Genomic DNA, 133,995 nt, shown 5'->3' on the forward strand with positions numbered 1-133,995 from the left:
CTATACTATTTTTATGAAAAAAAGAGTGTAGCCGCACGGCTATACTTTTTTTGGGCAATATATAATTTTTTGTCAGTAATGCTTGTATAATACGTGAATTTTGTGCGTCTTACTTAAATTTTTGTAAAAAATACGTATATTAAACGTGAGAAATACGTGAGTACGGGTATAATATATTATTAAACGTGAAAGTGCTAAAATCTTTCTACGGGTAATAACTTTGGAAAAGAAAAAAATTAAAATGGGACGATAGATACTCTAGCAATGGCATAATAGCGATGGATAGGGCTCTTGGGGTATTTAGAAATTGAAAAAAGAAACCCAAACGATTTCACAAAAGACTTAATAAATAGAAATGACTAACTTTGTGTTCTTTTTCTTCAATCCTTTTACATTAAATAATAATTAAAATGTAATCACAATGCAAAGTGATTAAAAAAGGCTAACACACCACTTGATTACGTATAGTGAATGAAAGAAGTAGGCCAAAGAACAAAAGTAAAGAATCAAATTTTATAATTTTAAAATATTAAAAATAAAAAAGAGGGTAGCCGCGCGGCTATACTATGTATATCTTGAGAAAAAAGGAGCCTCCCAGCCCCCAGGTTCCACGTGTCCAAAGAGCAAATCCTGTTTTAAAAAAAAAAAAGAAAAGGAAACGCGAGTACAGCCGAGCGGCTGTACTTTTTTTAAAATTCAAAAAATAGTATAGCCGCCCGGCTATACTATATATATATATATTAAGAACGGGCCGAGGCCTCAGCCCATGTGTAAGAGAGGCCCATGGTCTAAGCCCACGTGTCAAAGAGGCCCAACAGCTATACTTTTTTTAAAAAAAATTTAAAAATAGTATAGCCGTGCGGCTATACTATTTTATGTATACATATAAAAAGACCCGCCCAAGGCCTAAGCCCACGTATCAGAGAGGCCCATGGCCTCAGTCAGGTGTCAAAGTGGCCCAACGGCTACATTTTTTTTAAAATTTTTTTAAAAATAGTATAGCCGTGCGGCTATACTATTTTATGTACATATATATAGATATATATAGATATATATTTAAAAAGGCCCCCCCAAGGCTGAAGCCCACGTGTCAGAGAGCCCATGGCCTAAGCCCACCCATCAAAAAGGCCTAACGGCTATACTTTTTTTTTTTCAAAAAATTCCAAAATTAGTATAGCCGCGCGGCTATACTATATATCTATTTATTTATATATACATATAATTGACCCGCCCAAGGTTCAGCCCACGTACTAAAGAGGCCCATGGCCTAAGCCCGCGAGTCAAGGAGCATAGCCGTGCGGCCCAAAGGGCTACATTTTTATAAAATTGTTTTAAAAATAGTATAGCCGCGCGGCTATACTATTTTATGTATATATATACATATATATATATATTTAAAAAGGCTCCCCCAAGGCTGACGCCCACGTGTCAGAGAGCCCATGGCCTCAGTCCACGTGTCAGAGCGGCCCAACGGCTACACTTTTTTTAAAATTTTTTTAAAAATAGTATAGCCGTGCGGCTATACTATTTTATGTACATATATATATATATATATTTAAAAAGGGTCCCCCAAGGCTGAAGCCCACGTGTCAGAGAGCCCATGGCCTAAGCCCACCCATCAAAAAGGCCGAACGGCTATACTTTTTTTTTTTTCCAAGAATTCCAAAATTAGTATAGCCGCGCGGCTATACTATATATCTATATATTTATATATACATTTAATTGACCCGCCCAAGGTTCAGCCCACGTACTAAAGAGGCCCATGGCATAAGCCCGCGAGTCAAGGAGTATAGCCGTGCGGCCCAAACAGCTACATTTTTCTAAAATTGTTTTAAAAATAGTATAGCCGCCCGGCTATACTTTTTTATGTATATATATATATATATATATATATTTAAAAAGGCTCCCCCAAGGCTGACGCCCACGTGTCAGAGAGCCCATGGCCTCAGTCCACGTGTCAGAGCGGCCCAACGGCTACACTTTTTTTAAAATTTTTTTAAAAATAGTATAGCCGTGCGGCTATACTATTTTATGTACATATATATATATATATATTTAAAAAGGGTCCCCCAAGGCTGAAGCCCACGTTTCAGAGAGCCCATGGCCTAAGCCCACCCATCAAAATGGCCGAACGGCTATACTTTTTTTTTTTCAAAATTTCAAAAATTAGTATAGCCGCGCGGCTATACTATATCTATATATTTATATATACATATAAATGACACGCCCAAGGCTCAGCCCACGTACTAAAGAGGCCCATGGCCTAAGCGCGCGAGTCCAGGAGTATAGCCGTACGGATACATTTTTCTGAAATTGTTTTAAAAATAGTATAGCCGCGCGGCTATACTATTTTATGTATATATATATATTTAAAAAGGCTACCCCAAGGCTGAAGCCCACGTGTCAGAGAGCCCATGGCCTAAGCCCACCCATCAAAAAGGCCGAACGGCTATACTTTTTTTTTTCAAAATTTCAAAAATTAGTATAGCCGCCCGGCTATACTATATATCTATATATTTATATATACATATAAATGACCCGCCCAGGGCTCAGCCCACTACTAAAGAGGCCCATGGCCTAAGCCCTCGAGTCAAAGAGTACAGCCGCGCGGCTATACTATTTTTATGAAAAAAAGAATATAGCCGCACGGCTTTTAAAATCAAATAAATAGTATATCCGCGTGGCTATACTATTATATAATCTAAAGCCTAACCCCACGTGTCAAAGAGGCCTAAGCCCACGTGTCAAGGAGGTCAAGCCATACTATTTTTTAAATGCGAAAAAAGAGTATAGCCGCGCGGCTATACTGTTTTTTTATATTCAAATAAATAGTATAGCCGTGCGGCTATACTATTATATACATAAAAAGGCCGGCCCATGGCCTAAGCCCACGTGTCAAATAGGCAAAGCCATACTATTTTTAAATGCAAAAAAAGAGTACAGCAGCACGGCTATACTATTTTTTTTAAATTCAAATAAATAGTATAGCCGTGCGGCTATACAATTATATATATAAAAAGGCGGCCCATGGCCTAAGCCCAGTGTCAAAGTGGCCTAAGCCCACGTGTCAAGGAGGTGAAGCCGAAGGCTATACTTTTTTTTTACATTCAAAAAAACAGTATAGCCGCGCGGCTATACTTTTATATACATAAAAAGGCCGGCCCATGGCCTAAACCCACGTGTGAAAGAGGCCTAAGCCCACGTGTCAAGGAGGTAAATCCATACTATTTTTTAAATGCAAAAAAGGAGTATAGCCGAACGGCTAAACTATTTTTTAAAAATCAAATAAATAGTATATCCGTGTGGCTATACTATTATATAATCTAAAGCCTAAGCCCACGTGTCAAAGAGGCCTAAGCCCACGTGTCAAGGAGGTGAAGCCATACTATTTTTTAAATGCAATAAAGGAGTATAGCCGAACGGCTATACTATTTTTTTAAATTCAAAAAAATAGTATAGCCGTGCGGCTATACTATTATATATGTAAAAAGGCCGGCCCATGGCCTAAGGCCACGTGTCAAAGAGGTCTAAGCCCACGTGTCAAAGAGGTAAAGCCATACTATTTTTTAAATGCGAAAAAGGAATATAGCCGAACGGCTATCCTATTTTTTTTAAATTTAGAAAAAAAAAAGTATAGCGGTGCGGCTATACTATTATATATATAAAAAGGCCGGCCCATGACCTAGGCCCACGTGTCAAAGAGGCCTGAGCCCACGTACATCAAAACCATAACTCTGCCCTCCATATTGCACATAAAGGTACTCTTTTGAAGATGAGGATGGGGGCGGAATCTGTAAGATTTTAAGTATGTCCAATGTGGGGGGCAAGGGCATGTCTTTTTTCTTCAGAGAATACTAAACATCAGCTATAAGAAGCCAAATAATATCAGGGTCGATAGATGCATCACGGATACCTTGAAGGGCTTCAAATATATTTTCACATTGCACCAACAATAAAAATATAGATTTCTCCGTAGGCCAATCTTTTGAGGCGCCCTTTGTGAAAATCCCACATTGAAAAACCACACTCTTATAAAGGTGTCTATAAAGAAAGAAATATGATGGAATAGTAAGTGTAGTTGACATTGGGGAGTTGGGCCAATGGCCTAGGCCATAGCCAAGGCTTTGGATTAGGCTTTTAATAATAATACTTATATTAATCAAAGACTTGGGCCTTGGGCTATAAAAAAGTAAAAAAATAAATTTCGGCCTAAGCCCACGTGTCAAAGAGGCAAAGCCACACTATTTTTAAATGCAAAAAAAGAGTTTAGCCGAACGGCTATACTATTTTTTTAAAATTCAAATAAATAGTATAGCCGTGCGGCTATACTATTATATACATAAAAAGGCCGGCCCATGGCCTAAGCCCACGTGTCAAGGAGGCCTAAGCCCACGTGTCAAGGAGGTAAAGCCATACTATTTTTTAAATGCAAAAAAAGAATATAGCCGCACGGCTATACTATTTTTTAAAATTCTAATAAATAGTACAGCCGTGCGGCTATACTATTATATACATAAAAAGGCCGGCCCATGGCCTATGCCCACGTGTCAAAGAGGCCTAAGCCCACATGTCAAGGAGGTAAAGCCATGCTATTTTTTAAATGCAAAAAACGAGTATAGCCGGACGGCTATACTATTTTTTTTAAATTCAAATAAATAGTATAGCCGTGCGGCTGTACTATTATATACATAAAAGGCGGGCCCATGGCCTAAGCCCACGTGTCAAAGAGGCCGAAGCCCACGAGTCAAAGAGGTAAAGCCATGCAAAAAAAGAGTATAGCCGCACGGCTATACTATTTTTTAAAATTCAAATAAATAGTACAGCCGGCTATACTCTTTTTTTAAATTCAAATAAATAGTACAGCCGTGCGGCTGTACTATTATATACATAAAAAGGCCGGCCCATGGCCTAAGCCCACGTGTCAAAGAGGCCTAAGCCCACGTGTCAAAGAGGCAAAGCCATACTATTTTTAAATGCAAAAAAAGAGTACAGCCGCACGGCTATACTATTTTTTTTAATTCAAATAAATAGTATAGCCGTGCGGCTAGCCTAAGCCCACGTGTCAAAGAGGCCTAAGCCCACGTGTCAAGGAGGTAAAGCCATACTATTTTTTAAATGCAAAAAAAGAGTATAGCCGCACGGCTATACTATTTTTTTTAAATTCAAATAAATAGCATAGCCGTGCGGCTATACTATTATATACATAAAAAGGCCGATTTCGAGCCCTATTCCTCCATCTCCTCCCATTTTCTCTGCTGACAAGCCATTCCATAGCTTGACAATGCTTTCGTCAACGAACTCTCTTAAAATTTCTTCTCCTCTACTTTAAAACCTATGTTTCTCCTAGGAATTCACAGCCCTCTCTCTCTTTAATGCTAAACTCATGACTGCTTTGCTTCCATGCCACAAGCTTCTCATGCCAAGCTAAGAATCTATCTGTAAGCGGCTGTTGTTTTTGTTGGTGAAGATAACCAGGGTGCTTCCTAAGGCTTTACTACCCTTTCGAAGCATTCTTAGGGTCTGATTCTTGAACTCAGACACATGGGGTAATTTCACCCACTTGCTCCTTAAGGCAGCCCAGCCCATTTGTAGCTATCAGAAAGAAAAAGCCCTTGGCACCCATGTGTAAAATTGTATAGCCGTGCGGCTATACTTTTTTAAATATAAAAAAGAAGGACCCCAGACGCCACGTGTCAAAACAAATCTATTTAAAAAAATATATAAAAAAAACGCGAAGTATAGCCGTGCGGCTGTACTATTTTTACTTTTTTTTTGGGGGGGAAAGAAGACCCCCTGCCGTTTACCGCCACGTGTCAGAAAATAGTATATCCGCCCGGCTATACTATTTTTTAATATAAATAAATCGTAGTATAGCCGGCCGGCTATATTATCTAAAACAAATTTTAAAAAATCGAGTATAGCCGCGTGGCTATACTATTAACACACCAAAAAAAAAAAGAGGAGCTGCTGCGCAGAGCCTTAGCACCCACGTGTAAAATTGTATAGCCGTGCGGCTGTACCTTTTTAAAAATGAATTCAAAAACCTGAGTATAGCCGTGCGGCTATACGTTTTTAAATATAAAAAAGGAAGACCCCAGACGCTACGTGTAAAAAAAAATCCATTTTAAAAATAAAAAATAAAAAAACACGGAGTATAGCCGTGCGGCTGTACTATTTTTCCTAATTTTTTTAAAAGTCGACCCTTTATCGTTTACCGCCACGTGTCAGAAAATAGTATAGCCGTCCGGCTATACTATTTTTTATATGAAAAAATCGTAGTATAGCCGCCCGGCTGTACTATTTAAATACATTATATTTAAAAATTATGGCCGCACAGCTACACTATTTAATAAAAATATGAAAAATAAAATAGGACCCTCCTAGTTGCTTTAGTTTGTACCATATAAATATTAATTTGCTAGGTTCAACATATCCAAAGTAGATATTAATCTTCCACTGTATGATATTTTAATATAATTTTGCTAACATATGTTATTCTTATTCAATAATATGTGAGAATTATTTGTATCATACTTGAATTTTGTAAAAAGTACGTGTATAGAACACGAATGTATTGTTGAAAATTACGTATGTACATATATATAGTTTTCTGGCTATACTATTTTTCAATTAATTAAATCACAGAGCCCAAGAGCCCCAAGGCCCATCTTTTGATTTTTAAGTATATTAATTAACCGTTGACCCAAGTAATTAGGCATTTAACCGAAGGTCATACCCACAAGCCACTCAATTGGGCCACTTGCATAGTTAATATAACCTATTCTATTTCCAAGAGTAAGTCTTATAAAGACCTCTAAGGAACTCTAGTGTTCCAATGTGGGAGCTCAAACATGTTTGCTTTTTAAAAAACGTGGGACGTGTGCAGAACACGAATGTATTGTTGAAAAAAAGTAGGTACATATATATATACACACACACACATATATGTATGTATATATATATATATGTAAAAGACTATAGCCGCTCATCTATACTATTTATTAAAATATTTGGGTCCCAAAACCAAATTATTAGGATTTTTATTAAAATATTTAATACTAATTATTCACTAAACGTGAGACGTATATAGAATACGAATGTATTATTCAAAAATACGTACGTACATATATATAAGACTATAGCCGGTAGTCAATACTCTATTTTAAAGACAATTTAAAAATTCAAAAAAAAGTCCAGCCGGCCGGCTATACTATTATCTAAAACAAATGTTAAAAAAATCGATTATAGCCGCACGGCTATACTATTAACAAAAAAGGGGGGGAGCTGCTGCGCAGACCCCAGGCACCCACGTGTAAAATTGTATAGCCGTGCGGCTATACCTTTTTAGAAAAGAATTTAAAAACCTGAGTATAGCCGTGCGGCTCTACTTTTTTAAATATAAAAAGGAGGGCCCCCAGACGCCACGTGTCAAAACAAATCTATTTAAAAATATATATAAAAAAAGGCGAAGTATAGCCGTGCGGCTGTACGATTTTTACTTTTTTTTGGGGAAAAGAAGACCCCCTGCCGTTTACCGCCACCTGTCAGAAAATAGTATAGCCGCCCAGCTATACTATTTTTTAATATATAAAAATCGTGGTATAGCCGGCCGGCTATATTATCGAAAACAAATTTTTAAAAATCGAGTATAGCCGCGCGGCTATACGTTTCACACCCCAAAAAAAAAGGGGGAGCTGCTGCGCAGAGCCCTAGGACCCACGTGTAAAATTGTATATCCGTGCGGCTGTACTTTTTTTAAAATGAATTCAAAAACCTGAGTATAGCCATGCGGCTATACTTATTTTTTAAAGGCAAAATCGGTATAACCGCGCGGCTATACGAGAAAAAAGACCCGCGTTGCGAAACATGTCAAAATCAGTATAAACGCGCGGCTATACTATTTTGTAAAAATCAGAAAAAACTGTGAAATTAAGACTGCCGTCTGCAGGCTTTGCCTTCAACAATTCTAGCGTTTCGAAAGGAAAGTCAATCTAATTTGAACCAATAACAAATTGATATGTTTCTTACAGAAATTCTTCTGCGTGCAGTCCAATTAAGTCAATGATCGGCTTAGATATGCATTTTGCCTCAGTAACAGCTACGTCTTTGTGGCGTGATCAACATTAGTGCTTTGTCTCTTACTTGTTCTAAACCCATCTTTCATCCTAGGACCAAGCACATCGAGTTGGATTATCACTTCGTGAGAGAAGGGAATTGGTCACTACTAGTTGTAAATCTTTTCAAGTTCAATGTGTTTGTCCTCAAGATCAGATTGCAGATAACTCACCAAGGCTCAAGACTCAGTGGTTTTTTCGGTTGCACTCCCTTCAGCTTGAGGGGGAGCAGTGTAAGTAATATGTTTGTCTAAGATCTGTCCAAATAAGCCAACGAACGGCTTACATACTTGAGGTCAAAAAAGGACCGGCTCAGATACAAAAACTATATAAAGTAGTACCTTGTTCTTCTTGTACAAAATAATAACTGCCAAGAGTGTATTTTCAGGGTAGGCTTGGGCTTTAAGAACATGTTCCTTCTTACTTGAAGAACTTTTTGGCTCTTCTTTTATATTTTGTTTCCTTGTCCAAGGAAGTGAAAAATGGGCTTAACTTGGTGCAGCTTGGAATTTTGGATTCAAGGCGCGCTGAAGCTTTGTAGCCCAATTTCGCAAATTATTATTTTTCTCATCCACACAAAATTTCCCAAAATCATTCGTTCGTCCATACAAAGAATGAACCGATTAAGAAAATAAGAATTCACGGCAACATGTTATTGTTTATTTGGCCTCATTAGCCTTATTGCAAGTAAGGTATTACAGTTGCATATATAGATCTAATCCTCATTTTCTCATCCCCAAGTAGTTGAAGCTGCAAGAACAATAGTAAAAACATATGTAGTTAATACATCAGAACATCCATTTGTTAATATACAGTAATTCCAACAGAGTTAAATATATTTCTACTTAGGATTTACCAACCTGTTTGAGAAAGAGCCCAGTCATTGTCGTCACCACTGACTTGCCATGAGAAGTAACCAAGAAGCCCCTTTTGCTTAGCATATGAAACCTTGGCAGAGATACTCTGTGTGTCGTCATAGCCAATCCATGTTGTCCCAGAGTAGCAGTAGTTTGTAACAACCGTCGCATTGTACTCTGTCTGTGTCCCATTCTGGCTTATGAAGTCCCGTATGTCCTTGTAGTTTATGCTCCCATCTGTCCTAATAGCCGGTCCATCAGCCGGTCCATCAGCCGGAGCAAAAAGGCCATGCTCATCAGCATTCAGCAAACGCCATGCATACCCATAAAATGGAAGGCCCAGCGCTATCTTATCCGCACCCAAACCTGCCTCAACCCAAGATGTGATGCCAGCATCCCCATTAACCTGGCTAGCGGTTGCGTTGTATAATGCAGCCGGTGGTCCAGTTCTGTCTCTGCTTGAGTTCCAAGCAGAGCCATAGAAGTCATAAGCCATTACATTGATCCAGTCCAAACTGTTTGATATGGACTCAATGGGGTAATTTATGGTATAGTAATCTGCAGAGCGAAATACTGCAGCGGCTAAAAGCAATTCGGTGTTGCCAGATGTCTGGGACTCATTGGCCACAGCAGCTCGCAGCTCAGTGAGAAGGGTGCCAAAGTTGGTCATGTGAGTGGTGGTGTCCGGGTACTCCCAATCAAGGTCAATACCATGGAAGTTGTAGGACCTGGCTAAGTTAATGGAGGAGTCAATGAATGATTTTCGCCTGCTGGGTTGGCTTGCCATTGAAGCAAAGGTGTCTGCAATAGTATCATTGCCTCCTCCACCAATGGACAAGAGGGTTTTCACAGAAGGGTTTTTTTGTTGGACTGTTTGTGTGAAGCTCGAGAATTGGGCTGAGTTTGAGGAAGTAACGGTGACTTGGTAAGTATTGCGATCAAGATCAGCAAATGCACAGAAAAGATGAGTGAAAAGGCTGGAATCTATGCTGGATGCTGGAAATCCGCTGTCCCAATACCAGTAAGCGCCTTTAACCACAGTTTGGCCGGAAGAGACATTGAATTGGATAAGGAAAAGGAGGGTGGAAAGGAGAAATATTTGAAGGGTTTTGGTTTTCGAAGACATGGAAGTAAATTAAGGAGGAATGATCTTTGTTTGCTAGCTATGATTGATATGAAGATCAGCTTCTGCGAGCTATACATACATATAAATAAAAATAGTCGAATATTGAAGATCTGAACTTTGGAAGAGACTTCCATTGGAGACTTTTGCTGATTTATGCCTTGGTGACGACATATGTAGCTTGAAAGTTTAGATATATTGAAGGTCAGTTACCCAAGTTTGGCAGAAACTGATTGTGGTCTAAAATGTCAGCTTGAAATTATCCAAAAGTAAAGAAGGTAAGTGGATCTTTTAAGACAGATAAAATATTTATCTCTAGAAGCCATCCAACAGTAAATGCTGTGACTAGCAACTTCTCTCCTGTTCACATCTGGTTATAGAGTAACTCAATCTAGGCCTTAGATTACTTTGCGCTTTGTGTGGAACCGTCAAGACCAGGTACACAGCATACTAATTGGAGAAAGACTTTTCTACTTGTGATATTGATATGTCAACATCTGCTAACAACCTATAATTCGGTGAGAGAGACCCAATATTTTCATTTTATGGAGACAATTTCACCATTGACCGTAATGTCATTTATGATGCCAGCAAGTTTGGTGTACAGTTATGTGGAGATTATTACTTTACAATTCTTCTGTTGGTTGGATATGCAAAAAGTTGTCTTGATTGCTCAACACCCTTAATTTGTGCCTGTTGACTGCTAGTTTTTCAATGTCAATTCTACACTATATAATTCAGCGGTACGTCATGTCATGCGTAACAAGAATCGAATCTCTTCATCCTAAGAAGAAGAAGTGAAGTCTTAATGCATTTCTTTCTAAGTTCAGCCATCAGCCATCATCCATCTGCTCTAAAGCATCAGCTTCCTATCCATACTCCATGGTATTCAAATTTTCAAGTGTACTACTAGTCCTCCTTTTCTTCCATTTTCTTGTTGCTTTTAGACTGCAAACCTCAGAGGCACAATCTTGGATCAAAGCGGCATACTGGTATTCTGGCAGTGAATTCCCCATTGCTGACATAAACTCTGCGCTTTTTACTCACCTTATTTACTCATTTGCCGGTCTTAATTCATCATCCTATGAGCTCTCCCTCTCCTCTGACTCTGAGGAGCAGGATCAGGTGCAGCACTACTCCACCTTCTCATCCACGGCCAAGCAAAAGAACCCATCAGTCACCACCCTCATCTCCATTGGGGGTGGAAACGCAGACTACTCAGTCTTTTCAACACTTGTCAGTAATTCTTCTCACAGAAAGACCTTCATTGATTCTTCAATAAAGATTGCAAGGCTTTATGGCTTCCAAGGCCTAGACCTTTGCTGGGTTTCAGCTAACACAAGCGCGGACATGACCAACATGGGAAATTTGTTTCAAGAGTGGCGAGCTGCTGTCAAATCTGAGGCTGCAAATTCTAGCCAGGCGCAGCTGATTTTGACAGCAGCCGTTCAATACAAACCAGATTTGGAGTCCTTTTCTTTTCCTGTTGAATCCATTCGGAACAACTTGAATTGGGTACATGTAATGGCCTATGACTACTATGGGCCTCAGTGGACTAATTTCACCGGCGCTCATGCAGCTCTGTATGATCCATCAAGTGATGCTAGCACAGATTATGGTATCAAGGCATGGATTGGTAAGGGATTATCTGCTTCCAAATTGGTTTTGGGCTTGCCTTTCTATGGCTATGCTTGGAAACTTGTGAATCCTAGGGACAATGGTATTGGTGCACCAGCAACAGGTCCAGCCATTACAGAGGATGGATCCATGAGCTACAAGGATATCAAGGGTTACATTCAGAGATATGGGGCTGATATAATCTACAATGCTACGTATGTAGTTAAGTACTGCATAATTGGATCATCTTGGATTGGTTTTGATGATGCTCAAGTTGTCAAAATAAAAGTTTCTTATGCTAAGGAGCAGAGTTTGCTTGGATACTTTGTCTGGCAGGTTTCCCATGATGACAACTGGGTGCTTTCTCTTGCAGCTGCAGGTAGGAATTGAAGCTCAATAATTATGCATGGTACTCTACTTGATGAACTCATTTTCTCTGCATATTCCACCATGACAAGTTAATTTCATTACTCCCATCCCATCTAAAGAAATCAGATTGGTTATTGTTGATTGGTCACTTTACAAAAGAGAGTCTGCTAATGCAATACTTTAGTGTCTATTGAAGTTTCTTGTAAATAAAAGTCAGAAATTAAAGTATGAGCTGATATTGAAAACAGAAAATATGATTCGCTGTCAAAATTGCATTGCACTCTCAGCCATTTAGCAGCAAGAGAGGAGAATAAAATAATTGGTTTCTGTTGAAAATGAAATGAAGATAACCAATATAATTCCTTACTGCAAACTAATGAACAAGATACCCATATAAGTCACCGTCCAATAGAAGACTTGGAGTTTTACTTTGGAAAATTCAACCATCGCCTTATTTATATTTCCCCTGTAATGAAGGTTTGCTCATGCATTCTTCCCTAACTGTTACATTGAATTATATTTGCTGATCACAGCTACAGCTCAAGAGCGTGCAAGCAGTGGACAAAAAAAGCGGCGACTTCTTATAATCATTTTGACTACAACAGCTTCAGTTATTCTCATATTAGGCTCCGTCATGTGTTACTTCCGCATGAGAATGCTCAAGTCAAAAGGTATATAGCTTTATTCTTATCTATAACTCTTTTTTTTAACGAACGTACTATCTATAACTATGAAGAATTGGATCTTAAAGCTCTTCTGCCAATTCTTTGGCAAAAGCAGCTAAAGAATCAGAATCCAGGGCAAATTATATAGCAGACCCAGCTGGAACTTTTAATAGCAATGTACCTAATCTGCAAGTCTTTGGCAATGCTGTAATTGAGGAGGCAACAGAAGGATTTTCAATTGAAAATAAGCTTGGAGAGGGTGGTTATGGTCCAGTTTATAAGGTAAACTTTTATAATGGGGCATATCATGGCACCAGCTTGTCCTCATTAAACATGCTAACCATGAGTGTCTACATAACTTGCTAGGGTGTACTGCCAAATGGACAAGAAATAGCTGTGAAAAAACTTTCAAAAGCTTCAACTCAAGGATTCGAGGAATTCAAGAACGAGGTCATGCTTACAGCAAAACTACAACACGTTAATCTTGTCAGGGTTTTGGGATTCTGCATCGAACACCATGAATAAATGCTGATATATGAGTACATGCCAAAGAAAAGCTTGGATCTCTACCTCTTTGGTAAGTCAATATGAGATTTCGCTGCCTTCATGCAAAAGATGACAATCCACTAGTTCCTAGTGGTTTCACTTCCTTGTGCCACACAGCTTTAAGCTTAACATAGTGTAAGCTTGTAAGGGATGTCCTATGGTGTCTCTACTATTCCATGCATTTTTTAGTATATTTCAATGCAGAACTGATAGGACAGCATATGTTTCAATGTAGATCCTATCAGAAGGTATCAACTAGATTGGAGAAAACGTGTTAGCATTATTGAAGGGGTTACTCAGGGACTTCTTTATCTCCAAGAATACTCAAGATTGACAATAATCCATCGAGATCTGAAAGCTAGCAACATTTTACTTGATGAGGAGATGAGGCCTAAGATCTCAGATTTTGGCATGGCTAGAATTTTCACAAAAGATGAACAAGAGGCAAACACAAGCCGGATCGTTGGAACATAGTAACTCTATTTCCTAATAAAGCTACTTTTTTAATTAAGCTTTCTATTATTGGATACTTTGGTAAGTAATCTTCTAAATCATTATGTGCAGTGGCTATGTACCTCCTGAATATGTTAAAAAAGGTCTATACTCCACGAAATCAGATGTTTATAGCTTTGGAGTTCTCCTTGTACAGATCATAAGTGGCAAGAAGAATGCCGCTTTCTATGGTCCAAATGAAGACTTAAACCTTCTAGAATACGTAAGTTACTTCAATAAGCACAGTTACATCAGAATTAATATTTTCTTCAGCTTTGCTAAGAATTAAATCTTCACGTTTCAATTACATGGTGGGAAACATTCAATAATGTCAGGCATATGAACTTTGGAAAGAAGGCAAAGGGATGGAGTTTATGGATCCTTCACTTGATGATACACATTCATTATGTAAATTGATGAGATGCTTGCAGATTGCTCTCCTATGTGTTCAAGAAAATGCAAATGATAGGCCTTCCATGTTGGAAATTTCTTCGATGCTACAGAGTGAAAATGCTGTGATGGAAAAACCGAAAATGCCAGCTTTTTCAAAAAGAAATGAAGACAAAGAAACTAATCCTGCACCGCGGCTAGAAGTGTGTTCCATTGATGATTCAACAATCTCAGAGGTTGTAGGCCGATGAGTGGTGGTATATGCTCAGTGCTTTGTAAAACAAATTTCAATCAGATTTTCAATTCTTTTTCCTTTTACTCTTAGGCATAACCGCTCTGCCACTAGTCAAACTATTCTTAGAATTTATTAGTCATGTATTTCCTAGTAAGTTATTAGGTGTATATTACATTAATGCAGTCTACTTACTACAAAGTTGGTAAGGGGAAGAGGTCCCTCAGGGGTCACACTACAATGTTGCAGTAGGTTTCTTTAGTTTAGGCATGAAGTGAACCAATTATGAGTTTGGGGTGGTTCTGTTCTGTTCATCTATGAGTCTACCAATGGAAGTTTATTATGTGCTGCGAGTTTTACTGATGTTTCTTTATCTACCAATGTAATTGTTTACTGTAAATGTAACCTGATTATGAAGAATAAGATGTCACCATCCAATACGAAAACTTGAACTTTTGTGTGGAAAATTCATTTATATTTCCCCTGCAGTAGAAGGTTGGCAGCTCAATGTCAATACTAGAAAACAATGAGCTCGCTCACACAACTTTATTAATTATTAACAAAAGAAACACACAGACAAACATCTTACTACAAACTTTACAAAGCGAGAGCTCCAGGCTAGCAGTACAATGAGTTGACAACTTCCAACATCTCTATGGCATCTCTATGCATATTATATTCTCACAGCTTACTGAGCTTTACACGTTTCACCTCTTAAAAAAGAAATTTTGATTTTTCTATTATCTGTACTATATGAATGCATGATGAAGAATTGCATCTTATTAAAGAATACAAATCGCCTCCGATTAGGCTAAATACAAATGGCACTACATCTTGATCTTCCTATTGATAGGAAAAGTAGCTAGTGTAGTGTCCCTAATATGCTCCCCATGCGCATTAAGCTGCAAACAAATTTGACATTCACATTAGGCATCAGTAAAGTACAATTAATTAATGATCAACTATATATACAAATACAAGAACATGAAAGGGGTTGTTGTCAATGCCATACATACCTGCTTGTGAAACAGTCCAATTCACATCGATGCCAACATTCCATGCAAAGTAGCCAACTAGTCCCTTTTCTTTAGGGTATGAAACTTCGGTAGTGATACTCTGCGTATCATCATAACCAATCCAAGTTTTCCCAGTATAGGAATAATCCATAACAAGTGTGGAATTAAACACAGTTGGTGCACCATTCTCAGTTATATATGCCTTGATCAGGTTGTAACCGGCTGACCTGTCCGGCGGCACTGCCATTCCTTCGGCTGGTGCAAAAATACCATGCTGATTTGGGTCTGTTAGGTTCCATGCATAGCCATAAAATGGAAGGCCAAATGCAATTTTTTTGGAGGCATACCTGCCTGAAGCCAAGCAGTGATCCCAGAATCCCCACTGATAGGACTGATTGGGTTGTACAAGGAATCAGGGGGTCTTGTTACATTGGGAGACCAACCAGGGGCAAAAAAGCTATATGACATCATATTGATCCAGTCCAAGTTGTTTTTTATGGACTGAATGGGGTGCAACAATGAGTCGTAAGTTGCAGAGTAGTAGACCGCTGCCACTAGAAGCAATGGGGGCTTGCCAAATGTCTTGGTCATTGGTCACCCCGCCTCGCCACTCTGCAAGGAGGGTGCCAAAATTGGCCGTGGCTGGGAACTCCCAGTCAATGTTAAGGCCATGGAAGTTATAAGACCTGGAAATCTTTATGGAGGAATCGATGAATGTTTTGCGGGAGCTTGGTTGGCTAGCCATTGAAGCAAAAGCGGCCCTACTGGAAGCTGATGCTCCACCTATTGATAAAAGGGTTTTGACAAAAGGGTTTCTTTGTTGGACTGTGCGTGTGAAGTTGGAGAATTGGGGTTGGTCTTGAGGGGAAATGATGACTTGGTTGGTTTTGTACCAGTAACCTGCTTTAATAACATTTGTGCCACTGCCAGCTGCAGCTGCAGAAATAATGTGGACAAGGAAAAACAAGGAGGGCCAGAAGCAAAAAAGTAATGATTGGGTTTTAGAATCCATTGAGATTGAGTTGTAGAATGATTTGCTGCAGCAGCTTGAGTGGCATCCTTTTATAGCTGGATTGCTCTAGTATTCTAATGGCTACACTCATAAGTTTGAACTTGAAATTAAGTTGATAGTCGTAAGAAATGAACCCACTAGTTCTATTAAACTAGACGGTTGATATACAAACTAAACTATAGGCGTTGAATTTAAAACATATATGCCACTGATATCTCATCTATCAAGCTGCCGGCCGTTGGTTTAACACAAAAGTATTTGTGTGGCCTGCCTGCGCGCGGACATTAGCAAAATTGCCTGTATACAGTTTGAGGCTTTGCAACGTCTGCACAGAACTGATTAGTGAAGAAGACAAGTTAACATTCTCCTTGACCAATATTCTAACTGAGTCTCAGCAGCGGCATTAGGATTTCTTTTTGAACCAGGAATTAATTTGAATGGGTCGCTTTAGACTTTGCATTAGAATGATAATTTAACAGGAAACAAGCTTTATATATTAGCAACATGGAATTAATATAATGACTGCCAACCGCCAAGAATGTATTTCAGAGCCCAGAATACAAAACAAAAAAGATTTTAGACAGAGGCCGCGGTTAAGTAACCATAATTAATTAGTGACACTTAACCCAAGTATGTCCTCATCTGCAAAAGTACCAACTGGCAAAAACATCGAGGGTATTATTGGGTTTTCACGTTTCATTTGTGAGCTTATTTTGTTTCTTCTCTTTCTTTATAGAAACAGAAAGAAACAAAGTGCCTTATCAAAAACAAAGAAAGAAACAAAGTGGAAATGAATAGCATGCACGATGTGTTTTAATCTGAACCCTGTATGAAGTCTAGAATTGGCAGAAGAAGGGCTCCAGGAAAATTGTGTCTTGGCTTGCCATCGCTTTCGTGGCAAGACAAACTTTTCAAAGAATTTACATTTCACAAAAAGTTTGGTGGCAAAAGTGTTCCATTCAATGCCACGTTCGTCTTCTTCAACTTAATCCAGAGACTTGCTTGTGGCATATGATTACTCCATTTCACACACACCCTCCTCATCCTGCTGATTTATTATATCTAGAAAAGAAAAAAAAACAAGGGCTTGATTGATTGGTTTGGCTGCAATGCAATCTCCATTAATCTGTCCAGTCCAATATCATGATTTTCCTGCAAATGTAAACAAGGCAGCCCTGCAGAGTTACAGCCAAACTGGGGCCGCCACTATAAAATATCTGCTTAGATCACGTACGTACACGGAAGGTAACTGGTCTCATATTAAGAATACACACAGTCCCACATCGGATACTTAACAAAATATAAAGCCTCATATAATAAATGGCTCCACTCCTAATAACATCGAGACCCTCCACACCTTCTAAATATGGAGACAATATCGATGTTGAGTACCCATTATCATCTTCAATTATCTTCAATGTCTTAGCTTTCTTCTCTCTTTTTAATTAACTAGCTTAATATCCATGGGATCAAAAAATGTCACCCACCTTTTCCTCTTCATCTTCCTTATTTCGTCTCAGTTTTATTGTTGTTTCTCTGCACAAACTGGGATCAGAGCTGGTTACTGGTATGTCGATAGCGAGTCCCCGATACCTGACATAAACTCTGCCTTGTTCACTCATCTTATTTGTGCCTATGCTGATCTAAATTCCTCCACCTACCAGCTCTCCATCCCTTCCTCTCAGGAGCCATCCTTCTCCAGCTTCACCGGTATCGTCCAGCGCAAAAACCCATCAGTTATAACACTCCTGTCCATCTGGAATGGACTAGCTGCAACAAATCAATCAATTTTGGGGGAGAAAGCTAACTCTTCAGTCTTGTCCTCAATGGCCAGCAATCCTTCTAACAGAAAGTCTTTCATTGAGTCTTCAATCAAAACAGCAAGGCTTTATGGCTTTCAAGGTATAGACTTGCTTTGGCTTTGGCCTAGGACAACCTCTGATATGCTCAACATGGGAAAGCTGTTGGATGAGTGGGGGGCTGCTGTGAATTCTGAGTCAAGAAACTCTAGTGATCAGTCACGCTTGATATTGACAATGGCGGTTCGTTATCTGCCTGCTTTCGAATCGTTGAGTTACCCGATTGAATCTATGAAGAGGAATTTGGATTGGGCACATGTTGTGGCATATGACTATCATCTACCTGCTAAGGAGAATGTTACTGGTGCTCATGCTGCTTTATATGACCCGTCAAGCCATGTTAACACCAACTATGGTATAAAGCAATGGCTAAACAACTCATTTCCTGCTAGCAAACTGGTTTTGGGTTTGCCTTACCATGGGTATGCGTGGACACTTGTGAACCCCAAAGACAATAATGGAATTGGGGCACCTGCAGCCGGAAAAGCTGAGACGAAAGATGGATCCATGAGCTATAAATACATCAAGTGGTACATTAGAAGCTACGGAGCTCCCATAATGTATAATGCTACTTATGTTGTGAATTATTGTATCATAGGATCGAATTGGATTGGTTTTGATGATTTGGAAGCTGTCAGAACTAAGATTGCATATGTGAAGGAGAAGAAGCTACTTGGTACCAATGTGTTTCAAGTCACCAATGATGACGATTGGGCGCTTTCTCGGGCAGGTTGGCCAAAGTGATTTTTTATGCTCTGTTTTTGACATGGCATAAAACTCAATTTTATATCCTGAAGGAAGTTTAATTTTGACAGCAGGCTATCTGCATAAATCGACTTATTTTCTAATGGAGATCCATTTATTATACTTCTAACTGGTTTAGTAAATGACAGTTCAAGAGGAAGAAAATGATCAAGAAAATAAGCGGCGGTCATTGCTTATAGTTTTGCTTCCAATTACTTTGATCATAATCCTCATAGCCTTCGTGGTGTGTTACGTACAAAGAAAATTGTTGAAGACAAAAGGTTATTTTTCTCACTGTTGTTGTTTGTTTCGAATAGCAATTAGACAAAGATAAATTCTCTTTTTGAATTTACATCAAGAGTTTTGCAATTGCATTTTCACCTTCTTTTTTCCTTCTGGTTTCAGGAATGATTATTTTTGGGAATTCAAGGTCTACTAGTACATCCGATCTTAACAGTGATCCTCCAACTCTGCAAGCATTCAGCTTTTCCAATATCAAAGCGGCAACAAATAACTTCTCAAGTGAAAACAAGCTTGGAGAGGGTGGGTTTGGTCCTGTATACATGGTAATATTTGCTACCTTATCTAACATAAGTTTACACTGCGGGAACTGGGATTTAAAACTTGTGGTTGTATGTGTGCCCTTGTGTATAATTTGCTGCTACTTTTAAAACAATGAGGTGTATATCAATAAAAAAATCTTTCCCTGAACTACCCCATTCCTACTTTCCTGCTACCAAGAAAAGGGAACAAAAAAACTTTAGGCTTAAAGCTGTGTCTATGATCATTGGCTACTAATTCCCCTCATGCTGAACCAAAAGCTTATCAACAACTGAAAGCAGAGTCACCCTCACCTTGTGTTAATTAAGTGATACATTCTGGTGAACAGTGAGAGTGATACCATTTGTATAGATTCATCTTTTGATCAGATATAAATCTGGATTTTCTTTTTACTAAACCATGCTAGCTTAACTGACTATGGTTTTCTTCAATTTTTCAAGGGTAAATTGCGAGGAGGACAGGAAATTGCAGTGAAAAGACTTTCAAAAACGTCAACTCAAGGACTTGAGGAATTTAAAAATGAGGTTACACTTACTGCAAGACTACAACATGTAAATCTAGTTCGAGTTCTTGGATTTTGCACTGAGAAGGAAGAAAAAATGCTGATCTACGAGTACATGCCCAACAAAAGCTTGGACTTCTACCTTTTTGGTCTGTAATTTTTCATGCTTCCTGTTATGGTTGAGAGTGCAGGCTAGCATAACACAATACTTTTGCATTCTGTAAGTTTCAGTGGGTCTTAACATCTCCTCTAAGAGGTAAAGATGGGGGGGTTAAACTCATTGAAACTCTCCAAATAGTTAGACAAGCGTATTCTTGAGGAACACTAGTGTATATTAAGCTAAAAAAATCACTTGTTAAGCCATCTAAGCTTACGGTGCAGAAACCTGTTACTTTTAATTTGTCTGTCTCTTGCTCCTTTGCCTACCTCATTGGTCCTGAATTTGAAATCTTGCAGATCCTACCAGACGGTATCTTCTAGACTGGACAAAGCGTGTGCACATCATTGAAGGGGTTACCCAAGGACTCCTATATCTTCAAGAATACTCCAATTTTACAATTATTCACCGAGATCTGAAAGGTAGCAACATTTTACTTGACCATGAAATGAATGCTAAGATATCAGATTTTGGAATGGCTAAACTTTTCAGAAAAGATGGACTTGTAGCAAACACAAAGCGGATTGTTGGAACATAGTAAGTAAACTGCCTCTTTTTGGTTATTCACACACACATGATCATTTCCTTTAATACTTGTTGTGGTATGCAATGCAGTGGCTATGTTCCTCCTGAATATGTAAAAAAAGGTATATACTCTACAAAGTACGACGTCTACAGCTTTGGGGTTCTACTTTTGCAAATGATTAGTGGAAGGAGGAGCACATGTTACTATGGTCCAAACGAAAGCTTGCACCTCTTGCAATATGTAAGTTCCATAGCTGTCTATGATTCTATCACCAGTACTGGAAACTATTACTTAGATCTAAACTATATATGAAGTGACATTCAAACTATTTCAGGCATATCTATCATGGAAAGAGGACAAAGGAAGGGAATTTATTGATCCATCACTGGATGATTCTTCTTCTTCTTGTAAATTATTGAGATGCTTGCAAGTGGCTCTATTATGTGTCCAGGAAAGTCCGGAGGATAGGCCTACAATGTTGGAAGTTTATTCCATGCTCAAAACTGACATTGAACCCGTTCCTACTCCTACGAAGATGGCTTTCTCAGGACAAGGAAGTGTGGAAAACACATCAACACCGCAGCAAGGAAGTTGTTCAGTTAATGATGCACAAATTTCCGAATTGCAACCCCGATGAAATTGCAGGCTCAGAATAGGAGACATTAGTTTTTCATTTTCAGTGGTTGAGTTCTTAGGCTCAAGAATGGGGGTGGTCATATATACTCTATGAAGTATACAAGATTTTAGCAACTTTGGATTCTTCATCTGGAGGCCTACATGTTCTAAACATTACAATATTTGGTTGAATTAAAAATTTGCAATTCCTGTGCAGAGAGAAGGGAGGGAACTGCTGAGGTAAGTCATTTGAACATTGAACTAGTGGTTAGGCTTAGACCAAGGGGAGGATATGCCAAATTTTTTGTTTTGTTTGTACGAAATTCTTTTATACAACAATAACAAAAACTGCAGGGAAAAAAATTCAAATCCAGCCTGCATTATTCCCAGACAAACACAACTGAACATGAAAAACAACAGAATAACATGTCCACTCAGAGCCCCGTTCCAAAAGAAAACCACCACCAAATGAGAAGTACTAGCATTTTTGTCAGAAGTTAAAGGGGTAAAAAATGGCCTCTTCTAACAACAACCTTCATCATTGATTCATTGATTTCGACAGTTATAAAAATTAGTGACAGCAATTAAGTTAAGACAAGTGGTTTAAAGTAACAATATATGTTATGTAGTCGTTCTAAGGTTGGTTTTAAAAACCATTTGCTTGTGAAGCCTGTGTTGTTATGATTGGAGCTACTGCTTACTCGTGACTTCCCTGTCCAATCATTGATCATCTCCACAAGCATACATTCTCTTGACCAATATTCTAACTGAGTCTCAGCAGCAGCATTAGGATTTCTTTTTCAACCAAGAATTAATTTGAAAGGGTCGCTTCTCGCATTAGACTTTACATTAGAATGATAATTTAACAGGAAACAAGCTTTTTATATTAGCAACATGGAATTAATATAATGACTGCCAACCGCCAAGAATGTATTTAAAGGCCGCTTTTAAGTAACCATAATTAATTAGTGACACTACCAGAAAATGGGCACAAGCCACGGTTCGTTTAGCCACAGTGAGCCGACTATATTCATTGGTGTTCTAATGGGCGCAATTACTGTATATATTAAAAACGGGATATAGAATATTAGGTCCAGGAAATCAACATTTCACCGTCGCACTCATAAATATTGGGCGCATATCTTTCGTGAGGCAAAGTAAATTGTATGGCGCATATCTTTCGTGAGGCAAAGTTTTGTATGATTGTCAGAATATTAGGTTCCTTAACCGTAATGCAATTTGCTTTGACATTTAAGAAGAGAGAAAAAAACTTAGGTGGCAAAAGTTTTCCATGTCTCATCTTCAACTTTAATCTTTTATGCCAGAAAAAGAGGATCACTTTTCCTTGGGAATTTCTAGAGACTTATGGTAAAAGTATAACAATGTTGAGAAAATTAGAGTACACAACTCTAATATAGAATGGTTGGAGACAAAATAAGTAAACAGATTACTTGTATTAGACTCATAAAATATTTCAACAAGACAAGTCTCAAAGGAAAGATCAACTCTTACAAGCGCTCTTTCTCACTTTCTAATTTTCTAGAATTATCTTGCAAATTGATCCAAGTGTTGCTGACTTTACATAGTCGGTGAAGACTTCTCCACCTTTCCAGATTTCTCCAAATGAACAATATCATTTCAGTGAGTTGGGCATCTATTTACCTTGGGCTTGGTTAATGTGTTGGGATGGTGATGATGTTTTAAGAGGAACTCTAGCGAGGAGCCCAAGCCTGGGGTTGGGGGGAGCCCAAGTCAAAAAGCGAGTTCTAGTGGGCCACTTTTGCCCGGGCTGGGGATGGGTCCCACGAAGATGCTGGCCCGAAGGTAGCTCGAGCTTGGGGGGAGCTGACGTCAGCGTGCGATTCAATTTTTTTTCACTGTTCATGCGCCAACAATAAAAAAAATTTTGAACTTATATGCACTGACGTCAGCCCTGTGCTCCGCCAACGGCTAGAAGACACGTGTCGTCGTCTGGGCGCTCCGATCGCCTTCTCTCCTCCAATCCAACAGTTGGCCTTTTTTTTGCTATAAAATTATGAAAAAAAAATACCAAAAAATTATGGATTATATTTTTTTTTCTCTATAAATACCAACCAATACTCTTCACTTTTAACACCAAATTCTCATACTTTCAGGAAGACTACTCTATTTATAGATACTAAAGAACCCTTTCCAAAAGGGTATGTTCCAAAATAAAAAACCAACTCATACATCCATTGAATAAACAGGTGCTTTGATACCTCTTCCTAGAAATTGACAAAGGACACCATAGTTAAATGAACTCTATTAATTTCCATTCAAATAGAAAAATTAATATTAGTTAATATTAAATTTCCAACAATGATGCCATGTATATATATGTATTAGTACGTAGCAGTAGAAACTAGTCATCTTGTAAGAGGAAAAATCAAACTAGCTTTTTATGTCCATGTCCATGGGATCAAAAAATATCACTCCCCTTATCCTCTTCATCATCTTCCTTATTTCATCTCAATTTTATTCTTGTTCCTCCGCACAAACTTGGATCAGAGCTGGTTACTGGTACGCCGGTAGCGAGTCTCCCATACCTGACATCAACTCTGCCTTGTTCACTCATCTTATTTGTGCTTTTGCTGATCTGAATTCCTCCACCTACCAGCTCTCCATCCCTTTCTCTCAAGAGCCATCCTTCTCCATCTTCACCGGTGTCGTCAAGCGCAAAAACCCATCAGTCATAACACTCCTATCCATCTGGAATGGACAAGCTGCAACAGCTCAATCAATTTTGGGTCAGAAAGTCAACTATTCAGTCTTGTCCTCAATGGTCAACAAACCTTCTAACAGAAAGTCTTTCATTGAGTCTTCAATCAAAACAGCAAGGCTTTATGGCTTCCAAGGTATAGACTTGCTTTGGCTTTGGCCAAACACAGCCTCTGATATGATCAACATGGCAAAATTATTCGATGAGTGGCGAGCTGCTGTGAATTCTGAGTCAAGAAACTCCAGTGATCAGTCACGGTTGATATTGACAATGGCCATTCGTTATTTGCCTGCTTTCGAATCGTTGAGTTACCCGATTGAATCTATGAAGAGGAACTTGGATTGGGCACATGTTATGGCATATGACTATCATCTGCCTTCTAAGGAGAATGTCACTGGTGCTCATGCTGCTTTATATGACCCGTCAAGCCATGTTAACACCGACTATGGTATAAAGCAATGGCTAAACAACTCATTTCCTGCTAGCAAACTGGTTTTAGGTTTGCCTTACCATGGCTATGCGTGGACACTTGTGCACCCCAAAGACAATAATGGAGTTGGGGCACCTGCAGCCGGCACAGCTGAGACGAAAGACGGATCCATGAGCTATACGTACATCAAGCGGTACATTCGAAGCTACAGAGCTCCCATAGTGTACAATGCTACTTATGTTGTGAACTATTGCATCATAGGGTCGAGTTGGATTGGTTTTGATGATGTGGAAGCTATCAGAACTAAGATTGCATATGTCAAGGAGAAGAAGCTACTTGGTACCAATGTGTTTCAAGTCACCAATGATGACGATTGGGCGATTTCTCGGGCAGGTTGGCCAAAGTGATTTTTTATGCTCTGTTTTTGACATGGCATAAAACTCAATTTTATATCCTGAAGGAAGTTTAATTTTGACAGCAGGCTATCTGCATAAATCGACTTATTTTCTAATGGAGATCCATTTATTATACTTCTAACTGGTTTAGTAAATGACAGTTCAAGAGGAAGAAAATGATCAAGAAAATAAGCGGCGGTCATTGCTTATAGTTTTGCTTCCAATTACTTTGATCATAATCCTCATAGCCTTCGTGGTGTGTTACTTACAAAGAAAATTGTTGAAGACAAAAGGTGATTTTTCTCACTGTTGTTTGTTTCGAATAGCAATTAGACAAAGATAAATCCTCTTTTCGAATTTACATCAAGAGTTTTGCATTTGCATTTTCACTTTCTATATTTTTTCCTTCTGGTTTCAGGGATGATTATTTGTGGGAATTCAAGGTCTACTAGTACATCAGATCTTAACAGTGATCCACCAACTCTGCAAGCATTCAGTTTTTCGAATATCAAAGCAGCAACAAATAACTTCTCAAGTGAAAACAAGCTTGGAGAGGGAGGGTTTGGTCCTGTTTACATGGTAATATTTGCTACCTTATCTAACATAAGTTTACACTGTGGGAACTGGGATTTAAAACTTGTGGTTGTATGTGTGCCCTTGTGTATAATCTGCTGCTACTTTTAAAACAATGAGATGTATATCAATAAAAAACTCTTTCCCTGAACTACCCCATTCCTACTTTCCTGCTACCAAGAAAAGGGAACAAAAAAAACTTTAGGCTTAAAGCTGTGTCTATGATAATTGGCTACTAATTCCCCTCATGCTGAACCAAAAGCTTATCAACAACTGAAAGCAGAGTCACCTTCACCTCGTGTTAATTAAGTGGTACAATCTGGTGAACAGTGAGAGTGATACCATTTGTAGATTCATCTTTTGATCAGATATAAATCTGGATTTTCTTTTTACTAAACCATGCTAACTTAACTAACCATGGTTTTCTTCAATTTTTTCAAGGGTAAATTGCGAGGAGGACAGGAAATCGCAGTGAAAAGACTTTCGAAAACGTCAACTCAAGGACTTGAGGAATTTAGAAATGAGGTTACACTTACTGCAAGACTACAACATGTAAATCTAGTTCGAGTTCTTGGATTTTGCACTGAGAAGGAAGAAAAAATGCTGATCTACGAGTACATGCCCAACAAAAGCTTGGACTTCTACCTTTTTGGTCTGTAATTTTTCATGCTTCCTGTTATGGTTGAGAGTGCAGGCTAGCATAACACAATACTTTTGCATTCTGTAAGTTTCAGTGGGTCTTAACATCTCCTCTAAGAGGTAAAGATGGGGGGTGTTAAACTCATTGAAACTCTCCAAATAGTTAGACAAGCATATTCTTGAGGACTAAACCAACACTAATGTATATTAAGCTAACAAAAATCACTTGTTAAGCCATCTAAGCTTATGGTGCAGAAACCTTGACTTTTAATTTGTCTCTCTTGCTCCTTTGCCTACCTCATTGGTCCTGAATTTGATATCTTGCAGATCCTACCAGACGGTATCTTCTAGACTGGACAAAGCGTGTGCACATCATTGAAGGGGTTACCCAAGGACTCCTATATCTTCAAGAATACTCCAATTTTACAATTATTCACCGAGATCTGAAAGGTAGCAACATTTTACTTGACCACGAAATGAATGCTAAGATATCAGATTTTGGAATGGCTAAACTTTTCAGAAAAGATGAACTTGAAGCAAACACAAGCCGGATTGTTGGAACATAGTAAGTAAACTGCCTCTTTTTGGTTATTCACACACACATGCTCATATCCTCTAATACTTGTGGTGGTATGCAATGCAGTGGCTATGTTCCTCCTGAATATGTAAGAAAAGGTATATACTCTACGAAGTATGACGTCTACAGCTTTGGGGTTCTACTTTTACAAATGATTAGTGGAAGGAGGAGCACATGTTACTATGGTCCAAACGAAAGCTTGCACCTCTTGCAATATGTAAGTTCCATAGCTGTCTATCATTCTATCACCACTAATGTAAACTATTACTTAGATCTAAACTATATATGAAGTAACTTCCAAACTATTTCAGGCATATCTATCATGGAAGGAGGACAAAGGAAGAGAATTTATTGATCCATCACTGGATGATTCTTCTTCTTCTTGTAAATTATCGAGATGCTTGCAAGTAGCTCTATTATGTGTCCAGGAAAATCCAGAGGATAGGCCTACAATGTTGGAAGTTTATTCCATGCTCAAAACTGATACTGAACCCATTCCCACTCCTACAAAGATGGCTTTCTCAGGAAATAGAAGTATGGAAAACATATCTACATCGCAGCAAGGAAGTTGTTCAGTTAATAATGCAGAAATTTCCGAATTGCAACCCCGATGAAATTGCAGGCTCAGAATAGGAGACATTAGTTTTTCAATTTCAATGGTTGAGTTCTTAGGCTCAAGAATGTGGCTGGTCATATACTCTATGAAGTAAAAACAAGGGGAGGATACGCCAAATTTTTTGTTTTGCTTATACGAAATTCTTTTATACAACAAAAACAAAAACTGCAGGAAAAAAAATTCATTGTGAGTTTATTTATTTTTATCTTTCTTTTAAGAAAAGCCTAGAATACACTATGTTTCTTTCTGAATGAAGTCCAGACTTGGCAGGAAAAGTATCTCTTGGCTTGCCATCGCTTTAGTGGGCGGACAAACTTTTCCAAGAATTCACATTTCACAAAAAGTTTGGTGGCAAAACTGTTCCATTCCATGCCACATCTTCTTCAACTTAATCTAATTATTGAGCTTTTGCAAAATGATACTATCTACAGGACTTCTTTGAAGCTGTCTTTGACCAAAAACAAAGGGTGTGTGGATTTGAACTCAGCACAAGCTCTACGGGATTTTATTACCACACTGTTGGGACGCAATTAAACGTAGTTTACCTTCTTGACCTGGACAGACATAATCATATATTAGCTCCAAAACATGATTGGTTTAATGTCAGTTGTTTTCACATTTCTATACTCTAGAAAGAAGATTTCAATTTGAATTTGGAGTCTGCTTTAGCAGATAACTGATGTTCAATAGTCATCTGCCCGCCCATATCCTGCACTGCACATGATGCGCCATGTATATGTATTAGCAGAAGCAATGATCGACAAACTGCTAGGCGGTAGGCGGGTGGCAGGAAGGGGCCTAGCGCCTAGGCCTATTTTCGAACAGTAGTCATCTTGTAGGAGGAAAATCAAACTAGCTGTATTTGCAAATTGCATGGGATCAAAAAACATCACCCACCTTTTCCTTTTTCCTCTTCATCTTCCTTATCGTCTCAATTTTATTGTTGTTTCTCTGCACAAACTTGGATCGGAGATGGTTACTGGTATGTCGCTAGCGAGTCCCGAATACCTGACGTAAACTCTGCCTTGTTCACTCATCTTATTTGTGCTTCTGCTGATCTAAATTCCTCCACCTACCAGCTCTCCATCCCTTCCTCTTAGCAGCCATCCTTCTCCAAATTCACCGGTGTCGTCATCAAGCGCAAAAAGCCATCAGTCATAACACTCCCAGCAGCAAATCAATCAATTTTGTGTGAGAAAGCTAACACTCCCAATCAATCATAATACTCGGTTTTTTCTCCTTTTTTAAAAAATGGTATAGCCGAGCCGATATACCTTTTTTGACACGTTGTGACCAACCGCAATAAGGGTCCCTTTTTATACATATAAATAGTATACCCGACCGGCTATACTCAGGTTTTTCTTATTTTTTTCAAATAGTATCGCGTATAGCCACCCGGCTATACTCAATTTTTGGATTTCTTTTTAACGATAGTATAGCCGCACGACTATACCCGGTCGGCAATACAGTTTTCCAAACGTGGGCCCCTAATTGCAAGGCGGGTCTTCTTTTTTTAATAAAAATAGTATAGCCGTACGGCTACGTTTTCTGAATTTTTTTAAAAAATAGTATAGCCGAGCTGCTATATGTTTCTTACAAAATAGCCGATCGGCTATACCCAATTGTTCTCTTTTTTTATAAATAGTATAGCCGATTGGCTAAAACTAGTACACGTGGTGCCAAATTTTTTTCAACAATCCAAACCATCGAATTTTTACATCTTCATTTAGAGATCATCCTTGCAAAAAATCATTAAGGCATTTAATTGAGACCAACATAATCAATGAACACGATGTTTCAAGAAAGTACTTAGATTTCAATAATTTAATTGAGTTGTCAAATGATATCAGATTCAAGTAATTTTTTGTAAAGATAATCTTTGAATGAATATCTATAAAATAGATAGTTTGGATTAGTAAAATACAATGTAGAGTGAGTCTTACAAGAGTGTCCCTTAATGGAAGCTCTATATATATATATATATATACATATATATATTGTAATAACCCAAAACAAAAATTCTTAGTTAATTAGTAATTTATTTGGAGAAAAGACAATTTTGCCCTCGGAATATTTTATTTAAAAAAAGGTGACTTTTTGATCGAGAAGGAATTTGACAATTCCACTTACACCGTTGCGTAGAGCACGGTGAAATGAGTTCGTAGACACGTAGTGGGCCCGAATCGGAGTTGTAACGAGAGAGTTATGGTCAAAAGAGTCTCAGTGGCACAACTGTAAATATTTCAAAGTTGGATTTATAAAAACCAGCTCAGCCTTCTCTCTCCTCGCGCCCTCGCTCCCTCTCCCTCGTCCGTCCCTTCTCTACTTCGTATCTCCGGCCACCGACCACGGCTATGGACGGGGCCGGTACCAAAACGACCGGGACAACGCCCTCTTCCTTCCCCGACCGTTCCCCCCGGCGATGTGACCTGTGCTGGCTGGAAAATACAGAAAACCGTCAGGAGGTCGCCGAAACTTCAACGCCGTCGATCTCCCTCCTCCGGCTACCATTTCTGTCGACCCAGGTATGGATCTTGAACCTCTCGAGCTATTCTAGTTGCCTGTTGGGTAGGATTAGATCGATTCGTATTGTAGCTATTGGATTTTTGAGCTTGAAGTTTCAGCCAATTTTCGGCCTCCGTTTTCAGCCACTTCCGGCCACTTTTTGGGATAGGTCTAAGAACAAAAGTGGCTCCAAATATGGTGTTTTACCTAGGGTAGGAGTTTGGAGCTGTGGTTTGAAGTTTTTTCGGCAATGCGTAATCGCTTTAGACACCCATCGCTGCTCGCGCGTGGGTGAGGTAGTGCAGTGGCACTGTGTCTTGTTGCGATCCTCAGGTCGTCACGAGCGCGTGGGATTTCACGGATCTCAATTTGGATACCGTTTGAGCCCCGAACGAATTTTTCATATTGTGCGATTTTCGGGTTCAATACTGCTGAACCGTTGGATCGTGCTCAATGTTGGATATGTTGTTCCAAATAATTTCAGAATCGTGTAGGATTCGACGGATTGTGAATCGGAGTCCCGGATACTCCGAAATCGCGAACCCTGGGGCTAGGGTTTGGAAATTTTATGATTTCACGATCGTGGTCAATCCGATCGTCAGTTTCAGACCAAACTTGCAGGGTATGGTTCCTTAAATGTGAGGGACTTAAAAGAACTCTCAGATTGGTAATTGGAGGTCGTAGACCCCACGGGGTTCCGTATCGACCAATATGAAAGTTTATCGCTTAGTGAAGTCTCGAGTCTTTTCAGACAGTTCTAAACATCCGAAATACCTAAGTGGGCAGAAAAAGGATTTTAAAGTTAGTGCACGCACTTCTAGAAGTCGGGGGTCAGGGTTTTACTTCAAAACTTACACCGAGCAGTTTTATTAATTAAATATTCATGATGGTTGACCCAGGTACCCGGGACTAGGCAGGCCCGCAGGAGAGACCTTCAGGAGGTCTAGCTAGCTCGGACCATGAGTGAGTGGACTTTTCTTTTATAAATGATTTATATAAATAAATTTCATTATTTGATCTTGAATAAGTTTTATTCATTGTGATTTTCCTAGCATGTTGTGAAATTATATCTTATTTATACGTTGCTTAGTTAATTATGCTAAAGTGATATAAAAAGCAGAATTTGAGATTTATATCAGAGGAAATAGCAGCTTAGTTTGAGATTTGTCAAATTACGGTTAATTATCAGACTTTTCTAAAATAGTTTATTTTAAAACTACCATGTACCCAATTATTGTTATTACCCTCAGTTATACTACGGACATCCATGTACCCAATAGTTTATTTCTAAAATAGTTTATTCTACGGACATCCAGTTTACTCTCAGTTTTGTTAGTGCACTTGACATTTGCCTCACGAGTTTCGGGGACGCTCGGACCGTGAGTGCCAGGATTTACAGCTCGGTTTGACTTGGTGTCGCCGAGGTCTGCCAGGATTTGCAGCTCGGTTTGACTTGGTGTCGCCGAGGTCTACCAGGATTGCGGATCAGGCTGACTACGGTCCTCTGAATCCTGCCAGTTGCGGCTCGAGTTGACTTTGTGTCATCGAGACCTGCCAGCGGATCAGGTTGACTGCGGTCCCCTGAATCCTGCCAGGATTTGCGGTTCGGATAGATTGTGTGTCGCCGAGACCTGCCAAGGGAATTGACGGAATTACAAGGGTACATCTGAGTGGTAGTTTTGATTGATTGCAGTGCTTTGATTCAAGTTTTGAGTACATTGCTTTTATGCATGTTTGATTTCAGTGTTTTTATGCAAGTTTTGATTTCAGTGCTTTCATGAAAATTTTATCTTGAATTCGAGTGTATATAGTTATTTAAATATATAAATATCTTGATTTCCGCATGTGAATGCCGTGAGTTTAGTATACTTCAATTGCAGAATGTATATTCAGTTCACTTAACTATTTTTAAAATGGGGGTTAGTATATTCTTAGATATTTTATGAACCCTTATTTTTGTCCACTCACAATTTCAAATGTTTTGCGCCCCCAGGCTGTAGCGTGCACAGGACATCCACCACCGGGCCATCTTGACTTCCGAACCTTCTTGTTACAAAAGCGATGGTTTGCAAAACGATTAACTTATCTATAAACTATTAGAATTGCTCTGATCTATTGCCCTAGAGTGAGATTGGAACTTTTGGCATGTTTATGAAGTGCTGGCAGTTGGTTGGGTGGATATTTTGCTCGTTCTGACAGGTGAAAATTTTGGGATTGAGCAAATTACAGGGGAGACTCTACTGAATTTTCGGCAGGAGTCAAGGTTGAAATTTCAATTAGAAGGGCAATTAGGTCAATTGTGCCCGACACTATCCAAGTGTCAGACACGCACAGGGTTCGACTCGAATTCCAAAGCGGAATTTGGTTCGGGTCCTGTCAATTTGGTATCAGAGCAAGGTTTCATTTCCTGTAGACTTGGCACTTTGTGCATTCTCGTTTTCTTTTCAAATCCATTTCCGTGACAGGACAGATGGGCCCTAATGGTGGTGGTGTCCGTAGGGAAACTAGACAGTTGTCCCGACGTAAGGGGATGGGATCCCCAGATCGGGCAGGAACTGCACCGGTATCTGAACCGGTAGAGTAGTCTTTTGTTAGAGGCTCGTCAGGAGCCGTATCTGCTGTACCTAGTATACAGGGAGATCCTGACGTCCAGTAAACTTTGGAGCTGTTAGCTCAGGCTTTAGCCAGGACTGAGCAGTCCAGAGATCCCTCCATGAGTTATGTGGAACAAGTAAAGAGGATTGGGGGGCCACTATTTGTGATGACAATGGTACCCAGCAGTAAATGTGGATTGGATAGAAAGGACGATGCCTTGAACAGAAACGCCAGACATTGGTGGGACTCGGTTAAGAGGAGATACCGGGATCCTTTGACTAGTACGTGGCAAGTATAGTTAGTACTATCCACAAGTTTACGGAATGTGAAGATGCAAGAGTTTTTACAGCTGGACAAGGGAGAATGACTGTATCAGAGTACGAGAAAAAGTTTCAACTGTCTAAGTTTTGTTTTCCACTAGTAAAGATTGACAGTGAGAAGTATCACCTTGTTACGATGAGGTTAAAGGTATTGTGATCAGTTAGTGGTTGATTAATCTTAGTGATGTGGTGATGTCTGCCTCAACCAGATGATGGTCAGACCACGGGGTGAACTCCGTAGACAGCAGTTTCACACAGGTAGTCCTAGTGATGGACCATCGGACCATCTAAGAGAGGCAGTTACAGTTCTGGATCATCGAGTGGTTGCAATTCTGGAGGCTACCGATCTGGATTCAGTTTCAGTGGAGGTTCCAACCAAGGGAGTAGATTCGAAAATCGCTCTTGGGTTAGTGCAAGCAGAGGTGTTGGAAGACAGTTGTTGTCAGGATCTGGCAGGAGGAGTCGCCCCTAAAATGCCAGGTGTGGTAGGTACTATTCTGGACCTTGCCAGTAAGGGCACTACTGGAGGTTATTACCGTTGACAGTCTGGACCTTTTCGAAAGGATTGTTCTCTGTTCCCTCAGCACAGAGAGATCACAACTGTATCGAAACAGGTATGCATGGTAGATTATAGGAGATACCACAGTTTATGGAGGCTCCGTCCAGTGGTGGGCCCAGATTAGTGTAGCCAGTCGAGGCAGCCGTCAGCCGAGGGGACGTGGTGGACGTTCCAGACCACAAGCAGAGCGTAGGACATGTCCCAGCAGGAAGCATCTGCATCACCGTTTGCCAGACATCGTGCTTCAGTAGATGGCCCAGGAAAGAGTACCAGAGATAATGAGATGAAATTGGAAGATATTCCAGTAGTATAGGAATTTACATATGTTTTTCCCGAGGATCTTCTTGAATTACCTTCTCATCAGGAGATCGAGTTCATTTCGAGTTCACTTCAGGAACGGAGCCCATGTCTCGGGCACTGTACAGAATGGCACCAGCAAAGTTGAAAGAGTTAAAGACTCAATTGCAGAAGTTGATAAATAAGAGATTCATTCAGTCTAGTTTCTCTCATTGGGGTGCTCCAGTATGAGTTAAGAAAGAGGATGTCACCATGAGGTTATACATGGACTCCAAATAGCTGAACAATATCACAGTACGAAATAGTTGTTCATTGCCTCGCAATGAGGAATTGTGTGTCCAGCTAGTTCCTAAAGGAGAGAGCGAAGGAGGCGACGGCTCAGAGGAAAGAGAGGCAGTGTGAGGTTTTATTTAAAGCCCGGCCCAGACGCCCAGACCCGCCTAGGCCAACTCGATTTTTTGGTTTTTTGTAAATAGTATAGCCGGGCGGCTATACTACGTTTTTTTTGAAAAAACAGTATCGCCATAGGGCTATACTCGATTTTATTAATGTTTCTAAAAATCGTATAGCCTCGCGGCTATACTTATTTTGACACGTGGCCGCCTATCCGCTAGTGGGTTTTCCTTTTTTTTTCCTTTCAACATAGTATAACCGCAGCTGTACTCGGTTTTTCGTATTTTTGTTTTTTAAAATAGTATAGCCGGGCGGCTGTACTCGGTTTTATTCCAAACAATAGTAGAGCCGCGCGGCTGTACATTTTTTTACACTTGGGCTCCTTGCTGTTGGGCGGGTCGTTTTTATCCCAAAAAAATAAGTATAGCCGCCCGGCTATACTCGTGTTTTAATAAATAGTGTAGCCAACTGGCTATACTGGGTTTTTTTTTTTTAAAAAAAAAACCAGTATAGCCGACCGGCTATACATATTTTGACACGTTTCACTATTCGGGTCCTTTTGTATATTGAAATAGTATAGCCGCCCGGCTATACCTTGGCGCCGGGCGGCTATGTTTTATTAATGATTCTAAACAATAGTGTAGTCACCCGGGATTCTGGGATCACCGATTGGCTTTCCAAAAACGATTGCATTTGGTCTTCCATTTTATGGCTATGCATGGAACCTAACAGATCCAAATCAGCACAGTATTTTTGCACCAGCCAGTGGAATAGCAGTACCGCCGGATGGATCAGCGGGTTACAACCTAATCAAGGCATATATAGCTGAGAATGGTGCACCAACTGTGTTTAATTCTACACTTGTTATGGACTATTCCTATACTGGGAAGACTTGGATTGGTTATGATGATAGGCAGAGTATCACTACCAAAGTTTTGTATGCTAAGCGAAAAGGACTACTGGGATCCATGTCAATTGGACTCTTTCAGATGCAGGTACATCTAAGCATTTAAAAGCTTCCCAATCATGTTTTTCATCATTAATTAATTGTACTGATGATGCCTAATGTGTGTTAAATTAGTTTGCAGCTTCATGCGCATGGGGAGCAAAGGGGCACTACTTTTCCTACCAGAAGATGATGTGATTTGCTTTCTCCACAATAAGACCAATATGCTGATGCTAATTAGGCAGAAAGAAGGCATTTCATTCATTGGTATTCAGCCAAATCAGGCCAGTTATCTATTGTTCTCCATCAATAAACACATTAATGATAAAAGTTGTAATCCCATTTGCATTTGTTTTTCTTTCTTCTTTTCCTTTCTTCTTTTCCTTTTTTGTGATAACGAGTAGTGGAAAATTGCAGAACATGGCTGAAAAATATCCTCGTGTGATGAAAAAATGATTTGAGATAGTTCAACAATTACTTGAATGAGTTGGTTTTGCACTTGCATCAACTAGGTTGATATAATTCTGATTCTGAGCCCAAGATAGTTTGTTTAATTTAATATTTGATTTTGAATTTCCATTGAAAACACGGCTAGGCTAGCAGCATGCATTTTTAAAGTTGGAATGGAAGTCTACATGACATTAATGGAAGAATAAACAGAAATTGAAAATCTTATTGTTTATCTGGTCGCTTAGTCTTATTGCAAGTAACAGCTCTATCCGGATACAGAGCGTGGGCTTATTTTATGTAATTAACCAACCCTAAAACGTAGATGTATCATATCAGCAGCTCATCCCCATGTGCTTGAAGCTGCAAGAAGGAAAAAAAATAAATAATCATATAGTTAAATCAATCAACAATAATTAGTGCTACTAAACAAATAGTTATCGTCCAAAAACTACACAACCACATGTTGTATTATTGTTAGAAGAATTAAATTCATATACATTATGCAAATTACTGGTGTTGTTACTAACCTGTTTGAGAAAGAGCCCAATTACTGTTGTCAGCGCCAACATGCCACGCAAAGTAACCAAGAAGCCCTTTTGTTACCTTGGCATATGAAACCTTTGCAGAGATGCTCTGCGTATCATCATAACCAATCCATGTTGTTCCTGAGTAGCAATAGTTTGTAACAACCGTCGCATTGTACACTGTTTGGGCCCCATTCTGGCTTATGAAATTTCTTATTTGGTTGTAGCCTTGATCCCCGTATTGCCCTATAGCCGATCCATTAGCAGGAGCATAAAGGCCATGGTTATTCGCGTTCAATAAACGCCATGCGTAGCCATAAAAGGGAAGGCCTAGCACTATCTTTTTGGCAGCCAAACCTGCTTGAATCCAGGATGTGATACCAGCATTCCCGCTAACCTGACTGTTGTACAATGCTGCAGGTGGTCCGGTGTTGTTTGGGGACCAACCAGGACCGTAGAAGTCATAAGCCATGACATTGATCCAGTCTAAACTGTTTGATATGGCCTGGAAGGGGTAATTTATGGTGTAGTAATCTGCAGAGCGAAAGACAGCAGCGGCTAAAAGCAAAGCAGTCTTGCCAGAGGCCTTGGACTCATTGGCCACAGCAGCTCGCCACTCGGTGAGAAGGCTGCCCAAGTTGGTCATCTCAGTGGTGGAGGATGGATATTCCCAGTCGAGGTCTAGGCCGTGGAAGTTGTAAGACCTTGCTAACGTGATGGAGGAGTTAATGAATGATTTGCGCCGGCTGGCTTGGCTGGCCATTGCCGCAAAGGTTGCTGGATTAGCATTTCCTCCGCCAATGGATAAGAGGGTTTTCACTGCAGGGTTGTTTTTTTGGACTGTTTGTGTGAAGCTTGAGAAGGGGGCTGAGTTTGAGGAAGAAACGGTGACTTGGTAATTGGCGGAATTAAGATCAGCAAATGCGCAAAATAGATGAGTGAAAAGGCTGGAATTTATGCTGGAGGCTGGGAAGCCACTGTCAGGAAACCAGTAAGCGCCTTTAACCACAGTTTGGCCGGTTGAGAAGCTGAGTTGGGCAAGGAAAATGAGACCCGAAAGAAGGATCAATGGAAGTGTTAACTTGGAAGACATTGCAGCAAATGGATGAAAGAGGAAATAGTTCTTGCTTGCTGATTGTTATGACGATCTTTTATGTGTATATATACACACAACACAACACAAGATGATGCAAAGTTGCGTGTAAAATAATATATTGGACTTTGGACTTTGAAGAAAGAAAGTTGCATTAAGAGACTTTTGTGCGGTGCTATTGGCGTAGATTGAGCGGACCATACCAAACATATCAAGTTCTTGAGTTTTGACTAATTTTTGCCGATTGGTAATGACGTATGTAGTGTATAAACATCAAATACATTGGTAAGAAACTGATTCTTATCCACAATGTGAACATCTTTATTCATCCAAAAGTAAGAGTTAGAGGGATCTTAACTTATAAGATATAGTTGACATCTCGTAAGTTGCTATTTATAACCCTTATAAATTATAATGGCCTACTTGAAAGATTGGACTTTAGACTGGCATCCCTTCTGGTTAGGGAGGTCCAAAACCCAAATGCGGTAGTCCATGGTGGGGAATGTGCTATTATGCACACATTTGCTTCTTCTGCAAGCGGTTATAATTCAAGTGAATAGGATGTACCCCTTCTCCATTCAAAGTTCTACCTCCCTTCTTCAATATTACTTGTATTAAAAAAATTAAAATTAAAATTAAAAAATTGCTTTTTCTTTTGTTTTTCTTTAAACATGTGAAAGTCCACCCCAAAAAAAAAGCACGTGAAGTACATGATAACGTGCACGTGCAGTATGTGCTCCTAATCGGTTGGACCCACAAATAAATCCAACGGTTCCAAAAGATTGCCGTTGCCACGTGAACGATCAGATCTCACGGATTCAACAATTAAGTTGACGTTGGTACACGCGGTAGCGATAGCGAGACTAGACTCTAGAGAGGTAATGCTAAGCACGTTGGTACACGCTCCCACCGTGTGTTCTCCCTCCGGTTCGCCTCCCAACCCTTTGTCCAAGCACATCGCCACACGCGCCTCCATGGCCACCGCCTCAGCTCGTAGCTCAGCTCGAATAGCAATTGTCGGCGACGTCGTAAGGCTCTCTCTTTCTTTCTGTATGTGTGTGGATTTTTGAAACCGTGCCCTGGCCTGCTGATTCTTTTTATAGACAAATTCATTTTGTTTGCTTCTCAAATTTCACCTTTTTATTATTATTTTGGCTTCTGAAGCATAATCAGTGGAATCTAGAAGAAGATACGAAGGCCCTTGAACTGCTGCAGGTGTGCATTTCCCTCTATATTTTCTTCTACTGTAAAAGATATAATCTTTAGTTATTTGGGAGATAAATATATAGAGTAAATTTCGTGGTTAACTTTAGAAGGAGTTTGATTTTGATTTGCCTTGGCTTGGCTAAGGCTGTGCTGGAGTTATGTTTAGCTAAGCTTTTTAAGATGTATTAGCATTTGTTTGGCCAAGCTCGAGTTTGAGCTGAAATTTGAGGTTTCATAGTCTTTTTACAAGTAGAAACTTTGAACTTAAATTGGACAGGATTTGTAGGTATTGAAAGTTTGTAGTTTGGGGCACTATTATACACGCCCGTCTGCAATCACGAGCAGCACTTGTTTGAATGCTTGAAATATAAGTTCTTTTTTGTTATTGATTTTGTGTTTCTTGTTGTAGTTATACACTTTTTTTTTTTTTAATTACGTTTTTATCAAAAAGTTGTATTTCCTATAAAGAAATCTAATATGAGTTTATAACTTTATTGAACTGCAGCCCGATTTGGTTCTTTTTACAGGCAGGTTCCATTCTTCCTGACTATTCATCTACCTATTGTTTTTCGGTGCTTCTCACTTTCGATTTTCAGCTCCTTCACTTTCTTTTGTTTCCGCATTGGTTACTAAGCTACTTTAGCATATACGAAAGAGATCTCTGTTCATGGTTGACATCGCACCGGCACACACCACATTTGTCATTTGCATGTTTGATAAATTCATGACATGCCCTTAAGTGTTGTAAAGGTTAAGATAAATAAGTTATCAGAAAAAAACTAAATCAAATTTAGACACTTAGCCATGTGTGATCTAAATTGATTTCTTGTTTCTGCACTAGCGTAGTCGGTTATTTGTTTTATGTAAACCTATAGTTGGTCTGTTTTGTTCAGGTGATTTTGGTGAAGAGAACGTTGAACTCGTTCAGAGCGTTGCAAAGCTCGGATTTGCTAAAGCAGTTATTCTGGGAAACCATGATGCCTGGCATACAAAACAGTTTTCTGGAAAGTAAGTTCTGGATAGTGTTTCCATATGTTTGAATAGTCCTTAATTCTTAATTCATGTAGTCACACAGCCTAGTATAGTCAAGCATGTAACTATTAATATGGTGAGTTTAGAGTGTACCTCAACTGATCTATCTATCCCTTCACTCCCGCCCCGCCCCTATTCTGTCTGTCTTTGCATCATCAAGTATGTTGATGTAATTCTAATTCCGAGTTTATGATAATCTGGTTAATTTGATATTTTAATTTTGAATATCAGGAAAAAAGATGGCGTTCAACTTCAGCTAGAATGGTGAGCTTGTCTTATCTTCATGATTGTCAAACATTCTGAAATTACCATTTGTGTTACATCTTTTTTTATCAGTTATTACTTGTCATTCACATTAAAAGATAGTATTTTTCCTGTTATACTACATTTATATCAATTCAATGAATTCGCAGTTGCATACAGATGTCATGGTTGCCAATGAAATATTTTATTGTTTTAATTGTTTTTCCTTGTTTTGCAATGCGTTGAAAATGTTAGAGCGCAGAATGTATCCGACACAAGTTTTTCATTCATGCTCTTTATGATTTTCCTTTTAAAAACCAAATTCCCCAGAATTTGAGGATTCTTTTGCATACGCTAATGCCAACTATAGTATTCCAGTCCTTTTCATAGATTGGTGAAGATTGTGTCATATTGATTGACTTTCAAAGTTAATTTCCAACTGCTTCCAGGGAACCAAAAGAAGCTCAAATTTGGTCAGAGGAGAGATTTTAGTTTGACATGAGATGATATCGCTAGTAAACCAGGCTGAAATGGACATTAATGAACAAAATCAGGTCAAACAGTTCCAACAGTCCTAAATGATGGAATGTTGGGTGACCGAATTATTTACATTTGGAAGGCTACATGTTATTCTTACGTTGTTGCAGCTGCAAGTTAATTGTGTTGTTAAGTGATAATACTTGTAATGCTCAGTCTTGGCGAGGAGCATGTAGCTTATCAGCGTTTGGACTTTCCTTTGGTAAAACTGAGCGTTGTTGGTGGGCGACCGTTTTCTTGTGGGGGACAGCAGTTGTTTCGGGCAAAGCTTCTGTCTGCGAGGTGTGTAATGGTTTTAGCAGCTGTTGATTAAACATGAAACTAGAGTTTTATCAATTTTCTTGGCCTCTTATCCAAAAATTTGTAACCATTTTTCATGATACTATGTATGGGTCACATATATGACGGAAAATTCATCAGAAAAACATTGTGTTCTCCTCAATGATGGCCTAAATTATGTGTTGAAACAACCTCTTAGGTTTGGGGTCCAAGACATGGATGGAAGTGCTAAGAGAATATGCAAAGCAGCTTTGGGTGCTCCAGAGGACCATTTAGTCATACTTCTTGCACATAATGGCCCCACAGGTTTATCAGTCTGCTCTGCTGAAATAAATCGTAATCTGGCATTTTAGGGAAATTTTGTTACTTCATGTAAATGCAAATTTCTGAGTTCACTCTTTGTGCAGGTCTTGGTTCAAACTTGGATGACATATGCGGAAAAGATTGGGTATATGGAGGCGGAGACCATGGTGACCCAGGTAATAATTAAGCTATTGACTCTACATTGGTATGCATCTCTACGTTTAGGTTGCCAACCCCATAAAGGCATGATCCGAACCTCTTCAGTGAATCACTGAAAGGGTTTTTTGTTATTTTTGTAAACTTAGTGTTACACGTTAAATTGATGTCACTTCCTACTGGGTCTTTTGGGTTGCTGCATGTGACTGGTGACCCGATGAATCTAAGAGTCTGGTTATGGAAAGGAGGCAAGTTACGTCCTTCATGTGATTTGTTCATCTATATTAAGATGTAATAACATGAACACTTGTTCTTCTGGTGCAGATCTAGCAGAAGCCCTGTCCCTCTTAAAAGAGACCGGAAAAATCTGTGGTCCATTGGTAGTGTTTGGTCACATGCATAAACAGCTAGCAGATGGAAATGGTCTTCGGAAAATGATAGTGGTTGGAGCTGACAACACTATATACCTGAATGGGGCCATTGTTCCGAGGGTTAAGAGACTAAATGATGAATTCGTGAACAAAGAACCCCATCTTTCAACACCAGAGTCCTGTGGCACCATCCGTGCCTTCACTATAGTGGAGATTGTGGACGGAGCAGTAGATAAAATTGTTGAAAGTTGGGTTTCAGTTGTCGGCGATAGGATCACATTGGAAGAGGAGCACATGTTATTCAACAGCGCCCATTAGATTTCTCTGGTTTTGATTTTAGTATCATCCATATTTGTATGTATGGAAGTAGGTTATCTGTCCACAATGTCCTGAGTGAAAGGAAAATAGTTGTTTAACCCTGTTGGATGTATATGCTATTAGTTTTCCAAACAAAACAAATCAAGTTTGAATGAACATGAAACTCATTTCTATAAAATCTTACTTATGTCTCAATTTCATTAAAAATAATCAAAGCAAGCACAAGCACAGGAGCATTGGCATTCTATTGCTATTTAGTTTGCCAAACTTGATCAAATTCAATGTTGGATGATGTTGGTTGGCGCTCAATGACCTTTTCAGTCTGAGAGTTCTTCAATGTGCCAAAACTAGTTGTTCTTCCCAATGCAAGTAATGAAAAACTGACCTGTATGGATTTTACCTTTTGTGGACCCTTTGTGTTATAATTTCAGTAGATTATTGAGGGAGGCAAGGCAAATGTATGATGTGGTTGGTAAAGAATCTCATCCGTGCCTTTTGGTTGCCTGAGATAACCAATTTTTTGCTGATTTGATGGCCACCATTAGCAAAGGAACCTTTTGTTTCCCCCTTTGATCTGTTAATCAAACTTAATTAACTTGAAAACTGATCAACCATTTCATAAATTTCCTCAATTTTGCAATTATTTCAAGCAAGTGATGGCACAGAACACAAATGATGCTGTTTCTTCTTTATTTTTTTCGTTTGTTTTCTTATCAACATCTTATTATTGCATTTCTCCCTTTTCCCTTTGCTTAGTGCACATTTTCCAAGCAATCTATTGCTTTATTGACCCAAATTTCTTTTCCTTGGTTGGTGCACAGAATTAAGACTTACCCTAAACCTTTGGCTGTACTATTCACTTTACTTATTGACTGTTATTGGTCCAAAATCACTCAATTACTCATAATTTGTCAACTTCAGTCCTAATCATAGTCAACTAACCATAGGGATTAACTTCAATGAGATGATAATTATCAAATTTGTAAAAGGAGGCCATATTATTGCGAAATATAAATACATCTTTCAGTTCATTGATTTGGTCCCCCAAGCTTAAAGCACAAGGTCCCCTACTCTACTGCTAAAGGCCAGTCAACTCATTTCTTGATGACATCCCCCATCTGGGCCATTTCAATTCAAAGAAACTATTATCATTGTGCAGAGCAGGACCCAGCAAAAAATAAGAAATACATTTATCTCATCTCAAACTCACAATTAAGTTATTAACCATTAATTTTTTTCTCTAAATGCTTTTAAAAATTCTGAAATTTCTATGTTTGATCTAAAGGTTTTTTCTTTTTTTTTTTTTTTTTGTTTATTTGGAAATACACAGAAGTAGCTATTATTGGACCTACTCCATAATCACCTAAAGCAAGTTTGCCCTGTGAATTGAAAATGGGAAAATTACCCCTGACTAGTTTGCCTTGTACCAATCATTAGATTATAATAATTTCAAGAGTCAGTAATAACAACTACAATCCTAGCTGAATACACCCCTAAATCCCAAAATTTCCCAACTTTCCACTTGTGATCTTCCCCTTTTTAGGCAAATCAATTTAGACCCAAAAAAAAAAAAAGGCTTAACCAAACTGTGCACTGATTTTCTTTTAAATTTATAATAAAATGACAGATGTAACATATCCTCCTTTTTATATAATAATACACAAAAAATTTAGTTGCAAATATGCAATGGGAATAACATAGTTTTGCTATTTTCGATCAATAATACTATATTACATAGAAGTATTATTACATGTGTCATAACGTTATTAGTCGAGGATAACAAAAGAGTATTATTTCCGTTTCATGAAAATCGTCCTCAATTTTGCATATATAAGTTATAATTCTAGGAACATAATTGATTTTGGATCTAAAACTAATAATAAGTGAGGAAAATGGGGGTTAAGTGGGTAATTTGGGTCAAAGCTTGTGGGGCGGGGCAGTTGTGAATTGACTGAATGAGGGAAAGGCAAACCAACCCAAGCGTCATATATTTTTGTTGGTAAAACATTGGCTCAACAAAGCAAGCAAAATGAGGAATGTCAGACTCTGACATTTCTGCTGCACTTCTCCCTTTCTTCGAAGATCCTCGACAGTCTTTGACCGAATCTCGCCCGTCCATCCGTCCACTTCCTTGTGATCTTCCCCTTCCCTTGTTATTTCTCGAAGAAAAAACGTTTTTCTTTAATTATAAAATACATAAATACGTAACCAATTTTTGGTCGAATAAATACATAATTAACCACGGTTTATATATCATGTATATAGAGATTTTGTTTTTACCAAATAATTTAACATGAAACATTACTGACCTAAGTTATAAATATTTTTGCTTTTATTTAGGATTTATGGTTAATTCAGATGTGTTAATTTAATATATATTTTTCCTTACGTAAACAGTGATTATGAATAATCTGGTTTTGCAGCTGAAGGGTGAATAACTGAAAGTCATGAATTAATGATAATTATTTAATTTAATTATGTGAAAGTGGTGAATTCAATCGTCTTTATCAGTTTTTGGTAATTCAACCAATTTTCATTGATGTCCACAATTTATGTTGAGGGGCAAATATGACATTTGATATCTAGTTTTCCTATCGAGAAGTTGTAAGTGTAACTTGTACATAACACATACATACGAATCACATCATCAACCAACCTCTTGTTTCTTGTTATTTACAAAATAACAACATACCTTTAAGTTATTCCCTTAGAAATAATAAAACTAAACTAAATTAAAGTATATAATTACAATAATAATAATCCTAATCATGATTCATATTATTATTAATTATTAATTATAATACGAGAGAGAGAGAGAGAGAGAGAGAGAGAGAGAGAGAGAGAGAGAAGAAGAGAATACACGAGACAAGAGGAGATACAATAATAAGATGAAATGTGCGGATTCTGTGTTGAGATTCTCAGAGTGTTTCATCTTTGTTCCTCTCCAACAACATCATTTCCAGCTCACCCGCTTAGATCGGATCTATTTTCTGCCACCCCCCCCTGCCCTCCTCTTTCACCTTTAATTTCATCTGGCGCCACCTGCTTTGCCTTTCCATTATCCCCAGTAAAAATATTCACACAAACCAAAACCCCCCACCCCACCCTCAAAAAATTAAACACCAAAAAGAAAGAAGGGAAACCCCATTATTGGTTTTGGCTTTTAATTTCATAATGAACAACAACAACACAACCAAGCTCAGATAAAAAAGATTAAAAAAACTCAACCCCCCCACCATTTTAGCCTGAGCTCTGTTTCATGCCTGAACCACATATCCCAATTGGTGATCTGTGTTAATGGGCAATGTAACGTCGGGTGTGGCTGCAAAGTTTGCATTTTTCCCTCCAGACCCACCCACCTATGATGTGCACAAAGACGACGGTGGTAAGCTTGTGCTCTCGGGAGTTACAGCTGACAAGAACATGGAAGTGCATTTGCTTGATACAAAAGCAGGGAACAAGATCGTTGCCACGTTTTGGAAGCACCCTTTTGCCAGGTTCACGCTTCTCTACTCGCATGGTAATGCTGCTGACTTGGGTCAGATGCACGAGCTCTTCATTGAGCTCAGGGCTCACCTGCGTGTCAATATTATGAGGTATTAATTCTATTCTATTTCTCCTTCATTTTTCCCTTTTTTTTTTTCTTCTTCTTCTTGTGTTGCTTTGCTTTTTGCTTGTTTTGGAAATCTATTCTGGATTTTGATGGGTCGGCTTGGTTTTTTATTAATCTGAAATTGGCCTTTTGGTTTTGGCCAATCTGTCATTTGCAAGGTAGTTTCTCCTTTTTTTTGCTTACAAAAATATTGATTGAACACCCCTCATACAGTATCTTGAATTTGTTATTGGTTCCAAATTTTCAGTTTATTGATTATTTTCCTCGTTTTGTTTGGATTGATTTCTGAATTTGGATGAAATATGAACGGTCCTGTGCTTGTTTCCTCTGTTTCATTTGTTTCTCTGCATATCCGGGGATTATTTCAGCTTTTAAAGTTTGATTAATGGCAGGCTTAAAGCTGCCGGCATCATAATCTTTTCATGTTCGTTCCGTTTGGCGTGAGCCTGACTCCTTCAAAAAGAGACCAAACAGAAAATTATCTGTAATCCTAGTATTCTATTTGAAATTTCAACATGGGTTTTTCTGGTAAACAATGGAGGCGAGTACAAACTTATTTTCATTTTGGTAGTCTTCTGTTTTTGTCTGTTCAAACTCATAGATACTTGTTTAAGCTTTAAATTTTTGATTGGTCATGGAGCTTTAATTTTTAAATTTCATTTTTTGGTGGGGTTTGGGAGTTGGAATGGATGCATAGGATGAGAATGTTACTATGCCAGCATTTATTACGTACTTGAGAGTACATTATTTATTTATTATTTGTAAAATGTGGTCAAGCAGCCAATGAGAATCTTTGAATGTAACATTTAAAAAAAGGAAAAAAAAAAAAAAGTGAAGAACTTTGAATGTAACGCGCAGGCAGCTGATATGCTATGAGTTTTCTGATGCTCTGTGCTGCAGTAGTTATTATTTACGTAAGATATTTTTCTTTGTGGCAGCTATGACTATTCAGGATATGGAGCATCAGCTGGTAAGGTAAGTGTTAAGTAATCTATGAAGTTTATCTTTAGTGCAGGCTCTGAAATATGACATTACAGAATTATAGGATTTATTTTATTTAAAATGTTAAATTTACATCCCTTTGTCAATCTATTGAATTGCAAACTCTATGACTGAAAAGTGTTAATGTTGTTAAATTTTTAGCCATCTGAGTTCAACACATATTATGACATAGAAGCTGTGTACGATTGTTTAAAGAACTACTACGAAATAAGACAAGAGGATTTGATACTGTATGGCCAGTCTGTTGGAAGCGGACCAACACTGCACTTGGGTTCTCGCTTACAGAAACTGAGAGCCGTTGTTCTTCATAGTGCCATCCTGTCAGGCATACGAGTCTTGTATCCCGTCAAGTTGACGTTTTGGTTTGACATTTTCAAAGTAAGCTCTTCTTTGAATCTCTTATTCTGTTGTTTATTGAACTTGTACTGAAAATCCCTCTGCAATATTTTCAGAATATAGACAAAATACGGCACGTCAACTGTACGGTTTTAGTTATACATGTAAGTACTTATTCCCTTCAATTATTTTGTTTGAATGTAAGTACCATTCTTTTAGAATTCAAACACAAGTATTTGTGTTGTGGTTCTATTGTTTTCTCCTCCCTCCTCACCTTTTTCTTAACTTCTGTTTGATGAAAAACATTAAAGAGTCATAACTTAAGAATGAAAAGCTATTTTGTTATCAACTAAACTGAACAACATTTTTCTTTGGATTTGAATAAGTTTCATCTGTCCAAAAAGAAAGGAAGAAAGGAAGAAAAAGAAAAAAAAATAACTAGAGCTGGCTTAATTCATATGCTTTTGTTGCTTGTTTCCTCAACCAGACTAATGTCAGTTGCCATTTGGAAAGGACTGGTAAAAGATTCTTTTCTGGTAGTTCATAAAGAGGCCAGGAAGCTTGGAATTGATCCTACATGTGAAGTTTCCTTGTTAAATAATGGAAATTTGGATACAAAATAGTAAACTCCTACAGGAACTACCAAATATTACAATTATACGTATTTCACATTAATGGATACTTTTATAAAATGATTTTAAGAAGTGAAAAACTTATCAAAAACATTATCATAGAGAAAGTAGATTTTATATCAGTATCAAGAACCTGTTGTGATTAGTGAAAGGAAAAATTACAGTTAGACACCTCCTTTGGATTTAATTCCTAACAAAAGGCTTTAACTTTAACAATTATAACAATTATAATGTGTAATCCTAAACATGCAATTGAAAGATCTTACACTTGTGGTTTTATTCAGATTCCCTTTGTTCTCGTATGAATGGTTGCTTCTGATTTGATTGATCGATATGCTGCCATTGGTGATGCATGTTTAAACGGACTATTTTGCAGGGAACAGATGATGAAATTGTTGATTGGTCCCATGGAAAGCGTTTATGGGAACTTTCCAAGGAAAAGTATGATCCCTTATGGGTCAAGGGTGGAGGCCACTGCAATCTCGAAACATATCCTGAGTACATTAAGCACTTACGCAAATTCATAAATGCGATGGAGAAACTTTCGCTTGCTAAACAAACGAAGAAACAACTCACTTCTAACCCAAGTATCACAGAAGTAAAACACAACAAGTGCTTGAGATTTGGAAAAAAATAGCTGGTTTTCTTGATATCAGTTGAGAAGTAGGGAATGGAAACAGATAGTTCCACTGCATTGTCACCCCGTCTACACGAATAGCTATGATTGCTTTGGCAGCAAGGAAGCTATCCAGCCTGGTATTTTTCTTGGTAGAGGAACAGATAGGAGGAATCATACCTAGAATGTTTGATCCAGATCTAGTTCAGTTCAGATGACCATTTTTTGAGATAGGGAATGAACTTACATGTACAATTTCTAGAGGTTTGGTTCCTGATCTGGGGTTTCTTGTATAATTTAAAAAACTGAGCTCTATCTCTATGTAAAGAGACTATCATCAATTTCAGTAGAGAAAATACATGGGTTGCTTTGATTTACATTCTTGGCCCAATAGAACTTGGTACTCCATTAATTTATATATACATATATACAATCCAAATCATCAATTTTTTAAGTCTACATTCATAGATCATCTTTGTAAAAAATTACACAAATCGGAAACCGTTTCGACATCTAATTGTATCTACAAAATAAATGAACATGGTGCTTTAAGAAAGTACTAAAATTTTAATAATTAAATTGAGTGGTCAAATGATATCGGATTCAAGTTATTTTTTTTGTAGAGATAATCTTTAACGAATATCTACAAAATAGATGGTTTGGATTAGTAAAATACAATATGAAATGGGCCATACAAGGATGTCCCTCAATAGAAGCTCATTGTAATATATATATATATATATATATAAGTATTTTATGTTAAGGATTTGTTACATATTTCTAATCTTGACAGTTGGATTGCATTCGTTAAATGTGTTGGTAGTCCTTTAAATGCAATCCAACGCCAGAAATTAAAAGTATATAACCAATCTTTAACTTAAATGCTTATCGGAGAATGTCCCTATATATATAATTAGTTAGCTTTGATTTGACTTTTTCTCTTCAAAACGATTTTAATAAGCCTGCTGCATCAGTTGTTGTAGCATGTTTTGTGCACTCAAGTACTAATAAGACATAAATAATTACTATTTAGACTATGCTAAAGCTGAACCATGAAGGAAGGGTCAATCCAATAGTGGTAGCATATGGAAACTAGGAGAGGTGGAAGCATATATGTACTTTAAGTGGCAGACCATATTAAAATAGCATGTTTCTCAAGTGGTTCTTGCATTGCACATCACTGATAAAAGAATTTGGGCTGCATTCTTAGAAAAAAAAATATATTTAAAAAATTAAAAAAGGTTGGTATCAAACAATTTGGCTATGTTCATGACCTCTTGTTCTTTTTTTTAGTCTCGAATTGATTAATCGCTTTAAATTTAGTACATCGCATTGCATTTACATGTAGTCGCAGTTGTTGCAGCAGCTGCATTCTACTGAGATTGAACAAATGTTTGAAATGAATCAATTCCACATTATGAGGCTATTCATTTAATTCATTCATTTAGTCATTATTGTTATTATTATTAATATAACGAATACTCATTACTACTGATTGCTAATTTCTGAGTGAATGATATGATAGCCTTTTCCCAATTTAAACCCTAAATAAATAAAGTCAATGGGAAATTGAATACATCCACTCCTTGAGCTCAGCTGCTCTGAGGTCACGTGACCTTTAACGCCAGAGGCCCGTAACCATCAAATCAACCATGTGAGCAGCGGAGCCCACATGAGCTTATGTAATTTTGCTTCCTAATTTATTTATTTATGTACTCTCTCCCTCTCTCTCTCATATCCTGGGACCGACGTGTCGTATCTCGTGAAGGCTGCATTTCTTTCTGGTTCTGGTTCTGGTTCTGGTCTTCAGGGGTCCCTGGAATCTAAACCGGGTCCCACCGAGGACTCAGTCTCCCAATGAGAATCCGAAACGTGGCATCGTCCTAACACATACTGAGATGGCTTCGGTTGTGTGCTATTTTTGGCACTTATTTAGCTCAAAGTCTGAGACTCTCTTTCTGGAAATGTGAAATACACGCTCCTCCTAGTAATAAGTAATAAATAATAATACCCAATTATACGTTAACTATACTCCACCCTTTATTATGAACACAAAAATAGTGCCCCCGCCATACTCAAAAGAGGAAACACATTGTAAAATAAGAGCTATAATCACGTTTTTTAAAAACCAATTAGGAATTTTTGCGGGTAGATACAATTAATTTACCAGAAACAGAAAATTTAAGGATAATTTGCATTAAATGCCCAAGAAATTAGGGCACTCGGTATAGATGTGTCAAAGTAACCTATACAGAATGTCCTCTGACTTACCATAATAATACCCCAAATCCGACGGACCGTTTTACCCGCCATTTCCATTAGAAGCTTACTTATCAGAGGCGTTGCTGCTGCAAAAACCAGTAATAACCCTAAGATGCATTTCAAAAATTTCACTTTGACTGAACAAGATGCCAAAAAAAACATTCATGAATTGGTGATTAAATATTAAATGCCAAAATGATAGGGTCCATTGACCTGTTATGGACATTATATACATATATATATATGTTACAAACAGAGAGATGAGATAAGAGGAAAGAGTTTATCTAATTAAAAAAAAAGGGACACAGCTTGAGAGAAGACAAGCTTTGTATTATAAAATCCATTAAAGATAAAAGCTTTTCTGTTGTATTTAGAAGAAAAAGCGGAAGACAAGGACGCAGAAGAGAGAGAACGAACAATTCTGAAAGAGAGAGAGAGAGAGACTTTCACTTAAAATACTAAAAAGATTTCTGTTTTGTTGGGTTGAACTCTTCACTCTGTTCTTCTGGCCATCACCACCATTGTCCGTTTCTACAGCTTTTACTTCTACCCACATTTTCTCTCTCTAGCCACTCTCTTAGTTTTTTTTTATTTTTTATTTATCCGTCTCCATTTCTTCTTCTGGTTAATCTCTGTTTTCTCATCACGCTCTTTGAAGTTGTTGATTCACTATGACTGTGAAGGCCCAGAGGGGAGGTTTGGTTGGTGAGGATGGGGCTATGGACCGTTTCCCGGTGGGTATGCGTGTCCTGGCTGTTGACGACAATCCAATTTGTCTCAGATTATTGGAGGGGCTCCTTCAGAATTGCCAGTATCAAGGTTTGTTTCTTCTCCTCGTATCGTTTTTCCCTTGGAGGAATTTGCATTTAGTTTTCTTCAAGTTCTAGTCAATTTGTTCTAACAAATTGTGTGTGTGTGCGTGTGCGCGCGACTGTGAAGTATAATGTAAATTCCGTTCTTTAATTTTGAATTAGTTTGTTTATCTAGATATAAAAGAAGAAGTAGCTTGTTAAACTCAAACTATGCATAGTCTCGGGTAGAAAAACTATGCGAAGTCTCAATTTCCTGTTCATAAACTGTTTATTCAAGTTTTCGTCAGGCCCTTTCCACTGTTTTACTAAATGGGCTCTGAAAATATCCGCTTAAATCCAGTAGAGGTTCAAGTTTGGTACTGGAATCGTTTACGTGATTTCTGGTTTTTGCAGTTACTACGACCACTCAGGCAGTCGAGGCACTGCTAATGTTGAGGGAAAGCAGAAATAGGTTTGACCTGGTGATCACTGATGTAAGTATGCCAGACATGGATGGCTTTAAGCTACTTGAGCTCTTAGGGCTGGAAATGGACCTACCTGTGATTAGTAAGCATGAACTTATCCTGGATCCTTGGACATAAAATACAACTTTTTTTAGTCTTGTTAGAATTGGATTTAAGTGCAAGTGAAAAAAATAATTTGAGTTTTCTTTGGTATCTGTTACACTTCTGGCTTTTATTTTAATACTTAAAAAACCTGCTTAGGCCCCATTTCAAGTTGAGCAGTAGATAGTGATTGTTGAAGAAGTGGGAGATGAATTGGTTACTAACATCATTTTTGTGTTGTAAAATGGTCCCAGTGTTGTCAGGACATAGTGATAAAGAGCTTGTAATGAAGGGAATCTCCCATGGTGCTTGTGACTATTTGTTGAAGCCTGTTCGAAAGGAAGAGCTCACGAATATCTGGCAACATGTAATCCGAAGAAAGAAGTTCGACTCCAAGGACCAAAACAAGTCGTCCAGTCAAGACAAGGCTTGCCATGAAACCGGAGAAGGGGGACAGGGGGTTTCACCAGCAGGCAGCTCAGATCAGAATGGAAAATTCAATAGAAAAAGAAAGGACCAAAATGAAGATGAGGAAGAAGAATATGAAGATGATGAACATGAGAATGAGGACCCATCCACCCAAAAGAAGCCTCGGGTAGTTTGGTCGAAAGAGCTGCACGGAAAGTTTGTTGCAGCTGTACATCAGTTGGGACTTGAAAGTGAGTCATCTGCTCCAGAGAAGTGATGTGTTGCTTTTGTTATACAGATTATCCTCTTGACTAATGTTTCTTCCCCCTTCTTCCTTAATTTATATGCAGGGGCTGTTCCTAAGAAAATTCTTGACCTGATGAATGTTCAAGGACTCACGAGGGAAAATGTGGCCAGCCATCTGCAGGTACATATTTCCTTTGCCTTACTTTTAGAATAACTTTACTACCATGTAACTTTGCTGCAAGAATTCTGGAATTCGAAATCAAATATTTTTTTCGACCCAGGAATAATCTGTATTTTCATATACATGTGATTTAATAATATACGTATATAAATGCGATGTTGTAATCACCATCAAACACTTAGCATGAAATATCTGGAAACAACTCAAAGAATCATTCTAGTGAGAGAAGTGATTGCGATAATGTTCTATTCTAGCTATTCTTTAATATTTTAACACTATGACTTCTTTTGGGCTTGTCAGAAAACTAGGTTTTGCAACCACGCTTATGCTCTCACTTTGTGTTGCAGAAATATAGGCTCTGCCTCAAAAGACTCAGCAGTACTGCAACCCAACAAGCTAGCATGGTTGCTGCTTTTGGGGGGAAAGATTCCTCTTACATGCGCATGGGTGCACTAGATGGATTTGGAGATCTACGGTCCTTAGCTGGATCACGAAGACTCTCAAATGCCACTTTATCACCATTCACACCAGGTGGGATGCTTGGTAGATTAAACTCCCCGGCTGGTTTGAGCATACGAGGAATTACTTCTTCTGGTCTGGTCCAACCTGGTCACTCCCAAAACTTGAGCAACTCTATTAGTAATCTTGTAAAGCTCCAGCCAGCTCTGCCTGCAAACCAAAGTCCAAATTTGTATGAATCAATTCCAACATCATTAGAACTCAATCAATTGCAGCAGGGCAAACATACTGCTCACATTGGAGAGTCCAGTCCCAATAATGATCCAACAAGTTATTCAGTACCCTCTAGCTTTCCAGACACAAGTGTGTCTGTTAGCTCAATTCATTCTGATTCCATTGCTTCAAGCAATCCTTTGATATTACACAGGAATCCACAACAAGCACTTGGTATGGGAGTATTTGGAAATCGGTCTTCTCTTAGTTTGGCTTCATTGAATCCAGAATCTTTTGACATTGGAATCTCCTCTAATTTTCTGGATGACAATCGATGTAGTGAAAGTTGGCAGGTTGCAGTTCAGTTAACTAAGTTTCCATCGAATGATTTGCCAATAAGCGAGCCTTTCGATCATGGTCAATTGCATGCGAATAACTTGGGTCTTTCTTCTACTAGGCCTCAAATTGGGAACAGTCCAAATGATTTTTCGTCTTTAAGTGTTCTTCCAGGTCCTGCTGAGGAATTAAGAGGAAATGTGTGGAACCAAGAAGGCTTGATTGGAGATGTTGTGCCAACCATGGATTGCACACCAAAGCAAAGGTGGGAAGAACATAAGCGAGATTACAATCACAACTTGAATCTAACTTTCAGTGCCACAAATCCCACGGTTTCTGCTAATGTTATTGTGAGTCCCCTAAGCCAGAGTTTGGACCAAAGTGATGCAGTCTGCAGTAAAAAGATGAATTCATCTTTATTTGACCAGTTAAATGGGGCCACTCCAACTGTCATGCAGCTCAGTGAGGTTGAGAAATCTGCCATGGGAACAAAGATGAAGCCCAGTGAGGACTACCTGTGGGAGCAAACAAAGTCGCATGATGGTTTAGTTCAAAATAGTTATGAATCGTTGAATGATATCATGGGTGCGATAATGAAAGGGGTATGATTTAAAAACTGCTTATAACAAGGCCGTTCCATTATTGATTTGTTCTCCTATTTTGGCAAAGTCATATTGAAGTGGGTATTAGATGTTATATCCTTATTGATGTATGCAGTATCGTTTTTCCTTTGTTGAGGAAGGATTAAGATAGGCCATATTGGAGTTAAAAAGAAGATCCCATTTTTGACAGTAGAAGCTCTATAATTTGATGTTGAATATGGTCTAGTCTATACATTGCATTATGTCTTGCATATAATGTATCTATTTTGATTCATGGAAGTCTGTTAAATAAGCAGTAATTTACATGGCACAAATTTTGAAAGGCGCATTTATTTCAGTAGTAATAGATTTGGTCTATTTTCCTTTATTTTTTTTCCTCTCTCTGTATCATTATGTGGTAGAGGAATTGCTGGAGAGTGGAGAATGTCTAAATATGCAGACTGTATATAGAGATATAACCTAAATTACGTTTTTGTGCTTGTTTAAGTGTGTGTCCTATCCATATTAACATGTGCTGTTTTGTGTTTGCTTTGGAAAGTTGAATAATTACTATTTATCTCATTATAGAAAGAATACCTGGTTTCTGTTACACCTTATTTTCAGTGTCTCTTATCTGTCTTGTATATTTGTACTTTTTATTTCTCCTCCTCTTCAACAGTATATAATATGAAGACTGTTGTACAGGGACAAAACGAGAATATGCTAATGGATGGAGAGTTTTGGATTTGATGCTTAGTCTCTAGGATCATGTATATGATCAGCCTACACTAGTGCTAATTCCTGCCGGAGATAATGGTGGCAGCATCGCCGCAGTTTACTCCTGCTCTATGAGAAACTTGTATCATTATGTAATTTCTTCATCTCTCTCGTGTAGTTTTTCTTCCCATCTTCTACTCATGTTCTGTTGCCAACTTTAATGTCCTTGCAAGTTGCAAACAGCAAACTCGCATCTTTTCAGTTCTTTCTTCTGTTTGGAGTAATGGGCTAATGGCATAATAAGTTGTCAACTTTCTGTATATCATTTTTTCATATTTTCTTCCTTGTTTCCTTTTACAATTATTTACGATGAAATAACGGACTCTTTAGCTTTATGATTGTTAAATATCTTACTGTTTTTGGGGCCTTTCTTGTTGATACTTGGTCAAATCTGCACTTGCCCATTTAATAAGGAACCCGAAAATGAGATTCTGGTTGCAATGGAAAGCGACGCTCAAAGGTTCCATTATTTTTCTTGTTTTGGCATGGGAATGGTGAGGTTTCTAAAATATAACATTTGCCAGGTGGTCCTTGCCTCTACAGTATCAAATAACAAGTTCTGGATGAAGAAGATAAAATAACTTGAAAATTTCCAAAATAGAATTAAATTCCTAATTTTCATTCTCTTTTCAGCGTCACTTTTGAAAGCAAATAGAACATTAAGCATCTCAAATCAACAAACACAAATGATTTCTGTGATGGCTGCCGCGGTTGACATAGGAGGGACCCAACTTAAGCATTTGATTCAGTCTAGCTCGGTGAGCTGAGCTCTCCTTTCTGCAGCTCTCTTCCTAATAAATATTCCCCACCTTAAAGCGGCTTTGAGCTTAAGCCATCCAACTACAGCCTTTCCTGAGCTCTTTGCTTGCTCCTTCCTGAATGACTGGCCTATCTGAGGCTCATACTGTACACTGTAATTGTAACAAGCCTCATCAGAAGCACCAAAACCCGCTCCTGCTCCTACACCGACTCCCATACTAAATGTCTTGAGCAGTCTTTGCATGTCATCACTCTCCAACATCTCTGAACTCCTGAAACGGATTTCATCAGCCACGAAATCTTCCAATCCACTCCCGTTGTTTGGCCGTGACCAATCTCCTGAAAAATGTGAACCTCCAACTGGCATGTAACCCATGCTGCCAGATAATGCTGCTGGTTCTGGGTTATTAAATTTAAGCAATGCTGTTTGATCGGACCTCACAAATGGAAATTCAATGTACTGAGGGACTGATGGGTGGTTATTTTCTGTTTGGAACTGTTCGCCGAATTGAGAGGTATACTGCTGCATATTCTGAGTAGCTGCAGAATGGTGGTCTATAGCATAATTGTTGTGGTCGGCCAGAGTCACAGGTGCAGCTGAGGCTTTCGTAACCTTTTTGTGGCTGACAAGAGAGTGTAAGACTTTTCCATCATATTCTATGACTTGATGCCAATTATCATATGCTTTCTTCACCAGAGAATCCACTGAAACCTGCATGTAGAGCTCCAAATGGGTGAGCTATGTTTAAAGAGATAAGTAATTATCACAGCATTTCCCAATAGTTAAAAACATCCAACCTTCTGACTGTGGGTAAGCGACTCCAAAGGAAGAAACTGCCCATCAGCAATAAGACCTCTGAGCTCATAAATATGGTTGAAAACAACACCAGTGCTGTGAGTTTGATCAGTGTAGTAAACATAGAGCTTCCCACCCAAGACACAAGTTTTTGCATGCTCCACTGTATTTTCCCACATCCTATTGGACATCCCACTCCCAAGCATCTATATTTTGAAATTTAGAAGTAAGAATACCAGAAAAGCAAGGGAGAAGGGTGTTTAAAGATAAATGCAAGAGATGCTTACGCTTCTTAATTTCTGTGGGTCCTTGACAAGAAGGCGAAGAAAGTCTTCAACAGTTACAATCTCAGCCTTAATCAGTTTTTTGTGCAGAGCTCCATCCTTTGCTATTCTATCCAATCTCCAAACTTCGTCATGCAAAGCCGGTGGGTAGTGTTTCTTGTACACTACAAATGGCAGAAACAGTGACTTCATTAAGACAAGCTTTAAAGGTATTTTGTAATACATAGAAAGGAATAACGGCATATCAGACTCAAGGTACACTAACCAAAATGTATGACACTGCAAGTTAGGAAGATATATGCAAGAATCCAAAATGACCAAGATGTTTATGCCATCAATCCTAATAATGACGAAAGGAATGCATTCTGAGTCTGATAAACTAATACTGGGTTATGCTCTCTGCCCCAGGCAGACATAGTGGCTCCTAGACCCCCTAACTTGATTAGCATATGTACTGCAGACTGTTCTATCATAAGTAAATGCTAAAATGGCAAACTTCAGAAAACTCACATTCTCCCCTGTGATCTTTAACAGAAAAAGCATCTGTTTTAGCCTCACAAATACGAATGCCCTCACAATATCCAGGGGAAATCTTAACACCAAGCCTGAATTTCCTGCTCCTTGTCCAGCTAGAATTGTCAGTGAAGGTAAGATCTCCAAGAGTACCTACCCCTTCCTTGAGAGTAATTTGTAGATCCCCTGTCAAAAGTGGCCTTTTCCCCTCACGTTCCTTTACTTCATGGTTTTCAAAGTGTTCTTTGGTCCAAATATCATCAGCTTCCTCATTAAAGTCACCTTCCAGCACCACAACATTCAGTTTTGCGGCTGATTCAGGCCCTGTTTGCAAAACAGTGCCTGTGCTGTGGTCTAGCAAGACGACATGAATTGCTGCTCCTTGCTCTCCTTCAACCTTTGCACCTGTGAACAGATGAGGAGGCATTCTTGTTTTGAATTGTAGTTGCAGAGTTCTTCCTTCTGGGCCCTGTATTCTTGGTGGTGGAGACCTGCAGTATTTTGGAAAGTGCAAACAATGAATTTGAAACGGCTTCCCACCCCAACCTTCCAACCAACACACCATTACAGAGAAAGAAAGAAACAAAACATGATAATTTACGAAAATCTGAAGAAGAAAGCATAACATCTGCTTTAAATATTTTTAAATTCTAATTGGAACCGTAGTCTAGGACTCTCAAAATGAACCAAGGAGACAATACTATGGTTGAAACAAACCTTCCAGCCAGTTCAGCATGGTCTAACTTTGTCAAAGCACGCTCCACTTCTTCACTAACCTGTTACTCAAAAAGAATTTCAGAATGATCAAAAGGATGCTAACTTACTGCAAACAATGCACGGTTTTACATATGACTGAAGGCATGTTTTGAAGAAAGTATAGCCAGGAAATACTACGTGTCACAGATTTTTTTCGGCATTATCGATGGCAGGATACTAGCAACTTAATGTGCTTTCTTTGTTTAAATTAGTGGGAAAAGTAAAACACACGGAAAGCCATACCATGCAGAAAGTGAATTTGCAGGAAAAATAAAAATGAAATGCTATATTTCATTGTTTTGGAAAGGTGGGAAAGGGAAGAAAACAATGATTTGCTATCCCAGAAGGGACTGATCATCATCTGAGTGCAGCTAGTTTCAACGTCAACTCTACTCTAATATGCGAAGAGTGACAATCTGACTCACAATTCTGCGGAGAAGAGGCTCCAAAGATGAGCAAAGTCTTTGCAAGCTATCTACCTTCAAAGATTCAACAATTACACTGCAAATAATGAACTGTATAAACAATAGTCTTTAAAGAAAATGATATTGAACGCTTGCATAGAGATGATTCAACAGGGGAGTGTAAATGCAAAATAAGTCAGCCTAAACATTCTTACAATTGAATTAGCACCTACCCTTTAATTAGCAGAAACAAGTCATAAAATCCAAATATCAAAGTAGGAAATAAAAACCTTGCCAAAGCGGGCAATCTCTGCTTCTTTGGCTCTGGCGCGTGGCCGCCTTCTGCATCATCATCCAATTCCACGCCCTCTTCATACCCTCTCTTCTCCACCCTCATGCTTCCTGAACTTTCCATTTCAGAAACTTATCCAACCCTAGCCGCCAAAACTCTTTAAAAAATACTTACCAAACTTGGAAACCCAAGATGGATCAAAGTATATCCACGTATACAGTCACAGAAGCTTCATAGAATGAAGAACTCAATCAAAACCTATTAAGCGTCAAGCTTTCAGACCCCAAACGACAATTATGTTTTTTTTGGTTTTCCTCCCTGATCTAGGTATTAATTGAAAAGATGTATTTGTTGAGTTTTTGGTGGATCTACATTGTTTTCTTTTCTACTTTTATATTATATTTGATCTAAAAAAGATTATAATAATGGGTTTGCATGTTAAAATATTATTGCCCCTTAAAATAATTCAACGTCATAGCCTCACAGCTGGGGTTGGATGTGCCTTGTGAGTGCATGAACGTTGAAAGTCCGTCCGAACCGCGTCATTTGGTGCAACTTTTGGATTTGTGATATATTATATATTAATATTTATATATGTATCAGTCCTTTGACCATCATTATGTTTTGTGTGTGTTGTGTGGAAGGATAAACATCATGCAACAAATGGCGGTGAGGCAGTGAGAGCCGTTGATTACTTGATTTTGCGTAAAGATCGATGAGGAAGTCAATGGCTGGCTGTCAGTGTCACCTGCGCCGACAGAAAAGACCATTTATGAGTTCACTGCGAAACACATGTTCAAGTAATTTGAGGTTTCCTTTGGTTTTGCTAATAGCTGTGGAACCCATGTTCTTGGCATATTGTGTCGAGTCCAAAATTTCTTCACCTTCAAGATTTTGTTTTGTTTGCTCAAATATAATTGATGACTTGAGTGGCTTGAGTAGTCATAACACTTGATGCTGACATATGATATGCAAGTATATTCTCAAACACCACTTTATTCATCAAGAAAATATAACTTGGGATGAGATTGCTTTTCCATTCATTTATGTGATGTACATACAGGAGTAATCTGTAATAGGAATTCAACTCCTTATTTTGATTCCCATTACGGATTAGTAAACATGTTAGCATATTCTCAAACATCAGTTTTCCGTGATCTATGGAGGCCACCAAAACCCTTGCATGAATTAATGCACTGGCAGATTGTAAACATCATCTCATTGTTGTAAAATGGGAAAAGGGATCCTTAACATTTTGTTTATGAAGTAAAATCTGATATCTATATGCCATTTGTGGGCAATACAAGTACAACTACATTTGGAAGAGAGAGAGAGAGAGAGAGAGAGAGAGAAAAGAGGGATCATTTTTGCTGTAACAGGGGAAGGAACAATCCATGCAATTTTGCCTGGTTGTATGTATAAATACCGCAGAGAAAGACGAATCAGTAGTTGAACTGCACCGAACAACTTGCAATCCGGTTTTACAAACTATAGCCCTTCCCAACCCATTTGACGGGCTCGTCTTTCCCACAACAAAGTCACCTTTCTCTCCTTGATAAACAATGCCTGAGCACGCTCTCTTGCCTCCTCACAAGTTTCTGTTGCAGCATTGCACTTTTCTGCTTCTTTCTGGTACTGAGAAGCCACCCTCTTTGCTTCAGCAAATGTGATGTTCATGTGTCGGGTGTGCTCTGCAGCAACAGCCTCTTGCAACTTCAATTCCTCTGTTAAAAGGTCCACAAACTGCTTCTCCATTTCCTGCTTCAGATCTGGGTCATTACTTCCACAATCTGTTCATCAACAAAAATAATTACAGACCCATGTACCTACACATAGTTCGCAATAAACAACTGGGGAAGGCATTTCCCAGAAGCAGTGGATGAAAGCTTATAATGGCTATTAAATATTTGTTAACAGGTTCTACTGACCTTGTTGCCAAGCTAACACTAATGAATGTAATAAAGGAAAAGGATAACACAATGAGTTGAACGATAGGATGCATTCTAACCTGTGACTGAGAGATTGGCCAATCCTGCAAAAGAATAACAAAAACCAAACCATGACATATGTTATTATAGGAGTAAAAATGAACTCTCAGATTACAATAATTGAAAGAAGATAGGGAAATCGATAGCAAAATCTCAGATTTTGCATGCAGTTTAACAGCAGCAATAGATTTTCCCAGATTCAATATACACAAATCAATACTCATTGCTAGCATAATTGAGAATCATTATATGTTGAAACGAGACTTTCCAGCTCCCAGGAGTAAAATCCGAAACATGGTTAACAATGTCTGAGTGCAGAACTGGTTTATGTTGCCACAAAATGAGCGCATTGTGGATTCATAAACTCAGATCAGAAAGACTTCATACACCCCATAGCAATTTTAAAGAGTGCACATATGATATGCAGGTAGTGCTGTATTTCCTTTCAAGCACCATAGTATAACAGAATAAAGACACAGTATAACAGTGCAAGTAAAGACAAAACAAGGCAAGATCTCAACTTTACTCAAAACTCAATCAAACAAGAATTACCCAACAAAAGAGAACTGCTCGGGAAAAAAACAATAACACCAGATCAATGCCACAAACCTATCAAAAGGGAAATTATAATTTCACTCTATTCAGCTTAAAATCAGACACAATAAGGAAAAAAAAAGAAAAGTAAATCTAAACCTGAATTGGGTTCCACTTCCCACATATATTCCCAACACATAGGCAGCTCCAAATCAAAAATTAGCAATAAGAAGGATTTAAACCCCAAATTGATGACATGGGTAACCATATTCCAATCAATAAAAAATCACACTTTCAAAAGAACCCAGAAACGAAACATAAGAAATCAGAAATCAAAGCGACAAGAAACCCATATTGAGAAAGGAGAGGGAGAGTGATACCAGGAGCAATCTTGAGAAGGGACAAAGGAGGAGGGCAATCACAGTTGCAGGTAGGGCAAGAAGTTTTAGAATCCCCCAACCTTATACTCTTCTTGAACCTCCAATACAAGGCCGGACCACATACCCCCAATGCTGAAACTACTGCAAACACCACCAAACAACATCTCAAACAAGTAGCAGATCGCCTTGACATCTCTCTCTGTCTCTCTCTCTCTCTCTCTCTCTCTCTCGATTTGTTTTTCCTTTGTTAGTGTGTCACTGTATTTGGGGAAAGCGAGATCTAACTTGGAATCTATGACTGCTAGTTTTGTTAAAGCAAAACTGTAATTTGAAGAAGTCAGTGGCTCCCCATTAATGAGCTGTAATCATGAAAAATAATGATACAGTGGCAGAGGTGGTAAGTTTAGTTTGGTAAAGAACCTCTAGTCAAAGCAATTATTACAAGATCTAGTGTAACTGTATGAGTGAACGAAAGCAACACATATTCTTTAACTTCTTAATTCTTATATAAAAAAACCTTAGATTTCGTCCAAAATTAAAAAAAAAAAACTTAGATAATGCGGGCCTGTTGTAAGCTTTTCCTTTGTGGGCTTTTAGTCTCTCCGACTTTCATGATGAAAGATTATTTCACCCAGTCCAGAAACCAAACTTGTGTTGAATTGCATGTGTTCAGAACCAGGCCCATGCTTAAGGTTGAGGTCTTTCCATCTTCCATGGAGAAACGATCACTAATTACATATCCTATCGATTGATCTTTTTTTTCTTTCTTTTTTTTCTTTTTTTGGGAGATAATTGATCACTTGATCTTATCAGTTACAAGGATACAACGCATGTGTGGTCCATGATTTAAGAAGTGACTGGGGCTCGAGATTTGACTCCCTTTGTGTCAACCCCCCTCCTTTGATATTGATATTTGATCTACAATTCTTGGTTTCACAAGGCAATGACAATGACAGCTTAATGCTTCTTAGCAAGCTTGCTTTTCTTTCAAGCTACTACCGCAAGTTGCTTTTTCTTCCACCCCAAGCTTGATGTTGTCTTCAAATCAAAACAGAAATTTCTACCTCCATATTTCCGGAAGGGGAAAGGGAAAAACAAAACCCAACCGCAATGTGTGGCAAGTTCAACCATTCACGCCCTACACGTGTAAGGCCGAGAAAGCCCCACGTCGCTCATTTAAGTTTTTTGCCCCAAACAAAAGCCATTAAGCTGGAGCCACCTCCACACCTTATCAACAGACCACAAACATAATAAAACCCCCAAAAACTCTCCCGTTCTGGTCACTCACTTTCTCGAAACCTAGAAACCGTAAGAAACAATGGCGAAGAAAACCATGGATGTGGTGAAGGGTCTGGATTTGCAGAGGTACATGGGGCGCTGGTACGAGATAGCCTCATTTCCGTCAAGGTTTCAGCCCAAGAACGGAGAGAACACGAGGGCCACCTACACTCTGAGAGATGATGGGACTGTGAACGTGCTCAATGAGACTTGGTCTGATGGAAAAAGAAGCTCCATAGAGGGCACTGCATACAAGGCCGACCCCTCCAGCGAAGAGGCCAAACTCAAAGTGAAATTCTACGTTCCTCCATTTTTGCCCATCATCCCTGTTGTTGGTGATTACTGGGTTTTGTTTATTGATGAGGATTATCAGTATGCTTTGATTGGCCAGCCTAGCAGGAATTACCTTTGGGTAATTTTTTTTTATTTTATTAAAATTACCTTTGGAGATTTGTTGTGCTTTGTCTGTATTTGGATTTAACTTTTCTTCTTTTTGCTTTTGGGGGGGTTGGGGAATTTGATCAGATATTAAGCAGGCAGCCTCGTCTAGATGATGAAATTTACAACCAGCTAGTTCAAAGGGCCAAGGATGAGGAATATGATGTTAGCAAACTCCACAAGACACCTCAGAGTGAGACTCCACCGGAAGGAGAAGAAGGCCCCAAAGACACCAAGGGCATCTGGTGGTTCAAATCCCTCCTGGGAAAGTAGACAGTTTCTGATAGCAATAGCATATTTGGAGTTTTGAGGATGTGTAGGTATTTGTAATAAGAAACACTAAAAACCCTTTTGGCAACATCAGTCAAGACTAGGGGGTATCGTTTGTTAATTTGTGTATGTTTTAGTAGTTGTTTGTTGTAGAGTCGAGACTGTTTCTGTGTGTATGCGATGAACTCTGAAGAAGCCTATTAGTATTGAAAAAATTCCTTCTGTTTGATCTACCTGTGGATTTTGAATGATATTTTGATGAGATCACTCTTTACTTAAAATTTTCTGTCGGTTTGATTTTTTTGAGCTTCTGCAAGGTAGGAGGACAAAAAGGAAGGTATATCTCTTGAGAGAGTCGTCTTTTTCCGTTCGTTCTTATCAACATTTTATCCGTATGGAGGACCATGTCGACACGTATCTTTCTCTGGTCACATGGATATTTGTTCGGTGGAGCCGAGGCAAATGAGGTCGATATAGAGATTCTGACAGGATCTTAATCACTTGATCACTTGAAATGCGACCAAATCAACATCATAACAGCGCCCTCGTCCTGCAATGGACTTTCAGTCATCCAAGTAGGAGAACTCATCATCCATAAACATTCTGGACCTTTCACTTATGTGCGATATAACTCAGAATTCTTTTCTATCCTCCAAAATCTGAAAGCAATGACATATATTTTATAAAATTGTAATGAGAATATCACATACACCCAGGCAGATGCGCAAACTCGTGTTTCCAAACAGAAACAATATTTAATACTATAATAGCAGGAGACCTCTATAAATATTTGGTTTCCCTTCTTTGATACCTAGGAAAATGAGGAAAATCCACACAATTCTACCAAACAAACAATTGACAAATGTTATGAACACATTACAATCGTCAAATTGTAATCCATCAACTTCAGCACCATATCAAGGGATTGTCATTGCAGGATTGCTACTCGCCTCAGAAGCTTACAATATGGTACAACACTGATTGGCCTGTTTTGCCTGCTTGTAGAACATCTGTTTCAAAAACCACCGTCATCTTCTCACATTAAAAACAAACTTTAATTCCAAATTTCAAGAGGCAAATATTGTGGTTTAACATATTTTTGTTTGCATCAGGAATCACAAATCCATAATCCCTTCCTCGCCAAATAATTAAAAAGAACAATGGAAAAAAAAGGTTGTAATCAGTCATGATATGTGTGTTCCACACCCAAGACAGATTGGCAAAAACAAATTATAATACATGAACCTAATCTTCAAACTAAGGCAAAATTAAGTGGGATCTTCCTAGCATCATGTCATTGGGCAATAATGGTATTTTTTCCAATGTTAAATATTGTACAGTGAAAACTTGACATTGCTTTTCTAGACTCAACTAAGGTAACATAACCCTTGTTCAAGCACTGCAACACGTTTAGAAAGCCAGGCAACAAGTCATTTTAAACAATGATGCCTTCCCATGATCGGCAGTGTATCTCATCATAAGTGCTATTTAACACCATAATATTTGTGGCAGGCAAAATAACATATTGCATTATCTCACACCTAGACACACCAAAAAGTTGTGTTCTATCAACTTATCTTGATATTGAAAGATCCCAAAGCCCTTGACATCACATTTCAAATTATAGGTAATTAACATGACACGGGCTTACACACATATGAAGATCAAATGTACTATGTGAGAGTGTGCAGTGGCAAATTCAGAGTCGTTCACAATAATTGTCTGTACCTGCGATGCTGCACTAAGATCTGAACTCTTCTCAACTAAACTGTCAAGTCTCTCACCTCGTGCAAGCACGCTATCAATGGTCTTATGCTGAACCAAGGAAAGAAACAACAAATAAGCCGGGTGAGAAATGTAGGAGATGACCAATAAGCAACGGCATATACTGAACAAAGATAAATTTATAACACAAAAGATATCTCCAACTCATTTCAGGAAAAAATTTCAGCAGATAAGGCCCATGAGGGTATTCAGTTGAAGATCTTCTTTTGGCCATCACTAAACAAAACAAATATGCCAAGTTGGAGGTTCCACTTAAATGCAAAAGAATATTTACAACAAACAAACAGACGTACTGAATCCACCAATAAAAAGTTTATAAAAACAGACACGACAAAAATATGTTGAACAAAATGTAACTGAAATAGTGCACTATACTCACAAGGATAATTTTTGTTTCATCTAATTCCCTCTGAATTTTCAACAACTTATCAGCCTCTGCAGGGTCCTGAAAATTGAAAATAAAGAAAGAAGAAAGTAGCTTCAGTTATAACTCATGAAACTTCATCTGTTTTGTCGAATCAGAAAACATAATCTTGATTAACCATATGTTGCCTTATGACTCCAGATAAACAAACAAGGGCAAAAACAGATTAACAGACACACCTGGAACTTGGTCAGGGCCTCACCCAAATAGGGCCATGTTTGTGTGCTGTCCTGTTGTGCAGTCCTCCAAGAATCACCAAATTTTTTCTGATATTCATCTAGCACCTGCCAATCGCAGGAATCAATCAGATATTTGATGAGACAAACATGAAACAAGCTTGGAGCACTATATTTAAGGTACTCCATGAAACCAATTATGCAAAAACCAATTTCTCACTAGGGTACCACTTAAGCTGAAGCAACTAGACATCACAAAAATATGGGAAGCAAGGTATGGCAAATGAAGGGATTATTCAATGTATGAATACACTTATGCTCCTAGAAAAGGTACACATTGTGTTACCTGGTTGAGCAAAGAAAATGCACTTCGGACAGGATAGTGGTCATCCATAAAGCCCAGCGCACAAAGACCATTGCTGTTGTAAGCATGCACTTTATACTCTATGAAGAAACAACACAAAGAAATTCATAGTTTATAAAAGCATACTGAAACTCCGACAAAAGATAAACAAGAGGAACAAGAACTTAAATGAGCGTCTAAGAAACACATTCAAAATTATAACAGTAATAACCCTGAGAGCGAGACAATCTGTGCCCTATGTTTTAGTAACCTTATTTACAGAAATTTCTAATAAAAACGTGCCAACAAGCTCCAATAAACAATTGCATCTGATGCCGAATGAAATTGGGGCAATGCAAATTCAAGCCTCAAATTCTATAATCACCACAAAAGTTTACAGAAAACCCGAAATTTGCAATTGCAACAAAATTCTGTAACCCTAAATCCGGGGAAAAAATATACAAACAAACAATATCACACAAAGACAAGAGAGTTGAAAACTCCGGAAAACCGAGATCCCAAATCAAACCAGATTAATCAGCTAAGGATTTAAAACGCAAGTTAGAATGATCAGAGCTTTCATCAAATTGGGAAAAATTATTAATATCGTATATAGCGCATAGAACACCTAAAGAGTTGAAAACAAAAGTGACTGCAAGGGGGATCCACGAAAAATAGGGGACCCGAACCGAAAGAAATAACGGACCTTCATGCTTGACGGACTGACGTTGTCCGGATGGGGTCCGTTTGGCAACGGTGCGACCGACGAAGACGATGAACTCCTTGACGCTGGACCTCTGGAAGTAGCCGAAGTGACTGGTATCGGAGGCGTTGGCCAGAATGATCGGGTCGGATTCGTCCGGGTTGCACTTGAGGACCAGCAAGGCCGTGATCTTCATCTTTCTTCTCTGTTTCTCTGATTCTCCGTCCCTCTGTTACTCTGTATAAAAGATCTATTGGGGTTCGGAGGCTTCTTGTCACAGAGAGTCTGAAGTCTGGTGTTTGATTTGGGGATTCGGATCGTGGAGAGGTGAAGAAAGGGAAAGTAAAGAATTGTGTTCTAGCAAGAAACGGGTAGGGATCCAGTGCATTTAAAGAATCTTTGGATACGGTGCAATTAGGTCGGCATCGCCGTGCACTTGTATGACTTAATATAAGCCTTATCCTTTTCCTCAAACAAACCCCTAAATTATTTATTTTTTTAGAAAATATACTTTATTAAAAAAAAAATAAACACTATAAGAATGTATTAAAAAAATTCAAATTTAAATTTATAATATGTATGCCTTATACTTTTGCTTTGCTCCCTACACCATGCTCCATATAAAATCCAACTCATTTGGACCGCCTTTAAATCAATTCCTTATTCCCATGGCCAACAATTTTTAATTCCTTATGCTTTTTAGAAATTTAAATTCCATATGCTTTTATAAAATTTTGAATTCCTTATGCTCATCTAAAGATTATCTCTTTATGGTTAACGGGTCTAGTCCATTAAAAAATAGTATTAACTTGTAGACTAGTGATCTTAAATTCAAACTCTTATAAGACCATGGTAGTCTGAGCGAGAATCCATCTCTCTAACAATTTAGACTATTACTTTCTCTTTATGAGAAATGCTAATCTTCGTTACATTTTGTCACATCCCGAGATCGGCTCCGCCGTAACACGATATTGTCCGCTTTGAGCCCCCCTCTCTGCCCTCACGGTTTTGTTTCTGGGAACTCACGAGCAACTTCCCAGTGAGTCACCCATCCTGGGATTGCTCTAGCCCCTAACTCGCTTAACTTCAGAGTTCCTACGACTCCGAAGCCAGTGAACTCCCAAAAAGCCTCGTGCTAGATGGATGCGGGTGTGCACATATAAGGCACATCACCCCATCTCCGTTGATTAATGTGAGATCTTACACATTTTACATTAGAAGTGTATATAATGTATATAGTTATTTACAAGTGTGACTGCTTTATCTTGATAGTAAATTCTTTATAGCTATTTTTTAAATCAATTAAGAGGAATTTAAATCGCAAACCTAGTACAACATTGAAAATATAAGTAACATTGATACAAGATCAGAAGCACATTGGGCCTAAGAGGGGCACATGCCTCCTCCCACACCAATTCCCTTGTTTCTCATTTGTTATTTTATATATATATATATACTTAATGGAGTCTAGTTACAAAATTGCTCTCAAAACATGAATCTCATATCCCTCTTTATTCTTTTCTCACTTATTATGGAGAATAATTTTTTTTTTTAAAACTCTCTTTCATCCCTTAACACGTGTTCTTCTCTCTCTCTCTCTCTCTCTCTCTCTCTCTCTCTCTCTCTCTCTCTCTCTCTCTCAAATTTCCTATAAATATTATAATGAGTTATTATTGAAATATGAAATGAAACAAACTAATGAAATAGAGTTTTGTGACAAGTTAGACTCTCAAAAAGAAAAAAGATACTTGACTTGTCTAAGGTGCCCTACTGTCAACAACTCATGGTTCGCCTGTATATGAAGGTTTAGTACTTGTAGTTAGACAATGACAGTAATCCTGTTAAGAGGACTCAAATTTGAAAAAAATAATTCCCTTAATTTTGACTTATGCTCTTATATATTTGTTAATTAAAGGTCCATATTGTTGTTGCTCACATGATCGATAACACACTTGTATGAAAACGGGATAACATTGTTTTGCTATTTCCGGCCAATAACGCTATGATACGTGTGATAACTTTTTCACATGTCATATCGTTATTCGCCAAAAATAGCAAACCAAGTTTTTCTACACGCAATTTGATAATTGTGAAAGACAGCGTTAGGTGTAACTGGTTATCCTATTGAAGATTACTCCCGTTAGATCTTAACCATTATGGCATTATGAATGAATGAATTCAATTTGGTTTTATAACAAACTTCTCAAACAATAGTGAAGCAGCAGTAGAATATCTGGAACTGGAATTCATGCAAACCGTGTCTGAAACGCCTAATTATAGAAAAGCGGGGGTTTCAAAAAACCGTTAAGGCTTTTAAGGTTACAGATGCCTGGTTTCCCGCGAAAGAAATACAAAGCCAACTCCATCAGTCTACAAAAATAGTAAATACAGGAATTGACCCAAAAACTAAAAACGGTTCTCCTTTAATAGTTATTCCTGGGCTGCTATTAATGCGAGAAATCTGTGCGGAGTAAATTGGTAAAAAAGGAAAGAAGAGCCCCTATTGGGCTTAAGGCTTTTGTTGATGCCTTTGGGGGTAAATTAAATTCATCATCTCACACCTTTTTTTTTTCCCTTTGCCCCCCCCCTCTTACCACCACTTCTTTTTCTTCTCCATCACATTCCCTTGATAGTTTTCAAGAAACTTGACAGGGAGTGCCTGATTCCTCCAGAAGTAAGTTCTTTTGGGTTTCTTCTAATTTTCTCTTCTTTTTTTTCTTCTTTCAATGTTGTTTATGTTAAGAATAGATCATCTGTTTGAGGCATTCTCTAACCTTTAATTAAGACAATAAATATTTTTTTGTTCTGTTTGATGATATGAATTCTCACCTACGAATTCAATTAGGAAAAATGTGAACATATAAACACACATATTCGACAATCTCTTTCTCCTTGTTTTGTTTTTCCTATTATGTTCTGCATTTGATAAACTGACTGTTGGAATCTGCAACAGAGTCAGAAGAGATGATCAGGTGTTTGCTTTTCATATCCTTGTTGATCCACGCAACTTTAGCAGCGAAAGCACCAAATGCAACAGCGGAAGCACCAAATGCAGGACAGAAGGCCCCTGCGGGGTCTCCAACGAAGAAATGGCTGACTTTAAATGGTAATAACCCCTTTTTGTTTACTATTTGGAGCTAACGAATTGGCCATTTCAAAACGAAAACGAAAACAAAATCAATAAAAGAATTCTTCAACCAAAAGTTGATCTACTCTGCAAAAAAGAAAAAAGAAAAAAAAAAGGGCAAGAAATTGGGCTTCTCAGAAGTTTCATTTAAGTGAATAAGGCCAATCTCAAGAAATAATCTGATAACTTGATATTAACTGAACCGAATTATGAGAGGAAACAACAAGGTTTCTTCAACATTTGCAGGAATGTCTAAACGTCTTTGACTTCTATGTTAACTATAACTAGTATCAAGTCAGTGTAATGACTTTCTGCAACTCATGATTTTACCTGCAGGACAAGAGCCCCTCGTTATAGCTCGTGGCGGGTTTTCGGGACTTTTTCCTGAATCCAGCACCTATGCGATTGACATGGCAAAGTCTCAAAGTTTGCCAGGGTACGCTTTCTTCTGCAATCTGCAGTTAACGAAAGATAGCGTTGGAATATGCCTGTCGAACATTCTGCTTGATAATACAACAACTATATCTATGTTCTACCCTAAAGACCAAAAGACTTACAATGTGAATGGGAAGGATATTCGCGGCTGGTTTGCTTTGGATTTTACAGCTGATCAGCTGTTAAACAATGTATCACGTAAGTTACTAATCAAGTAGACAACAACATTTATGGGTTAAGGTGACTAGTAATGATGCTTCGTTTTCTTGTGTTGTTCAATTCTTTTACAGTGACTCAAAACATTTTTTCCCGACCAAGTTACTTCGATGGTGTTCTGCCAATAGCTACTGTTGAGGATGCTTTAGGAATTAAACCAGACAAATTCTGGCTGAACGTTCCGGTATCTCCGTACCCCTTTCTATACCACCAATGAGTTATTTTTGTAGAGATGTTCTTCATCAGTCATATATCATTTTCATTTTCATAATAAATGGTTTTGGTGTTTGGTTTGCTGTCTGTGGCATACAGTATGATACATTTTATAGCCAACACAAAATCAGTATGGCATCATTTGTTGAAAAGGTAATCAGATTTCCGTCTATGAATTATATCTCATCTCCTGAGATTGGTTTCTTGAAAACCGTAAGTGCAAAAGTGAACAAAGGGAGGACAAAGCTCATCTTCCAGTTCCTAGATCCTGAAGAAACTGAACCCACAACCAAACAAAAGTACAGCGCACTTGTGAAGAATCTTGAGATGATCAAGTCAGTTGCCGCTGGAATCCTTGTCCCAAAAGAATACATATGGCCGGTCAATAAGAACAACTATTTGGAGGCTGCCACTACACTCGTGACTGAGGCTCACAAACAAGGGCTAGAAGTACATGCTTCTGGTTTCGCAAATGACATCGTGCTCCCTTATAATTACAGTTTTGATCCAACAGCTGAGTACCTGCAGTTTGTAGATCAGCCAAACTTTTCTGTTGATGGGGTGCTTACAGATTTCCCTCCTACCGCATCCGAAACCATCGGTGAGATATCAGCCTTTACTTATCTTTCATTCAATTTAATAGCACCTACTTGACAGAGACATTCATTTCACAAAACAAATGTTGGATTTCTACCCCAATTAACCTGCCAATGCTTTCCTGGTGCAGCATGCTTTGCACAGAACAATAATGGTACCAAGCCTAAAAAAGGTAAGAATATTCTAGTAACTTTTGTACGCCAACAGTTGTGTTGTGAATCCTGTAATATTGTTGTTAGGAAGTTTCTTATAGAATTTTTGACTTTGCAGGACTTCCTTTGATCATAACAAGAAATGGAGCAAGTGGGACCTATCCTGGCTGCACAGACCTTGCTTATAAGCAAGCAGTAGATGATGGGGCTGACATAATAGATTGCTCAGTTCAACTGTCAAGTGATGGAGTTGCCTTCTGCTTAGATACCATAGACCTCAACTCAGGCACTAATGCATTATCTCAGTTCATGACCAAGAGTGAGACTATCCCTGAACTTCAAGCAGAAGCTGGAGTCTTCTCATTCCAGCTCTCATGGCATGAGATTCAGAGCTTGAAACGTAAGCTTCTTTACTTCAAAATCTGATATTGCTAGTAAGTAGCAAGCTTCTGAAAATCCCACCCCATCCCGTTAACGGTTCATCTTGGCTCTTTTTATTTCAGCTCAAATACAAAGCCCGTACGGAACTAAGGAAAAAGTATATAGAAACCCAGCTAACAAGGACGTGGGCAAACTGGTGACCCTCTCTGACTTCCTGGAGTTTTCTAAGACAAAGGCAGTTGCTGGAATCTTGATCAACATTGAGGCAAGACTTTTAATAGTTTCAGTCATTTTGATTCTCAAACTCTTCTTATTATATATTCATTTTTGCTCAAAGTTAACGATGTTGTGGGATGAATTGTCAGAATGCTGCGTACCTAGCATCAAAGGCAGGTCTGGACATTGTGAAAACTGTAACCTCTGCCTTGAGCAATGCCACATTTGACAAGCAATCCACTCAGCAAGTGTTGATCAAATCAGATGACACTTCAGTGCTGTCCAAGTTCAAAGATGTGAAAACATACAGAAGGGTGCTCAACATTAAGGAGAAAATAAGTGATGCAACCAAGGCATCCGTTGATGAGATCAAGAAGTTTGCAGACGCAGTAACTGTCACCAAAGATTCCATTGTCAAAATCAGTGATTACTTCATTTCGGGGAAAACGAACGTTGTCAAGGAAATGAAGGCCGCAAACATCTCAGTGTATGTCCATTGGCTGAAGAATGAGTTCGTCAGTCTCATGTTTGATTATTTCTCCGACCCCATCATAGAGATTGCATCATATGCTCTAGACTACCAAGTTGATGGCATCGTCACCGATTTCCCAGCAACTGCTAACAAATATATGAGTAAGTATTATTGGTATAGTAGTGTTATTTTTCTGTTTAGTTACCTAATAAAACCACCCTCACAACAAGTTTTGACATGAACTTGCAGGGTGCCCATGTAATGATATGGACCCCAAAGCCAATATCCCATATCCCATTTTACCAGTGGAACCTGGTTCTTTGCTGGGTTTGGTAGTCCCCGAGGCATTGTCACCAGCACAAGCCCCAAGCCCAGCTCTTCAAGCTTCCAATGTCGCTGACCCCCCCCTTCCTGAAGTGGTGAAGAAAAGCGACACCAGCCCACCACCCTCCAGCAGCAGCTCTGATTCAACTGATTCCGGCTCCAAATCGACACCTGCTCCTGGATCTCCTGAAAAGTCAAGTGCTTTCGCAAATGCTGCCAATCTTTGTCTTCCCTTAGTTGCCATAGTGGTTCTCGCTTTGCTGGCAAATTAAGTAACCTTGGCCTTGAGCTTCTAAGATTACGTGAGTCTGTAATATACTTGCATAATTTATATAGTATAGTAAATATCGCAAATTAGACAGATTTATTCTGACTAGTTAAATTTATATCAATTCAATTATGTTGTTTTCAAGATTCCATTCAATTCATACCTACCAGTCAATCAACTCAAACCAACAACACTAATCTGATTTTTTTCATTAACCATATCCCTTACCCTTATTAAGATCAACTTGATCTCAAGTAAAGGTCAAAATTTTATTACATCATTGGATCAGGTTGAGCATTTAACATGGTAAAAGGTATAAACTTCTACCAAGGGTTATGGGTCGCTCGCTCTTAATTTTCCAAGCAAAATTTAAAAATAAAAATAAAAACAGGGGAAAAACAATAATATTCGATCAAATATGGAAATCAATGAAGAGACAACGAGGCTCAGATTCGCCTTTTTTCAGACAAAAGAGGAAGGAAACGCAGCCTTCCATGGCTGCGACCACGGGCGCTACCTGTGGATGAAAGGACAGAATAGTCATTTTCATCAACAGATCAACCGGGTCGCCCCGCCAAGGAAACCGGGTCACCATTTCCACGGTCTGGTTTTACAGAAGCTATAAATATCATCACCGCCTCTTGACTTTCGGTCACTATTACAGAGAGAGAGAGAGAGAGAAAGAGAGTGAGAAAAGAAGAAGAAGAAGATGATGATGATGATGATGATGATGATGATGATGAGGAAGAGAGAGAGAGAGAGAGAGGGCTGTTTGGTTGCATCGCACGTAACATAAGGTTGGGTGAAAATCATCGGCTCCGCAGACATTCAGAGAGGGGGCAACCGACCCTCAGGAACACCCCAAACGGCCTCTCCGAGAGCAAAGCCTCATTCTTAAACTAATGAGCCTTAAACCCTAACCCACCGCTGCCTCAGGCCTATTTTATAATGCTCCGGACGTGAGGGAAGGGTATTTTGGTCAGTCTGGTATCATGAAACTTTCTGGGACACAAAGATATTTGGACACAATTTGTCTTTGGGTTTTCATAATTTTAACTTGAGAAGAAGTTGCAGGGATTGTGCTATTTCCGTTATATACAAAATTTTCTCCTTATTTTACCTACTTGTTTGGCTCCTATTTTGGATGATATAGATTAAGTTGGGTATTTGTTATTTCTTTTCAAATTTCAGATTCGTCCCGTCTTGTAACCGAAAGAAAAAAGTTGGTAACTGGTATGAGAGTCCAGAATTTAACATGCATAATAAATATGCAAAAACGTTTTGTTACCATTAACTACAGAAATCGGAAGTCCATAATTTGCATTTTGCAATGGCTTAGAATCTTCTACTGAACACCACTAACAGGACTTCTCAATCTCATAATCTCAATGACAAAATTTTTTCCTTGTCCATTGAAATTCAAAAATCCGAACGATCAAGCATATCTACCAGAGTCATCCTCCTTGGGAACCTAGGTGGCAGCCTCAAATACATGGCATCTTCAATCTCAATTGGCTGATGTGTTGCCACAATCACAATTCCACCTTTCTTCCTATGCTCTGCAATGATATATTCAAGCAACTTCAGCCCCTCAGTGTCCAAAGCAACAGAAGGCTCATCAAGCAACCAGATTGGCCTATCCATTGCCAGCAACCTCGCGAGCTGCAGCCTTTTCCGCTGCCCCATAGACAGCATTCTTGCTTTCTCCTTTGCCAGTCTCCCAAGCCCCATCAGCTCCAAAGCTGGCATTGAATTCCCCTGCTTGCCTTCAAGAACTTCAAACCACTGAACATTGTCCAGAACTGTGAACTTCTCCTTCACAGCATCTTTAAGGGAGAGCCAGTTAAGTTGAAGCTTGTACTGGTGGAAAACACCTGAATCTGTGATGTCATGGCCGTTCCACAGGACCTGACCAGCTGAAGGACGAGAAAATCCAGCCAACATACGCAGGAAGGTAGTCTTGCCTGAGCCATTAGTGCCCATCAGTACAAGTGCTCCACCATCATGAATGGAGGCATTTACATGTCTCAAGATTTGTTGGGCATTCCTCATGCAAGAGACATTGTCGAGAAGGAGACGGGGAAGCGGGGGCTTTCTGAGAGACATCAGGGTCTATGAAACAGGAAAACTGCAGCTAATGCTAGACTATCAAAGAACTTTTGAAGTGTTTATTATCTGCAGTTGATGTTCAAGTGTTTATTATAGCTGTAATCAGAAAATTTCTCTAAGAAAGTTAAGGAAAATAAGGAGAGGAGAGTTATACTTGGAATCAACGGATGAAGCAAAAGAACACGTTGAAAATCAAAACTCAAGGTTTAATTTTTCTCTGAACAAAACTAAAATCAAACTGTAATTGCATCAGGAGGAGTAACCCAAATGAAAAGAAGAAAATCCATTGCAAACTTTCCTGAACGATTTGATTACTATATCGTCTGAATAAAATGCAAAAATCAAGAGAAACGCGATCCACATATGGATTGGCATAACAAAACACAAGCATCTGGGTATTATCCATAATCATGCAGACAGATTCACTGGGAAAACAAATAAAAACACATCAGAATTCTCATTGAATCAAACACAAACAGAGGCAAATTACATGGAAACAAGACAGACAGAAGCACAATATGTTATCTAATTAAATAGAAAAGTTAATTGAATAATTAAATTTCATAAAGTCACACAATTTTGCAAATTAAACAAAGCGCCAAGGTCAAAAAGGGTTTTTATTTTTATTTTTATTTGAATAATAAAAACCCCATTTGGGATTGATGTTCATATTGGGTATGACAGTAACGGATTCAAAAAGCCAAAAGAGCCAAGCAGATGTGAGGCAGACGCTGATGAAAAGGAAGAGCAGCTGGTGCAAGCAGAAGGAAAAATTGAACTCAAATCAACTCAACCTATAACTTTCATTTTGTAATATTTTTCCCACTTCTTTCTGCCAGAAAGAAAGTAAACAATTCCATGAAAAACTAAAGAAATTAAAAAGGATGACTTACCGGCGATCGACGATAGCTCAGTGAGTCAGTGCTGGCGAAACAGTCACAGATGGGGATTCATTTTATCTAATTACCATTTGAACAACAGCCAGAGATCATGAATTCGAAAGAGGAAAATCAAAGTTACAGAGAACGTGCAATACCCAGAAACCAAAACACATTAAAATTGCAAAAACTTATCAAAGAATAAGACTTTATACTATTAAGTGAGAAGTGAAACCTGGTTGCTGGAGCGTCAAGGTAAGCTTCGTCGTGAGTGAGATCAGATGCGACGATAAGTAATTGTAAAGAAAGGAGGGAGGGGGAGAGCTGAAAACAAATGGGGTTTGATTTGAGTTTGGGTTAACTTGGGTGGTATGGCTATCGGGTGGGTCTCTCTAGTTGGGTAATATCCATTTAACTTTTTCACCAAAAAATACTTCTGTAATCTTTTGGGCTTTTTTCGTTTAATTGCACTTTACTTTTTCACAAAAATATAAATACAATTTCTTTCCTATTCTCTCGTTGATAAATTTAACAAGTTATGATTTGATGTGATACTGGTCTTGGTCATAAATTTTTCATCTTTTTTTGTTTGTTTAATAACTAACGATTAGCATTTTTCTCTGTGCTGTGATATTTTTATTTTTTATTTTTTTATAGAATCTCTGTGCCTACGATTCAAAATTATGATTTTTTTTTTTTCTGTAATCGCTATTTTTTAACAACCTGGGTTTCCATTAATCTGCTTAGTACTAAAGAGAGGCGATAGAGTATAAGTGAAAAAGCAAAGAAAAAGGAGGAGGAGGAGGCTTATAGAAAGGAGTTTGTAAATGAAAAGGCAGAAATTGTAAAGGAGACTTCAATAGAATAGTAATGAAAGGAAAGAAATTGCAATTGTCATTCAGCCTGCCGTTTACAAAAGGCACATTACATATTTATAGTTGCAAACAAGGAAACCTAGATGATTGGTCCTCTTGAACACAATTTACATGATCTCCTTACCCCTCTGATGGAGTACAGATTTATGCACAAGTTCCCCACCTGAGCTAACAAAGTAGGTTACCTGCAGCCCAAAATAAGGAAAGAACAAATGTATCAAACATGATAAACAAGGGATACCTTTTTAATAAAATAAAGCTGTAATGAAACAGCACAAGAAATGAATACCCACAATCTCTAGTGTGCTGACTCTATGAAGAAGAAACCCATCCTCCATTTGGCCCGGGTTCCCAAGGTAGCTCAGGCTGTGTCGTCGGACACTGCTAGCGCAACCCTGCGCACTTAAGTATGCATTCTGGAGAATAACATGTATTGGTGAGGAGAGGACTTGGGAGTCAGATTTGGCATTTTAATTGGAATCGGTGCAGAAATAAGGTATTAGTGAATACCAAAATAATAATAATAATAATAATAATAATTTCTTACCACTTCAAATTTCATAAAAATAAGTTGTAGAGACTCAAAAACTTTCTTTTCTCCCATTCCCTCCTCACCATCTTCACAAATAGCCAATGGGTGGAATCCAACGACTATGCGCCTATATGGCAATACAAGCCAGTTAGACATTGGAAGATTAGTTATCGCTTACTGAAAAAAAAAATCTCAAGGAGCGAGGCTAATTGGAAACCCATTCTTAAAGTCATATCTTCTATACCGCAGAAATTCCAGTGCATGTAAGCATTAGAATGAAAACCAAAATTTTAGAGTTGGATTGCAAAAATAACAGCTTCAAAACAGAAACAATATCAGTCATGAAATATCAATTATCAGAAAACACCAAAATTGAAAGAACATTTCACAATTTCTTCAAGCTTTTTTGTGTTTTTAAGATATTGCTAGCACATAAGATCAGAAAAGCCAAGAACATAAATCAACTATAAATAGCAGGGCCATACAACTAATTAATTTTACCAGTTACTACTGGTTGTTTCTAGTGTCCTTTTCAGCCAATGTAACTGATTGTTTCCGAACCCACCTAATGATCCGGTGCCCTTCACGTTGAAAATAAGTTCAAGTAAGAAAGTAGAACAAAAAGCTACATATATACAGCAACCGTGTATAAATATATAAATAGATGATAATATACATATATATATCAACCCTTGGATGAACTGCCAGTCAAGCAAAGAAGGAAATCTATACAGGACATCTTTATATGACTTGAAGAAAAAAATAAAGATAAAAACAACTCCTAAGTCATTAAACAGACAAACAGCTTAGAAAGCTTACACAAAATAGGATCGGATAGATAAAATTGAAAAACAAAATAGTACATACCTGTAACAATCCAGTATCCACCACAATGACATCTAAGGTTTTCTCGTAAGGTAAATTGATCTTCTTTTGGAAGTAACCTCCTCCGTGTCTTTCTGAAACTCTAGTGGTGTACCTACAAGTGCTACTATTCATGCCTTAACCAGGAATAAATAAACAACAGTGCAAACAGCATAGCCGAACCTCAGACTCGGCAATAAGAACATTATATTAGATAAATGTACCCAATTCAAAGAATATTGCATAGAGGACAGCATACCAGGGAAGTTTCAGTGATGAGAAAAGCAGGGTACCCTGTAAAAGAATATATCCACCATTGTTACCAACAGTTGAAAGGAACAACTTCTAGTCTTCAACAATTGTAATCTATCAACTTTATCCATTTTGTTGAAGTACATAGTGTTAGAGTATGTAGATCTAGGATTGTGAAAGTGTCACTTAGTCATTGACTGATGTTAGAATTAGTTAGTAAGCTGTTGTAATCAGTTAGAGCGTTATAAAGCTTAACTCTCTGTATTGTATAGTAATCTGAGAAATAATACATAAAAGTTCATCTTCTTCTTAATTCTCTCTCTATTTCACTTTCGTTAACATGGTATCAAGAGCCAACAGAGAGTTAAGCTTTATAAGGCTCTAACTGATTACAACAGCTTACTAACTAATTCTAACATCAGTCAATGACTAAGTAACACTTGTCACAATCCTAGATCTACATACTCTAACACATAGAATATACCTCCATTTATGATTAATCCCATCATATTAAGATTCTTAAAAGATCTTTCTTCCATGTTGAGAGATACATACTTACAATAATCAAGCAGAATGGTGGCTTTGCAGCTCAAATGTTTTGAGGAAAAAAACAACCTTACATTCTGCATGAGCGGATCATCTTTCCCAAGATCACTAATGTCCACCACGAACTCTGCCTTGTACTTCTTTACCACCTTTTCCATCTTTATCAACAAGAAGAACCACAATTAATCCAGGGAAAATATTGTCAAGGCCCTCACAACTCTGCTCACTTAAAGTAACCAAAGGAAAAAGTGAAAAACAAGATTCCTCTGCAAACAATATCTTAGTACTACTCCCACAGAAACAGATGTAACTATCCGGCTATTCAGCTGAGCCTTTCATTTAGCACCAAAACAAAACCACACATGTATAACGTAGATTATTTCCTTCAAGTTTCCCCATATTTCCTAACATTAACAACAATCATATCCGCCAAGATAGCATTAGGGGAGATAAAAATCTTCGCTTTATAGAGTATAGGCCAAATTCCTTACTTTGATTATTCAAGAAGCATTATAACTTAAGAAACTGACCTGTTTGAGAAGATGGGTCTGTTGATTGAGAGGTCTGAAGCCCCCTCCAACGCTAATAAAGTAAAGATCAAGGGGTCTCGTCCCACTTGTACCATGGTACATAGGCTTCTGAGGCTGACCCAGTTGAAAAGCAAGGTAGAGACTAAAGCACAAACATGCCTGCGCCACCAAAGTAGGAACCCAAGAGGGTTTTTCCATTCGATAACAATCTCACTCACTGCCTCTCTTTCTGCTCAGTAAGATTAAGCTAGCTAGACTTACAGATCTGAATGAACGCCTGAGACGATGACATGGATCGAGTTCGACTGTAGTATTAGTATTGTTGATGAACCTGCGCTGCACATGATGTGCACGCACGTTACTGTGAGTCTCGGGAAAACCACACAAAATGACTTGATTTTGAGGGTATATATATTCCATTTCCATTTATTTTCAGCGTCTAAAGTTTATCCTTTGCTATACTGATGCTGACATATACCCCATTATTCATTATTGATGATGAACACGTCTTAAGATTCTGTGAAGATTCCAACCTAAGAAGTTTCAATGATGAACACGTCTTAAGATGCTGTGAAGATTCGAATTTGAGAAGTTTCGTCTGTGTCTCGGTATTATTTACTAAAGAGCATCTATAATCATGTTCTTTATTTTTTAGTTAAAATTTAGCTAAAAACATACAAAAGTTATTTTAAAAACTTTCTATAAAATTTGAACTCCAATCATACTCCCTAGTTTCGAGAGACATAAATACCATAATTATTTTTTAATTCAATATATAATTGGTTCATCTCTATACAAAATAATATAAAAAAATAGTTTGCATTAATTAAAAGTTTAAAATATGCATAAAACAAAGCAACATTAAATTATAGGAAGTCATCATGAGTCATTTTTCTCTCCTTAGATTTAGGATCTCTTAGAGCATTCATAATCATGCTCTCTATTTTTTAGTTAAAATTTAGCTAAAAACACTATAAAGCTATTTTAGGAGCTCTCTATAAAATTTCAACTCCAACCATACTCCCTAGTTTAAAGAGTCATAAATGTTTTTTAATAAATTTTAATTCAAATTTTTGGATAAAATGTAGACACAAAGGCAATAATAAAAAATAGTTGGCATTAAATAAATGCTTAAAATAATATTAAATATAGAAGCATTTAATTATACAGAGTCACTAGGAGTACTTTCTCTCTCCTCAAATTTAGGAACTCCTAAAGCTCTCCATATTTTAGGAGTTGGATAGAAAGCATGGTTGGAGGTGAGTTTTTCAATTTCTCCCTAAATTTTAGCTAAGTATGTGGTTTAGAGAGCCTATTGTGGACGCTCTTAAGCATCTCCAACTGATATGTCAAATTGTCACATGGACATGAAATGAAAAAAATTGAATGTTAAAATTCCTCCAACCGAGTAGTCTACATGGATTTGAAAGTTAGAAGAGATATATCAAAAATAACATATCAAAAAACTTGATGTCAAATATTATTATAATATTTTTTTAGTCATGAACCCCACTATCATTTACTCTCTTTTAAAACTTTATGTATCATATGAGCCCCATTGCTTTTAAAAATATAATAAAATAATATGGTATTGGTTGGGCATTGCGGGTGGAGTTCAATTTTTTTAAAAGTATCAAATTGTCATATAAGCAATCAAATTCAAATTTGACATCTTCCTTAGAAGTCTCCATATTTTAGGAGATGGATAGAGAGTACAGTTGAAGTTGTATTTTTTCAATTTATCCCTAAAATTTATCTAAAAATATAATTTAAAGAACCCATTGTAGATCCTCTAACCATTATCATCCTAGTTTTCACAGCGTTCCTAAAATACTAGGTCGGGTCATCCTTAGTTGGCAGGGTCCCACGTAAAACCAATGGGTTTCCAAGCGAGGTTCTTTCTTTTTTGGTCAATCGTCAAAGTACTTTTGTGAAGGAAAAAAAAATATTCCCCCTCCTTTTTGGGTGCTAAGGAGGGCTTTTGTGAAATTGTTAGCTTAGAACTTAGGACACATGGCCCATTTTGATTCGAACTTAGAAGGAAAAAACAGTGAAGGGCAATCCAAATCACCAATTGCAGCATCAATTTAACATTCAAAAACGATGAACATATAGAGAAAAACCAAGCAAAGGATCCGAATCCTATATGTAGATATGGAACAGATGGTGACACAAAAGGAAGAATAACAGTGCTCCTTCATGCAACTAACACAGAAGCACTGGGACACCATAACACGTACAAGAAGAGATTTATGTAATTTGGAATAATACCACTAATTATTCCTTTTTCTATTGTTCAATTAACTTTCTACTAATCCGTTGTTTTTAAAACTCACTTGTTCCAAAAATACAAATGGGTTTCAAATGTCGTGTGTTTCAAGCTCACCACCAGTTCTCTGTTTCTTTTAACCAAAAAGAGAAAAAGGGGTAAAAGAATTTGATCAGGATACAGTATACAGATATAAGTTCTAATTCATTTCACCATCACCGATGAAGTCGTCATCTCCAAACACATTGGAAAAGCTTCTCTCGTGTCAATTGGCTCCTCACTCATTTTCTTCTGCCTTGAAGCTTCTCGCCTGTATCAAGTTCTTGCGTTGCATCCCATGGCGCCTGGCTTCTACATAGATCCAATGAACAGCATTTGCCGGGTCTGATCGATGTCCCTCGAATCAGGCCAAGATTATACCTGAGCAACAAAATTAAGAATAGTTGCTAAAAGCAGTCCTGCGCCACATCAGTGGCCAGTTCAAAGTTACAATCACCAGTATATACAAAAGAAAACATTGATAAGTATGCTGTGGCAGCACGGTTACAAGATTATATTACTGCAGCGCAGAGGTACATGGCCTTCTAGGGAACCCTACAAAAACCATTTCAAAACAAGCTGAATGATTGCACTGCAAAGGGAGTTGGGATGCATAACTTCCCTCGTGCCACAGAAATTCAGCCAACTAACCTAAGTTCCTTAATGTTGGATTCAGTTGCTGATCCACCTTCTTTTCCTAGCTGGCCGCTCTGGTTTAATCTCAGATTCCACAGGAGTCTCACTATTGGTGGTAGGCAGCACTTCACTCTCCAACTTTTTGATTGTTGCTGCTTCTTTTTCACTTGGCATTGGAAGCCTGAAACGCTCACTTCTTTTCTTCAACTTCTCAACTGTGTCCAGGTGCCGGTCCTCCAATGGTTTTGTGTCTGCATCCAATTGTTTGGTGTCTGCATCCTTAATATCCTGATCACCGGCATCTTTCTCCTCAACCAATGAATGTTGATTATCAACAGCCTCAACTGGTTTGGAAGATTCTTCTGGAAGTTTACTGGCATCTGAGGATCCTCTGTTGTGGCTCCTATCAAGCTCTTTCAACTTTAACGATGATTTACTGTTGATACTGAAATCCCTCTCCTTATGGCTCGTCCAGCGTTCCAATTTGGAGCGCCCCCTTCTTAAATCCTGTTGTTCATCATCAGAGGAAGCATCTTCCTTATGCCTTTTGGAAGAGTGACGGTGCTGTGGGATTCCCTCACCAGTTCCTTGCACACGGGTACCTTTCAAGCCCTAAAGGGGCAAAAGAAGCAATAATGAGAAAAAAGCCCACCCCAGGAGGAAACATTCTTCATCAACAAACTAGGGTCAAGTACAAAGGACAAAAAGTGATGATGAATAACAAGCACAGCTCTGCACGAAAATTCCTGGATTAGTTGGTAAGTTGTCAACTAGTAAATATAAATGTTGTTCCATTTGTTATTGTTCTATCCAACTGCAATATGCAGGAGCTCACTTCCGTTTTCCCTCACATAATGTGGGTCAGTCATCCCCTTCAGTACGGCCCTACACTGATTGAACCACAAGTTGAATGGAGAAAGATAGCACGAGCAAACTCAAATGCAGCTAAAGCATGATTATTAGTCTCAGCAAAGTGTACCAAATCATTGAATATGTGATCACTGCTGACCCTGCACATACATGTTATTTGGGCGAAAATTCCATGAACAGAAGCTACCACTAATTAGGATAAGACAAGTATACAATCTTCTGATTTTAGCACTTGTAAAGAAAGGAGGAAATGAAAAGCTGAACCCACACTCCAGCTGTGAAACATAAAGAGAATAGGTCCACACCAGTGAAAGTCTACTTTGCAGATGCTCAGTGTGGAGTATCCATTTGATATCAGAATTCCATTGTTATGACAAAGAAAAAGAATGGGATTTTATTAGAACTGTCATCCGAAATCAAGTTTGCACCCTATATACATTATTTTTCAAGGAAGAAAAAATATACAAGAATTAAAAGATAAAAACAACAAACAAATTAAACAAGAGAACTGATGTCAAGAAGTGAACATACCATCTCCTTACTGTGACCACTTTGATCTTCTTGATGTCTCTTGGAAGTAACTGTAGTGCTGTTATCAGCAATCTCAGATTCTTTATTCTTCCTTGTATTATCTTTAGGTCTTCTATCATGGAGCTTTTGGTTGTCAGCACGTTCATTACGAGTACTTGATCTCTCCTTTCCGGATCTCTTCTCATCATTATTTAATTGATTTCCACGTCCATAAACATCCTCACGCCCCCTATGATTCGAGCTTTCTTCCTCAACCCTATCCCTCCTTTTAGATGGTTCACTGTGTCTCACAGTGTCTTTATATTGGTGCTCCTTATCAGAGCCTTTGCTTTCATCCTTTGCCCTAGTATGGCCCACCCATGCTTTGTCTTCTGCACCACGCCCACCCCTTATAGAAGCTCGTCCTTCATCTCTTTCCCGCTTGGGTATATTTTCCTCATGGGATTGTTTAACCCTATGCCACTCCTCCCTTTCTCTTTGCCTATCACCTCTCTCCCTCTGCAACCAGCTTTCATCTTTGTGCCTGACAGAGTGTGGATCATCAAGATTATCTCTAACTCTCTGCTGGTCATCTCTCTTACGCTGATCCAAAATCTCATCCCTTTCACGCTTTCGGCGACTGGTACTTTCTCTGTGGCCATGCACAAAATCTTCTTTATCTATATGGTCTCTCCTCATATATTCCTCATCTTTCCTTCTCTTGCCATGGTAATCATCTATACCCTTCAAACTACCTTCTCTTTCCCTGGGTCGTGAGCCAACATCCTTATCATGATAAACCCTATAGCTGCCATTATCTAACTGTTTTCTTGACTGAAGATGTTCATCTTTGTCACTCCGCTCACTTTCTCGAGCCTTACTCCTGTGCCTGGATCCCATTTCATCACCACGCTCTCTCTTCCTTGTTTCTTCAGTTCTAATCCTTCTGCCATAAGGTTCATCATCTCTCCGTTGCCATGGCCCGTCAAGATTGTCCCTTTCCTTTCGCCTATGAAGCCCATCATTTTTCAATTGCAATGGATGAGCAGAGCTAGTATCCCAGTCCCTATAAGGATAAGAGTCCTCCCGCCCTTTTACTACCGTGTGACTTCTATCTGGTTCCTGTCTACCATCACGGTTTTTCCTTTGGAACCCCTGTTCATTTTCATTAAGGTGCCTCTTGATGCCCCCCATGTGTGTTGAACGTCCTTGAATGACTTCCTCCTCAACCCCATCCCTCCACTTCTGATAATCCTTGCTGCTTCCAGATCTAGCTTTGCTGTTGTCACTACTTCTTGCAGCCTTTGAGTCCTCGCCATCATCAAGTTCTTCATCAGCAGATTGTTCAACTCTTGAACTTAATTTTTTATGCTTTGGAGGCCCATCTTGCAGTTCATCATTTACAGTAACCGTAGCCATTTCCTCCTTTTCCATTCCAGAGCTTCCATCAGCCAGCACAGGCTCATCTTGGTCACTATCTCTATACTCAACGCTTGACTCGTGGGCACCCCTATTTGTGACAGGAGATGATATCTGCGGACTACGTTTACCATCCATGCTTTCCACTGATTCTTCCTTCTGGTTGTCAAGAAATTTTTTATCCCTTGTATTCCGGCTAGGAGTCACACGAGGAGATCTGTCCCGTGCTCTTCCCTGTGTTCCCCTGTATTAATAATGAGAGAGTTAAAAGGCATTCATGAAGTTTGTACTCTAATCTAGTTAAGTTCATATTTATAAATGCACCATAAAATCAAGCAAACAAACTATGCTCCCACACTCTGTACTGAAAAAGAGTTTCTCATTATTAACCCTGTCCTGGAGTTCTCAATATGGGTGGCAATTTTCAACATAACAATCCCAGTACCTTTCCTCAAAAGTGGGACCAAAACTTCCACCAGGATAACTAGGAGTCTCTCCCCCAGAACCCGTATATGGGACTGGCGCTTCTGGAGGGAAGGGCAAGATTCCTTCTTCTTCTGGTATGCTATCATGGAATGGAATTTTTCTTCCAACCGGCTCCCTCTTTCGGTCGTTATAAGAGGCGGGAAAACCATCAAAATACACACTATCAACCTGCGCGAGGTCTCCTTCACCAACAGCACTTCTACCAAAATCCTCTCTTGGGCGATCATTTTCAGTTTTCTCTGGGATACCATTTCCTGCAGAGGAATCATCATCTAAAGAATCCTGCAAGACAATCTGTTTACAGAACAGCCAGCAGTTAACTTATATTGCCTGGCCAAAAAAAAGAAATGAACACACAATGATGGGTTCAATAAACTAACAGATTACTACCTCAATAATTGCATCTGAATCACGAATTCGAGGTGGTCGGGTATCAATGGAGGGGAGACGCTCACCATAACCACCTTCAACCTGTATTGCTCTTCCAGTTGGCTGTCAAGAAATTTATTCAACCATGGAGTTAGGAAACGAGCATGAGCTCCAAAACTAACATAACCATTCATCAGGTCAACAAGAGATAGCATTATCAATGCAATTGTACAAGATGCGCAGATCAAGAATATAGATAACAGGAAATACAAGATCAGTGAGATAGCAAAACTTAGGGCAAGATACTGTCTTTATAGAAAGAAAAGAAGTTCAAAAATGAAACCATCATATACATACTATAGGTGGACGCAGACGAGCAGATCCTTTCACTAAATCACTTTGCCCAACATCTGACTTTCCAGGATTTGCATTTTCAGCAGGAAAATCGTGAATGCCAGTTGCTGCTGCTAATTCTGGGGGTAGATCTGGATCATACTCCTGTGATGAACACAGGAAAAGGCAAACTTTCCTTTTTCACGTTTCACCAACATATGGTTGCAAAGAATAAATACTTAAAAACTCAAATAGCCAATACATTTTCTTGAGGTCCATAATCACCTCATTACCTGTTCTGTTCGTCCACTTTCGTAAACACGAATTTTGCTTTGCATAGTGGACTCCAAGCGAAGCTGTTCCTGCAAATTTAAAATATAGGGGCAGTTATAGCATTCCCTTATACAAAGACAATATGCTATAGGGTTTGATTGTTACCAGCTGTTTGCAATAATCTTTCCAGCTTTCTTCATTTAAGCCAAAGTTGAAGAAGTCTGATGGATCAACGCCAGGATATTTCCAAGGTTTTTCCTCAAAACCATCAATGTCAACATCAAATATGGTTCTGGAAAACACAAGCAAATTCAAGAAACAATAATGAGAAAAACCAACTTTCAACTACCAAATGATTACACGACACTTAAAATAATAGAAGACTGATGTCAGCTCCAGAGAGCGCACACACACAAACTCCATCACCCATTGCACTTTAGCAATTTATAAATAAAGAAGTAAATGTAATCACTTCAGCATGATTTTTCACATATCATATGCAGTAGTAAAAACTTAACAATATCTTCTAACCCAAAAAAAAAAAGAGAAGAAAACATGACAGTACGGCACTATCACGAGTGCCAGTAAAAAAATAAACAATCCAGTTCCCCGTGTATCTTGATATCTTAAAATCATGAATATTACTTGTGTGAAGGAAGCGTGAACTCCAGTCCACCGCCAAAACCGCGACCGCCCATATTGTTGCCCCAGCCAGGCATACCAAAGCCTGAATGAAAATTCTTCTGCAGTGGAGTAGCATTTTTTAATCCGGTTGGTCTCCAGTCACCTCTACCTCGACCAGCTACAGGACCCACATTTACAAGCGGACGAACTTGACCTGGGACTCCTCCAGGGCCAGAAGTAGCTGGTCCAGTCATTGGCACAGCACCTGGTCTTACATACTGCATAAGAAGAAACAGTTTTTAGGTATAGAAGTAGAGCATTCAAAAAAATTACCAAATAACAAAATAATAACATCCAAACTGTTCCTTAAGTTGCTTACGATAAACAAAATCAGAAATGAGATATGGTAGAAGAGTGAATCAACAGCCAGCCACGTGTAGCCTTGGCTCTTTGGAAAAATAGGGGCTGAGGGTAGTGAAGACCTATTATAAAACTACTTTTTAGGAATGGGGAACACCCATGCTGGGGTTCTCCAAATGAGAGCAGAACGCAACACAAACAATGGGACCTGTACTAAAGCTAACAGTTTCCCAACTGGGAAGATTCACCACAATTGACTGTTAAGGCATTTAGAACAAAAGAATCATGAAGATTCATTAGCACTAAGCGATGCACTCAAAAGATAACTTTACAAAGATATTAATCGCAGAAAATGATGAAAACTCGCATGCAGTAAAACTGGTGACTTAACCTGTGAAGCAATTTAAGCTAAGCTCAGAAAGTTGTAGCTAGTTTGCATCCTTCAAAATTCTATAGGTTAAGTACAGACAATGATTTCTCAGTTATTTTAAGGGCAAAATATAACATGCATTGGCAATCCAGTGCCACCTATCTAGTACGGTCTCAACAACTTGCACAATTACTAGGCTACTAGCATTTTCCAGAGTTTCAAGCAATATGCTTTATTCGGAAATGAAGTGTTTCAGTATGTACTTGTCCATAGAATAATAATGTGCAAAATAGCTTAATAACTGCACCTTCTACTGCAGCAAGATTGGAAAGGGCATAGGCTAGAGTGCAATGAAGCCATGCTACATAAAAATTTATTGTGGTATATCAATTGCAACAACTTTGGAAGTGAGAGTAATTGTTCTTATGCAGATTCAGAGCCCGTTAACAATATGTCAGCCTAGTTAATTCTAATCCTCAATTCTAAAGCTCTGTAGTAAATGTGCCTCAGGCCTCTCTGTAGTTAATGTGACTCAGAGAGGCAACGCCGATTAATCCACCGAGTAGAATCTAAATTCTTCATATCATCATTACAATGTAATACGAATGATAATCAAAGATTTATGACGGTGAAGAAATCTGAGGATTGGAAATTGTGAAGGTTTGTCAAATATTTAGGTGTGTTCTCAAACACATCATCATTGCTCAATAAATTGCCTGTTGTAGCAATATTACTCGAGAAGAGTACATAAATAGCACGTTTACTATTGTTCCTCAATAAGTATCACCTAAGCCTAGGTAGAAAGAAATGTAGTTACTGTCTGCAGTAAGGAAAAATCAATTTCATAGAATTTAATATATATGTGTCTCCCCCTTTTCTATTTCGATCAGTGAAGATCTTCTGCACACTCCAAACTCCCAAACCCTTCTATCAGAAGACAATCTAGACAGCTGAAAGGCAAAGGCATCTACTTGGTATTGGGGGAAAAAATCTTAACACAGTGCACTTCATCAAGAAGGTAATGCCCAGCTTATTTAAATTAAATTACTCAATGGACACAATCGGAGAAAAAATAACATATATGATTCTGTATTTTGAGCAATTCCACTCTCTGTAGTGACTTCCATTCAAATTTTCATGTACCATCGGTTCAAGTAAATGCCACAATTCTGAAACATATTCAAATTATTAATTTTCACTTCACTGATAATCAACTACATACTCACATTGTACAATCATTACAAAGCATAATTTACAATTCTAATCTCTCATCAAAGAAGGGGACATCACAAGACCCCAGATACAAAAAGTTCCCTACATTAATCAACATATTAACAAAACTAAACTAACCTTAAACTGAGAATGAAATTGATGATACCCATGATTGCTATACCCAACTTTTTGGGGTGCAACCACGCTGCCACCGCCAACAGCCTTCCCGGCTTCACCCATCTCCTTTCTCTCACCTTCAGCCGCCTGTGCGCCGTCTTCACCCCACTCTTGTTCTTCCATCGGTTGGTTCAGCTCACCATCAGCCACAATAACGAGCCCGTCTTCATCGTCGTCGTCGTCGCCGCCTTCAGCGTTGCCACCTATTCCGCCTCTCTCCATAGCCATAGGCCCGTGGTTGTTATCATTCAACACTATCTGCAAATCGTCCTCGCTATCGTCACTGTCCCAATCATCTTCGCCTCTCTCGCCTTCCTTTCTAGAACCTTCCGGGTTTCCTATATTGACCGCCGAATCATTCACCGGCAAGGTTTCCGATAGCCCTGGAATCACCGGGTCCAAACCCATATCATCAGTTTCATTGTTATCCTCCTCGATGTCGAAATTGACATCCTTTTCCATCAAATCCACAGTTTTACCACCGATATTAGAATCCACGGAATCGACTTTTGGTAATTCAACACCCTTATCCTCCAAACCCCTAGACCCACCTGCTGAATCCGCATCTTTAGTCGAATTGGCGGGGACAGAGTCGGCGGGAGCTAGGGTTTGGGTATTTGGTGGGTGGGGAAGAGAAGGATTAGAGTGAGGAGCTGCATATAGGATCTCGTCCTCTTCGTTACGGAGGTTGAGATCGATCGGACGGTGAGGTTGGGGTGCAGTGGAGGGTTGGTGGGGCTGCGGCGCAGAAGATGATTGGGACGATTCAAAGGGTCTAAGAACGTCTGTGTAGAGATCTCCGAATTCGTCATCGTCTTCCATCTAAAGGACGGAGCTTGAGAGAGAGAAAGAGAGAGGAAGTGTTTGTGTGTGTGTGTGTGTGTGTGTTGTGTGTGTGTGAGAGAGAGAGAGAGAGAGGGTTTTGAGGTCTGCAAGACTGCAAGAGCCAAAGAGTGAAGCAATGGCCAATGTGTAAAACTTAAAATGTTGCTTCTTATGTGTTTTCCCCAGTTTACATTCCAAATTTCTTTCTTAAATTCCAATATCCAAAATGTATTTATTAATTATTATTATTATTTAGGTGATAGAAAATTATAAGCTCCTAATTTTGGGTTTCTCTTTCCACTTTTGCTGTGGGAATGGGTAAACATGACATGGGCTGCCAATTGAAATGTCCTCTGTTGTTGATGGGTTAAAGACTTGACTTGAGAGCTCTGCTGTTGTGCCACTTTTGGGTTGGCTACTTGGGTTGAACAAGCTTTCGTTGGTGTGTGTTGTAACTTGTAACTTGTGTTGGGTTAATAACCAACGCTTTTCCTTTTTCTTTTTCTTTTTTTCTTTTTTCTTTTTTTTTTCCTTTTTTTTTGCCTGAACAAAAGATCCTCCCTTGGCCTATTGTTGAAAAGGCATTGAATTTTCACCAAAAGAAAGAGGCATTGTAAATTGTAAAACAATACTATAAAAAATAAATAAATAAAAACTAACTTATTCCATCATTGCATTCGGGATTTGATTTTTATGCAACATTTTTAATTTTAAAAAAACCATTAAAGCTTGAGCATGCCTTCTCATTTTCACAATTTAATACTGAATATCCAATTCCAAAAAATAAAATCCAAATTTAAGACAAACCAGCTAGGCCTCAAACTTTTCTGGCATAAGTTTCATGTTACTTATTTTTATTCTACACATTCTTTTGTCACCAATAGCTAGTCTGATATTATATTGTTTGGTTTTTTCCCCCATATAGCAATATATATATATATATAACACTACAAAAATAACTTAACAATTTTTTTTTTTTTTGTCTATATATCATCAATTTAGTTATTCATCTAGTAGTATACTTTTTACCAATATTAGAAGATGTCCTATTTGAGTCATCGTCCCCATAGATGAAAAATAATAACAATATCCTTGTTTGGTAGGTAAGATAAGGAGTATGATTGGATTAGCGTAATTCAATTTCATGTTTGGTGTTAAAAACGAAAGTGAATGGGATAACTGATAATTTTATTATGTGTTTTTTTTTAAAGATAATTGTCTTACCAATAAGAGCAAGTCCAGCAGCCACCTTGGACTCGGGCTAGGGGGGTTTGGGGCAAAAAACGAAGTCCAGCAGCAAAGGCTCAGCCCGGGCGAGCGTGGGGGCCACCAAAACTGGCAGGCCCGAAGGCGATTTCGGCCCGAGCTCGGGCCCGAGGGCGCGGACAAAATAGCTGACGCCATGCTGGCGTCAGCCCTGGAGGTTTTGATTTTTTTTTTACCGTTGGCGCGTGCATTGCACGCGCCAACGTTAAAAAAAATTTCAAATCAGCGCTACAGTGCCCGCCAACGGCTGCACGCGCCAACGTTAAAAAAAATTTCAAATCAACGCTACAGTGCCCGCCAACGGCTCCTTGACACGTGGCGGCCTCTGGTCGCTCCGATTGGAATTTTTTCTTCAATCCAACGGCAGCCAATTTTTCTGCCAACAAAAATTACAGAATTTTTTGTGTATAAATACCAACCAATACTCTTCACTTTTAACACCAAATCCTCATATATTTTCTTCTCCTTCTACTATTGTTCACTTTCTCCTCAAAATCGTTTTGAGATCCGGCAACTCCGAAGAAGGCGTGCCAAACCCATGTATCAAAACCAGCAACTGCTTCTAGGATGATACTTTTCTACCCTTTTCTATTTCTGTAGTCCCCTTGCCAAGCAGTTGGACAATTTTTCCACTGCCAGTGCATGCAGTCAATGCTATCAATCATGTCAGGGAATCCTCGAGACTCAGCTTTTTGGAGAAGCCTTTGCAGGTCCCTGGGCGTAGGTCTGCGGAGGTAGTCTCTGGTGTACAGAGTTTCCACTGCATCACAAAATCGCACCAAGCTCTCCAAAACAGTGGACTTCCCCATCCGAGCAATCTCATCCACCTGATCAGCAGATGACCCATACGCCAACATTCGTATCACAGCTGTGAACTTCTGCTCTGGAAGAAGTCCCAAATTTCCAGCACAATTTCTCTTTTGAACAAAATATTCATCATAATTGTAAATATCATGCATGATTTTTTTGAACAAATGGGGTTGCATTCTATATCTCCCTCGAAAATGAACATCAGAATACAGAGATTGTGGGATAAAATAATCTTCCATAAGATTCTTACCCCGGGAATGTCTATGTCTGTCCACATTTGGGCGACGGCCTTCTCGTGAACCACGGCGAGCCTGCTTTTCTTCCTCCAGCAAAGCAACTGCTATGCCAAGTTGCTCATCTAGTTCTCTCTGCGCCCTTTTGCTTGCAGCTCGTCTACGCATTCTTTCTCTAGTTTCTCGCTCTTGCCTCTCCAAAACCTCTTCCATGTCTGCCATTGAGAATGGAGAATGAAATCTAAAATTTGAGAAATGGAAATGTAGAGAAGAACTGGTGTGGGAGGTATGAGCTGAACCTCTGATTTTATAGAAAAATGTACACAGATAGATATGACACGCGGCGCAATCTTAGAGGGTGAAAATCTTATCTGAAATTTGAAATTCAAATGAAATTTCAAATTTCAAATTTATCTGAAATTTGAATTTGTGAAATTTGTTTTGAATTTATCTGAAATTTGAAATTTATCTGAAATTTGAAACCGAAAATCTTATCCGATATGAATAGTATTGACACGTAGGAACCCAAAAATCTTATCCGAAAATATTATCCAAATTAATTGTTTAAGTAAACAAAGTTGTGAAAAAACAAAAAAATGAATAGTAATTGCCATGGCAAGCCCCAACTGCTGGAAACACATTTTGCTGGAGGGGGCTAGGGCAGCTACTATTCACGTGAATAGTGCCTGCCCTAGGGCTAATCTTGCCACGGCAAGAGGCAACTGGTGGAAATGCTCTAAGGTGGGATACATAATTCAGCTGTTCAAATCCCTTGATATTGGACTCAAGTTTCGAGAGTCTACAAACACTCATGACACTAGTGCCAATAAATGATAAATATATATATATAGTCAGTCCTTTTATATTGAGGGACACCCTTTAGGGTAGCGTACAAATTTTTTTCCAACAATCGAAATCATCTATTTATACATCTAATGGTGTCCTACAAAATCAATGAACAAGATGTTTCAAAAAATTACTATAATTTAAAATTTTAATTCAGTGGTCAAATGATATTGTATTAAAGTGATTTTTTGAAGAGATGAACTTCGAATGAATATATACAAAATAGACGGTTTGGATTAATGAAATACAATGTATGATCAGCCATGCAAGGATGTCCCTCAATCGAAGCTCATTATATATATATATACTATTTAATACAAGTGATATCATAAACCACAATGGGATGATAGTTTCTCACACACATACACACTCATACTCGCATACACACACTACCAAGGTGTCATGGAGGTTTGAACCTAAGACCAATAAAGAATACCAATTCTATCCAATCCAATATAATACAATTCAATCATAGTCACCAAACAATAAGGAAAAACAAATAACACTCATAAAAATAATATCGGAGAATATTAAAAAGTAAATAATGTTGAGACACATAAAATTTAGAGATATTTAGTTATATACTCATTCTTAGCATTATGTTGTAAATGAGTTTTGAGTGTGTTTCTAAAGTCCATTTTATATAAGATTTTTATATAATTTGGACTTCTATATTTGGTATAACAGTGAATCTCCATGAAAAATTAAAATTTTAAAAAAGCTGCCGGTCCAGACCGGCACAAAGAGGAGCGAGTCGAGTGAAAATACTGAATACAGAAGTGAGTTGCAGTGTGTAAAGGTTGTGCTTCCGAAATCGGATCTGCATCACCACCACCATCTCTGTATTCTTCGAAATTCTTGAAATAGAAGAAGAAAAAGGAAGAGGTGGATAAGAATGATTGGGGTTGGGAAGATCAAGCAGTACTCTAATGTCCTCGACAAACCCCTCAGCAAGGGCAAACAAGAGGTCCTCTCTCTCTATCTCTAGTTTATTCAGTTTTCATTATTTCATGCATTTTATCTGGAACCAAACTGGGTTTCACATCCTTATTGCATCGCTATGACATGCTTGATCAGATTACCTTAATCCTCACTAAATGGCTGCATTTTGTGGGATCTCTGTATGTTGGGTACTGGGATTTAGGAAAGAAAAATTATAATCCTTAATTAAATGTTTAAATTTCATTCATTTCGAACTGTTATGCTGCAAATTTATACTCAACTGACCTTTATCCGAGTTCTGAGCACCTGGGTCTTTTCCTTTATCGAATTTTACGATAGATTGTGATTTGGGCAATTTGATCCGGGTTAAATATTTACTTGGTTGCCCATTTTTGCTTTTGATTTTTGTTCCAGGTCAGTTTGAGTGCGTTTGCATTCTTGTTTTCGGAGCTTGTGCAGTACAACCAGACACAGGTTGACAACATTGCCGAGTTAGAACGAAGGTGATTCAAATTACTGTCATAAGTACATGTACATTCGACTTTGGTTATTATAAGGCTTCTGTTAGGTTCCTTAAGTTGTAAATGGTTCTACGACATGTTCTAAGCTGTGGGCTTACACTTTCATCTGAAATGAACTTCTGAGTTTGATTAGGTTAGCTGGTTATGCAACTCTTGGCTGGTAATTGAGTAATGAAAAGATTATTGCTCAGAATCGTTTGGTTTACTAGTATTGCCAGTTTCTTCTGCAACCTAAAAAAAGGGCCCAGAGATGGAATTGGAAAATGGAAGTGAAACAGTATGAAAAAGAAGATCTTGAGATTTGGTGTGATAGAAACAATTAGCAAAGACAATTTCTTTCCTTTTAGCTCTTCATCGACTTCTCTTGAAATTCTAATATATGTTTGGAACCATAGTTCAATAATGCTTTATGTAAATTGAGCAGGCTGGAGGATGCAGGATATGCTGTTGGGGCTCGAGTTCTGGAGCTTCTTTGCCATAGGGATAAGGTAGGAATTGTTATTGAACAGAAATATCCCTAGATTTAAGTTTTTATAATCACAATATCAAGAGACCCTTACTTCATTTTGGGAGTAAGTAGGGATGGCAATTGGGTACCCATCTATTCTGGCTATAACTCTAATAAGGTTTTCACCACCACCACCACCACCACCACCACCACCATCGCCTCCACAGGGTTATAGCCAAAATAAATAGGTACCCAATTGCCATCCCCAGTAAGTGAGAAATAATAGGCAGATATCAGTGTTTTTGGTTTATGAGATATTCTCTATCTATAAGTTTCTCAGTGAATATCATGCTGGTTATTTCACAATCAATACTCAGTACCAAGAATAGGTATCTTCTCCATTGTCTATGTTGTTTCAGCCTGGATGCATGAACATGTGAGGCATCCATCTCTTCGTTTAAGTTGGCAAGTTCCCACTTATTGAGTGTTTGGAGCTAACGATTACTGGATATGTTGTTTTAGTCTCTGTACACTTTGGATACATAATGACACAATTGGATTCTTTGAATATACTGCTAGTTCATAGTTAGAAACCCAATTTACTTAACGTAGCAAATGCTTTCAGTTGTGGTTATAAACTAATTTCTAGGTGGAAGAAGAAATTGTACTTAAGGATTAATGCAGTGTGCTCATCTTCTTGGAATTGTAATATGACACTGTTATCCTGATGTTTTGGAACCTAGAACTTTAATGGTCCAAATTCATAACAAACTATGTGTTTGTGGATTTGGATATAATCTTTTTATTGAGTTTGACTCAAATGCTATATTGATGGTTCTTTTCTGCCACAGGGAAACAGAAGGGAGACAAGGTTACTGGGTATCCTGTCTTTTGTGCATAGCACTGTGTGGAAGGTGTTATTTGGAAAGGTTAGTGCTTTTGCTTTGCCTTCTTTTATCTTTTCCCTGTTTAGGGGAGCTTAATGGCTGAAATACAACACTATGTACTTATCCTTGGGAACTATGTTAACTGCTTCCCGGTGCCTGAAAATTAGGTAGCCGATTCCCTTGAGAAAGGCACTGAACATGAAGATGAGTACATGATTAGTGAGAAGGAGCTCCTTGTGAACCGGTAACTGTTTCTGCAGTAATGATAGTTTATACCTCTTGCTGTTACAATTAGCTGGATCTATAGGTTTTGGTTATCTGTTGCTTAGGGTTTGGTTATCCAGCTAATACACAATTTTTGGGTTGTAGATTTATTTCGATTCCAAAAGACATGGGAACCTTTAATTGTGGAGCATTTGTTGCTGGAATTGTAAGGGTAAGTTACATGGTACTTTCTTGCTTGTTAGTTTTATATGGTGCTTATAAGGTCTGATTGGCATTTCCTTCTCCTATGAAGGGTGTTTTGGACGGTGCTGGTTTTCCAGCTGTAGTAACAGCTCATTTTGTACCAGTGGAGGGTCAGCAACGGCCTCGAACAACCATTTTGATAAAATTTGCTGAAGAGGTGACTGATTATTATTTACATTAATCTTTCATACACAGGCAGATGGGTGTTTATTTACCATGTTATTCTTGTAAACGACAAAGAATGAATTTTCAGTTAATGGGAGTGAGTACACTTGCAAATTATACACATCCATGGTTCACCTGCCTGTGTATTTGAAAGTCCACTATGCTAGATTTCGTGTTTCATTTTAGTCTTTGTATTATAATCTTGTCTGTTTCTTTTCCCTCTGCAAGGTACTACGAAGAGAAGCAAGGTTAGGTTGACGCTTATGGCAAGACTATCCCATTATAGTTTACCCAGTGCCTCTCCATAGTACAATGAAGAAGGTTGAAGCTTACAGCTGCATTGTCAAGCTAATGAAATTTCCACCTCTAAACTTATCAATCAGACTTCGCAATTCAAATTCCCACATTGGTTAATTCACTTTGTAAGCTATGGCTCGATGCTGATTTGAAAGTAGCTACTACTGTAAGTGTGGTTCGTCTAAACAGGGAAAGGAAAAGAAAAACAGTTTATTTTCTGCGAATTCTGTTGTTTATAGGAACTCGAATGACTGTTGGCCTTGTCTTGAAAGAAGCCTCTTTTTATCCTCAAAATGGTTAACAAACCACGTCTCGTTGAAAACTTTTTTAATTTTTGGGTTTATCATATGGTTTTTTTTTTTTTATAGAACTTTTCATATTGAGAGGGTTTATAATATACTAAACTCACACATACAACATAGCTGAGACTCAAATTACTTCAAATTACTACACTAGTCTATCAATTTGCTCACAAGGGGGCTTAAACACTAGGTTGAAAACTTTTTGAGTTATATTTGTTTCGAGTATAAGCGATCGTGAAAGGGGTTTATGTAAATATTTATTGGGTGCTTGAATGTTTCGAACTTCTGCCAACATAGGTGGAAGTGGATGACTTAACCAACTAATAAGTTACCCGCTGGCTTTTGAATTATATATATTTTTTAGGACACGGTTATTTTTGGTCAAGAAAGAAACTTGATGAAAAAGGAGAAACAACCAATCTCACGGCCTAATAATATATCCATAAGGGTAATGCTATGTTTACCACATAAATTTATCATATTTTAATATCATTTTATATGGCAGCTGATGTGGACAACCACTTCATTAAAATTATATTAGTTTAGTTTTTTTTAAGGAGATAATATTTTATATATTTTTCTTTAGTTAAATTTTTTTATAAAAAAAACTAAACCCCAGTGAATTAGAGACCACTTTTTCACACGTCTCTCTGCCTCCCTCAATTCTCTCTCCCTCCTTCCTCTCCTCCCCATCGCAGTGCTTCGCCGGACTTCTGCCACCGCTCAACCAGACTTCTGACTCTGTTCCTCCGCTCTACTCCTTCCTCCACGGTTATAGGTTAGTAAACCTTCGTTATAACATTCTTTTTCTGTTTGGCTTACTTTGTTTTTGTTTGGATTAAAAAAACACCAACAAAAACTCAAATCAGATGTAGATGCAAACACAGTAAAGAAATCCATCAGAAAATTAAACAAATTCATACCCATCCAGAAAATTAAAAAAGTAAAACTCATTCATCCACACCTTATGAATTCCAGTCCTGATTTAAGCAAAGAAAAGAAGGCTTTTATTCCAAAACGACATGAAAACCCATCTCTCTTTTACCAACAAACAAAACCCCAAAAATTTGACAGCAAATTAATCAAACTTTCCTGAGAAACTCTCCCCATCTTGGACGTCGACGGTCGACCCATCGACCCATCAATTTTTACTTGTCAAACCCAAGACGAGCCATTCATTCTCGCACCTTTCACTTCTGCTTCTGGTATGATATGATTTCTTCGACTGAATTGAATGTGTGGGTTTTGCTCTCTATGAATTTTGAGAATATATGGGGTTTTTTTTTATAAAAAAAAAACTTAATAATTTATATGTAGTGTAAGGGACGAGAGAGAGAGAAGAAGAATGAATAAGGGGGGAGGTGCAGCGTCAGGTGGCGGATTGGGAGGTGGGGGAAGTGGGCCCACTGCGGCTGCGGCGGCAGCAGCAGCTCAGAAGCAGAAGGCATTGCTGCAGAGAGTGGAGACGGACATCGCCAACATCGTCGACAATTTCAGCTCCCTCGTCAACGTCTCCAGGGTCACATTCTCTCTCTCTCTCTCTCTCTCTCTCTCTCTCTCTCTCTCTAAATTGAACCAAAATTTCTGACAATGGGGAATGCCAACCAACCTTATTAATGCTTGTAGGTGAACGATCCTCCTGTTAGAAACTCTCAAGAAGCTTTCATGATGGAGATGCGTGCAGCTAGAATGGTCAAGCCTTTTCCTTTCCTTCCTGCTTTCTGATTTATTTTTATTTCATTTTGTTTTAGATCCTAAACCCTATTCAATTCAAGCAAGTATAATTGTTAAACTTTATCACTTTGAGTTTGATCTTATTAATTTGCTTCATAAACTTACAACTCAGAAATCAGAAATGTTTTGTTAAATAAACAGAGGAGGTCTATGTATGCGATGTGAAAGATGCCCCAATTTCGTAATCTGTGTTTCATCAATCAATTTGCTTAGAGATTCACAAAAGGAGTGGCTACTCTGCTCTTGTTAATTGATGAGTTGGGATCATGTTTGTGGTGACTGTTTGCTATTCAGTTTACTCTTGTCTGGCCTTATCAAATGAGCTCCTCTTTAAGTTTACTGCAAGCTTGCTTTATATGTTTCCTAGTTGGTTACTGAGTTGTTTGGTCGTTCGCCTTTCATCTATGATCACAGGTTCAGGCAGCTGATTCTCTGCTCAAGTTGGTGTCAGAACTCAAGCAGACGGCAATCTTTTCGGGATTTGCCTCCCTTAATGACCATGTAGAGCAAAGAATAGTGGAGTTCAACCAGCAGGCTGAGAAGACCGACCAGATGTTGGCTAGAATCGGAGAGGAGGCAGCTGCTAGCCTCAAGGAGCTTGAATCCCATTACTATTCTTCTGCACTGAGGACTAGTGAAAACTTGCAGCCATGAACTTGACAGTAATTTAAACTAGACATTAGTTTGGTGATTGTTTCTTGAATCATGTATACACAGGCAGAAACAATGTACTTGTACGATGCAAACAGATTTTCATTCATCAAATATTTTTTATTCACCCTGAATTGAATTGAATGAATTCTATCGTCATTTTTGGTTGTCTTTTCAAGCCTCAAATCTCAGAGGAATGTGATATTTAAAGCAATGACGACATGCCAGTTGATAACTCTTAACAGAAACCATGTGCCAACGAAATGCAAATCCAAGTCAACAAGCAAACGTATTAGTCATCAACCATTGGCAGAATAGCATCACTAACGCTTCAAGGACCATAAACTTTCAGTATGATTGATTATAAACACAAAATACCTTGAGGACTTGATGGAATGGAAGCGAATGAGGCAGCCAGCCAAATAGTAAATGGCAGTTTTAAGAGAATGAGATGTCTCGCATAATTACTACTGCCAAAGGCCTGCTAACTCCTCCTATTCTGATGAAGGACGCTTAAAAAGCCAGAAACAATCCCTGTGTGCCGGTGGGCGAGGAAACTCTTCAAAGAGATCCATGATGTGAATTGCAGAAGAAAAGACACTAAACTGACATTATTATCTTTTCCATTTCAAGCTTTGTAAGTTTTATAACACACAACAAAGTACAGCAGGGCTTCATTTTATTCTTAAAAACTTGAAAGAAAAGGGGAAGCAATTTAGGAAAGAACAAAGTCTCATCTCATGAGCACTAACAGTACAATTCACTTTCCTTTTTGGGTCCAGTAATCTCCAAAAAACAAAGAACGAGTGAAATTGGAAGATAAACATTGAGGAAAACTGTCAGTTTTCTATTAACACTATGCTGCTGCTGAGCAGCAGCAGAATGTGCAAACCCTAAGAAAGACCACGGAACTTCAATCATAGCTCATTCTAGCAATGGCTGCTATTCAACATCTAGAAGAAGAAATAGTAGAAGGAGAATATATAACAGAATATGATGAAATCGCAACAGGCACACGCATGTAGTCTACCAAATCATTTTTTTATTTATTAATATTTCCAGTCTTTTCTTTTTTCAATGAGAATTATATCCATTCTCAACACCAAGACCATATAAAACACCAGCATATTTGTCAGGATTCCCACTAAAGAAAGTCTCTTTCAGTTTCATGAACGTACAACTAGTCAGCAAACTATCAGAACCAGCTTGGTGGCAAATACCAATTCTCTCCACATCTAGCAGCTCCGCCAGCTTGTTCAACCCACCATGAAGGCTGTTGCAGAACCTCATGAGATGCTTGATATCATAAATTGTAGGAAAATACACCTTGATCATATCAAAGAACCCCATCTGTGTGTCCGGAAGGGTTTCGCCTTTAAGAAGCTTGAGCAAGTACCCGAAATCATAGCCACTGTGGAATGTCACCCAAACCACGTTTTCATTCAGCACAACACCGGATGTCATCAGTAGCTGGCTGAACCTAACAGCATCAACACCCTTCTCGTTGTTCTTCTTGAAATCCATACCACTCTGTGACAATAACTCTATGGAGTCATTGGCATACACATCCTCATTAGGGTTGAAGTCGCGGAAATTGAATTGCCACACACAGTGCTTGTCAGTTTCACAGGTCGGAAGGTTCCCGTTCTCATCAGTAAATGTGAGACCCAACTGAATTAACTTCAAGAGGTCCACATTGGCCTTAAGGGTTTGATAATTGTAATCAAAACTGTTCTTGAAAGTGCCTATGGGCCGCAAAACGATACCTGGAAACTCTGTATCCATAGCTATATAAGGGTAATCGTCTACAATCTTACGAATCAATTCGAACTCCTTCTCAAGATTATCGTTCCAAACTTCCCTAATGTGAATTGAATCGCTTTTCGTCAACAAAGACATTTTATTTTCGCAGGAGCAACACAAATTTATGCAAATAACAAGACCAAGAAGAGCAAAAACCATAAATCTGCAAACGAAACCAAGAAAACCAAAACCCATATCTCAAAATTCATACTGAGCAAAATCCACATATCGAAACCTAGAAAAGAAAAGCAGAAATCAAAGGTACGATACTTACCTCAATAATCAAGGACTATGAAATTCTCCTTTTCGGTTTGATAAATGATGCGCCGAGGTATAATGGGTTAGAACAAGATGAGGATTTTCTCCGAGAAATCAATGCGTTTCTCGGGAAAATTTGGGGGTTTTGGGTGTGAAAACGAGGGTTTTGTTGGAAAAGAGAGAAGGGTTTTTATAGAAGAGGGATGAGAGTCTAAAAATAAAGACTTTGTTTTACGTCGTTTTGTGATAAAGCGCTGTAAGCCTTCCTTGCTTATACATTGTAACAGCAAGGAATAGCCAAGTGAGGTCAGGGAGAACGAACTGGTGCGTTACTTATGAGTTGGTGCTTATGTATACAAAACCTAGTATTTTCTTTACCCATTTTGTCCTCCTTTTTTTCATTTTGTTTACCTTTTAATTATTTTTCTTTTTGTCTTTTGTCTTTTATATTTTCCAACAAATAACTATGCTTTTGTTATTTGTTAAAATTGGACATGTAAACCAGCATTGCAGTGGTGGTTGAAGATGCTGAGACTTCAGTTTCCATTGAACTTCAATTTGGTTTTGGGAGTTCATCATTGAGTAAGCATTCGTCTTATCAAACTTTCAATGTTTAGTTAAGATATATGTTATTACTTTACAAAAATCATGGCATTCAAGTTTGCATGTTTATGTACCAACTGGCTATTATTCAAGTTTCCACTTCTCAATGTTGAAGAAGAAAACTTTTATACGGTCCAGTAAATTCAGTTGGGTAGAATATCCGTTTAGTATAAGTGTTTTAACGAAGAAACCTTTTATTGGTAGCAACAGATGAAAGGTAGTTCAAATCTCAATTAAAAGCATTTGGATTTTCTTTCCCCCTGTCCATCTATTTTCATTTCTCACAGAACATAAAACCTTCTTGAGAAGCACGAGAGAAGATAACCCACATCCAAACAAACCTGCACCAATCATCTTCAATCATCTTCACTGCATATTATACTTTTACAGTGACACACAACATGAACACTCTGAAATTCTCTCAATCTCTAAGCAACACATCACTTTTTTAAGAATTGACAAACTTTGTGTATCCTTGATTGAGAAACACCTTTAAATACTGTGCAAACTAAACCAGCAGGTAGATACTGACATGTTCTCAAAAACCTAATCAGGAATGCTGCACCACTCACCCACACACATTCAAAGTCAGCTTTATTCTCACCGATCACTATATTTTATAGCTATTAGCAAGCCTTCCCTCAGTGCAACGAACAGCCCACAATAAGTTTTGCAGCTGAGACTATAGGGAACTCAATTCCAGGCTCCTCCCAAGTTTCAACAGCCCAACAGCTCAATCAAAAACAATCAAGGGAACATGATATGGAGGTTCTCAACAACCCACAGCTCACAAACACCACTTTGTGGTGTGGAACCAAAGGTGCAAAGTGGTGTGGAACAGCTAAGGTACTCTGCAAGTTTTAAACGTTTTGTTCACAAATCTACCACGACTTCAAATTTCGGTAAATAAAACTATACAACTCAGGCAACTGTCACTATGATATTACAAACGTCAAATCTTTAAATACTACACAAAGCATAAGTGAAGAACGACCGCCAATATGAAAAACATGCAAAAAAAAGGGTTTCAAAAATGTAAAAATATGAAAGTATGCACCCTCTTATTTTATTAGTGTTAATGTTGCAAGTAAAACTTGTTTGGTTGAAGCATCAACATCAAAAACCCTATCTTCACAACTGATATTGTACATCAAGGAATTATGCTTGCTACCAAGCAGCAAGACAGCCAATGAGAGTATATAACAAGCCAAAGTTTCCTATTAAAGATCAACTTCAAATTACAACAAAATAGGAATCAATAAAAACTGAAATTTCACATTAAAAATGAGACAGTATTGCATTCTCTTCGACCTTACCATCAACTAGTTTCTACCGAGTGGGAGAGATCTACAAGAATATGTTTCCTTGAACTCCGACTTCCTTGACGACGTGAAGATAGACGCATACACTTCCTTAGTAGCATTAGGCGGGGCTATATCCACAGCCTTGAACCTCTTTGCCGCACCATTACTCACACCCTTCACATTATCCCCACCATTCACAAACTTCCCATGTACCTCTACATTTGCTGATGCCTTCTCCACAGCCTTAACATCAATGCCATGCTTGGTACCGCTCAACCGCGAGGCCTCAAAACCCATACCCTCTTCTCCATTCAGAGTAGCATCCCCATTTTTCGTCTTCTTCATCTTTTTCACTCTCCCTTTCGCCTTCTCGGCCTCCATTCTATCTCTCAACGCCGCAACTTCCTCTTCGTTTCCGTTAATCACAATCTTATCCGCCTCAGAAAATCCAGCATGACAGACAAGGCAAGTGGAGGATTTTACCTCCTTTAAAGCCTTTGCACTCAGTACATGTCCACAAGTTTTCAATGCCAAAAACTTACACTTACCGTTAAACTCCACTCCAGAAATAGGGCATTGAAACCGCGGCCCCGCGGCACTCGATCGGCGATTGGATTCAGTCCCAGGAATTGGGGAAAAATGAACAGTGATCATGTCCTTCAAGCCCTTTATGTGCCCAAAGGCCTTGGGCACCTTCTTGCCCAACAAGGCCTCCACAAGAGGCTCCTTGTTAAACACATTCCCAAGAAAATCCACCACGCACGGTTCCTTCAAGGGCTCGTTGGAGAGCGAGCAATTGAGCCACTTCGACAGCCTCTGCTCATTTGGATCAACCTTATCGGGCTTCTTCTCAGCATACATCTTGAGATAACAGTCGCGGGACTCGGCCCCCGTGGCCCCGCCATCGCCGCCACCTCCGCAAGCTCTAATACGTAAAACGAGGGTAGAAAGAGGGGTAATTTGGGAATCGAGAAGTGGAGTGGAGTCGTTCAGGGGTTTACCATTGAGGGTGAAGTAAAGCGATGGCAGGGTATGGGAGAAAATAGAGAGCTTGAGGTGACGGAGAGTTGGGGTCTGAGTTGGGGCTAGGGTTATGGTTTGGGTCGGAATTTGGAGGTCTGGAGATTGGAGGAAGATTTGGAAATTGTGAAGTTTGGGATGCATCGTGTTTCTGGTTTTTCTACGGACTATGAAATCAGGGTTTCAGGGTTTCCAGGTTGAAGCTTGGGGGGGAAATTGCGGAAATTGGAACTAGGATTACAATGGATTTGGGAATTTGGGGATTTATACTTTTGGTTGAAGCTTGGGTCGGTGACGCTATTGTCTTCTTTGTTTTTCTTTTGATTAGAAAAAGGGTGATGCTATTTAAAAGAAGAAGAAAAACGATTATGCGTCTTTGCTTATTTTTTGTATTTATATTTATTTGCTAAAAAGATTACAAAACCTCCAAAATACTTTTATCCGAAAAGAATTTCAAAAACCTTCATATAAAAAATATATATATATATATATATATATATATAGAATTTCGAAAAAAGGATACAATTATAACAATTCATGTATTTGGTTTAGCCAACGGAATCTAGCCCAATGGGAAAGGGCCTTGACTTGCAGACTAGAGGTCTTAGGTTTGAACCCCCATGGCATCATAAATTTGTGTGAGTGTGAAAATTCCTCATCCCCTCTAATTTAGACTATCACTTGTACTCAAATAAAAAAGGGAGACTTTGGAAAAAACCAAAGGAGAGAGAAAATTTTAAAAAGAAGCCAAAATGGACAAAATTGCCCTTATTTATTTTTTGATTTCCTAGGGAATCCTTTACATTTGCATGTCTTTGGTTTGAAAGTTGAGAAGTTTTTCTGTCTTTTTTGAAAAAACTTTGGCTTTTTCCAAAAGTGAAAGTTTTTTTTATGGGCAAAACTTAAATTTACTAATAAAAAAATGTATTTGGTTTAGCCTTGATGTCCTTGTCAAAATTATTTTGACTTGTATGCTAAGATGTTAAGAGGATCTAACTTTTAATGTATTTCATATTTCAACCAAAAAATAAAGGATGGTTAGGGACCAATTATGACAGGACCCGATCCAAATTCCGCTTTAGAATTCGAGTCGGACCCTGTGCGTGTCCGACACTTGGCGAATGTAGGGCACAATTGACCTATTTGCCATTCTAATTGTAATTTTAACCTTGAATCCTACCGAAAAATCGGCAGAGTCTCCCCCGTAATTTGCTCAATCCCAAAATTTTCACCTGTCAAAACGAGCAATAACACCAACTGCCAGCATACTTCAGATACAATCCACAGTCCAGTTCTCAATCTAGGGCAATATATCATAGCAATTCTAATAGTTTACAGATGAGTTAATCTTTTTACAACAACACCTTTTGTAACAAGAAGACGCGGAAGGCAAGATAGCCCGGTGGTGGATTTCCTGTGCACGCTACAGCCTGGGGGCGCAAAACATTTGAAAATGTGAGTGGACAAAAATAAAGGTTCATAAAATATCCTAAGAATATACTAACCCCCATTGTAAAAATAGTTAAGTAAAACTGAATATGTACTCTGCATTTGAAGCATACTAAACTCAAGGCATTCACAAATTTATATACTTATATGTAAATCATATTCAAGATCGATAAATCTCGCATAAAAGCACTGTAATCAAAACTTGCATAACAACACTGTAATCAAACTTGCATAAAAGCAATGTACTCAAACATTGCATAAAAGCACTGTAATCAATTTAAAACTACCACTCGGGTGTACCCCTTTAATTCCGTCAATTCCCCTGGCAGGTCTCGGTGATACAAAGTCAACCCGAGCCACAAACTGGCAGGATTCAGGGGACCGTAGTCAGCCTGATCCGCAATCCTGGCAGGTCTCGGTGACACAAAGTCAACCCGAGCCGCAATCTTGGCAGGTCTCAGTGACACAAAGTCGACCCGAGCCGCAATCCTGGCAGGTCTCGGTGACACAAAGTCGACCCGAGCCGCAATCCTGGCACTCCCGGTCCTGGCGTCCCCGAAACTCATGAGGCAAATGTCAAGTGTACTGACAAAACTGAAGGTAAACTGGATGTCTGTAGACATCGTCATATCTGAAGGCAACATGTATTGAAAACAAACTGGTTCTGTACTGGGTACCCACGGTGGCTTCGGAAAATATAAAATTTCTAAGAAAATATAAAATTTCTGGAAGAATTGATAAATAACTGAGTTTTTATGAAATCAAGAACTCTGCTGCCATAAGAAAATATAAGGTTTCTGAAAAATCTGATAAATAACTGTATTTTTGTTAAATCTGGAACGATGCTGCCATTTTCTCTGATATAAATCTCAAACTCTGTTTTCCCTAACTCTTTAGCATATTTAACTAAGCAGTACAAAAATAAAGATATTTAACTTCAACAAAGCATACTAGGAACAGTCACAATCGATAAAACTTATTCAATATCAATTAAGGAAATTTAGTTGCATAAAATCATTTATGAAAGAAAAGTCCACTCACTCCTGGTCCGAGCTAGCTAGACCTCATGAAAGTCTCTACTGCGGGTCTGCTTGGCCCCGGGTGCCTGATTAACCACCATGAATATTTAATTAATAAAACTGCTCGGTATAAGTTCTACAAGTAAAACCCTGACCCCGACTTCTAGAAGTGTGTGCACTAACTTTAAAGTCATTTTTCTACCCACTTAGGCATTTCAGATGTTTAGAACTGCCTGAAAAGACTCGAGACTTCACTAAGCGATAAACTTTCATATTGGTCGATACGGAACCCCGTGGGATCCACGACCTCCAATTACTGATCTGAGTTCCTATAGGTTCCTCACATTTAAATAACCATGTCCTGCAAGTCTGGTCTGAAACTGACGATCGGCTTGACCACGATCGTGTAATCGTAAAATTTCTAAACTCTAGGCCCAGGGTTCGCCATTTCGGAGTATCCGGGACTCCGATTCACGATCCGTCGAATCCTACACGATTCTGAAATTATCTAGAACAACGTATCCAAAATTGAGAGCGATCCAACGGCTCAGCGGCATTGAACCCGAAAATCCCACAATATGGAAAATCCTTTCGGGGCTCAAATGGTTTCCAAATTGAGATCCGCAAAATCCTACGCGCTCATGACAACCTAAGGATCGCAACAAGACATAGTGCCACTGCACTACCCTCACCCACGCGCAGTAGCACGCGCCGGCAGTGATGGGTGTCCAAAAGCGATTACACCTCGCCGGAAAAACTTAAAACCACGGCTCCAAACTCCTACCCTAGGTAAAACACCATATTTGGAACCACTTTTGTTCTTGGACCTACCCCAAAAACTGACCGGAAGTGGCCGATCACAGAGGTCGAAAATCGGCCGAAACTTTAAACTCAAAAATCCAATAGCTACACTGAGAATCGATCTATTCCTACCCAACAGGCAGCTAGAACAGCTCAAGAGGTTCAAAATCCATACCTGGGTCTACGGAAATGGTGGCCGAAGGAGGGAGATCAGCGGCTTTGAAGTTCGGACGACGTCGGCCGGTTCTCCTCCAAATTTCGGCGAATCCGCGGCGGCTGGCGGCACGAGGTGGCTGGGGTAGGAAGAGGTCGTTTCGGTCGTTTTGGTATCGGCCCCGTCCACAGCCGTGGCAGGTGGCCGGAGTTACAAAGTGAAGAAGGAGGAGGGGCGGAGAGAAGTCGGGGGAGAGAGAGAGAGAAAGCTGGTTTTTATAAAAACCAACTTTGGAAAATTTACGATTATGCCACTGAGACTCTTTTGACCATGACTCTCTCATTACAACTCCGATTCGGGCTCACTACGTGTCTATGAACGCATTTCACCGTAATATACGCAATGGTGTCTGTAGAATTGTCAAATTCCTTCTCGATCAAAAAGTCAATTTTTCCTTAATAAAATATTCCAAAGGCAAAATTGTCTTTTCTCAAAATAAATTATTCATTAGTTATGAATTTTAAGTTTGGGTCATTACAAATTATCTTAGCAAACTATGTTAATAATTTTTATTTCAAAATAGTTTTCTTTTTCTTTTTTAGAAAAAAAAATACTTTCAACTTAATTTAGCTCTAATTTATTTCTCATGTTAATAATTTTGTTTAACTTACATTTTTTTAATTGAAACTATATAATATGTTACTAATTCGTAATCAAAATCAAAATAAGAAGTTGTATTTCGATTATGGATTAATGTTATGTTACTTCATATAAATGAAATAAAATGTAAGTGGGCTTACACAAAATTTGGAACTCAATTGTTGATTTTGGAGGAATTTGGCTCTTGAGTGGGATGTGGTATTCTAATTCATGAAGAACTAGCCTATTTGGATTGTAGATGAATGATAACTTAGTAAATAACTTATAAGGAATCAGAATCAGTACTATTCCTACCCTGATTCCATATAGTTGAGTAAACATCTTAAATGGGAATCCAAATTTTGACTCCTCCACAATTCAATTCATCATCACCTTGATTACGAAATAGTAAACATGCTATAAAGTTATACACTACAATTCTATTTTTTTAACCATGATTTATCAATAAACTTGTTATTATATTAGTTTTTTTTCCTTCAAAAGTTAAGAAGAAGGAGGGGGAAAGCTGTTTTTCCAGTTTATCGATCCTAAAGTATGGAGAAAAACTCTCATACAACAGGGATAACACTTTTTTTGCTATCCTCGACTAATAATGGAATGACATGTAGGATAATTTTTTCACATGTCATTATGTTATTAGTCGGGGATAGCAAAATAGTGCTATCCCTGTTTCATCTAAGTTTTTTTTCCAAAGTATAAGTATCATGAGGGTTTAAAATTGGGAGGATGTAGGGATGGCAAAAATCCTCGTAGGGACGGGTCCCTGACCCTAACGGGGGGGAGATTTCGGAGCTAAATGGGTATCGGGTACGGGGATCCTTAACGGGTATGGGGAGGGGATGATATTGGCATCCCCATCCCCGAACCCGACCCGAAAATATATATGTTTATATTTAAATAAATAAATAAATATTTATAATATTTATGTTTAATCATAAGTTAACTTCCCTATCCTAATTCTTCTTAATTTTCTATGAAATTTCATATTGATGTGATTTTGAATAGTTGAGTTGAACTTTATAGTTAATTTGGATGTGTTGAATGATAATTTAATATGAAACTTAATGTTAAAATGTATGATAAATATTTTTTTATGCAAAAAAATAGGGGATTCGGGGCGGGTATGGGGGATAGTCCCCCGACGGGGAAGGGGACGGGGATTCTCCAAAACTTAATAAAAGGAGATGGGTTCGGGGACGGGGGTGGGGATGGAGAGCGGGAATGGAGATGATATTGTCATAACCGACCCTTACCCGACCCGTTGCCATCCCTAGGAGCACGCCAACAACCTAGGTCAATCCAACTAATACATGATAGGTTATATTAGTACTTTTTTGGATTGTGTTTATTTTAAGCCAACTTGTAATATTACGTAATTATATTTTAAGACTGAAAACAAACTCCAACCAAAAGAAAAATGAAAAATGAAAAATCCTGGAAAAACAAAAAGAAATAGATGGGAAGGAAAAAGGAGGAAAAGGGTAGTATAGTCATTTGAAAGTAGGGTTTTTAGGGTTCATCTATGATCTCGTGTGAGTTATAAGAACGACCCCGTCGGCCTCATTCGCTTCTCTTGCAGCAAATAGCAGTGCGGCTCTTAGATCTGTACCTCACCACAACCTCCACACAACCTCCACCATCATCAAGGTCAGCACTTATCTCTCTGTGCGTCTGATTACATTTTCCTCTTATTTAACTTCTACAACTACGTTTCGGTTTAGTTCTGTGTGGCCGCTGATAATTTTAATTGAAAAATGAAAAAGAAGAAAAGATGAATGGGGCATTAATAATTGTCTAAAATCTGAAACTGGCTTGAAGGGCATTTTGCATTCTGTGATTTTTCTTGAAAGCTACAAAATTGCTTCTGGAAATTCCAAGTAACATTTCATGTCCGAGGATTTTTGCAGTAGAGTTAACATCTTCTGTGTGTTTGTATAACTGTTAATATCTTTTGTTGTCTGTTTTTGACGTGGGCATCAAATTTGACTTGGTATTATTGTGCATCATCGGCGTGTAAAGTTCACTTTAGTAAACTAACCATGCTCAAAGGCTCTATCTAATTCTTTAAGATTCTCTAGTTATTCCTTAACAAGTCAGAACTACTAGTGTTATATTTTTGTAGGTTTTTATTGCTATAAGACTTGTTTAGGTTTCAGTGTTGGAGCTTGCAAGTCTGGTAATTTTATCTTTTGCCGAAATTTTTTATATGGCTGACATCTGTTTTGTTATTTTCTTGTAACCAGGGCCTCTAATTTCAACAGACAAGCACAATGTCAGGGTATGTAGATATTTCTTTTTCCAATTCTCCATACTCATTTTCACTGTCCATATGGAATATTTATTTTAAAGGAGGGTGCGAGTATTTTTAGAGATCAAAGTGCGATCCTGATTACTTGGCCTGAGAAGTAACCAAAATTTATCTTTTTTACTGGTAAACTGCCTTTCAAAAATTTGATACATATCAAAATGAGGGTACATGTTATTGGTCTAGTATTGTGAGACCTGTGTGGTTTGGATCCAGATTTGTAGAATGTGTGGCAAACCGCTGAATTATAGTTGTGTGCCTCTAGGGACCTTTTGTTTTGGACTGTGGGAGTATGTAATGGATGAGTGAGTGAAGGCTTACTTTAGTTAATTATGTTTTAGAATGTGTGTTTTTTGATACTAGGATCTGTGCACTTGTTCTGCATTTTATGCTGTATGTCCTATAGAAGGAAAATTAAGAAGCCCTTGCAAGTTGTCTTTTATGATATCTTCTTTGGTCCCTTAATATTTCACTGAATGGATAGTGCTTCAGTATTTTTTATTTTTTATTATTATTATTTTTTTTCCTGTTGTGATTTCCTTAGGATTTATTTGGTTTGCATGTGTATGTCTATGTCAAGTCAATTTATTGCTTGTACAGAGAAGAAGAAGTTGTTGTTGCTGCTGAGCCTGCTGCTGCTGCTGCTGTTCCAGCTCTAGGTGAGCCCATGGACCTTTTGACAGCATTGCAACTTGTGCTGAGAAAGTCGTTGGCTCATGGTGGGCTCACACGTGGACTCCACGAAGGTGCAAAGGTCATCGAGAAGCACGCTGCACAACTCTGTGTGTTAGCTGAGGACTGTGATCAGGCCGATTATGTCAAGCTGGTCAAGGCGCTATGTGCTGACCATAATGTTAAATTGATATCAATTCCTAGTGCTAAAACTCTTGGAGAATGGTCTGGTGTAAGTGAAAAATCAATTGACATAAAGCAGTTTTGTTAGTTTTAGTTCTTGCCTAAAAGTACTTATTTGCTGATGTTAATTATTTAGCTTGTTCGGGCGTTTTCCTCTCTCTCTCTCTCTCTCTCTATTGCTCCTTTTGCCCTCTTTCTCCATAGCTCCATAATTAATCCACTTGTTTTTATACACATGCAATTATATTCACTTAGTAACAATTCCATTTAGAGGGTATTTATTTACCAATAAATAAAAAAATGTCGATTTGCTTATCATCTGATCAGATCTGTCGTGGGTGGGGGGGACTGGGTAGTTGGTCATCTTCAAACTCTGTTTCCTTGTATCGATTTCCCTTTGGGCACATTAATTCTTTTTCTTTCTGATAATGCTCATGTTCTTTTTTCAACTTATGTTAATTTTAAACATTCTAAACATTCTTCTCACAGCTTTGTAAGATTGATTCAGAGGGAAAGGCTAGAAAGGTTGTTGGTTGCTCCTGCGTTGTTGTGAAGGTATGTAAACATTTATTTGTGTGCTTTTCTGTTGTTGTCTCTTGAACCTATGTTGCTGACAAATATAGGTCAGACAAATGAATCCATCAAAATTTTAGTGATTCACTAAATTAAATCAATGATTTTGTGTTTCTATCCATTTTCTTTTGTTTCGATGAGTTCCTTAATAACTTTATTATTCTGTCAATTTGGCTTAGGGAAGGTTTGTATTCATCCACCATACATGCTTTTATCACATGCTAAATTGGATTATTCTTTGTATGGTTTTTGTTTCCTAATCATAGTCTATTGTTTTGCAGGATTATGGGGAAGATACAGAAGGCCTTCATGTTGTTCAGGAGTACGTGAAGTCCCATTAAACTAGAAGATATTGGAGAGGCAGCCCCATTTTGATTTGGGGGTGATGTTCTTTAGGTAGTCTAAGCCTTTTTTAATATTGGTTATGATATCATCAGTGGCATGTCCAAACTTATAGAAGTGGAATTGAGTAACTGTCGTCGCTGATTTTCGGAACATGATGATTTGTCTGTCTTAACCAATCCTTGAATTGAAATGAAGTAATTTTTGGTGTGGTTTCATTAGTGATTTGCATGTTTTTTCTTTTGGGTTTCTCGTTAACCATACAAATGGGACGTTTCAAATGATGAGGATCACGCTATGATTGTATGACATGCTTTTCAAGAAATTTGAGGTTCAGACACTTTATGGTTAAAAATCTTTAGCAGCAGCCCTTTAATCTCTGAACAGAGACCAGACCATGATGTGGAAACTCATCATTCTCAGCCTCAGGCTTGGTGATAAAAACAGTTGGCATCATCCTGTTTTTATTTTTTTTTTCTAATTATCTTTGGGACAGTTTAAGTGAAATCCACCAGGCTATGCAGTAGTGGTCCATAAAGGGCGGTGCAATGTGTCCTCAAGCCTCTGGTTGAACCTGCACCAGGAATACCTGTGAACCACATTATAGCTTTCAACGACCCTTTATCCAATGGAAGAAGAAAAAGACTGGCTTTTGCAAGTTGCCACGACCCATAAGCGGCCTAAAACTGAAAGCTGGAGGGTCCACTTGGGGTTTTAACTCAAAAAAACGTTTCGGCCGTCCCTCTTACTGACAAACCCATTCGTTTCTGGAGTCTCCTTCTTCTCCCATTCTTGCATTGCATGTGAAAAACCATAAGGAACTCCAAACCCAAGCAACTAGTAGGGATAAGATGCCCATAAAGAAAGGATAAAGTGATCAAAATAAAGTTTGGAGGCTTCTACAATACAAGCCTAAAACCACAGTTTTTGGCTTCGGATTCTCATTCTTTTCTGCTTTTTTCAACAGAGATTTTTTTGCTACAATATATTTGTTTAATTATAAACAAATTCTCATGCAACTCTTCAATTCCATCGAGTCTGCAAAAGGAAACTATTTGGACAGATGATTCTGATTGCCGAACACGTTGAAAATATGCATACAACGTTATTGTCAAATGCCAGTGCAATGTGAAGCTGCATGCGCGCGCTCTCTCTCTCTCTCTCTCTCTCTCTCTCTCTCTCTCTCTCTCTCTCTCTCTCTCTGTATGCATGAAGAGTGAGAGGAGGAGGAGGAAAAAACAAAACATTAATCGTGAATATCGATCCTCCAGAAACCAGGGAGTTGGTGGTTCAGTTGAGGCCAATTTAAGCTCTCCGTAAAACACGTCCCATCCAACAAGTTGTAGTTTACCAAGTTATACATATATCTACTAACTCCGATCATTTAGGTTGCAGTTAGCTTACTACACCTAATCTTAAGCCAAAGACAGCCTTTCATTTTTTTCATTTTTTTATTTTACTTTTTATTTTTCGGTTTCAAGACATGCTTTAAGTTTGGAGCATTCAAGAATAATAGAATGTCCCAGCTTTTCTGCAGTTTTCATGCTTTAGAATCAAAAGGCTTACTTCATTTCAGTCTTAATCAGCAGCAGGTTTTACTCTTTACACTCTCATTCTCTTCTACTTCTCTCTCTCTGGCTTTGCTTTATTTGGCCCTCCTTCGTCATTATGGCTATAATCATGGATTATTCAGTGAATATATGGTTGGTTATATTTAGAAATCTGAAAGAGTGCAAGCTTCATGCATGCACATATATATGTACAAAAATTCTCTTATGCGGACATTCATATGTTATTATCGTACGGACGCCATGTATTTTCTACTACCCTTCCCTGCTTTCCTCTCTGTTTACAAAGGCAATGGCATCCGCACGTTATCGTGCGAACATCCGGATGAGAGAATATATATATATATATATATACATTTTGATTTTTCTTTTGTTTTGTTATATGAAGCGATCTAATCAATTTCTTAATGTTTAATTTTATTTTTCCCTTTCTTAATTTTAACTAATATAGGTAGGTGGCAACCGTGGTGTACCTACTTCATATATGGCCAACCACAGTGTCCTTCGAATTAGCTCATGCAAAGCCAACTCAGGTAGCCTTCAAGCTCCTATTCATCTGCATCATAGATAATTTTTCACAAGTTGCAATTTCTTAAAATTACAAATTCAAGCACATTTTGCTTCATCAGTGAAAATCAAAATCAAAATCTCCTCCTTATTTAACACTGTTGTTAACATGGAGGATGGTGGCTGTGAAACTTTTATAGGAGCTCCCCAAAAGCTGTACTAAAACTTTAGACGTATATCGGTTTAAATGGTAGGCAACCTAAAAGTTTAGCCATTTTGGTGAAAATTCTTAAAGGGAAAAATGATTATGTAGCTTATAAGTGTTCTAAAGTCTCAATTTTTTTTTGAGTTTGTATATGTGCGCGGACAGCACGAGGCTAACTAAAATTTTGAGTTTTTTTTTAACCGTCTGATATTAAAAAAACAGAGAGTTGCCACAAAGGAAGATGTGCACGAAGTAAAAGCTTACTTGTCAACCTTTGAACCACCTAACCGACTTCCTCCTCTGTCCCATTTAACTGGACAAGGCGTGGCTCACCTTCCCCTTATATAAACACCCTCACAAATCCCACCAAACCACAACCCAAAAACCAAACTACTTATCACCCACACACTCCCTCACTCCCTCATCCTCCACTGCTCTACATACGCCTCTCTTTTGCTGCCTTGCACAGTCCAAAAAGAGGCTGTCATACGCTCAAGTTGAGCAATTCTTGTGTTGGGTTCTTTGTTGTTTGAGCTCTAATCTTTGTCAGCCATGGCTGGTACTGGATTGTTTTCAGAGATATTGGATGGAGAGGCTTACAAGTACTACGCTGATGGAGAGTGGAAGAAATCATCTTCTGGGAAACTCGTTCCCATCATCAACCCAACTACAAGAAAGGTTCACTACAAGGTTCAAGGTGATCATCTGTCATTTTTTATTAATCATCATTTTCATGTCGTGGTTTTTAATTTTGCATGGTTGCGCTGTTTTCTCTGTTTCGTTTTACAAAATTATAACTACCCTTTGTTTGGTTGTCACAGCTTGTACACAAGAAGAGGTCAACAAGGTTATGGAAACTGCGAAAATTGCACAGAAGTCGTGGGCAAAGACTCCACTCTGGAAGCGAGCTGAGCTTCTTCATAAAGCTGCTTCTATCCTGAAAGAGTACAAAACTCCAATTGCAGAATCCCTTGTTAAAGAAATTGCTAAACCTGCTAAAGATGCAGTTACAGAGGTGTATAACTTGTTCTGTTTTTGCACACAAACTAAATGCGTTTCTGCTTGATTTTCCATGAAATTGATATGGGAATCTTGGGTTTTATAAAGGTTGTGAGGTCTGGGGATTTGGTGTCTTACTGTGCTGAAGAAGGGGTTAGGATTCTGGGAGAAGGGAAGTTCTTGGTGTCTGATAGTTTTCCTGGAAATGACAGAACAAAGTACTGCCTCACTTCCAAGGTATCTTTACTTTCAATTCAACTACTTATTCTTGTTAATTTCTCCTTTTACTGTTGAATTCATGAGTTTCTCCTGGAAATATGCATGAAAAGCTTGATTTGATGATGTAAGCATTAAGCCTATGGAAAAAAGGAAAGATTATGTCAGCCTAAAACAAATTTCCACCAGAAATTGTTGGTGTCTGTAACTTCCAACTGTCGGTGATAAATAATTCTCAGTAGGCCTGAGCTCAGAACTCATTAAACTAATTCTCATCTTTTGAAAAGGAGCTGCTATCCGTCATGCTATATTAATATATTATCTGTTTGTGTCACATTTCGTCCGATGCTTGTGACAGATTGAAGAGGTGAGAAACTAACACACACACTGTCTTCTGAAACCATCTATGGGATTTTTCTCCCTTTTGTTTCCTTCGCCAACCACCATACTTCTATTATTTGCTTTAATTCTCAGCAGTTGCAGCTACTTTTTCTCAATTTCTTTCGTCACGTTGTCATAAATTCTACTAACTGTAATTGCTATCTTTATCCACTCTCACCCTGCTAATCAGGGGCGGTCCAACACCTAGGGCAAGATAGGCTGCTGCCTACCCTAAAATTTTCAAAAATAAAAAATACTCATATAGAATAGGCCAACCCAAGTGAAACATAAAAACCAATGCCCACCCATATGAAACATACAAACCAATGCCCACCCTAAACCCACGTGAAACATACAAACCAATGCCCACCCAAAAAGTATGCCATATATATGCATAACCTAAAATTTCTCCTCTTTAATTATCTTCTCTTTAATTTCCTACCCCCAAATTTTAAGATTTTGTATATGACAACATTGAATTTAATATATTCTAAATAGGTTAGAAGTTATGTGTTCTAATCTATTCTAGAGTTTACTTAAAGAATGAATTATAATTTGCCGACTTTGTTGAAATTAATTAGGTCTTTCATTTTTGGAATTTTGTTGAGATGTTTGATTATTTGTATTTTTGAGATGTTTTGATTTGTTGTTGGTATGTTAATGTTTGATTAAAGGCATTGATGTTATTATGAGAATTTATTTGATTTTTTGTTGGGATGTTGGATTAAATAGGTTATCTTTTGTTATGTCAGATCACAATCCAAACCCTAAGAATAAAGAATTTGTTGGAAATTTTTTTATAGAAAAAGATTAGTTTTTTTTTTTTTCACTACTTTTGTTTATGTATAGAGATACATTTGAGGGTAAGGCTCATTATGTTCTGCTACTAGGTGTATATTTTTATGTTTATTAATGAGATTCACTCATAACCTCGAGTTTTTAATGTAAGTTTTGCCCAGTTGGATTTCAAATCCTGGATCTGCCATTGCTGCTAATTATCACAACGCAAGTCTACCTTAACCGTCTACTCTTTATTCAAATTGATACAATTTTGATAGGTCTCATATTATCCTTATTTATGATAAGTTTTATTGAATGCAACTGTATTTTGATTGCAGATTCCACTTGGTGTGGTTTTAGCCATTCCACCATTTAACTATCCTGTCAACCTTGCTGTCTCAAAAATTGCTCCTGCACTCATTGCTGGAAACTCCCTCGTGCTGAAGCCTCCAACTCAGGTATTGCCAGTCTATGGAATTAGGACATTGTGTTTGAGACTGAGTAATTCGCCAATCCTTCTTGATCACACACATAACTTCTCAGTAGTAGTATGATGAAAAACCAGAAAGGTGGAAGCTGGCCTTTATTTTCGAACTATGTAAATTCCTGCAAAAATGTATTTTTAAGAAGAGAACAGCATTAAAAAACTGTGTCTAAAACACTCGATGAAAATATTGTTTCATGATCTGAAAGACTGAATCATACCCCTAACTTTCTTCTAGGGTGCTGTTTCTTGCCTTCATATGGTTCATTGCTTTCACTTGGCTGGTTTTCCCAAAGGCCTTATTAGTTGTGTCACTGGGAAAGGATCTGAGATCGGCGACTTCCTTACCATGCATCCTGGAGTGAGTTGTATAAGGTAATCCCAGATTATTTTCTTTTGATGCAGCAATAGACTCACTTTCCTTCGTCTTGATATATCGTTACTTACTGATGAATCCCGGTTTCTCAGCTTCACTGGTGGTGATACTGGTATTGCAATTTCAAAAAAGGCAGGCATGATCCCTCTTCAGATGGAGTTGGGGGGTAAAGATGCCTGCATTGTGCTTGAAGATGCCGACCTAGATTTGGTGGCAGCAAACATTATAAAGGGAGGATTTTCTTACAGGTGAAGGAAATTAATTATGTATCTTATGCTTGTATAAGGCACCACCAGAGTAGCAATTACATAGTCTAATTCTTTCCGCTGCAATCTTTAGTACTCAACTAATGAGATTTCTTTCTGACACACTTGGTACTCACATTTGTAACAGTGGTCAAAGGTGTACTGCTGTTAAGGTTGTCTTGGTGATGGAATCCGTTGCTGATGCCCTTGTCGAGAAAGTGAACAAAAGGGTGGCAAAACTAACTGTTGGACCACCAGAGGAGAACTCTGATATCACTCCAGTTGTTTCAGAATCATCAGCGAATTTTATCGAAGGGTTAGTTGTGGATGCAAAACAGAAAGGAGCAACATTTTGCCAGGAGTACAAGAGAGATGGCAACCTTATCTGGCCTTTGTTGTTAGATAACGTCAGGCCTGATATGAGAATTGCATGGGAAGAGCCATTTGGTCCAGTTTTGCCAGTTATTAGGATTACTTCTGTAGAAGAAGGGATCCACCATTGCAATGCCAGCAATTTTGGACTCCAGGTAACATTTTTTTGGGTCTCTCCACTTGCATACCGTGATGTCTTATGCGTACCGACAATGATGTTTTCTTCTGCCATAGTTGAAGTATACAGTTAACCTCTCTCTCCCCAATAAAATATTGACTCACACATGACATGGGTAAAATGCAGGGCTGTGTGTTCACAAAGGACATCAACAAGGCCATTTTGATTGGTGATGCAATGGAGACGGGAACGGTTCAAATAAACTCTGCACCTGCTCGTGGACCGGATCATTTTCCGTTTCAGGTGAATCTTTAAAATTCCAGAAAATTATTTAGTTTTCTTTATTTGACGGCCACCATTTCCTTCCAAGAAAAGACCGCCATTTCCTTCCAAGAAAAGACCACCATCTTGGTGAATACTTATGAATGATATGTATTGACAGGGTATAAAGGACAGTGGCATTGGGTCACAAGGAATCACCAACAGCATCAACATGATGACCAAGATCAAGACGACTGTGATCAACTTGCCAACACCTTCTTACAGCATGGGTTAGTGTTCATAAAGAATCGATAGTCGCAACAGCTACTAAATATGGGAGCAGATTAGTAAAATGTTGTGAGTGGAATTTTAGGCTGCAGACTATAAGAAATGTGACTTGTTCAGCAAATGGAGTTGAGAAAGGAGAATAATGGGGCTGCATCTGCATCATGTGTTACCAGATGTTTATTTAGTACTTGCAAGAACTTAGGCTTCTCTTGTGTACCAATTAGCTTATGTTATTAGCCCATGAATTTGGAAGCTTTGTTAATAAGATCTGGGGTACTTGTACTACTTTTTAGTTTGATAATTAAGCATCATTACATATCTTATCTTAGCTATAAAAATGGTGTTTTGATTCTTGCGTGGTGCCTTGGGCCTGCCTTAAGCCTTGTCCTTAATGACAAGTCAATGCTCGTGCGTAGCTGTGTTAAGCATTTGATTAGCTACACAATTATATCCTAATTCATATACTTATCTCTGTCATTTTCACTGATACAAAACTAACTAATTTGAAATGCTATCTGGTAAGTAAATCTGGATGGAAAAGCACTTAGGCCCATTGTGATTGGTTAATGAAATGCATGCTTAGATTAGGTATAGACTTTTTGGTAGCTGATTAACCAAAAGATGAAATGCATGCTTACTAGCCCGCTTCCCCCCTCCCTTCCCCCCTTGCCCCCTTCCCCCCTTCCTAGGGGTGGAATATGCTCATTCATGTTCTTGTTGTTTAATTAGACATGAGACATCTAAAGACTTCAAATATTTTAAGTACAAGTTTCTCAAGTTGACTTGAATATATAAATATATTAAAGAGGTCAGAGAAGTTGCCATGAATGAATGCATGAGTTGAAAACTGATCTGAAGCCCCTTTCTCACCTTCTTCCTGGGTTAATTAGAAACAGATAGGCATGTATGCAACCTGGAAACAGACAGGCTTCAATCCAACCAATGCTGCCGGCACTTGCACTGCATCATAATAAACCATGCACAGTCAGTCTCCCCCCACCCACTCTCCAAAACAAAAAATAAAAAATAAAAAATAAAAGAAGGAGAAAAAAAGTGAAGAATAAGGAAGATTGCATTTGAAATTTGAGATGCCAAATCGAATTCCTAATTATCTACCAGATCAAATCAAAGTTGGCTTAGAATTCCGTTTGCGGGTGATTTGAGTGATTGATAGAAGGGAGTTGGAATATAATTTAGCATATAGACATAGAGGAAAAAAAAGATACATGCTTTTGCACTGTCTGAAAAATGAAGAGGTGCTATAATATCTCGTCAAGAGATTTAATTGGATACACTTATTTGTTTTGCTGGAAGTATCTGTATTACACCATCATAATTAAGCCCAAAGAGTGCTTATTATTGTGATTTAGAATGGGCTTGGCACGAAGATAATCATGTTTAATGATTTGGTTTAGGGATTGGGTTGAGAGATTATGTGTGAGGTGTAAAGACAGGCTAGAAAAGTGGGGACGTGATTGGAGCAAGACAAGGACATATACCTACATCTTTTCTTTTGGCCTTGTGCAATTGGGATTTGTAGGACAAATTAGGAGGAGCATTCATTTACAAAACCCATTTGAAAATGTCAAGTCTTTCTGTGAATCAAGTAATTCATTCTCCATTACGAAAACGAACAAATAATGTCTTGTTAATTATGCTCAAGTGGGGAACAAATCATGTCTTGTAATTTTTGAACCACATAATCAATTTTTTATTATTGGGATTCCTTTAGCAGGGCAGGGAGCCCGGGAGGGTTCGGCAACATACAATCAATATCGGGTCAAATTAACAACTAAGATTGCATCCCTAGATGAGAGGCCACGACAATCACAGCATATCACTGCTTTAGATCTCCCTGTTCAATCCACTGGTCGTGCTTTCAGCAAACAAAGCTTGAGCTTTTTTATTTTAGTGGTTGAAATTCCAAAACCCAATTATTTTAATAAAATAAAAATATGTAACCATTCCATTGGGTAATCTTTCTTTGCACACTGTCATTGTTTTTGAATTCTGATGTGAATCTTCAACACGTCATATTGGGATTTATACAGTTATGTTTCTGCTCTTTTTTTATTGTGTGTGAGTGTGACTCCAAGGTATTCACTATTCAATGCATATGGAAAATGGTGCATCCTTTTAAGGTTTCTTATCTCTCACATTATTTGTGCTAACAGTACATTATTTTATGAGCTCTGAAGTTTTTTTTTTTTTTTTTTTCTTCTTGTAGAAACGGTAAAGATTTATTAATACAAAATACCCAGAACACATTCTCAAAGGAAGTTCTTGCAATACAAAAAATCTAAAAAATCTAAATAAAAATGACAAGACAATGAAAACAAATATACAACTTGAAACCCAACTCACTTGAACTTACAAATGAAGTTATGGATTCATTTTATTTCTTTTTGCTCCATACGTTTCACTATGTTGAACTTGACATGAACAACATGAATAGCGTTGCGCATACGATTCATTTTATTTTTTGTATTTTGTTTATAAAAATAGGAAAAAGAAAAAAGAAGATAAAAAAAGAGAGAAGATAAAAAAACGAAAGAAGAGAAGGCGACGCGCATACGCAGCACAATTGATGTGGTGGATGTGGTAGTCTCAGATATACATAAACTAGTCGAGTCTCCCACCAGTGTCTCTGACCAAATGCCAAAGCCCAAAAAGCCAAAGGCCCTCCTCAGAACAGACGAAGCGAGCCCCACCCACCCCACGCACAGACAGAGTCACGAACGATTCACAACAATCACACCCAAACAACACAAACAAAAACAAACAGACAACCTCAGTCTCTCTTCGACTTTTTCTATTTAATATCTCTCTCTCTCTCTCCCCTTCCAAACGGAAGCCCAAGGTTTTTCTTTTCTTCTCAATTCTCATCATCCAAACACACCAACCCAAAATCGCCATTCTCAAATGCTTTCTTCTTTCTCTCCTCCCCCTCCAATAATTCCACTCTAAACCCGCCCCCCAATATTTTAATTCATCTTCCTCTTCCTCTTCCTCTAATTTGACTTCCCAAACCCCCAATCATTTCTCTCTCTATCTCCATTAATCTAACCATATATATATATATGCAGCCTTGTAGCAAAGAAATGCAAGATATGAACTCCCTCTTAAACTCTTCACCTTCCTCCCAACTCTCTCTCCAAGACCACCACCGCCACCTTCAACTTCAACCTCAACAACAATCTCACTCTCACTCCCATTCTCATTCAAGGCCACACCTCCATAACTCTCACTCTCAGATGCATCCTCAAATTCCTTCCCCCTCCCCCGCTCACTTCGACTCCGTTTCCCACGACGACTTCCTCGAGCAAATGCTCTCCACCCTCGGCCCCTCGTCCTGCTCATGGGCCGACGACACGCCGCCCTCCAACTCTGACAATGTCGTCTTCACTTACGACGACTCCGCCAACCTCGCCACCAAGTTCCGCAGCCAGCAGATCAGCGCCGGAGCCGGTGCCTCCAAATCCGCTTCCGCCTCCGCCGCTGCTGCAGCCGCCATGATGCTCCAGCACCAGCTCATGATGTCCAGATCAACGTCCGCCGACTCTGGCTTCGTTCCCATGGCCTTGTCTTTGGGCAACGGAGACTTTGACCGCTCCAACAACGACGTCGTCGAGGGTTCCTCCTCCTTTAAATCTCCCAATCCTGTGGTGAGTTATTGTCAAACTTACTCAATTAATTATCGCCTCCCCTCTCCTCCCCTCTCGTCTCCTTCCTGTATATAATCTGAATTCGCCAATCAACACCGACGGTATAAATGTAAATTAGAAAGAAGAAAAAAATAGTGTGAACTGCTGGGGTGGCGATAATATTATACTATAATAATTTTTACAGGGAGGTGAGGGGGCTTCTTCTGTTCAAGCCCTGTTCAATGGGTTCTCTGGATCACTGCATGGGGGGGCTACTACTCAGTCTCCCAATCAGCATTTTCACCAACCTCAGGCCTGCCCTCCCGCTCTATTTTCTTCTATTTATTCAATTATTATGATCTATTGGCTTCTGTGGCAGTGATTAGTAGATTGATTTTGTCGTCAATGATACAGGGAGGTTCGCTGCAGGCACAGAACTATGGAGGTCCAGGGGCGGCGATGAACCAAGGTCCGGCGAGTGGCTCGGGTGGGGGCGGGGGTGCACCCGCACAACCCAGACCCAGAGTCAGGGCGAGGAGAGGCCAAGCCACTGACCCACACAGCATCGCTGAAAGAGTACGTTGGGTTGTTTCTTGGTTTGTTTGTAATTTGTTGTGATCTGACTGAAACATATGGGGTGGTGCTGTTGCAGTTACGGAGAGAGAGAATCGCAGAGAGAATGAAGGCTCTGCAGGAGCTGGTTCCCAATGCGAACAAGGTAAATTAATTAATGACTTGTCAAATGAATAGTTTAGTTATTTATGGGCTAGTATCAATATTCCTTTAATTAAATATTTGTTGAAGCTGTTCAGTTGACAGTTCCCATTTCCCGAGTGGGACACCTCCGGTTCTGGGTTCTGTAAACTGACGCTCAGTCAGATTGCAATTCATTTTTCTTCCTGTGGGGAGGGAGAAGGGGAGGAGAGAGGCATCACAGTGAACACGTGTCACGCATATAATAGGGAAGGGATTGCATCACAAAGTCATGTATCCCGTACACTTCCTTTGTTTTTTGTTTTTTGTTTTTTGTTTTTTGTTTTTAAAAAAAGAGGAAAAATATTGAATCATCCTTCCGTGTGTATTTGAAAACAAGCTGAAGAAAAGAAAAAAAAAAAAAGAGAGAAGAAAAAGAGAAAGTTGGTCCCGAGCCGTACTCCGGCACGAACTTGAGGGCGAATGGGTTAGGCATAGTTAGTTATACTTGCATAATATTTTGACCAAAGAAAAAAAAGTATTATTATTTAATGGTGTTATATTGTACTAGCAAGCCATACTTACTGGACCGCAACTAAATAAGTTTAGCATATTTTTATATTTTATATATAAAAAATAGATTTGAGATTCTAGGATGCAATAATCTAATGAATTTGGGTTTTGGAATGACAGACAGACAAAGCTTCAATGCTGGATGAGATCATCGATTATGTCAAATTTCTCCAGCTCCAAGTCAAGGTACTCTTCTTCTTTATGTTTTTTCCTTTCTGGAGCTGAGCCTGAGTTCATTATTTCTTAATTAAAGAAAAAGAAAGATTCTCTAGTTGACATTGTTTGCTGGATTAGATAATGATAATCAAATAATGGATTTCTAAGTAGAATTTTGGAATGGTAATGGGTGTGAATTTTTTATGTTTACACAACATGTAGGTTCTGAGCATGAGCAGGTTGGGCGGTGCAGCTGCTGTTGCTCCTCTTGTTGCTGATGTGTCCTCTGAGGTAAATTAAAATGAAGAAACCCTTTTTATCACAGCAAGAACTGGACCCAAAGAAAAACCCATGTACATACATTACATTTACATATGATGCTTTCCACATAAAGAAGAAAGAGAATGGAAAATCTGTTTAGGTGTTGTTGTTGTTGATGAAAAAGAAGAACCAATCCACCATTCACATTTCCCTGATTTCACCTACCCAAAGGAAGGAAAGTACCCAGCTAGCCAACTCAAAAACTCAAAGCCCCAAACTTTCCATCACTACAAAACGACAAAACAAAAGCAGCACGCGTGCCCGCTTTCTCAGATTCCACCTCTCTCTCTCTCCCCCTCACTTTTCAAACCCACAGACACAGAGAGAGAAAGAGAGAGCTCTTTCTTTCTCTTTCGGCTTTGTATTGTATCCTTTCCCTTTCACACTAAAAATAATAATAGTTTAATTTTTTGGTCGTTCCTGTAGGGAGGCGGTGACTGTATCCAGGCCAGTGCCAATGGCGGGACCCGCGGCCGGAGTTCTAACGGCAACCAAACGGCCTCCTCATCTAACGACAACAGCATGACGGTCACGGAGCACCAAGTTGCCAAGTTGATGGAGGAAGACATGGGATCCGCCATGCAGTACCTCCAGGGCAAGGGTCTATGCCTCATGCCAATTTCCTTGGCAACCGCTATCTCCACTGCCACGTGTCACACCAGGAACCCCCTCATCCACAACAACAACAATAACAATGCGGTCATGGCATCCAACGGTGGCGAAGGGCCCTCCTCTCCCAGCATGTCCGTGTTGACCGTCCAGTCAGCCACGATGGGTAACGGTGGGGTCGACGGTTCCGTTAAAGACGCAACCTCCGTCTCCAAGCCCTGAATCGTCAAGTGTCGTCGAGTGAGAGTGACCGACCGACCCAACCTATTGGCTTTAGTTTTTACTCTTTTTTTTTTAAGGCGACAAATGAACACACATAGTGACGTGGGACTCTCTTCCAAGGCCGTGTGTGTAATCTAAAGTCTACGAAAATAAGGCCTCACGACGACGCCGTATTTGCGAAGACTTTGGGTAAAGCTAACTGACAGCAGCAGAAGCATAAATCCTTTTCTTTTGGTAAAAGAGATTTAGGGGTTTCTGTATTTTAATTTTACTTTAATGTTGCTTTTTCATGGTATTTGAATTTGTTTTATATTTGCAAGTTGGTTGGCTGGCTGGCTGCCAGTGGCCCAGCAGTGCCGATGATTGTACTACTACTACAACTAATGCGATCATGTTTATCTTGAAAATCACAATCATGTTATTATGAAATGATTAGAATTTTAATAACAATGAGGGAATTATTAAGGATAAAAAAAAGGTGTCTATTATCTAAGCTAAGTTTGTTTTGTGGATTTTGGGTTGTTGGCTTGGTTTTGTGTATGGACTTGGATTATATTTTTGGTGAACTGAGTGTCTTATTATAGTTTTCGACAAGGAGAAGGCCCTAAGTATTGTTATTATTAAGGATTAATAAAGAAAAAGGGCGGGGGTTGATTTGATGAATTGTCACTTGACTTGTTGTAGGAAAAAATGGCAAAAATATGTTGTTTGTTTATTATCGGTAGCTGAGAAAGAAGAAACCGAACCATCCGTGAACTTTAATTTTGTTTTGTTTAAGTGTTAGTTGGTCATAAACATAAAATAAAATAAGAGTAAAGTTAGTAGTCTGTTGGATGTTAGGTTGAAGTTGAAGAAAGCAATATACGAATGAATATCAAATTGTTATATATATAAGTTGGGTGAAATGGAATGGAACACATACAAACCCTAAATCGCTCCTCCGTCCATGAAGGTTAGGCAACCTACTAACTTAGACTCGGATTTTAACCCAAACCAATGCTTGCTTAATTTGTTGTAATTATCAAATTGTAATACAAAAGTATATAGTTATATAGTTACAGGCGACACTGCGACACTGCGACTCTGCGACTCTGCGACACCGCCACAGGTAATGAACGAAAGTACATGAAAGCCTTCGCTCTTTTTTTTTTTTTTTGGGTCAAACAAAAGTGTATGATACTTGAGGTTAGGCTAGCATTCTGTGCGCTGATGATTCAAAGCGTGCGAATAATACGACGCCGTATTGCCATTGTTGTCGTGTGGGTGGATCCCACAGTACCAAACCCAAACATGTATGCTGACGTAAGGCCTACGTTCATCCAGCTCCAAGTTCCAACCATGTAAATTGTAATGTAACAACTCATAATCTCAAATTAAAATGTCATTCATAACAATAATAAAACTAAAAAAGAAAAAACCGTTCATCAAGTTTGAATCCCTCTCCCCCTTTAAGATATTGATTTCATATGAATGATAATGAGAGAGACAGAGGCGGCACAAGTGATTTGAAGGTTTGATCTTCTTCCGAGATCTCCTCAAATATGAAATTGAATGATGCACATGGATCATGGATCATGCAATCCACTACTTAATGCCACTTCATCATTCACACATTGACCCTCCAATACTAAATACTATTATTATTATTATTATTATTATTATTCCCCCAGAGCCCATAACTCCATCCACTAAAACTAAGCCAGTCGAACAGATTGCAATATTTTTTTTTGAGAGTGCTATTTCAGACTGCTAGTTTCAGTGTTCAGACTTGAGTAACAACAACACAGGGGTGTTCATTAATTCAAATAAAGCTGTATGCAAATCAGACATTGAAAATTCTTGTTGCATTCTTGCACAAGTTCTAGTGGTTCCTTTTCAAGACTAACTCAAACTTTTTCCCTTTCTCTGTACCTTCCTCCACAGAAATGCAATTGCAGTGCATAAGATACATGTACATGCAATTAAGGCAAGGAACAGAAAAAATAATAAAACAACTTAAAAGACTGACATGAAATGAAACCCTGATGATACAATATTTAAATCTGTCCGACCATTAGCTAGAAATGCAATCTAATTCCACACCCAACCCATCAATTTGATTAGTTGAACAAGTTAACAAAAGGGTCTAATTGGTTTGGTTATGCGGTTGATAGTCCTTAATATGAGTTGTGGGTTCCTTTTCCTTTATAGCTAGCTGGTTTTCTAATGTGATCCCTAGAGAAAAAGGTGGTAAAATTACCCAGCTTTCAAGTCAAACTGGGTTGTGAACCAACCAGTTTGAATCCATCGTGCTGTAAATTTCTCTTCAGCTGTCAGCTCCAATTCGGTTGTCTTCTTCATCATCGCACTAAGTTTTAGGGTACATTCTGAGAAAATGCCATAACATATAATGGACAGCTAATTCACAGTGTGAAAGTCAGTTCAATGGATTGTGAAAAATGGTGCCTCACAGTGTGAACTCATATCAGAACTTCCATAACAAAAGTTAACATAAATAAGCTTCAGATTTGGCAGGAGAAAACAGAAATTTTTAACCTCTCAACTGGTCATATCTAATAGATATATTTTTTTTTGAAAAGAGACGAAATTTTATTGCAAAGAAGAAAACAAAGGGTACAGCAAAAACAAGTGGTCAAGGAGGCCACACAGAACAGTAGAAAAACAGCGTTCCAATCTAGGTGGATAAGTTGAAAATTTATCCCACTTAACTCAGAGGAGGTTGAGGCCCAGAGGGACGCCCAATGTCTGATTCTGTCCCATAACTGAGCAATATCGTTCTAATTTATTCTCCAAAGTTCTTCTATTTCTCTCTCCCCAGACAACCCAAAACACTGCCATGATCGCGCAGTACCCCAACACCACCCCTTCCTCTTTCCTCCAAAAAAGTTCAAACGAGCTCCCAGCATCTCACTATCAATATCAAAAGCTAATACCCTCCTCAACTCTTTCAACTATATCTGTAGAGCATCTATACACGTCACAACACCTGATTATGAGCTATCTATCTCAATTCTTCAGTATGCAAACCAAAATATACATGTCCACAAGACAAACGCCAAGCAATTTTATCTAGCAACGAAGGTAGCTCAGCTGGATAAGAGATCATTTTCCACCTAAGCTTGTTTCGATCATTTGGAATAGTCGAACAATTTTACAGAGAGTCTACTTCGAAAGCATATACCAAGGAGAAAACAATTTCACAAAGATGCATACGGTCTCATAGGCTACAGCAACACATATATGAACCAACTCCACAAAGCTTTACCACCAGGTCCATGACTAGCTTGGAATCAGAACAATGGCATTGACAACACTTCATTCTTGCAATTGCCTAGATGTCTTAGGTGGGTCAAGACCATCAAACTTATGAAGAATAGGAGATATATAACAACTAGAGTGAGCATTCAGATTGATATAATAAAATTTTACCAGAAACATCTTGTCAGATAGACACACCTTTCTTTTCCAGTGCTTCTTATTCAAGCAAGCACAAATACACACCAAAAGACTCACAACTTTCTAACATTGTACCACCTCTGCAAGCCTTAAAACCATTATAGATCTCTCCCGCTGACTAATGAAGCACTCAGTAACTCACCAGGATGATTTCTTCTGTCTTCAGGGGCCAAGTCAAGCCTTATACCCCTGCCAAAATCGATAAAGGTTCCATTCACTTCGATTATTTTTTACAAGAGTTTCTCGTAAATCCGTTTTTCTAAGTTTTAATGTTAAAAGCAATCCTACTCCCACCCAAGTATTCCTAGTATAGTTACAACATAACAGCAAGGAGTCAAAATTAATGCATAGAATCATAGCAGTATTGTGATAAAATAAAAGTGCAAATGTATGTAGTAATCTTAAAGCATAGACATTCCATCCATGAAAATAAGATCAGAAAGTGATACTACAGTTTTTCTTCATATGAAATCTTTAACCATCAGAAGTAAGCTTTAGGCAATTAATTCTATATCTCGCTATTGCTGAAGCCTGTACAACTACAAATCACCAAACCCAATACGAGCAACAACATTTTAAGCTAACCCATCAAAACCAAAAGTTTAACTACTGGTGGTAGGCTTGAAAGTGTAAGGCTGTGGAAGTGACAACGGACCTCTCCTCGAATCTTTATCATCCAAAAGCCTCTTCAGACTCTTGTTCTTGCAGTAGAGAGCATCAAAATGCTTAACCTACACCATCAAAAACCCCCGGGATTAGAAACAAACAAATGAATAAACCCAAGAAACTAAAACTAAAACTACATTAATTATGGTCCAAGAAACCCAAAAAGGTAAAATGGAGATTGAGACTTGACAATGAGGATTTTACCCAAGAAGCACGGCAGTGATTGACAAACTCCTCCCTCGAAGCTTTGCACTCAGCTGGGTACAACAGCCCCTTGGAAGCGATTTCAGTCTGTTTTTTGTCCGATTCTTTCTCCAAACACGCATAGAAAGCGTCTCGAGCCTTTTAAAATACACACAATTGCAGATTATAACCCCAATTTCAATCCACAGCATGCACATTTACATTTACAAAACAAACAAAACAAACAAAAAAATAACGGATAGAGAGAAAATAAAATAGGACCTTATAGCAAGCTTGTCTGGAACTAGAGAGTACGTCAGTGTGAATCTCATCCGGGCTTCGTGCCGCGTAAGCTTCCGTGGCCATGGCTTCGATTCGAATTCGAAAGCAAGGAAAACAAACCTCTGCTTTTGTTGAGTTGCTGTGAAATCGGTGACTGCAATGCAACAAACGGAGTGTGAAAGGGGAGTTTGCGTTTGGGTTTGGTTGGGTTTGGGTTTGTATGTACGAACCAGACTGAATGGGGTTGGTCCAGTCCAACCCACCAAGTGGGCCTCTCTTATCTTTGTATATACGCCTGATTGATTGTAAATTATTAAAATTCAACTGTATAAATTTTTCTCAATAATGATCAAATATTGAAAATATTTTTTTTAAGAGAGAGAGAGAGAGAGAGAGAGAGAGGACTGCCGAATGGGAGAAACTGGAAGGAATTGTTGAACAAGTTTTTTTTCTTGGCTCTTACACATCACGTGATCAAATAAGTTGTTTTAATATCAGTGTCACATTTTGGATTGGCTCCTCCGTAGCACTATATTATTTGTTTTGGGTCCCCCATTCTTATGGTTTTGTTTCTAGGAACTCACGAGCAACTTCTCAGTGGGTCTAGAAGTGGACATGTATATATAAGGCACATCACCCTCTCTCCGTTGGTCGATGTGGGATGTTACAATCAGAATTAGGGTGAAGCCAGAAGTAGGAGAGAAACTCTCATGTAACGGGGATAACACTTTTTGCTATTTTTGACCAATAACGCAATGACATATAAGATAACTTTTCCACGTATCATTGTGTTATTGGCCGGGAATATCAAAATAGTGTTATCCTCGTTACATGTAAATTTTTTCGCAGAAGTAGGAGTTGGTTTTCAAAGTTAACATATTGGATCGGAATCAAGGGATTCCAATTCAAATAATAATAATAAAATATAATAAAAATTATTTTCCAATTTCATTTCAACAAATTTTGGAATTTCAACATCCATTCAGATTTGGAAAACTTGGAATTTTAGAAAATTACATATTTCGGAATTTTTTTGGAAAATGTTAAAAAATAGTTGAACATTTAAAACATATCCAATGGTTTGAAAGGTTAAAATTGGCTCTACATTGAAAAATCATATTTAAAAACTCAAACAATTATTTGTCGGAATTGATTTAGACTCGCTAAAATAAAAAATTGGAATTTGTCCAAATCGAAATTTCCAATTCAACTTGCACCCATGGTCAGAAGGGATGTGACTTTAGATGTTAATGTATGAAACACCCACAACCAACCACCACTCAATGTAGATATCCAACTCTAAATCCTTATGGTATGTTTACTTATTATTAGAAAAAGGAAAGTCATGAATTCGTGAAACTTGGTAATTACGGAATAAGAAATTAGAATCACATCAACTACTCCTTCTAGTTGATATGATTCCACATTTTGAGGATATTTGATTACACATTTTACACATGGAACTCATATAATATTTTTTATTATTTATGTATAAGTCAATGCATGAAAAATAAGAAATTGAAATCATTCAAACACCCATCATGATCCATGTGTTGGTATATATAGAATAAGAAAAAAATGTAATTATTTTGATAGCCATGCCATAATTTATTCTGCCAAAAAAAAAAAAACATATAAACCAGAAAGAGAAACAAACAGAAATTTGAGGGGAAAAAAAGAAAGAAAAAGGGAAAGCAGATGAATGAAAAAGGTAAACATGGTAAATTGGGTTTAGCTAGGAAACCAGTGGAAATGGATTTCTGAGTGGTCGCCGTGCGTTAGTATTAATTTGGAATTGGTACTAGATCCTCCATCATCTGTCTTACTCTGTCTCTGTCTGTCTCTATCTCTATCTCTATCCCTATCTCTGTCTCTGTTTCTCTAGAGAGTCTCCTCCTACGTATATGGGCTGTCCACCTGTATACAATTATAGTAAAAGTAGCATTATTTCTTGTATAATTTAATATTATTACCAGTGCCGTCACTTTCCTCCTTTCTTTTGCCCTTTTTCGCTGGCAAAAGCACAGTCGTTGGCACACCATACCCACCTGCCAAAGACCATATAAGATCATAAGACCTTCGACCAAAGAAAAGAAGATCATAAGATCGGCCATGAAAGACCCCTCCTGCCTAAGAAGAAGCTATGTAGCAGAGAGAGAGAGAGAGAGAAAGAGAGAGCAGGAAGAGGTGATGAGACAGTAGAATGACTGACAGAAGAGAGTGAGCACACTCAGGCAATTGTATAAAGCTATACCTTTGCGTGCTGCGTGCTCACTTCTCTTTCTGTCAGCCCTCCATTTTCATTCATTTTTCCTTCTCTTCTCTGTGTCTATCTTCTTCCTCCATCCTCTCTCTCTCTCTCTCTCTCTTTCTCTCTATTTCGCCCATCTTATTCCCCTTCCACCTTCTTCCAGGTCTACTCTTTCTTTCTTTCAAGAAGATAAGATAATCGAATTTCATTTCATTTATATGTATTATGCCTCTCTCTCGTCGTCTGTCTGCTTTTTATTTATATTTATTTTTCATTCATTTTCCCAGGCAAAGAGCCCCTCCTTCGTACCCTTGAATCAATTTAGGGTACCTCTTTATCTTTTGCAAGATGATATGATGAAGGGACTACCATACAAAAAGCGACAATGAAGGGAAAGAAAACCCACACACACCTACATATGTTTATTTTTTATTTTTTATTCTTTTGAGGAATAAAAATATATTTTCATGTATTACAATAGATAACACAATAACAATATCGTGAAACATCCGGACGGTATTCGGTACATTTATTATAATAATAAACTTATTTGAAGGACAATTTCGAGTTCACTTTATCATATTATATTTTAAAAATCTAAACCGTTTATCTTTTATGTACTTCACTCATATGCACGTATTTTCTTTTCTTTCCCTCTCACATTATAATAATAAATATATTTAATCCCAATAATTATCTTATGTACCATTATCATGATTATTATGATAAGATGTAATGATGGAGTTTGAAATTAGCGTGACTTTTGATTGTCCTTTGCTAATCAAACTTCAAACTAATGAACTAATTCCTCCTCCCTATCTACTCTATCTAATACTGTTCACATTTTAACGGAAACCCATGTTCATTGTTCATTGTTCATTGTTCATTGTTCATTGTTCATGCCTCACTCACGTATTATGAATAATATCAAAAATCAAAACCCTTCCTCTTCTTCTTTCTTATTCTTCTTCCCCCACACTGTGTCTTTAGACCATGCAATGCAAGCCCATAAATGTCTCATAATTTTT

The 133,995-nt window shown here is 38.4% G+C and overlaps 23 protein-coding genes and 2 pseudogenes across 34 annotated transcripts; 13 read left to right on the forward strand and 12 right to left on the reverse strand.

The window, feature by feature from the left end:
- Positions 1-8,720: 8,720 nt before the first annotated feature.
- LOC117634484 (class V chitinase-like) lies at positions 8,721-10,369 on the reverse strand. Its single transcript, XM_034368616.1, has 2 exons — positions 8,975-10,369; positions 8,721-8,864 (listed from the first exon to the last, which is right to left on the reverse strand). Exons 1-2 carry the CDS (start codon positions 10,095-10,097, stop codon positions 8,845-8,847), a joined length of 1,143 nt encoding a protein of 380 aa, XP_034224507.1. The 5' UTR covers positions 10,098-10,369; the 3' UTR covers positions 8,721-8,844.
- A 446-nt stretch (positions 10,370-10,815) lies between these two features.
- On the forward strand, positions 10,816-14,758 carry LOC117633797 (annotated as a pseudogene).
- Positions 14,759-15,302: 544 nt separating this feature from the next.
- LOC117635547 lies at positions 15,303-16,433 on the reverse strand (annotated as a pseudogene).
- Positions 16,434-17,801: 1,368 nt separating this feature from the next.
- LOC117633798 (cysteine-rich receptor-like protein kinase 25) lies at positions 17,802-21,615 on the forward strand. Its single transcript, XM_034367577.1, has 7 exons — positions 17,802-19,022; positions 19,186-19,317; positions 19,442-19,602; positions 20,038-20,248; positions 20,556-20,793; positions 20,872-21,022; positions 21,117-21,615. The coding sequence occupies exons 1-7, from the start codon at positions 17,897-17,899 to the stop codon at positions 21,417-21,419; spliced, it is 2,322 nt and encodes a 773-aa protein (XP_034223468.1). The 5' UTR covers positions 17,802-17,896; the 3' UTR covers positions 21,420-21,615.
- Positions 21,616-23,804: 2,189 nt separating this feature from the next.
- Positions 23,805-27,572, forward strand: LOC117633796 (receptor-like serine/threonine-protein kinase SD1-8). Its single transcript, XM_034367576.1, has 7 exons — positions 23,805-24,960; positions 25,124-25,255; positions 25,381-25,541; positions 25,977-26,187; positions 26,502-26,739; positions 26,818-26,968; positions 27,063-27,572. Exons 1-7 carry the CDS (start codon positions 23,820-23,822, stop codon positions 27,363-27,365), a joined length of 2,337 nt encoding a protein of 778 aa, XP_034223467.1. The 5' UTR covers positions 23,805-23,819; the 3' UTR covers positions 27,366-27,572.
- A 7,955-nt stretch (positions 27,573-35,527) lies between these two features.
- LOC117633480 (class V chitinase-like) lies at positions 35,528-37,105 on the reverse strand. Its single transcript, XM_034367104.1, has 2 exons — positions 35,960-37,105; positions 35,528-35,792 (listed from the first exon to the last, which is right to left on the reverse strand). The coding sequence occupies exons 1-2, from the start codon at positions 37,047-37,049 to the stop codon at positions 35,773-35,775; spliced, it is 1,110 nt and encodes a 369-aa protein (XP_034222995.1). The 5' UTR covers positions 37,050-37,105; the 3' UTR covers positions 35,528-35,772.
- An 806-nt stretch (positions 37,106-37,911) lies between these two features.
- LOC117635683 lies at positions 37,912-41,689 on the forward strand. The gene is made up of 9 exons (XM_034370026.1): positions 37,912-38,077; positions 38,214-38,264; positions 38,761-38,782; positions 39,149-39,263; positions 39,519-39,551; positions 40,224-40,349; positions 40,546-40,652; positions 40,754-40,825; positions 41,130-41,689. The coding sequence occupies exons 1-9, from the start codon at positions 37,931-37,933 to the stop codon at positions 41,492-41,494; spliced, it is 1,038 nt and encodes a 345-aa protein (XP_034225917.1). The 5' UTR covers positions 37,912-37,930; the 3' UTR covers positions 41,495-41,689.
- A 2,662-nt stretch (positions 41,690-44,351) lies between these two features.
- LOC117634311 (alpha/beta hydrolase domain-containing protein 17C) lies at positions 44,352-48,070 on the forward strand. Its single transcript, XM_034368363.1, has 5 exons — positions 44,352-45,090; positions 46,046-46,082; positions 46,251-46,487; positions 46,562-46,609; positions 47,454-48,070. The coding sequence occupies exons 1-5, from the start codon at positions 44,792-44,794 to the stop codon at positions 47,712-47,714; spliced, it is 882 nt and encodes a 293-aa protein (XP_034224254.1). The 5' UTR covers positions 44,352-44,791; the 3' UTR covers positions 47,715-48,070.
- Positions 48,071-50,374: 2,304 nt separating this feature from the next.
- LOC117634308 (two-component response regulator ARR12) lies at positions 50,375-54,846 on the forward strand. 3 transcript variants are annotated; one of them, XM_034368356.1, is made up of 6 exons: positions 50,375-50,774; positions 51,161-51,313; positions 51,567-51,971; positions 52,071-52,147; positions 52,495-53,757; positions 54,442-54,846. In XM_034368356.1, the coding sequence occupies exons 1-6, from the start codon at positions 50,627-50,629 to the stop codon at positions 54,484-54,486; spliced, it is 2,091 nt and encodes a 696-aa protein (XP_034224247.1). In that variant the 5' UTR covers positions 50,375-50,626; the 3' UTR covers positions 54,487-54,846. The 3 variants fall into 3 exon arrangements, with proteins under 3 accessions (XP_034224247.1, XP_034224248.1, XP_034224249.1); XM_034368357.1 differs by lacking the exon at positions 51,161-51,313; XM_034368358.1 differs by lacking the exon at positions 50,375-50,774 and having other exon boundaries at positions 51,161-51,240.
- Positions 54,847-55,077: 231 nt separating this feature from the next.
- Positions 55,078-58,814, reverse strand: LOC117634309 (calmodulin-binding protein 60 E-like). Of its 4 annotated transcripts, XM_034368360.1 has the most exons (8): positions 58,492-58,814; positions 58,259-58,427; positions 58,047-58,122; positions 57,583-57,641; positions 56,863-57,356; positions 56,356-56,516; positions 56,071-56,274; positions 55,078-55,984 (listed from the first exon to the last, which is right to left on the reverse strand). In XM_034368360.1, the coding sequence occupies exons 2-8, from the start codon at positions 58,420-58,422 to the stop codon at positions 55,259-55,261; spliced, it is 1,884 nt and encodes a 627-aa protein (XP_034224251.1). In that variant the 5' UTR covers positions 58,423-58,427; positions 58,492-58,814; the 3' UTR covers positions 55,078-55,258. The 4 variants fall into 4 exon arrangements, with proteins under 4 accessions (XP_034224251.1, XP_034224250.1, XP_034224252.1 ...); XM_034368359.1 differs by having other exon boundaries at positions 58,259-58,814; XM_034368361.1 differs by having other exon boundaries at positions 58,316-58,811.
- A 705-nt stretch (positions 58,815-59,519) lies between these two features.
- LOC117634316 lies at positions 59,520-61,662 on the reverse strand. Its single transcript, XM_034368372.1, has 3 exons — positions 61,220-61,662; positions 60,326-60,349; positions 59,520-60,107 (listed from the first exon to the last, which is right to left on the reverse strand). Exons 1-3 carry the CDS (start codon positions 61,410-61,412, stop codon positions 59,806-59,808), a joined length of 519 nt encoding a protein of 172 aa, XP_034224263.1. The 5' UTR covers positions 61,413-61,662; the 3' UTR covers positions 59,520-59,805.
- Positions 61,663-62,262: 600 nt separating this feature from the next.
- Positions 62,263-63,458, forward strand: LOC117634315 (temperature-induced lipocalin-1). The gene is made up of 2 exons (XM_034368371.1): positions 62,263-62,909; positions 63,023-63,458. The coding sequence occupies exons 1-2, from the start codon at positions 62,538-62,540 to the stop codon at positions 63,206-63,208; spliced, it is 558 nt and encodes a 185-aa protein (XP_034224262.1). The 5' UTR covers positions 62,263-62,537; the 3' UTR covers positions 63,209-63,458.
- A 407-nt stretch (positions 63,459-63,865) lies between these two features.
- On the reverse strand, positions 63,866-67,046 carry LOC117634314 (VAMP-like protein YKT61). Its single transcript, XM_034368370.1, has 6 exons — positions 66,640-67,046; positions 65,937-66,034; positions 65,594-65,698; positions 65,370-65,435; positions 64,934-65,020; positions 63,866-64,215 (listed from the first exon to the last, which is right to left on the reverse strand). The coding sequence occupies exons 1-6, from the start codon at positions 66,830-66,832 to the stop codon at positions 64,165-64,167; spliced, it is 600 nt and encodes a 199-aa protein (XP_034224261.1). The 5' UTR covers positions 66,833-67,046; the 3' UTR covers positions 63,866-64,164.
- Positions 67,047-69,143: 2,097 nt separating this feature from the next.
- On the forward strand, positions 69,144-73,181 carry LOC117634307 (glycerophosphodiester phosphodiesterase GDPDL7-like). The gene is made up of 10 exons (XM_034368355.1): positions 69,144-69,310; positions 69,590-69,742; positions 70,100-70,396; positions 70,489-70,598; positions 70,727-71,228; positions 71,355-71,396; positions 71,495-71,776; positions 71,880-72,022; positions 72,123-72,606; positions 72,695-73,181. The coding sequence occupies exons 2-10, from the start codon at positions 69,601-69,603 to the stop codon at positions 73,039-73,041; spliced, it is 2,349 nt and encodes a 782-aa protein (XP_034224246.1). The 5' UTR covers positions 69,144-69,310; positions 69,590-69,600; the 3' UTR covers positions 73,042-73,181.
- Positions 73,182-74,260: 1,079 nt separating this feature from the next.
- On the reverse strand, positions 74,261-76,513 carry LOC117634313 (ABC transporter I family member 1). 2 transcript variants are annotated; one of them, XM_034368369.1, is made up of 4 exons: positions 76,260-76,513; positions 76,040-76,105; positions 75,301-75,571; positions 74,261-75,212 (listed from the first exon to the last, which is right to left on the reverse strand). In XM_034368369.1, the coding sequence occupies exon 4, from the start codon at positions 75,141-75,143 to the stop codon at positions 74,457-74,459; it is 687 nt and encodes a 228-aa protein (XP_034224260.1). In that variant the 5' UTR covers positions 75,144-75,212; positions 75,301-75,571; positions 76,040-76,105; positions 76,260-76,513; the 3' UTR covers positions 74,261-74,456. The 2 variants fall into 2 exon arrangements, with proteins under 2 accessions (XP_034224260.1, XP_034224259.1); XM_034368368.1 differs by lacking the exon at positions 75,301-75,571 and having other exon boundaries at positions 76,260-76,512.
- A 339-nt stretch (positions 76,514-76,852) lies between these two features.
- LOC117634312 lies at positions 76,853-79,998 on the reverse strand. 3 transcript variants are annotated; one of them, XM_034368366.1, is made up of 8 exons: positions 79,624-79,998; positions 79,168-79,251; positions 78,555-78,589; positions 78,299-78,410; positions 77,933-78,012; positions 77,447-77,558; positions 77,193-77,315; positions 76,853-77,084 (listed from the first exon to the last, which is right to left on the reverse strand). In XM_034368366.1, exons 1-8 carry the CDS (start codon positions 79,819-79,821, stop codon positions 77,007-77,009), a joined length of 822 nt encoding a protein of 273 aa, XP_034224257.1. In that variant the 5' UTR covers positions 79,822-79,998; the 3' UTR covers positions 76,853-77,006. The 3 variants fall into 3 exon arrangements, with proteins under 3 accessions (XP_034224257.1, XP_034224256.1, XP_034224258.1); XM_034368365.1 differs by having other exon boundaries at positions 78,299-78,419; XM_034368367.1 differs by having other exon boundaries at positions 77,189-77,315; positions 78,299-78,419.
- A 1,874-nt stretch (positions 79,999-81,872) lies between these two features.
- Positions 81,873-90,555, reverse strand: LOC117633740 (FIP1[V]-like protein). 2 transcript variants are annotated; one of them, XM_034367476.1, is made up of 9 exons: positions 89,532-90,555; positions 87,473-87,729; positions 86,993-87,119; positions 86,848-86,916; positions 86,579-86,719; positions 86,243-86,344; positions 85,812-86,146; positions 83,969-85,610; positions 81,873-83,179 (listed from the first exon to the last, which is right to left on the reverse strand). In XM_034367476.1, exons 1-9 carry the CDS (start codon positions 90,390-90,392, stop codon positions 82,604-82,606), a joined length of 4,110 nt encoding a protein of 1,369 aa, XP_034223367.1. In that variant the 5' UTR covers positions 90,393-90,555; the 3' UTR covers positions 81,873-82,603. The 2 variants fall into 2 exon arrangements, with proteins under 2 accessions (XP_034223367.1, XP_034223368.1); XM_034367477.1 differs by lacking the exon at positions 86,579-86,719.
- A 3,694-nt stretch (positions 90,556-94,249) lies between these two features.
- LOC117635964 (trafficking protein particle complex subunit 5) lies at positions 94,250-97,583 on the forward strand. The gene is made up of 8 exons (XM_034370368.1): positions 94,250-94,517; positions 94,907-94,995; positions 95,438-95,501; positions 96,313-96,390; positions 96,516-96,592; positions 96,718-96,784; positions 96,866-96,973; positions 97,210-97,583. Exons 1-8 carry the CDS (start codon positions 94,446-94,448, stop codon positions 97,237-97,239), a joined length of 585 nt encoding a protein of 194 aa, XP_034226259.1. The 5' UTR covers positions 94,250-94,445; the 3' UTR covers positions 97,240-97,583.
- Positions 97,584-98,199: 616 nt separating this feature from the next.
- Positions 98,200-100,124, forward strand: LOC117634623 (mediator of RNA polymerase II transcription subunit 22a-like). Its single transcript, XM_034368805.1, has 4 exons — positions 98,200-98,358; positions 98,898-99,099; positions 99,207-99,272; positions 99,729-100,124. The coding sequence occupies exons 2-4, from the start codon at positions 98,926-98,928 to the stop codon at positions 99,966-99,968; spliced, it is 480 nt and encodes a 159-aa protein (XP_034224696.1). The 5' UTR covers positions 98,200-98,358; positions 98,898-98,925; the 3' UTR covers positions 99,969-100,124.
- Positions 100,125-100,791: 667 nt separating this feature from the next.
- LOC117634622 (probable CCR4-associated factor 1 homolog 7) lies at positions 100,792-102,366 on the reverse strand. The gene is made up of 2 exons (XM_034368804.1): positions 102,043-102,366; positions 100,792-101,931 (listed from the first exon to the last, which is right to left on the reverse strand). Exon 2 carries the CDS (start codon positions 101,925-101,927, stop codon positions 101,040-101,042), a length of 888 nt encoding a protein of 295 aa, XP_034224695.1. The 5' UTR covers positions 101,928-101,931; positions 102,043-102,366; the 3' UTR covers positions 100,792-101,039.
- Positions 102,367-102,952: 586 nt separating this feature from the next.
- On the reverse strand, positions 102,953-105,284 carry LOC117634621 (replication termination factor 2). Its single transcript, XM_034368803.1, has 2 exons — positions 103,946-105,284; positions 102,953-103,480 (listed from the first exon to the last, which is right to left on the reverse strand). Exon 1 carries the CDS (start codon positions 105,095-105,097, stop codon positions 103,952-103,954), a length of 1,146 nt encoding a protein of 381 aa, XP_034224694.1. The 5' UTR covers positions 105,098-105,284; the 3' UTR covers positions 102,953-103,480; positions 103,946-103,951.
- Positions 105,285-110,564: 5,280 nt separating this feature from the next.
- On the forward strand, positions 110,565-113,332 carry LOC117634624 (40S ribosomal protein S12-like). Its single transcript, XM_034368807.1, has 5 exons — positions 110,565-110,683; positions 111,280-111,314; positions 111,942-112,245; positions 112,686-112,751; positions 113,051-113,332. Exons 2-5 carry the CDS (start codon positions 111,307-111,309, stop codon positions 113,108-113,110), a joined length of 438 nt encoding a protein of 145 aa, XP_034224698.1. The 5' UTR covers positions 110,565-110,683; positions 111,280-111,306; the 3' UTR covers positions 113,111-113,332.
- A 2,257-nt stretch (positions 113,333-115,589) lies between these two features.
- Positions 115,590-120,249, forward strand: LOC117634827 (NADP-dependent glyceraldehyde-3-phosphate dehydrogenase). Its single transcript, XM_034369073.1, has 9 exons — positions 115,590-116,088; positions 116,213-116,406; positions 116,499-116,627; positions 118,106-118,225; positions 118,490-118,626; positions 118,720-118,875; positions 119,021-119,399; positions 119,549-119,665; positions 119,805-120,249. The coding sequence occupies exons 1-9, from the start codon at positions 115,944-115,946 to the stop codon at positions 119,916-119,918; spliced, it is 1,491 nt and encodes a 496-aa protein (XP_034224964.1). The 5' UTR covers positions 115,590-115,943; the 3' UTR covers positions 119,919-120,249.
- Positions 120,250-122,638: 2,389 nt separating this feature from the next.
- Positions 122,639-126,542, forward strand: LOC117635788 (transcription factor bHLH69-like). Of its 2 annotated transcripts, XM_034370152.1 has the most exons (7): positions 122,640-123,576; positions 123,761-123,868; positions 123,970-124,131; positions 124,208-124,273; positions 124,942-125,007; positions 125,200-125,268; positions 125,725-126,542. In XM_034370152.1, exons 1-7 carry the CDS (start codon positions 122,992-122,994, stop codon positions 126,127-126,129), a joined length of 1,461 nt encoding a protein of 486 aa, XP_034226043.1. In that variant the 5' UTR covers positions 122,640-122,991; the 3' UTR covers positions 126,130-126,542. The 2 variants fall into 2 exon arrangements, with proteins under 2 accessions (XP_034226044.1, XP_034226043.1); XM_034370153.1 differs by lacking the exon at positions 123,761-123,868 and having other exon boundaries at positions 122,639-123,576.
- Positions 126,543-128,735: 2,193 nt separating this feature from the next.
- On the reverse strand, positions 128,736-130,931 carry LOC117635222 (cytochrome c oxidase assembly factor 6-like). Of its 2 annotated transcripts, XM_034369573.1 has the most exons (4): positions 130,717-130,931; positions 130,456-130,593; positions 130,241-130,316; positions 128,736-129,774 (listed from the first exon to the last, which is right to left on the reverse strand). In XM_034369573.1, the coding sequence occupies exons 1-4, from the start codon at positions 130,798-130,800 to the stop codon at positions 129,767-129,769; spliced, it is 306 nt and encodes a 101-aa protein (XP_034225464.1). In that variant the 5' UTR covers positions 130,801-130,931; the 3' UTR covers positions 128,736-129,766. The 2 variants fall into 2 exon arrangements, with proteins under 2 accessions (XP_034225464.1, XP_034225463.1); XM_034369572.1 differs by lacking the exon at positions 128,736-129,774 and having other exon boundaries at positions 129,956-130,316; positions 130,717-130,928.
- Positions 130,932-133,995: the final 3,064 nt, after the last annotated feature.

Source organism: Prunus dulcis, chromosome 7 (assembly GCF_902201215.1).
Source record: "Prunus dulcis chromosome 7, ALMONDv2, whole genome shotgun sequence".
In the NCBI taxonomy this organism is placed as follows: domain Eukaryota; kingdom Viridiplantae; phylum Streptophyta; class Magnoliopsida; order Rosales; family Rosaceae; genus Prunus; species Prunus dulcis.

What these genes read in the sequence shown, in the direction of transcription:
- LOC117634484 (XM_034368616.1), bottom strand. Translation starts at nt 10,097, where the DNA reads ATGTCTTCGAAAACCAAAACCCTTCAAATATTTCTCCTTTCCACCCTC. An exon ending in CTGGGCTCTTTCTCAAACAG is followed by an intron (nt 8,865 to 8,974) that starts GTTGGTAAATCC and finishes TTGTTCTTGCAG; the next exon opens with CTTCAACTACTTGGGGATGA.
- LOC117633798 (XM_034367577.1), top strand. Translation starts at nt 17,897, where the DNA reads ATGGGATCAAAAAATGTCACCCACCTTTTCCTCTTCATCTTCCTTATT. An exon ending in AAAATTGTTGAAGACAAAAG is followed by an intron (nt 19,318 to 19,441) that starts GTTATTTTTCTC and finishes TTCTGGTTTCAG; the next exon opens with GAATGATTATTTTTGGGAAT. An exon ending in CTTGGACTTCTACCTTTTTG is followed by an intron (nt 20,249 to 20,555) that starts GTCTGTAATTTT and finishes GAAATCTTGCAG; the next exon opens with ATCCTACCAGACGGTATCTT.
- LOC117633796 (XM_034367576.1), top strand. Translation starts at nt 23,820, where the DNA reads ATGTCCATGTCCATGGGATCAAAAAATATCACTCCCCTTATCCTCTTC. An exon ending in TTGGGCGATTTCTCGGGCAG is followed by an intron (nt 24,961 to 25,123) that starts GTTGGCCAAAGT and finishes AGTAAATGACAG; the next exon opens with TTCAAGAGGAAGAAAATGAT. An exon ending in AAAATTGTTGAAGACAAAAG is followed by an intron (nt 25,256 to 25,380) that starts GTGATTTTTCTC and finishes TTCTGGTTTCAG; the next exon opens with GGATGATTATTTGTGGGAAT.
- LOC117633480 (XM_034367104.1), bottom strand. Translation starts at nt 37,049, where the DNA reads ATGTCTTCCAAGTTAACACTTCCATTGATCCTTCTTTCGGGTCTCATT. An exon ending in TTGGGCTCTTTCTCAAACAG is followed by an intron (nt 35,793 to 35,959) that starts GTTAGTAACAAC and finishes TCCTTCTTGCAG; the next exon opens with CTTCAAGCACATGGGGATGA.
- LOC117635683 (XM_034370026.1), top strand. Translation starts at nt 37,931, where the DNA reads ATGCTAAGCACGTTGGTACACGCTCCCACCGTGTGTTCTCCCTCCGGT. An exon ending in CGATTTGGTTCTTTTTACAG is followed by an intron (nt 38,783 to 39,148) that starts GCAGGTTCCATT and finishes TGTTTTGTTCAG; the next exon opens with GTGATTTTGGTGAAGAGAAC. An exon ending in ACAAAACAGTTTTCTGGAAA is followed by an intron (nt 39,264 to 39,518) that starts GTAAGTTCTGGA and finishes TTTGAATATCAG; the next exon opens with GAAAAAAGATGGCGTTCAAC.
- LOC117634311 (XM_034368363.1), top strand. Translation starts at nt 44,792, where the DNA reads ATGGGCAATGTAACGTCGGGTGTGGCTGCAAAGTTTGCATTTTTCCCT. An exon ending in ATGGAGCATCAGCTGGTAAG is followed by an intron (nt 46,083 to 46,250) that starts GTAAGTGTTAAG and finishes TTAAATTTTTAG; the next exon opens with CCATCTGAGTTCAACACATA. An exon ending in TTTGGTTTGACATTTTCAAA is followed by an intron (nt 46,488 to 46,561) that starts GTAAGCTCTTCT and finishes CAATATTTTCAG; the next exon opens with AATATAGACAAAATACGGCA.
- LOC117634308 (XM_034368356.1), top strand. Translation starts at nt 50,627, where the DNA reads ATGACTGTGAAGGCCCAGAGGGGAGGTTTGGTTGGTGAGGATGGGGCT. An exon ending in TCAGAATTGCCAGTATCAAG is followed by an intron (nt 50,775 to 51,160) that starts GTTTGTTTCTTC and finishes TGGTTTTTGCAG; the next exon opens with TTACTACGACCACTCAGGCA. An exon ending in AATGGACCTACCTGTGATTA is followed by an intron (nt 51,314 to 51,566) that starts GTAAGCATGAAC and finishes AAATGGTCCCAG; the next exon opens with TGTTGTCAGGACATAGTGAT.
- LOC117634309 (XM_034368359.1), bottom strand. Translation starts at nt 58,440, where the DNA reads ATGGAAAGTTCAGGAAGCATGAGGGTGGAGAAGAGAGGGTATGAAGAG. An exon ending in TAAAGATCACAGGGGAGAAT is followed by an intron (nt 56,517 to 56,862) that starts GTGAGTTTTCTG and finishes TGCCATTTGTAG; the next exon opens with TGTACAAGAAACACTACCCA. An exon ending in ACCCACAGAAATTAAGAAGC is followed by an intron (nt 56,275 to 56,355) that starts GTAAGCATCTCT and finishes TTCAAAATATAG; the next exon opens with ATGCTTGGGAGTGGGATGTC.
- LOC117634316 (XM_034368372.1), bottom strand. Translation starts at nt 61,412, where the DNA reads ATGTCAAGGCGATCTGCTACTTGTTTGAGATGTTGTTTGGTGGTGTTT. An exon ending in CCTTCTCAAGATTGCTCCTG is followed by an intron (nt 60,350 to 61,219) that starts GTATCACTCTCC and finishes ATTCTTTTGCAG; the next exon opens with GATTGGCCAATCTCTCAGTC. An exon ending in GGCCAATCTCTCAGTCACAG is followed by an intron (nt 60,108 to 60,325) that starts GTTAGAATGCAT and finishes GTTGATGAACAG; the next exon opens with ATTGTGGAAGTAATGACCCA.
- LOC117634315 (XM_034368371.1), top strand. Translation starts at nt 62,538, where the DNA reads ATGGCGAAGAAAACCATGGATGTGGTGAAGGGTCTGGATTTGCAGAGG. An exon ending in CTAGCAGGAATTACCTTTGG is followed by an intron (nt 62,910 to 63,022) that starts GTAATTTTTTTT and finishes GAATTTGATCAG; the next exon opens with ATATTAAGCAGGCAGCCTCG.
- LOC117634314 (XM_034368370.1), bottom strand. Translation starts at nt 66,832, where the DNA reads ATGAAGATCACGGCCTTGCTGGTCCTCAAGTGCAACCCGGACGAATCC. An exon ending in CATTTTCTTTGCTCAACCAG is followed by an intron (nt 65,699 to 65,936) that starts GTAACACAATGT and finishes TGCGATTGGCAG; the next exon opens with GTGCTAGATGAATATCAGAA. An exon ending in AGGCCCTGACCAAGTTCCAG is followed by an intron (nt 65,436 to 65,593) that starts GTGTGTCTGTTA and finishes TTCAATTTTCAG; the next exon opens with GACCCTGCAGAGGCTGATAA.
- LOC117634307 (XM_034368355.1), top strand. Translation starts at nt 69,601, where the DNA reads ATGATCAGGTGTTTGCTTTTCATATCCTTGTTGATCCACGCAACTTTA. An exon ending in GAAATGGCTGACTTTAAATG is followed by an intron (nt 69,743 to 70,099) that starts GTAATAACCCCT and finishes TTTTACCTGCAG; the next exon opens with GACAAGAGCCCCTCGTTATA. An exon ending in GAATCTTGATCAACATTGAG is followed by an intron (nt 72,023 to 72,122) that starts GCAAGACTTTTA and finishes ATGAATTGTCAG; the next exon opens with AATGCTGCGTACCTAGCATC.
- LOC117634313 (XM_034368369.1), bottom strand. Translation starts at nt 75,143, where the DNA reads ATGTCTCTCAGAAAGCCCCCGCTTCCCCGTCTCCTTCTCGACAATGTC.
- LOC117634312 (XM_034368365.1), bottom strand. Translation starts at nt 79,821, where the DNA reads ATGGAAAAACCCTCTTGGGTTCCTACTTTGGTGGCGCAGGCATGTTTG. An exon ending in TCATCACTGAAACTTCCCTG is followed by an intron (nt 78,420 to 78,554) that starts GTATGCTGTCCT and finishes CATGAATAGTAG; the next exon opens with CACTTGTAGGTACACCACTA. An exon ending in GAGTCAGCACACTAGAGATT is followed by an intron (nt 77,085 to 77,192) that starts GTGGGTATTCAT and finishes TTTGGGCTGCAG; the next exon opens with GTAACCTACTTTGTTAGCTC.
- LOC117633740 (XM_034367476.1), bottom strand. Translation starts at nt 90,392, where the DNA reads ATGGAAGACGATGACGAATTCGGAGATCTCTACACAGACGTTCTTAGA. An exon ending in AATTTCATTCTCAGTTTAAG is followed by an intron (nt 87,730 to 89,531) that starts GTTAGTTTAGTT and finishes CTTCTTATGCAG; the next exon opens with TATGTAAGACCAGGTGCTGT. An exon ending in AAGATTATTGCAAACAGCTG is followed by an intron (nt 86,917 to 86,992) that starts GTAACAATCAAA and finishes TTAAATTTGCAG; the next exon opens with GAACAGCTTCGCTTGGAGTC.
- LOC117635964 (XM_034370368.1), top strand. Translation starts at nt 94,446, where the DNA reads ATGATTGGGGTTGGGAAGATCAAGCAGTACTCTAATGTCCTCGACAAA. An exon ending in TTGTTGCTGGAATTGTAAGG is followed by an intron (nt 96,785 to 96,865) that starts GTAAGTTACATG and finishes TCTCCTATGAAG; the next exon opens with GGTGTTTTGGACGGTGCTGG. An exon ending in TGATAAAATTTGCTGAAGAG is followed by an intron (nt 96,974 to 97,209) that starts GTGACTGATTAT and finishes TCCCTCTGCAAG; the next exon opens with GTACTACGAAGAGAAGCAAG.
- LOC117634623 (XM_034368805.1), top strand. Translation starts at nt 98,926, where the DNA reads ATGAATAAGGGGGGAGGTGCAGCGTCAGGTGGCGGATTGGGAGGTGGG. An exon ending in CCCTCGTCAACGTCTCCAGG is followed by an intron (nt 99,100 to 99,206) that starts GTCACATTCTCT and finishes TAATGCTTGTAG; the next exon opens with GTGAACGATCCTCCTGTTAG. An exon ending in AGATGCGTGCAGCTAGAATG is followed by an intron (nt 99,273 to 99,728) that starts GTCAAGCCTTTT and finishes CTATGATCACAG; the next exon opens with GTTCAGGCAGCTGATTCTCT.
- LOC117634622 (XM_034368804.1), bottom strand. Translation starts at nt 101,927, where the DNA reads ATGGTTTTTGCTCTTCTTGGTCTTGTTATTTGCATAAATTTGTGTTGC.
- LOC117634621 (XM_034368803.1), bottom strand. Translation starts at nt 105,097, where the DNA reads ATGCATCCCAAACTTCACAATTTCCAAATCTTCCTCCAATCTCCAGAC.
- LOC117634624 (XM_034368807.1), top strand. An exon ending in CTCTTGGAGAATGGTCTGGT is followed by an intron (nt 112,246 to 112,685) that starts GTAAGTGAAAAA and finishes TTCTTCTCACAG; the next exon opens with CTTTGTAAGATTGATTCAGA. An exon ending in GCTCCTGCGTTGTTGTGAAG is followed by an intron (nt 112,752 to 113,050) that starts GTATGTAAACAT and finishes ATTGTTTTGCAG; the next exon opens with GATTATGGGGAAGATACAGA.
- LOC117634827 (XM_034369073.1), top strand. Translation starts at nt 115,944, where the DNA reads ATGGCTGGTACTGGATTGTTTTCAGAGATATTGGATGGAGAGGCTTAC. An exon ending in GGTTCACTACAAGGTTCAAG is followed by an intron (nt 116,089 to 116,212) that starts GTGATCATCTGT and finishes TGGTTGTCACAG; the next exon opens with CTTGTACACAAGAAGAGGTC. An exon ending in CGGATCATTTTCCGTTTCAG is followed by an intron (nt 119,666 to 119,804) that starts GTGAATCTTTAA and finishes ATGTATTGACAG; the next exon opens with GGTATAAAGGACAGTGGCAT.
- LOC117635788 (XM_034370152.1), top strand. Translation starts at nt 122,992, where the DNA reads ATGCAGCCTTGTAGCAAAGAAATGCAAGATATGAACTCCCTCTTAAAC. An exon ending in TTAAATCTCCCAATCCTGTG is followed by an intron (nt 123,577 to 123,760) that starts GTGAGTTATTGT and finishes TAATTTTTACAG; the next exon opens with GGAGGTGAGGGGGCTTCTTC. An exon ending in TTCTCCAGCTCCAAGTCAAG is followed by an intron (nt 125,008 to 125,199) that starts GTACTCTTCTTC and finishes CACAACATGTAG; the next exon opens with GTTCTGAGCATGAGCAGGTT.
- LOC117635222 (XM_034369572.1), bottom strand. Translation starts at nt 130,800, where the DNA reads ATGGCCACGGAAGCTTACGCGGCACGAAGCCCGGATGAGATTCACACT. An exon ending in CCAGACAAGCTTGCTATAAG is followed by an intron (nt 130,594 to 130,716) that starts GTCCTATTTTAT and finishes GTATTTTAAAAG; the next exon opens with GCTCGAGACGCTTTCTATGC. An exon ending in ATCACTGCCGTGCTTCTTGG is followed by an intron (nt 130,317 to 130,455) that starts GTAAAATCCTCA and finishes TTGATGGTGTAG; the next exon opens with GTTAAGCATTTTGATGCTCT.